At 34.7% G+C, this 132380-nt stretch overlaps 10 protein-coding genes, 4 non-coding genes and 5 pseudogenes across 17 annotated transcripts; 12 read left to right on the top strand and 7 right to left on the bottom strand.

Annotated features, from left to right (window-relative positions):
* The first annotated feature begins 15377 nt into the window (after positions 1–15377).
* On the top strand, positions 15378–33829 carry LOC120202901 (eukaryotic translation initiation factor 3 subunit E-like). Its single transcript, XM_039203254.1, has 6 exons — positions 15378–15605; positions 15711–15832; positions 16379–16597; positions 32955–33098; positions 33400–33537; positions 33634–33829. Exons 1-6 carry the CDS (start codon positions 15543–15545, stop codon positions 33728–33730), a joined length of 783 nt encoding a protein of 260 aa, XP_039059185.1. The 5' UTR covers positions 15378–15542; the 3' UTR covers positions 33731–33829.
* Positions 33830–34525: 696 nt separating this feature from the next.
* LOC120202769 lies at positions 34526–40383 on the bottom strand (annotated as a pseudogene).
* Positions 40384–43046: 2663 nt separating this feature from the next.
* Positions 43047–46401, top strand: LOC120202902 (agamous-like MADS-box protein AGL18). The gene is made up of 8 exons (XM_039203255.1): positions 43047–43350; positions 43468–43549; positions 43674–43738; positions 44096–44195; positions 44891–44932; positions 45272–45313; positions 45413–45552; positions 46215–46401. Exons 1-8 carry the CDS (start codon positions 43169–43171, stop codon positions 46303–46305), a joined length of 744 nt encoding a protein of 247 aa, XP_039059186.1. The 5' UTR covers positions 43047–43168; the 3' UTR covers positions 46306–46401.
* Positions 46402–48978: 2577 nt separating this feature from the next.
* On the bottom strand, positions 48979–50510 carry LOC120202767 (annotated as a pseudogene).
* A 2458-nt stretch (positions 50511–52968) lies between these two features.
* On the bottom strand, positions 52969–58288 carry LOC120202766 (annotated as a pseudogene).
* A 2871-nt stretch (positions 58289–61159) lies between these two features.
* LOC120202900 (polygalacturonase-like) lies at positions 61160–63554 on the bottom strand. The gene is made up of 8 exons (XM_039203253.1): positions 63082–63554; positions 62817–62987; positions 62522–62542; positions 62154–62361; positions 61981–62062; positions 61777–61885; positions 61550–61666; positions 61160–61453 (listed from the first exon to the last, which is right to left on the bottom strand). Exons 1-8 carry the CDS (start codon positions 63487–63489, stop codon positions 61238–61240), a joined length of 1332 nt encoding a protein of 443 aa, XP_039059184.1. The 5' UTR covers positions 63490–63554; the 3' UTR covers positions 61160–61237.
* A 4543-nt stretch (positions 63555–68097) lies between these two features.
* LOC120202899 (remorin 4.2-like) lies at positions 68098–70405 on the bottom strand. The gene is made up of 2 exons (XM_039203252.1): positions 69736–70405; positions 68098–68499 (listed from the first exon to the last, which is right to left on the bottom strand). The coding sequence occupies exons 1-2, from the start codon at positions 70381–70383 to the stop codon at positions 68308–68310; spliced, it is 840 nt and encodes a 279-aa protein (XP_039059183.1). The 5' UTR covers positions 70384–70405; the 3' UTR covers positions 68098–68307.
* A 5195-nt stretch (positions 70406–75600) lies between these two features.
* Positions 75601–78400, top strand: LOC120202898 (guanylate kinase 2-like). Its single transcript, XM_039203251.1, has 11 exons — positions 75601–75718; positions 76037–76071; positions 76219–76326; positions 76465–76541; positions 76701–76830; positions 76962–77324; positions 77467–77588; positions 77653–77788; positions 77905–77950; positions 78037–78142; positions 78211–78400. Exons 2-11 carry the CDS (start codon positions 76069–76071, stop codon positions 78281–78283), a joined length of 1164 nt encoding a protein of 387 aa, XP_039059182.1. The 5' UTR covers positions 75601–75718; positions 76037–76068; the 3' UTR covers positions 78284–78400.
* A 17236-nt stretch (positions 78401–95636) lies between these two features.
* On the top strand, positions 95637–98750 carry LOC120202705 (annotated as a pseudogene).
* Positions 98751–100824: 2074 nt separating this feature from the next.
* Positions 100825–101121, bottom strand: LOC120202765 (cyclin-dependent protein kinase inhibitor SMR13-like). The gene has a single exon (XM_039203143.1). It carries the CDS (start codon positions 101119–101121, stop codon positions 100825–100827), a length of 297 nt encoding a protein of 98 aa, XP_039059074.1.
* A 2588-nt stretch (positions 101122–103709) lies between these two features.
* LOC120202894 (dehydration-responsive element-binding protein 2F-like) lies at positions 103710–104600 on the top strand. Its single transcript, XM_039203249.1, has one exon. The coding sequence runs from the start codon at positions 103722–103724 to the stop codon at positions 104529–104531; it is 810 nt and encodes a 269-aa protein (XP_039059180.1). The 5' UTR covers positions 103710–103721; the 3' UTR covers positions 104532–104600.
* A 667-nt stretch (positions 104601–105267) lies between these two features.
* On the top strand, positions 105268–105341 carry TRNAT-AGU. The gene has a single exon. It is a non-coding gene; the product is annotated as a tRNA-Thr (tRNA).
* A 66-nt stretch (positions 105342–105407) lies between these two features.
* TRNAT-AGU lies at positions 105408–105481 on the top strand. Its single transcript has one exon. It is a non-coding gene; the product is annotated as a tRNA-Thr (tRNA).
* A 484-nt stretch (positions 105482–105965) lies between these two features.
* Positions 105966–106039, top strand: TRNAT-AGU. Its single transcript has one exon. It is a non-coding gene; the product is annotated as a tRNA-Thr (tRNA).
* A 336-nt stretch (positions 106040–106375) lies between these two features.
* TRNAT-AGU lies at positions 106376–106449 on the top strand. The gene has a single exon. It is a non-coding gene; the product is annotated as a tRNA-Thr (tRNA).
* A 987-nt stretch (positions 106450–107436) lies between these two features.
* On the top strand, positions 107437–107898 carry LOC120202896 (arabinogalactan protein 23-like). Its single transcript, XM_039203250.1, has one exon. The coding sequence runs from the start codon at positions 107574–107576 to the stop codon at positions 107817–107819; it is 246 nt and encodes an 81-aa protein (XP_039059181.1). The 5' UTR covers positions 107437–107573; the 3' UTR covers positions 107820–107898.
* Positions 107899–109410: 1512 nt separating this feature from the next.
* LOC120202895 lies at positions 109411–111624 on the top strand (annotated as a pseudogene).
* Positions 111625–112183: 559 nt separating this feature from the next.
* On the top strand, positions 112184–116725 carry LOC120202892 (disease resistance protein RGA2-like). 3 transcript variants are annotated; one of them, XR_005523766.1, is made up of 4 exons: positions 112184–115777; positions 115892–115956; positions 116049–116344; positions 116422–116725. XR_005523766.1 is itself a non-coding variant. In XM_039203246.1 (2 exons), the coding sequence occupies exons 1-2, from the start codon at positions 112205–112207 to the stop codon at positions 115904–115906; spliced, it is 3588 nt and encodes a 1195-aa protein (XP_039059177.1). In that variant the 5' UTR covers positions 112184–112204; the 3' UTR covers positions 115907–115973. The 3 variants fall into 3 exon arrangements, 1 of the variants encoding a protein (XP_039059177.1); XR_005523767.1 differs by having other exon boundaries at positions 115892–115959; XM_039203246.1 differs by lacking the exons at positions 116049–116344; positions 116422–116725 and having other exon boundaries at positions 115892–115973.
* On the bottom strand, positions 116651–124391 carry LOC120202893 (disease resistance protein RGA2-like). 2 transcript variants are annotated; one of them, XM_039203248.1, is made up of 9 exons: positions 120004–120713; positions 119135–119511; positions 118835–118918; positions 118588–118649; positions 118462–118470; positions 118244–118332; positions 117824–117882; positions 117684–117760; positions 116651–117565 (listed from the first exon to the last, which is right to left on the bottom strand). In XM_039203248.1, the coding sequence occupies exons 2-9, from the start codon at positions 119248–119250 to the stop codon at positions 116778–116780; spliced, it is 1284 nt and encodes a 427-aa protein (XP_039059179.1). In that variant the 5' UTR covers positions 119251–119511; positions 120004–120713; the 3' UTR covers positions 116651–116777. The 2 variants fall into 2 exon arrangements, with proteins under 2 accessions (XP_039059179.1, XP_039059178.1); XM_039203247.1 differs by lacking the exons at positions 116651–117565; positions 117684–117760; positions 117824–117882; ... (2 more) ...; positions 118588–118649; positions 118835–118918 and adding an exon at positions 120834–124391 and having other exon boundaries at positions 119257–119511; positions 120004–120570; positions 120660–120726.
* Between the last annotated feature and the right edge of the window lie 7989 nt (positions 124392–132380).

Genomic DNA, 132380 nt, shown 5'->3' with positions numbered 1-132380 from the left:
AAATGTGAAAGGTGTCGAGGCTCTTTTTGCCTCCATTGAAGAAAGAATAAGCGATGCCAGAACATGAAGCATTCCACAGTGTTGAAAGCAAATAGTCCGAGAGATCAGAAGGACTGAGGAATGGAGCTTGTAACACTCCTTTGTGACGTTGTCAGTAACCAGTCAAGCAAATGATCACCATATGGGAAAGGGGCATATATCCCAATGCATAGTAAAAATGCAAGAGTGTGACCAGTCAAGAATAAGATGATCACTTTATTTAAAGAGAAGGGCACGCATATCCCAGCTCATAACAAAAAGCAAGACATTGCGTTAGAAGGGTTGATCACTTCTTAAGTGTCAATGACAGCGTGAAGAAAAGCTCTCAAGCTATTTGACAACACTGTTATGTAGCGGCATGAGAATTTGAGCATTCAAAGTCAAGAGATTTTGGTACGAAAGGAGCCATGAATACCCACATTGGGGCATGACTAAACCCACATCATGTTGAGATGACAAGATTTGGACCAAGGATTCATGAAGAATGAGCCTTACAAATTGAGGTGATGGGGCATTTTGAAGGACTGTACCAGTATGAGATAAAGTCGAGGCACGACTGAACCCACATCATGTTGAGATGATAAGATTCAGACCAAGAAGGCATTGAAAATGAGCCTTATAATTTGAGGTGTTGGGGCATTTTGAAGACTCGTACCTGAATAAGATAATGTTACGGCATTAGTGAAGGCTTATTCCAGCTAGAGGTATTATTGTGGGGCATCTTTAGAAGCCAATGAAGACCTGTAGAACGGTCATTGAATTGAAAAATGGTTCTAAGGGGATAAAAATGTATGAAGAATGAAAATGGTGAAACAGTGACAGTGGAGTTTACCATATATTATCATTTTATCCATCATCAGTTGCATTATTCTGGTGATTTCACATGCATCAATGTTGACAAGCCGAAACATCCCACTTTAATCTTCATTGAGTTTTGGTATTCTTGTAATCCCATACAAAAACTCTGGACGTTATGCAAAGAGCTTCTCTGGTTAAAAGATATGGGCAGAAGTCACAAGAAAAGATGAATGTGTTGACAAATGATTTACGAACCAGTAAATATGATGATGAATCAAGGTTGCGATCATGTGTTGTTTCCATTATCCGAGATGAAGGTTGTCATACGCAACTTCAAGGTTAAAATGAGAAATGATGTGGTGACATGAAAAATTGGGATAAATCCTCCTTGTGATATGAGTTAAAGCAGAATAGATGCTACTATCCCATTGATCTTTGTGGAATTTGGCGCAGTCATATACATAGTCTCCAAAAAACGGGGCAACACAATCATGCTTCTGACCATAGCAAGAAGTTGAGAGAGAAAACACTTTCTCCGAAATAAAGATAGATAACAAAGACGACAAGGAGATAGAAGAATATCAGAGGGCTCGTCAAAAATGCAAGTTGGAAACTATGAGTTGCTACACGGGTATATAAAGCAGACCCTGGAAAGGAATTATCAAGTATAAGAAGACTAAGTTCACCACTTTGAAGTCAAATGAAGATGAAATCGACATTTATGCATTCATGAGAACATCATTTGCATAAAATAAAATGCATTACACTAATACATTTAATTGCATTTGTGTTCGTGTTTCATGCATAAATACATGATTTTGACAGATCTTCCAGTGAAAAGAGAAGATGCAGAATGCCAAAATCTCAGCAAGTTGAAAGGGAGATTTCAAACATCAAACGCAAGGAGTCGTGTTTAGAGAGGCATACCCTGAAGAATTAAGGGGTCCAATCCACAGAAGAAGCATTACTCTGAAGTGATGACCATCAGGAGATTGGGGCAAAGTCAAGTCTTCAACAAAGAGCAGTGAAGCAAATCCATTTTGAGCCTTCACCAAAGAGTAGTGAAGCAAACCATCTTAAGCCTTCACCGAAGAGTAGTGAAGCATATCCTTTTTAAGCCTTCTCGGAAGAGTGTTTGAGCAAACCATCAGACTATCAGATGTAGGAGAAAAAGAAAAATTTCTCGAGTACAAAGAAAAGGAAACGCGCGAGGAGTTATTAACCGATTCAATGTCCCAGGAAGGGAGAGGTTCAAATGACAGTCAAGTCAAGGAAGACTCTCGCATTTAGTTGCGGTGAGACAAGCTCTCACAAGAGAAATGAATTCTAAAAGTTCGACCTTCGAAGCAAATCAAACTTAAGTCTTCACGAGAGAGTAGTGAAGCAAATCATCTAGAAGTCTTCACAAGAAAGAAGTAAAGCAGAAGAAGATGTTCGAGTTCCATACTCCCTAGAGAAAGAGGGAGCGAACCCGTAAGAAGAAGATGTTCGAGTTCCATACTCCCTAGAGAAAGAGGGAGCGAACCCGTAAGAAGAAGATGTTCGAGTTCCATACTCCCTAGAGAAAGAGGGAGCGAACCCGTAAGAAGAAGATGTTCGAGTTCCATACTCCCTAGAGAAAGAGGGAGCGAACCTGTAAGAGAATATGTTCGAGTCTTATACTCTCTGAAGGAATAGGGAGCAGACACGATTGTTGAAGATTATTCGAGTTCTATACTTCCTGAAAGAAAGAGGGAGCGAACCCGTTTATTGAAGATTGTTCGAGTCTTATACTCTCTAAAGAAATAGGGAGCAGACACGATTATTGAAGATTGTTCGAGTCTCATACTCTCTGAAGCAATAGGGAGCAGACCCGATTACAGAAGATTATTCGAGTCACATACTCTCTGAAAGAATAGAGAGCGAACCCATTTTATGAAAATTGTTCGTGTTCTATACTCTCTGAAGAAATAGAGAGCGGACTCATTTATTAAAGATTGTTCGAGTCTTATACTCCCCGACTGAATAGGGAGCAGACACGTTTGCCGAAGATTGTTTGAGTCTTATACTCCCTGAAAGAATAGGGAGCAGACCCGTCATTCGAAGATTTTTCAAGTCTTGCTTATCCTGAAGTAACAGAGAAGAGGATTAATCTTTTGAAGTTCTAATGGCCGGACAAACTTGATCATCTATTGATCTTTGCTCTATTCTTGTTACACGACAATGAGCAAAGAGGGGCAGATGTAGATGCTCGTTTTTGTCCAGGGTCCAATACAAGATTCAAAGTGGATTGCAGGACTAAAATAAATATAATAGTTTGCAACACCCAGTTGTCTCTCTTCAACCGTTTCGCCTATAACTGCAGCAAATAACCAAGTCAGATTTTTTGGGAGCCAAGTAAAAAGCAATGAGGCAAACGGTTATGGAAAAAGAGGGTAAAAACTGATGGAAACAGTTTGTAAGTGGGGGCACGACTTGAAGAGTATTTTGGGGGGAAATAAACTGTAAAAAGTTCAGTTTTTAGGAGGAACCACTGGAAAAGGAGAAAAAAGGAGAAGATTACACAAAAAAAATAGACGAGAAACAGAGAGAACAATAAGTGAAGGGAAACCCATTCAAAAACAAAAGCAAAAAAAAAAGGCCATCTAAACTAGCAAGGTCTCAGGCAGTGGAATAAACAAAAAAAACCACCATCAATCATTCATCATAAGCGAGAATAGAGAGCAATTCAACGGGATTAACAGAAAGCATTAATTATTTTCTTGAGGTATTTTTTTAATCCATTTTCGATTTTTAGTGATTGTGGTGTGTGATTTGTTTCGAAATAATTAGTAAAAACAAAGAAAAATGGGTCGTTTGAGGTTACCGTTTGTTGGTGGTCTCTCGCTGGAGCCAATGTCGCCGGAGTCGGTGTTCAAATGTTGATAATCAATCGGGAAACCTTGTACATGAGTTAGGGGTTAGAGTCACAAATCCAATCAGAGATTAAAACAGAAAATAGTAGAATAAATTAGAGGATTGGAGCAGTGGTGTTGGGAGGCAACCATCAAGGTTCACAGCAACGATGGGTGTGGGTAAGGGAAAGTGAAGAGTGACGTGAGGTTGGGGATGTTCTGTATGTAGTTAAGTAGGCTTATTTTTTAGTTTAGGTTTTGGTTAAATTAACTTTTGGTCCCTCAAGGTAAATCCTTTTAAAAAAACAGTCATCTGAAGCGTTAATTTATGAATTTGTTTTTTTAATTATTTATTTCATTTGTCTCAATTTCGTTATTTTCCAAATTTAGGTTTCAGTTGTAATTTTCGGGTTATTCATGTTTAACTCCTTAATGTATATGTTTTTTTTTGTTTTAATCATTGTCTTAATTTTTGATTATGTATCCGACTTTTGTGTTATTCTAAATAAGCCCTTAGTTAAGTTTGCGAATAATTTGAATCTAATCCATGTTTGCTTTTATGTTTCCTTATTTAGTCTCTTAATCATTTCATTTGATTGAATATTATTTAGAACTAAATTTTTATGGTATGTTAATCAATTAGATTAGTTTGTAGTTCTTTAGTTTTATTTTTTAAATAAATATAGTTGTGGATATTTGAATATGTTTTTTAGGTTATTATATTTTACAATTGATCCCTAGATTAGATAACTTTTCTTTTAAAATAATTATGGTTAATTAGAATTTTAGTTTATGTTTAGTCCTTTTTTTTAACTTAAATTCAATCTTAGAGCTTTAACCGTAAGCTCAACCTTTAGATTTAGATCACTTTATTTTATTTTATTTTTAGATTAATTCCTTAAATCTAAGATTCTTTAATTTAGGTCCATTGTTAGGGTTATCTTTAATTATATTTGTTTTCTATGTGATAAGTTTATGTGTGGAAGTATGTGAGTGATCTATTTACGAAGTGTATGACGACATTTGTTGCATGAATTTGTATGATATCTTCACGTGCATAACTCGGCCTATTACATAATCGGACTAAGGGTAATACCCTTTTAATTTAAAATTGTCTTGGGTGGCTTGTCTTAACTGATTAGAGAGCCATTTTGACTATTTTAAATTAAAAGTGTATCCCGAAAGTGAAATAAAAAAAATTGATTCGTCACCTAAAATTTGGGAACGAAAAAAAAGGAAATGTTCGTTTATTTAAATTTATCGAGAAAAGGTTGTTATAACTTTTAAGATCTGGTCTCGATATTTGTAAATAATCGAACATTCTTTATCTTTCTAAAACGACTTGGTAATTTTAATTTAATTGAGTGCTTTTGAATGTTTTAAATTTATATTTTTATTTTATAGGATCAAAAATCAAAATAAATTTGAATTTGTAAAATTCATTGCAAAGACGTTAATTAATCGACTAGGTACCGATTTAGGGCGTTGTGGGGGTGTTAATTCTTCCCCACACGTAACCGATTCCCGAACTCATTTTTGGTAACGCAGACCTCAATTTGTTGTTTTAATTAAAATTAATTTTTATTTAAAATGACAAAGCATTTTTGGGTGCCCAATCACACCATAATCAAAGATTGGTGGCGACTCTTTGAACCGTATTTTTCGATCGTAAAGGAAGTTCAAAATTTTTCGAAACGAGAGGTCTTTTAAATGTCATTTGTTTTTTTAAATTAAAATGAGATAATTTAGAATTAATGTGGTTTTCAAAATCTCACCTTTCAAGAAAAATCGTTTCGACACAACAAGCATAATCAAAGTAGATGCAATGTCAATCAATTTTGCAAACACTTAATTTAAAAATAAGACATTGTATCTTTTGTCAAATTTATCTAATCAGATTATGCTTTAATCCATTCACATACAAAACATTATGCAATGTTGATAATCGAGATTAAGAGCACATGCATAAAGTTTTTGAAAATGTTATGCATTAAAACTTTATAATATTAAAAAAATCTATGCATAATCATTAAGAAAAATTTAAGGTCAAAATTTTGCAAAACCAAAGTTTTTGAAAAATCGATATCAATTGTTAAAGAGATATCAATTACATTTTAAAACCAATTTTGACCAAAAATTTATATGATGAACTAGAGTTTATAAAACATTACCAAAAATTATTATGTTCATCATACAATATTTTTCAACATACATGAGACAAAACATAATCATTTAGAATTATTTAACATTTAAAACCTCATGCATGCATAAACTAAATGAGCAACCAAATAAAATAAAAAATATTAAGTTTAGAGGTTACTCATTCCTTTTTCATGTGTAGCTAGAGCATCTTGAATATCATCATCTTCATCATCATTGCTCCCACACACCTACAAGAGACATTTAAGTAGATTTTGGTATCCAAATTGCCTTGGATCCTTGAACATTAGTTTCAATGCCTCTTGTTCCTTTTGGAACCCATACTTGTCTAATTTTAAATTGTTTTCCTTTCTTTAAAGGACAAGTATGTTCCTTATGACCATGATAATGACAATGTGAACATATTGTCATTATTGAACTAGATGAATTATTTAGAATGATCTCTTTTTCTCTTGTTAAACATTCAAGCTTATCTTTTAAATTGAAATTTTCTTTTTCAATACTTTCAAATTTCATTTTTGAGAGTTCTAAATCCTTCTTCAATATTTCATTTTGATTTTCAAAATCCATTTTCATTTCTAGAAGAAGTTTGTTTAATTTGAAAATTTATTTTTCAAAGTTTTCATATTTTATTTTTGAAAGCTCTAACTCCTTTCTCAACATTTCATTTTGATTTTCCAAGTCTATTTTAGCTTTCAAAAGAATATCATTTTTAGCAATAAATTTAGAAATCAATTTATTGTATTTGGAGTTCATGGTCTCAAACTCCGAAAATAATTTATCATAAGCATCTTGTAACTCATTAAAAGATTTTGAATTTGATATATTTGAGTTAGAAGATACCTTTGCCTCTGTGAGAGCTAATAGAGACATCACTTTTATTGGTTCTTCTTCTTCCTTGTCTCTATAGATCTCCTCAAGCTTATCCCACATTTCCTTGGCACTTGAACAAGAAGAAACTCCTTTATACACATTAGGATCAATTGCACAACACAACATGTGCATAGCCTTTGAGTTTTGTTGAGCTTCCTTCCGTTCTTGAACACTCCACTTCTTTGCCTTCTTAGTAGGAGAGGAATATCCTTTATTGATTATCATCCAAGCTTCCATATCAAATGCTTTGATGAATATCATCATACACCTCTTCCAATGACGATAATTTGTTCCATTGAAGTGTGGAGGCACGTCAATTGGTCTGGATTCTTCCATGGAGAATGAACCGGAAGTGGACGCCATCTTTATCGATTTAACTCTTCCCGGATCTACTCAAGAGGCGGTTAAACCTTCAAATGAGTTAGGCTCTGATGCCAATTGTTGAGTTAATCGAATGACGAAATTGGCCAAGAGGGGGGTGAATTGGCAATAAAAAATTTTTGGTAGAAGCTTTTGCAGAAAATTGAAAGAAATTGCACAGCGATTTAGAGTGGTTCGACTTTCTCAACCAAAGTCTACGTCCACTACCTTAGCTATCCACACTAAGGATTTTCCACAAATTCACTAATTTGTCTTTCTTTTGAGGACAAAGAGTAACCTTACAATCCCTCAAGAATTATACCCCAAATTCTTGAGAACACTCTCTCCCAAAGAGAACAATACAAATTTGCAAACTTACAAGGAAATCCTCACAAGGTAGATTGTTTGCACAATTCTAGAACAAAGAAAAGAACACTCAAGAATGAATACAATTGAGCACAATAAGTGTTCTTGAAAGCAAAATGAATATTGAATGAAAAATAGGCTTGAAATGCTCAAACTTGAGGTTTGATGCTTTCTCTTTGATTCTCTCTTGATTCTAGTTGCTTGATGTTTCTTGTTGTTGATCAATGGCTTCTAAGCTTGCTTAAATACACCTTGAATCACTTCTGAACGTTGGGGATGATTAGAGAAGATATTATAGCCGTTTTAGTGTGAAAACATTTAATAAAACAGCTTGGAGCGTGGGGGGAATCGGTACCCCCTATGGGGAATCGGTTCCCTAAGTGTAAAATTCAAATATTTCGACCGTTATACAAGGGGGGAATCGGTACCCCCTTGGGGGGAATCGGTTCCCTCCGAGCATACTGGAATTCTCGGAGCCAAACCATTCAGGGGGAATCGGTTCCCTCCGAGCATACTGGAATTCTCGGAGCCAAACCATTCAGGGGGAATCGGTACCCCCTATGGGGGGGATCGGTTCCCTCTGAACAATCTGGAATTTTTAGTTTTGAAATGGTTCGAAATACTTTGTAAAATTATTTTGAAATTGTTTTATGATTAAAACTTAATTTTACACTTAATTAAGGATTAAAAATGATTTTTGAAATATTTGGAGTAATGTTTTGATATTCGAATAGTTATATCGAATATACTTAGAAAATCATTTGGAAAATCTTAAAATTCATTTAACTTAATTTGTTATATCGAAATATCAAAATGTTTCAACACCCTGGTTATCACAATAGGTACATATGGGGATGGAGCATGGCTCATGAGTTTACTGTTGCATCTGCATATAAATCTTTAGTATCCCATAGTTGGTCTGATCGGAACAACAAATGGAGCCACATTTGGCGGCTGCAAGTTACCGCAATGAATCAGCATGTTTACTTGGATCGTTCTCCATCGTCGTCTCATGACAAATTTAGAATGCTTAAAACGAAATCTCGCATCTGACATTTCATGCTCTTTATGTGGTGATCAAGAATTCATTTTACATGTGCTGCGAGACTCTGATGAAGCGAAATAGTTATGGTCATGGGGCTGAATGGCAGGTTAGCTTCTTTTCTTTGGATCTCGATAGTTGGCTACTTGGTAATGTTGCAGAGACAACTGCTGCAAATGATTGGAATGTTTCTTGGCATTTTCTTTTTCTATCCTTGGCATGGCAACTGCGGAAACGACGAAATGATCATATTTTCAACCATGAATGTCGATCGACTAGGAAAATCTTTAACCAAAGTTTGGCCTGGGCAAAGCATTACCAAAACTGTAGATCACCTTGTGATGTTACTCCAACAAAACCCATGATGCCTGTTCACCGGCCAAAACCATCATATGGGTGGGTCTGCCTTAATACTGACGGAGCTGTCCCAATTGATACATCAAGGAGTGTTGTCGTGGGAGTCTTCCGACATTGTGAAGGAAACTGGATCTTGGGTTTCGCTCGTTCGACTGGTTATTGCTCACGGATTCAAGTTGAGTTGTGAGGATTGGGTTGAAGATTGCATGTGAAAATGGTTTTGAACGTATTATTGTCAAAACTGATTGTCTCAATGCAACCAAGATGGTCAAGGTACGGTCCATAGGGATGAGTATGGGTCGGGTTTGTGGTCCACCCGACCCGACCCGAGAGCAATGACTCCTCCACCCAAGATCCGACCTGACCAAAACAAGTTTTCACCCGACCCAATATATAACTTAAAAATCTGATCCTACCCGAAATAATAAAAAAATATTTTTATTTAATAAAAACGACTTAATTGAAAAAAATAATATATAGAAGGGTATTATTATAATTATTCCTAAATATATAAGGTAAAATTATATATTTTTGGGTCAAATTTTTTCACCATAAACCCGAACCCGACCCGAACCCGAATTTTTTTATAAAAAATCCTACACGATCAGGTCGGAACCTGTCGGGTTTGGGTCCTATGTCCATTCCTAGGTACGGATGAAGCAATAGCACTTCGACTTTGGTGCACACGATCTATAACTTGACCAAAAAGCCCACCCCTGGCCCAAATAGATTTGTGAGCTATATTTTCTCAAAACTATAAGGGCAATGTCATTTCCTAAAACCAATCAAAACCTATTTTTCACTACCTTTTCTCCAATGCCAGCGTTTCATCAAACCACGAACACTGGAGCTAACTCGAAGCTCTAATAGAAGATCGAGGTAAAACCACTGTAGGAGACCATGGCGACCTACGACTTAACCCCACGGATCGCGCCGAATCTCGACAGGCACTTGGTGTTTCCATTGCTGGAGTTCTTGCAAGAGCGACAGCTATACCCAGATGATCAAATATTGAGAGCGAAGATCGAGCTTTTGAACAAGACGAACATGGTCGACTACGCCATGGACATCCACAAGAGCCTTTACCACACCGATGATGTTCCCCAGGACATGATAGACAGGAGAGTCGAGGTTGTCGCTCGTCTTAAGGCTCTGGAAGATGCCGCCACTCCTCTCGTCAGTTTCTTGCAGAACCCTAGCGTTGTTCAGGAATTGTGTGCTGATAAACAGTATAACCTTCTGTTGAAAAGTCAAGATAAGTGGCCAAATTAATGGCCAAACTATTTGGGGCAAATTGTTGAAAAAAAATTGTTAGGCACCGAAAGTTTGATTGAAAAACAATTCCACCTAAAATGTTGAAAATGTGGATGGTAAAACTATGCAATTAGTCATTGTAATTTAGGGTATTTACAAATTAGTCCTTAAAGCTTCAACTATAAATACCCTAGCTCATTTAGCTTCAAAATCATCCCAAAGCATTCTAGCTTTCTTCCAATACTAGAGAGAATTTAGAGAGTTTCTTGAGAGTTGTTTTCTCATTTTTATCAAGAGAGAATTAACATTGTTTTTCCTTGGTAGATAGAGAGAAGTTGTAATTCCTATTTACTCATAGTGAAATTCTTCTACCGTTGCCCGTGGTTTTTACCCTAAATTATTTAGGGGTTTTCCACGTAAATTTTGTGTCTCTTTTATCTTCATTTTTATTTTCTAAAATTATCAGTTACGATTTTGCTCTATCCGATAGCCGTCTTCCGCAACAATTGGTATCAGAGCCAGATTAGAGTGTGTAATATCTGCTTATTGTCTTTGTGGTTGCCACCAAAAGGTGGATCCTCCAATATAAGAAAGTAAGAAGTTATTATCCATTCTTTGAAGGTTCCAGAGAACTATTCACGATAGTGAAATAGTGGGAACTATCCGTAAAAGAAGCTATGGCAACGAAATTTGATATTGAAAAGTTCAATGAGAGAAATTTCTCATTGTGGAAATTAAAGATGAAGGCTATCCTAAGGAAAGACGGGTGTCTAGCGGCTATCAATGAAAGGCCGGTGGATTTCGCAGATGACATCAAATGGAACGAGATGGACGGGAATGCTATGGCAAACTTTCATCTAGCATTAGCAGATGAAGTATTGTCAAGCATCGAGGAGAAGAAGACAGCTAAGGAGATATGGGATCATCTCACCAAATTGTACGAGGCCACATCGCTGCACAATAAAATTTTCCTTAAGAGGAAATTGTATACTCTTCGTATGCCAGAATCTACTTCAGTGACGGAGCACTTAAACACGCTGAACACTTTTTCTCAGCTTACATCCCTAAGATGTACAATAGGAGAACAAGAACGTGCTGAACTTCTACTTCAAAGTCTACCTGATTCGTATGATCAACTCATCATCAACTTGACAAATAGTAATGTCACCAGTTTGTCGAAGATGATGTTGCAGCTGTTGTTCTACAAGAAGAAAATCGGCGCAAGAACAAGGAAGACATACAAGTAAATCTGCAACAAGTAGAAGCGTTGACAATGATGAGAGGGAGATCAACGGAACGTGGCCAAAGCAGCAGTCACAAACATGGTAGATCGAAGTCGAGGAGCAAGAAGAATTTAAAGTGTTACAACTGTGGAAAGAATGGTCACTTGAAGAAGGATTGTAGGAGTCTAAATAAAAACTCCAATCCACAAGGCAATACTGCAAACACTTCACATGACCTCAAGAAGAGAATGGTTCCATCATTATGAACCTGTCTCAGGAGGATCTGTGTATAGTTGCAATGATCATGCCTTAGAAATCATTGGCATGAGAACCATCAAATTGAAGATGTATGATGGAACAATTAAAGTTGTTCGAGATGTACGGCATGTGAAAGGCCTGAAGAAAAATTTATTATCCTACGGATTGTTGGATAATAATGCAAGCAAGATTGAGACACGGAAAGGAATCATGAAGGTGTTCCGTGGAGCGCTTGTGGTGCTGAAAGGCGAAAAGATAGCAGCAAACTTGTACATGCTGAAGGGAGAGACTTTGCTAGAAGTTGAAGCCTCTGTTGCCTCATGTAGTTCAGATTCTGCAATGCTATGGCATAAGAAACTTGGACACATGTCAGAACAAGGAATGAAAGTCCTTGTGGAGCAAAACCTACTTCCAGACTTAACAAAGGTAACACTTCCTTTGTGTGACCATTGCATAACAAGTAAACAGCACCGGTTGAAATTCAACAAATCAAATTCTAGAGGTAAAAGTGTTCTAGAATTGGTTCGCTCTGATGTATGGCAAGCACCAGTTACATCCCTATGTGGAGCAAAATACTTTGTCTCATTTATTGATGACTACTCCAGGAGATGTTGGGTGTACCCTATCAAGAAGAAGTCAGAAGTATTTTCAACTTTCAAAAACTTCAAGGCGCGGGTGGAACTTGATTATGGAAATAAGATCAAGTGTTTCAGAACAGATAATGGAGGAGAATACACAAGCGAAGAATTTGATGACTTTTGCAGGAAAGAAGGCATCAAAAGACAGTTCACAGTGGCTAACACTCCTCAACAAAATGGAGTGGCAGAGCGGATGAACAGAACCTTGTTAGAAAGAACAAGAGCAATGTTGAGAGATGCAGGCCTAGAAAAATCATTCTGGGTAGAAGCAGTCAATACCGCCTGTTATTTAGTGAATCGAGCTATATCAACTGCAATAGAGCTGAAGACACCAATGGAGATGTGGACTGGAAAACCAGCTGATTATTCAAACCTCCATGTATTTGGAAGTATAGTGTACGTGATGTACAACTCCCAAGAAATTTCAAAGCTGGATCCAAAATCCAGGAAATGCAAATTCTTGGGGTATCCTGATGGAGTCAAGGGGTATCGTTTGTGGGATCCCACTGCCCGCAAAGTGATCATCAGCAAGGATGTTATCTTTGTAGAAGATAAACTAAAAAGAAAATAAGATGATGATAGCACTGAAAAGTTAGAGACTACACAGATACACGTGGAAAAGGAGGTTGAACAAGGAGATTCTTCAGAAGCAGAACCAGCACATGATGAACAAGAACCAGAGAGTTCTAAAGCTCCAACAACTCGTCAATCAGATCGTGTGAGAAGACGTCCCAATTGGCACTCATATTATGTTATAGAAGGTAATATTGCATACTGCCTTTTAACAGAGGACGGTGAGCCATCAACATACCAGGAGGCAATAAACAGCTCAGATGCTTCACTGTGGATGATGGCGATGCAAGAAGAAATTGAAGCCCTTCATAAAAATAATGCATGGGACCTTGTGTCACTACCACAAGGAAGGAAGCCAATATGTAACAAATGGGTCTTCAAAATCAAGCGAAATGGTGATGATCAAGTGGAGAGGTATCGTGCAAGACTGGTGGTCAAAGGATATGCTCAAAAAGAAGGTATTGATTTCAATGAAATATTTTCTCCTGTGGTTCGACTAACAATAGTTCGAGTAGTTTTGGCAATGTGTGTTACATTGAACTTACATCTAGAGCAACTAGATGTTAAAACAACTTTTCTTCATGGAAATCTTGAAGAAGAGATTTATATGCTCCAGCCTGAAGGTTTTGAAGAAAAAGAAAAGAAGAACTTGGTTTGCAGGTTGAACAAATCTCTTTACGGTCTAAAGCAGGCGCCGATGTGTTGGTATAAGAGATTTGATTCCTTCATTTTGTGCCTTGGATACAACAGACTTAATGCAGACCCTTGTGCTTATTTCAAGAGGTCTGGTGATAACGATTTTGTTATATTGTTGTTGTATGTGGATGACATGTTGGTTGCAGGACCCAACAAAGATTATATTGAAGAATTGAAGGCACAACTGGCTAGGGAATTTGAAATGAAGGACTTGGGATCAGCAAACAAGATTCTAGGGATGCAAATTCACCGAGACAGAAGTAATAGGAAGATTTGGCTTTCACAAAAGAATTACTTGAAGAAAATCTTGTCACGATTTAGCATGCAGGATTGTAAGCCAATTTCTACCCCTCTTCCTATTAACTTCAAATTATCCTCCAGTATGAGTCCTAGCAGTGAAGAAGAGAGGATGGAGATGTCTCGAGTATCGTATACATCAGCAGTGGGAAGCTTAATGTTCGCTATGATATGCACAAGACCAGACATTGCACAAGCAGTGGGAGTAGTTAGTCGGTACATGGCGAATCCAGGCAAAGAGCATTGGAATACAGTAAAGAGGATCCTGAGATACATCAAAGGGACCTCAAATATTGCATTATGTTACGGAGGATCAAACTTACTAATCAATAGTTATGTAGATTCTGACTATGCAGGGGATTTGGATAAAAACAAATCTACAATAGAATATGTGTTCAAAGTTACTGGTGGAGCTGTAAGCTGGGTTTCAAAATTGCAGTCAGTTGTAGTTACATCCACAACAGAGGCAGAATATGTAGCAGCTACACAAGCCAGTAAAGAAGGGACGATATGTCTCTCTGTTTTGTGACAGTCAAAGCGCCTTGCATCTAGCAAGGAATCCATCATTTCATTCAAGGACAAAGCACATACGAGTTCAGTACCATTTCATTCGTGAAAAGGTGGAAGAAGGGACGATAGATATGCAGAAAATCCATACCAAAGACAACATAGCAGATTTCATGATGAATGCGATAAATGCCGATAAATTTACTTGGTGTCGATCCTCCTTTGGCCTGTTAGAGATGTAAGCAACATGAAGGTACAAGGTAGAAAGAATGATGTGAAGATATGATTGTTCCAATCAAATCTTCAAGTGAGAGATTGTTGAAAAGTCAAGATAAGTGGCCAAATTAATGGCCAAACTATTTGGTGCAAATTGTTGAAAAAAAATTGTTAGGCACCGAAAGTTTGATTGAAAAACAATTCCACCTAAAATGTTGAAAATGTGGATGGTAAAACTATGCAATTAGTCATTGTAATTTAAGGTATTTACAAATTAGTCCTTAAAGCTTCAACTATAAATACCCTAGCTCATTTAGCTTCAAAACCATCCCAAAGCATTCTAGCTTTCTTCCAATACTAGAGAGAATTTAGAGAGTTTCTTGAGAGTTGTTTTCTCCTTTTTATCAAGAGAGAATTAACATTGTTTTTCCTTGGTAGATAGAGAGAAGTTGTAATTCCTATTTTCTCATAGTGAAATTCTTCTACCGTTGCCCGTGGTTTTTACCCTAAATTATTTAGGGGTTTTCCACGTAAATTTTGTGTCTCTTTTATCTTCATTTTTATTTTCTAAAATTAGCAGTTGCGATTTTGCTGTATACGATAGCCGTCTTCCGCAACACCTTCAGATGGTCAATGACCGTTACCAGGTCTGCTTTTTTTTTTCTTCGTTGAATTTAAAGTTGTTTTTATAATCTTCAGATGTTCAATGACCTTTTCTCTTCTTTTGGGTGCAAAAGCAAGAACTATTATGTGTGAATTTGTTATGTGGAATTCTAGCATCCTCGTTGTTGTTATTTCTGAAAAGATTTTTTTAAAAATTAATGGTGGAGAAAATTACTTCTAACAGATTGGTCCAGATCAGATAGACGCATTATATCAGTATCCTAAGTTCCAGTTTGAGTGTGGTAACTAATCGGGTGCTGCTGATTATCTGCATCAGTATCGAGCTTTATGTACTAACAGCGAAAGGAGTTTGAGTGCTTTCTGGGGGAAGCTGGCAGCTGAGATACTTATGCAAAACTGGGATATTGCTCTCGAAGAACTCAACTGTTTGAAAGAAATAATCGATTCCAAGGTTTTTGTTATAAGCCTGATTGATTATACGGTTTTTATTTTGATGATTTTCTTTAGCTTGATTCTTTGACTCATTTATTTTTCTTTGGAATTTGTCTTGCTGCAGAGTTTCTCATCACCTTTGAACCAAGTTCAGAGTAGAACATGGCTTATGCATTGGAGCCTCTTCATCTTTTTCAACCATGACAATGGAAGAACTCAAATCATTGACCTATTTAACCAAGACAAGTATGCCACTTTGACGACTAATACTAAAATTTCAATATCTTGTTATTGATGTTGCTACTTGCATTAGTTGTGTAGTTCATAAGACCACATTGTCGCATAATATTAGTGCTTATCCGTTCATTCTTTTTGTATTCTTAAGTATTTTATGTCATGACTTCTGTTTCAAGCTTCTGATGTGTTCATATGCTTTGATTTTGGATTGCAATACAGTGAAACATGTTTAGATGCTTTATGAAATTCCTTCTGCCAATGCATGGTATATGGGAAATTAATATGCAGCTTGCCATATAATTTGCAAAACATGTGGCCAAAGTTTCAAGGTTAATGTCAGGTCAGATGTCCGCCGGACCGCTTATAGTTGGAGTTTTGTTTCCTAAGGGAGATTGTTTATGGAATTAAACATAACAATTATCTTTGTGGCTATATAATTTTATTTCTTTTTTTGTTTGTTCATGCATTATTGTTTACTATGGGTTTACAAGTTTGTTTTCGCTGTCCACTTTGTGTAGTTGTCTTATCTCACAAGGTGATTTCACTTCTTTCCAGGTATCTAAATGCTATTCAAACCAGTGCTCCTCATCTCTTAAGATACTTGGCTACTGCTTTTATTGTCAACAAAAGGAGAATACCTCAATTCAAAGAATTTATCAAGGTTATCCAGCAAGATCAGTGCTCTTACAAAGATCCCATTACAGAGTTTTTGGCATGTGTTTATGTCAACTATGAATTTGATGGAGCACAGAAGAAGATGAAGGAGTGTGAAGAAGTAAGTTTGATTATGTTATTTTATACCTACATATTTTGTTTAGTTTCTCACTGTCTCAATTGCTTATGTTTCCTACCATCATGCTGTGCTAAAATATTATAGCTTGAAGTTTTGCCATCTTTTTTGGATGCCTTTAGCAGTAAGTTTGATTTCTGAACTGCAAACACAATGTTTACACCATGTTTTCCCCTCTTTTGATCTAGGTGACTGTAGAAATCAATTTTTTCATTTTAAATTATTATTATTAAAATTATTATTATTATTATTATTATTATTATTATTATTATTATTATTATTAATAGTAATATTATTTATTATTTAAATATTACAAAGCCCAAATCACAACCCGGTTACATCCAGGCCCAAACATGACCCAAAACCCTTTTAGGGTTTTCAGAATCTTCTCTCAGCCGCCTTAGCTCATCACCGTTGGATCTGGCCTTGATCCAACGGTCTCCAGATGCTTCCAGCTTGAAACCCTAGGGTATCATAACCCTAGGGACCACGCGGCGCCACCTCTTCCAGGTGTCTCATCTCGCCGTTGCCGACGCTTCAGTACTGCCACGACGCCTCCGACGAACATTCCAGAAGCTCTGCTGCCACGACTCTGACCGTCCACGTCGCAGCTATGGGGTGAGTCACCACATAGTTTGGTGACTCACCGAAGCTTCCCTCTCGGGACCGGTCCGACGAGAGCCTCGGTGGTGGCTATAAAAGCCACCACACCTGCAAGAAAGAAGAAGAGAGCAGAGAACAACAACAAATAGAACAGAAAAAAAAAGAGAGGAGGAGAAGAACACAAACGAACAGCAACCAACAACCAGAAAAAAAAATAGAAAACAAAGAAAGAAGAAAAGAAACTTACCCTTGGAGCCTTGACCACCGTCGGAAGCACTAAACATTGCCGGAGAACAGAAAATACCGAAGGTATTTTCGTATATTTACTCCGATTAGGAGTCTTTTAGGGAAAACAAAGACCGGAATCGGTCTTAGGGCATTTAGATCTACGCTTTGGGGGTGTTTTTGGTGAATTCCGACCACCGTTACGGTGGCCGGCGGCGGTGGCCGGTGGCGGAGTACGGTGGCCTATGGCTGCCGGTTTCCCTCCGGTGAGGGAAACCTAGAGAGAGGCGAGAGAGAAATCTCTCTCTCAGTTTGAGAGAGAGAAGAAAGAAAGGAGAAATGAGATGCTGGCCCTTCGGGCCAACCAGCCTAGGGTATTTATACCCTATCTTAAACGGCGTCGTTTAAGGGAGGACCTGTGTGTAATTTGGTAAAGGTTAAATCCTTTCCGCAGTCCTCTGAATTTGTAAACTTTATATTTTAGTCACTGAACCCAATTTTAGATCTTTATAATTTGGTTCTTTAATTTTAGATTTATTTATTTTAGTCCTTTCTATTAAATAATATATTTAGGATAAATACGTATTTAGTCCTTTAGTTTTAATAAATCATATTTTAATTCCGAGTATATATTTTTAATTTATTTTAATCTGTTATTCAAATTTTTTTATAATTATATTTTAGTCACCAAATTAATAAATAAGGAAAATAGCATGTTTAATCCCTATAATTTTAAATAATTAATTATGAATTAGGTATTTAATTTTATTAGATTATAATTTAGTCCCTAAGTTTAATATTTTCATTTATTTTACAAGCTTTATTATTTTTTATTTTTTCATACCATGTTTTAATTGTATTTTAAACATTATTTAATCATATGTTATCTTTATATATTTATGTTCATATATATTTAATTATCATTACTATTATTATTATTATTCTTTATTAATTATGTCAATATATATAGTCTTATAAATATATAATTTATTTATTTATTCTATTTTCCTATTTATAAATTTAATTTTATAAATTACTTTTAAGAAAAATAATCATATTTTGATATTTATTTATTTTTACTATCAAAGAAAAAAGTTGTCTTAAGGTACCTAGAAGCTCTTTTCTGATATTTTGAATAAATAAATATCTTACTATATTAAAATAAAAGGTTTTTGAGATTTATTTTTAAATATTAAAGAAAAGAGCTGTCTTAAAGCACCTAGAAGCCCTTTTCTGATATTTCTAAATAAGTAAATATCTTATTTTCTTAAAATTATTTGAAATAATAGAATTATGAATTAAATATATTTTGAATTTTTTAAATTTTAATAATAGAGACAATTTATAATTAAAAAGTACCAATTTTGGGCGTTGTAGGGGTGCTAATCCTTCCCTAAACGTAACCGACCACGAATCCCTTTTTATTATTAAAAAGAACGAATTTTTGGTTATAAACGCAGATCAGTTCATTTTTTTATTGGTGTTTTCTTAAAACTCTTTTAAAAAAATAATTTTTAGGTATTCGACCTACCTGATCTAAAAGGCCGATGGCGACTCCCAAATTATTTTCAAAACCATTTATTCACATAAATTTTCCCGCCAAATTTAAAATTTTCGTGCCCGGACGAAAACCGGTTACGACAGCTTGGCGACTCCGCTGGGGACCTGGTCAAACTTTAAAATCAATTATAAATTGTCTCTATTAATTAAAAATTAAAAATTCATACATTCTTTCTTTTCAAAATTTTTATATATACTTATTATTTTCATAATATTTATATATTTTCTTATTAATATTTCATTTTATTTGCAAATATTTTATTTCATTATTTTATTTTTCTGTTAGAGGTTTGAACATTTCTCCTCACACACAACACTTGCATTGCATAACATAAAACTCTATAATTGAGTTTGTCCCTTTTAAGTGGGAGTGAAAGCGACGTCTTCGTGAGAATTTATTCTCCGTGTCAGACCTAGCAAGTAACTTTCGGGGTTCATATGCTCTATGTCTTCGTGGGAATTTATTCTCCGTGTCAGGTATAGAGAAATGTGTCCCCTCGAATTGAACTCGATCCGTTTAAGTCTGTAATGGACTAGGATTGAGGGTTGACAGCCCAAGGGGACATCAACAAGGACAATTCGAGTACCTTTACTCCTAGAACTGAAATTCTGCATATAATAAACCCTAGAAATTCACCTAATCTAAGACAGTACTGAACCTCTGTTCATAGGTGTACACAAAGGAGAAATAAGCTCTGCTTTTAATTTATTTAATTTATTATTATTTTTTCTCCCTGAATAAATGCATGCGAACTAGAAATCATGCGGTTAGGTTAATTTTTCCAAACAAAGCATGGAACTAGAAAGCATGAGGTTAGGATTTTATTATATGCCATGATAAATAAATTTTTTCTTTCAATTAGTTGGTATTAACCATTTCATTTTTTCTTATTTTCCCATGTATGTTATTTTTGCTCTAATTTGTTTAAATTATTTTCTGTTGTTTGCATTGCATGATCATGACCAAAAGGTGTTAACTGAAAAGACTGTTCATCAAATTAGAAAGAAATCATAAATGGACAAAAAGTTCTATGATCAAACAAAATCTGATGCGGCCAAGAAAAGACATCCTGAGGGAACTCTGAAGATAGAGAAGAGCTATGCACCCAAAGATTGTATGCCCATTGAAGAGCAAAAAGAGATACGAGAAATAAGAGGGCAGGTGTCCAAAATGATGGATAGAGTATCTGTTTTGGCCAAAAGAGAAAAGATTCCTGCACAGAAAGAGAGAAAGCTTAATGAAGATAATTCTGCAATTTCATATATGCAAGGGACTTTGGATCTTAACCAATTGGAGAAATTACAGACAGTCATCATTCGTATTTACCAATCGTCTGGAGATACCAAAGAAATGGTGACGACTGTACAAGCTCCCAGAGAAAAGGAGAAATCATGTAATCTGAAATCATCAAAGTTTAGTATGCTCCCGATATCTAAAACTCAGGTTCAATTCAAGATAAAAGGTGGTTCTCATATTGATGCTATACCTATATCATATAAAGATTTGTATGAAAAGCTACTTGAAGCATGAGAAGTGGATCCATATTATATAAAACCGTTCCAACCTCCATATCCAAATTGGTATGACATCAACGTTCATTGTGAATATCATGCCGGAGCTCAAGGACATACCATCGAGAGTTATCTTGCCTTCAAACGTCGAGTCCAAAGTCTTTTGGATCATGGAACCTTACAATTTATGGTAAATGATCGACCTAATTTGGTAACCGAGGGTCCTGATAGATTAATACCAAAAGTCTTCAAAGGTAAGAATATCAGTAGGGGCGCCCAGAGAGAAGAAGATTTGCTGAGTTTTAAAGCTCAATTACGTCATTTGAAGATTGAAAACGATAAATTGAGCACCAAAATGGAAACCATACGTGAAGACTTCCAGAAGGTCAGTCAAGCCTTTCAAAATGCTGGCATAGGAAGTACCCCAGAAGAATGGATAACAGGGGTCACCAAGCTGAAAAAGAGCTGCAATATATATGAGGATCTTGTTCAAGAACTTCTTGGACAAAAAGGTTCTCTTACAAAGGAAAATGAGCAACTTCGAGAAGTGACACAGAAGATGAAAGACAATGTCATAGAAGAAGTTGCAGTCCAGACAAGCAATATGGTTCTTAAATGATAGATTTAGCTGATTTTACAAGGAGATGAAACAGACTGAAGACTCAACTTTTTGAGCATGAATGGAGACTAATTTAGTTTTGTTGAAGTTAGGACTAAAAGTTGTCCCCTACATGTAAAAGTTTTGTTCGATGTACCGAAACTTTTGTGTTCAATGAAATCTGTTCTAAGATGATCACTCTTAAGTAACACCTTTTCATAAATGCATTTACATTCTTATTCTTACTTTTTACATCTTTGCATTTCCATTTTGCATTCATACTTTTATGTTTGTCTTTGAATTGCACAGTTTGCATTTTTATTTTTGGAATTTATGCATTTTCGCATTTACATTACATTTTTTTACTGTTATGTACTTTAATTATAAAAACATGTTAATAATTAATGAAAGGTTTTGTAACAGTAAAACCAAGGTCTTTCATTCATATTACTTTAATGTCATCATGAAAACAATGGAACAATCTTATAAGGGACTACAAGACCATTGGCCAGAACCATTGACAGGATTACCTCCGGATATAAGGAAAGAAACATCAGATTCAGTACCAGATGGATCAAATCAAATTATTCAGTATGTGACATCTGATAAAGAAGAGATAATTTATAAAGAGCAACCATGCTGTCAGATTGAAGAGTCGAAAATGGTAAAACCCTCTGGGGCATCCCAATTGAACCCAAAGAATAGCCTTGTTCATTATTCGCAATATGAGGAAAGATTCAAGAAGATGGATGAAGCAATCAAAAATATGAAATGTGTTGATACTTCCCACAAAGAATTAGAAGCAAGAGAGCTTAGCTTGGTTCCAGATTTGATTATTCCCCATGAATTCAAAATGCCTGATTTTGAGAAATATGATGGCACCAGTTGTCCCTTAATCCATTTGAGAATGTTTTGCAGAAAAATGGGAGGATATTTAAATTCTGATGACCTGTTAATTCACTCTTTCCATGATAGTCTTGTTGGCCCAACAGTAGTCTGGTACAATCAGTTGACCCAAGAACAGATCAAGAGATGGGTAGATCTAGCTGATGCATTTTTGAGACAATATCGGTATATTAAAGGCTTAGCTCCAACACGTATGGATCTTCGAAGAGTAAAGAAGAAAACCAATGAAAGATTTCAAGAATATGCCCTAAGATGGAGAGGAGTGGCAGCACAAGTTCAACCTCCCATGATAGAAGAAGAGATATCACGTATGTTTCGTGATTCCCTTCCCGCTCCTTTCCGCGAGTTGATGCAGGCAAATCCGACAAAGGAATTCGAGAATCTTGTGACAACTGGAGATTTAATTGAGAATGTAATCAATGAAGAAAACTCAAAAGTCATATCCAAGAGCCCGATGGATCAAAAAGCAAAAGTTGATCATGTGAATGAATGTTGCATCCAGAGTCCTCGTAATTACAAAAGGAAAAGAGCAAGTAACTATTCGGATCGACCAAAGAAAGTCATGCGATCAAGAAAAACTTTGGAAGTGTTCCAAACTCCCATTTCAGACTTGTATCCTCATTTGGTTAAAGGTCAATACATCACACCAAGACCAACTAAAATGACATCAAACCCTTCTGCTCATAGTTATGATCAAAATAGTGTTTGTAATTTCCACTTGGGGGTAAAAGGGCATTCTACAGGCAATTGTAGGCCATTGTTAAAAGAAATTGAGATGCTTGTTGACAAAGGGGTTTTGACACAAGAAATGATCAATGAAATGGGGGCAAATATTACATACCATTATAGGAGTAATAAGGCATAATAAAATAAACAAGTGGAAGTGTTATCTACCACTGTAGTACTTTCTATTTTCAGCATCTTGTTTGAACTTGTTTTTTGTTCCTTTTTTCGCTTTTTGTACAATAAATAAATGTGTGTTGCTTATTAAGGTTATGAGCAAGGAATCAAATTTTAATCTTGAGATTATTGAGTATCAAATAGATTAAATATTCTTTTAATTTTTCAAAAGTTATAGATCTATTGGCAAGTGGTAAAATTATATCTTCAATATCCCGTCCAATACCAACTACTTGACCCTTACCAAAACTAAATCCTGACACTACATTTATCTGAGATTCTGAAGAAATGTCTCTACAAGTTTTTTGAGACACAAACTCTAGATGTTTACCTTCTCGGGTAGAGTCGATTGGTTTATGATATTACCCCTTCCACCATATACATGACTTTAAGAGTCACACATTTATCCTTCCAAACACAAAACCATCATAAACCAAAAGACCTCAAAAGAACCAAACTTTCAATTATCCGTGAATCTTACTGCAAGAAGAGACGAGATGAGGCATCATGGACCAACTCATTGATGATAATTTCGAGTGATTAGGGCATACTCAAAGAAGAAGGGGAAAGTGATTGATTGAAAGAAATATATCATGCATTAATTACATTTTTTTTCATGTAAATAAAGTTAATCTTGAATATTCATCCCCCTGTGGATACCTCTTTTTACAAAGGTTTCTGTGTATGAGATGATGAATGGCATTGTTTCATTTATCCTTTAATATATATATATATATATATCCTTTGTTGTCCCCATTTGAGCCTGAATAATGTTTCTTCTAATTCAACCCTAACCAAGGATCACCCTCTACATTAGATGGGCAAGATAAAGGATATTGGCTCACAAGAATAAAGATTGTCAATACAGTTTTATTATGAAGACAAGTTTCCATGAAGTCATGAAAGTTTTGAACTACAAAGTATGTCAAATACAGAGTGCTTGAAGATCAATCCAATCAAGAATAATAGAAAACCTCCAAAATGCCAAAGGAAAAGGAGGTGCTCAAAGCAATTGAAGTATTATACTCATCCAACAAAGAAAGAAGAAAAAGAAAAAAAAAGAAGAAAAAAAAAAAGAAAAAGGAAAATTGAATCAAGATGGGTGACTTATTGAGCCTCAAGTTACAAGGTTGATCAAGTACAAACAAGAAGAGCAAGAAATGCTTAAGATATGAGAAATTGGAAATGAATCCAAAATTTGGCAGTCTAGAGGGATCTAAATGATGGAAAAATTTCCAACAAAGCAGATCCAAGTTAAAGCAAGGCAAGATTGATGGCATCAGAATGAATTGATCCTTGGTTTGATTACCCTTAAACACTTATTTGGGCCTTTTTATCCCTTTCTTTCGTAACCATAAACCATGGCCTACGTTACGTACCTGAAAAGTCCATTCTAATCATACATGGATTTCTAAGTAAAAGATGATATCTTTAGAATTCATTCCGCCTTCCAATATTGATTTTTATTTGCAAAAATTGTTTTTTAAAATTTTAATGCATGATATATGATAAAGGGGGGGTTCAAGATGTAAATTTTTAAATAACATCTTGAAACCAAAGGAGGATTCGAGTTGAAAATCTAAAAAAAGGCGGCTCGAATAATGAATGGTGCAACAACGACATAAGAGATGATCTTAAGCTCTTAAATGAAGCACCACACATCCCAAAGACGTTCCTGAGATTCTGGAATCAAGAAGTATCTCTACAAGATGAGCATAACAACCATTTCTTCAAGTCAATGGAAGCCCAAAGAGACATATATGCTGGACTAACCTGAAAACCTGAGAGACCTTACTATACCAGAATCAACCTACACCTCAAATCAGTCAATAATTTTGACACTTGCCATAGGACTATGATTTCCGAATGATTTAAAAGTGTAGTTAATTTATTGGATATTTATTAAACTCATTATTTATGATTTGATTTTATTGTGAACCTATGATAGGCAACATTCTACAAAATTCTTTCATTCTTCAATAATGAAAGGAGAAAAAAACATTTTCAAACAGTACAGTCTCAAATGAGGAAGGTCCTTAAAGCAATTGTTGCTTATTCTACCTCTGTTGTAAAAAAAAATGAACGAGGCCAGAGTGATGAAACACTTCACACTTTTGAAGGCAAGTGGTCCAAGAAGCAAGAAAGTATGGATAATTGAACTTGTGACATTCTTCTATGACATTATCAGTAGTTCATCAAGAAAGATTATCGTTTATCTCATGTTGAGGTCGATAAGCATCACCAGACAAATTACTTTCCCCAGCCATTAATCCATGTTTCTGGCAAATTACATCACAGAGATATAGGTCCCAGTAAGATGTATTATGGGAATGAACAAGTCACTACTTGCACTCTGGTTATACCGTGATGTTGGCTCAAGTCTTGATACATCATTGCTACTTCTTCTAGGCCGATCATTTTCTTTGTCAAGATGATATTCATTATGTCCTTCAGAAGATTGCTAAATTTGAATTTAAGGACTTATGGCACAGAATAAGACATTGGAACAACTTTTACATTTGTATGCCGTACAGGATTCCAAAAGTTGAGATAACCAGTTTTACCATCAACTAAACCTGTCCATGGTTAAGGAAGAGTATGTTATGGCAGTGTGTATTTTGAAGCAGCAAAAGAGATAGTTTGTTGTAGCAATCATTGCAAGTAAATGCACCAACAAAAATCTTCAAATTCACAATGATGTTTATTTCTTCCAGTAAGGTTGTTACGCTGGATGCCACTAACAACAAGGTCGAATCCGCCAAATCTACTCATCAATTGCTCCAATCGATCACCATTCAGTTCTTGCACATCTGTTTTCAAAGATATACTAAGACAGTAGAAGGCGATCTTTGCAGCACTGATTCCAGCAAAAAGAAACAAGACATTGATATTACTGGGAAACATGTGTCTCTATACAGATCCTTGTATATGGTTTTTAAGGAAACCTAGAAGTATTCCCACCTCATCAGGTTCAAGTGGAGCAACTTTATTCCTTCCAACTCATACTAGATTCCATTTTCAGCACTCATTAAGAACATACTTCTGAACACTCGAAGTTGGCTCATTGTCATAAGCTTCAAGAGCTTTACAGATCCTTTCTGTCAATTTGGCACTTCCTGTACATGTTTATAAACAGTTCAACTTTGTTCTTGGATCCCATGAAAGCCATCATTTCTTTGTCAATGGAAAAGCATCAGCACATGGAGGAAGCAGAATAAGAGAAAATCTGTTCTTAATTGGCAGAATTATGAATATAGCCCTTTTCAGTGTAGTAGCATGGAAATGCTTCGAATCTACAAATTCTGGCTCTACATCAAATAAGCATTATGATATCCTAGTCCAAACATGAATTTAGAAGATGAATGTGTTAATAGCATCTTCTGGAAGTGTTCTTTGAGTTATCTGATCTGGTTTGGTATGAACCCCAAAAACCAATCATTAGATTTGAAAGATGAATTTGCTCATGGTAGAAACAAGGAGACCCAATAGCATCTTCTGGAAGTGTTCTTTGAGTTATCTGATCTAATTTGGTAGGAACCCCAGAACTGATCATTGGAATTGAAAGATGAACTGCATGATCATCTTCATTAAGAAGCTTCTTTTTCAAGCTTCCTCTGCTTCTTCCTTTTCCACAAATCATAGCCCAAGTTTCGTCTTTGCTTGTAATTGGGATCATTGCATAATGGCTTCCTATCTTCTACCATAAGAAGTGCGTCAGTAACCTTAGCCATTTGATCAGCACATATAAAATCTGTCAATTCTGCAATTGATGAATCTGAACCACATCTCTCCATGGTTATTGAAGCTTCAGCCTCTGAGAATCCCATTTTTGTCAAGTATAACAGTTTACTCTCCTCATCAGAATCAGAATTCAGGATTTCCTCAGTATCAGAAGAACTATCAATATCTGTGAAATCATCCTGAAAGATCGCTTCATAATCAGATGAGTTGTTATCAGAATCAACATGTTGCATGGGTGCAGATTTTTGATGAGCTTGTACCATTGTATATGTAGTCTTGCCTCTCCATCAGATTATTGTTTGCATAAATTGGTTTCTCTCCCACAGAAAAGTATATTTCAGATATGGCTTTCACTGAAAGATGATAAGCCACTGTGTCAGCCTGGAACGGATTACCAAGCTATTTTTACTTCACTGTCTGACTAAATCCCTCCAGATACAGAAAATGGTCACCTCATTCAGAAGACACATATCTCAGACGTTTCTGTTAGAATGATTGAGTACTTCTTAAGTTTGTGACAACATAAAGAGAATTTCTCCAGTTACTTGACAACATTGCTGTTCAGTAACATCAGAATAAGAGTATTCAAGATAAACAGATTTGGGGCATGAATAAAGCCACAAGTACAACAGTGTATTGTCAAAATTAAACCTCATGGGGATCATGATATTCAAGTCAAACAGACATTGTGAGTCAACCAGAAGCAGAATATTGGGCATCTCGAAAGCCCATTTTCAGACAGAAATGTTTCATGTGGGACATCTTGAGGACCCATTTCAACAGCAATATGAATATTTGGGCATTCTTGGAGGCTCATCTCAACAAGAAGTAATGTTGAGCACACTTTTAACATCTGTATCAGCAAATATTGGGGCATTTTAAAACTCACTTCAGACAGATCCATGTGGGGTATTTTGAAGACTCAGATTAACAAGAAGCAAATATTGGGGCATGCTGAAAACCCTTTTCAAACAGAATCAGAAATGTTGAAATATTCTGAATATTTATCAGCAAAATGCTGGGGCATGCTGAAAACCCATTTCAATCAGAATCAGAACTGTTGATGCATTTTGAACACTTGTATTAGCCAATGTTGGGGCATGTTGAAGGCCCACAATATCCTGTGTAAAGATCATTGACTTGAACAAATATTTCCAATGAGACAGAAAGATATGAAGAATGAAAATGGTGAAACAGTGACAGTCGAACTGACTATACATAATTGCTTCGTTCATCAGGCAATTACATTATGATCATGATGTTGAATAAATGTTTACTCAGCAAGTATGTTTTCAAATACCTAATCTTCTTAACCGTATGTCACATGGCAGTGTGTTCTTTGATAAACTACATTACGGTTGCATGAATAAAGATGATCCCCAGGTAGACTACTTGATCCAGGGTTCAGTTCCTTAAGATCTCAGCATTGAATTTGGCCTTCTGTGTGTCGGTGATAATTTCATATTTCTTTGAGATTCCTAGCAAATAGTTTCAACCATACTATTGAGATTATAAAACTGTTTTTCACATCAGTTTTTGCTTCCTTGATGACATTGAAAAGGGAAACTCGACTCTCACTGTTATTCCCGTTGTTATTTGGGATCATCATTGCTAGCCAAGATGAACTGAGTTTTCATCTATTTTGGTTTTATCATTTGTATTTCATCCCCAGCTGCAAAAATTCCACGGATATCTTTCTGTACATTGATCCTACAGTTGATGTGTTTCTACTTCCTACAAAGGTCATTATAGAAGAAAATGTGATCAGTATTACATTTGTCTTTGCCCGAGATGATATCAAGATCAGTTAATGTCTCCTATTCAATTCGACGCCAGCATATCTTGTGAATTTGACCAACTTTTTGGTTGTACCAACATTACACTTGAATCCCCACTGAGTTTTGTTCTCAAGTGGTCTTGTGACGTTATTCAAAAGCTTTGAACATTAGGCAAAGAGCTTACATGATTGAGAAATCTTGGCAGAAGCCACAGTAAAGGATGAATGTGTTGTCAAATGTTTACGAACATCTGAGCAGAAGCCACAGGAAAGGATGAATGCACTGTCAAATGTTTTACGAACCTGCTATTCTTATGCTGAACCAATGTTACGATCATATGGTTTTCATTTATTGATCTAAGATGAAGTTTGTCTTTTTCAACCCCAAGATTAGAAGTGAGATATAATGAAGATTTCTTTCCAAGGAAAGTTGAAATTTTAAACAAGAAACTAATGGGGTCAACTAAGGTTGAACTACATGTTGTTGTTAAGTATCTCGACATGATATTAGTCCAAGTTGCCTTATTCGAGATCTGATTATATGTGGAGACATGAAAGGAATTGGAATAAATCTTCCTTGTGATGTTTCAAGAGTTAAATAAGAACATACTCTACTCTCCTAATTAATCCCTGCTGAGTCAGGCATATCTACATCTACACTCTTCAAAGATGATAGATTCTCTTTTTAAAGATGAAATCTTTATGGGATTTACACACAAGTCCAAGCAAATAAAGTTGGTTTTATCCAAGACAAAAGGGGGCATCAGGGTCATAATTTTGACTACGACAAGAGTTCCACAAGTGAAACATTTCTTCTAAGACTTTTATGAAGCAAAGAAGACAGCAAAGATACAAGTTGATCAGATAATTCTGCATGAATGCAAGCTTGATAGCATAAGTTTCTACACTGATATCTAGAGGTAATCCTGGCAATAAATGATGAAGTGAAGAAAGACCAAGTTCACCATTTTAAAGTCAAATAAAAATTGCATCAACATTCATGCATTCATAAAAACATCATTTACACAATAAACAATGCATTACATTGATACATTTGAGTGCATTCAAACATGAAGTTTTACAAATCTTCGGAATAACAAGAAGATTCATGGTAAGAAATACCTTACAAAAAGAAGGTATTCAAAACCGTAAATACAGGAATCATGCAAACATTTGAAAAAGAGATGGACGCAACGCCACAAAAATGAGCATTATCTTGAGATTGGGGCATGTTACCCAATCAACATGTTATTTTGAAAAATAATGAGAAAACGATTTCCATAGTTTCTCATTCAATCTTTTCTTAAAATGAAATTGTTGAATAGTAAGAAAACAATTTCCATAGTTTCTTACTTAGTAAACTATTTCTCACATCTGTAAGTCCTTCAGTGCATGATGTTTCCAAAAAGCCTTCGGGAGCTTTTTGATGTTTTCAAAGCCTTCGGGTCATCTGTAAGCCCTTCAGTGCATGATGTTTCCAAAAAGCCTTCGGGAGCTTTTTGATGTTGTCAAAGCCTTCGGGGCATCTGTAAGCCCTTCAGTGCATGATGTTTCCAAAAAGCCTTCGGGAGCTTTTTGATGTTGTCAAAGCCTTCGGGTCATCTGTAAGCCCTTCAGTGCATGATGTTTCCAAAAAGCCTTCGGGAGCTTTTTGATGTTTTCAAATCCTTCGGGTCATCTGTAAGTCCTTCAGTGCATGATGTTTCCAAAAAGCCTTCGGGAGCTTTTTGATGTTTTCAAAACCTTCGGGTCATCTGTAAGTCCTTCAGTGCATGATGTTTCCAAAAAGCCTTCGGGAGCTTTTTGATGTTTTCAAAACCTTCGGGTCATCTGTAAGTCCTTCAGTGCATGATGTTTCCAAAAAGCCTTCGGGAGCTTTTTGATGTTTTCAAAACCTTCGGGTCATCTGTAAGCCCTTCAGTGCATGATGTTTCCAAAAAGCCTTCGGGAGTTTTTTGATGTTTTCAAAGCCTTCGGGTCATCTGTAAGCCCTTCAGTGCATGATGTTTCCAAAAAGCCTTCGGGAGCTTTTTGATGTTTTCAAAGCCTTCGGGTCATCTGTAAGCCCTACAGTGCATGATGTTTCCAAAAAGCCTTCGGGAGCTTTTGGATGTTTTCAAACCCTCAGGGTCATTCATAAGACCTCTAGGCAGAATGTTTTCAACATTTCCATATTACTCAAAATAAGCTAAATGAAAAAATTATTGTCTTTTTCGTCTTTGCTCTATTCTTGTTAACACAAGAATGAGCAAAGAGGGGCAGCTGTAGAAATCAATTTTTTCATTTTAAATTATTATTATTAAAATTATTATTATTATTATTATTATTATTATTATTATTATTATTATTATTATTAGTAATATTATTTATTATTTAAATATTACAAAGCCCAAATCATAACCCGGTTACATCCAGGCCCAAACATGACCCAAAACCCTTTTAGGGTTTTCAGAATCTTCTCTCAGCCGCCTTAGCTCATCACCGTTGGATCTGGCCTTGATCCAACGGTCTCCAGATGCTTCCAGCTTGAAACCCTAGGGTATCATAACCCTAGGGACCACGCGGCGCCACCTCTTCCAGGTGTCTCATCTCGCCGTTGCCGACGCTTCAGTACTGCCACGACGCCTCCGACGAACATTCCAGAAGCTCTGCTGCCACGACTCTGACCGTCCACGTCGCAGCTATGGGGTGAGTCACCACATAGTTTGGTGACTCACCGAAGCTTCCCTCTCGGGACCGGTCCGACGAGAGCCTCGGTGGTGGCTATAAAAGCCACCACACCTGCAAGAAAGAAGAAGAGAGCAGAGAACAACAACAAACAGAACAGAAAAAAAAGAGGAGGAGAAGAACACAACGAACAGCAACCAACAACCAGAAAAAAAATAGAAAACAAAGAAAGAAGAAAAGAAACTTACCCTTGGAGCCTTGACCACCGTCGGAAGCACTAAACATTGCCGGAGAACAGAAAATACCGAAGGTATTTTCGTAGATTTACTCCGATTAGGAGTCTTTTAGGGAAAACAAAGACCGGAATCGTCTTAGGGCATTTAGATCTACGCTTTGGGGTGTTTTTGGTGAATTCCGACCACCGTTACGGTGGCCGGTGGCGGAGTACGGTGGCCTATGGCTGCCGGTTTCCCTCCGGTGAGGGAAACCTAGAGAGAGGCGAGAGAGAAATCTCTCTCTCAGTTTGAGAGAGAGAAGAAAGAAAGGAGAAATGAGATGCTGGCCCTTCAGGCCAGCCAGCCTAGGGTATTTATACCCTATCTTAAACGGCGTCGTTTAAGGGAGGACCTGTGTGTAATTTGGTAAAGGTTAAATCCTTTCCGCAGTCCTCTGAATTTTTAAACTTTATATTTTAGTCACTGAACCCAATTTTAGATCTTTATAATTTGGTTCTTTAATTTTAGATTTATTTATTTTAGTCCTTTCTATTAAATAATATATTTAGGATAAATACGTATTTAGTCCTTTAGTTTTAATAAATCATATTTTAATTCCGAGTATATTTTTAATTTATTTTAATCTGTTATTCAAATTTTTTTATAATTATATTTTAGTCACCAAATTAATAAATAAAGAAAATAGCATGTTTAATCCCTATAATTTTAAATAATTAATTATGAATTAGGTATTTAATTTTATTAGATTATAATTTAGTCCCTAAGTTTAATATTTTCATTTATTTTACAAGGTTTATTATTTTTTATTTTTTCATACCATGTTTTAATTGTATTTTAAACATTATTTAATCATATGTTATCTTTATATATTTATGTTCATATATATTTAATTATCATTACTATTATTATTATTATTCTTTATTAATTATGTCAATATATATAGTCTTATAAATATATAATTTATTTATTTATTCTATTTTCCTATTTATAAATTTAATTTTATAAATTACTTTTAAGAAAAATAATCATATTTTGATATTTATTTATTTTTACTATCAAAGAAAAAAAGTTGTCTTAAGGTACCTAGAAGCTCTTTTCTGATATTTTGAATAAATAAATATCTTACTATATTAAATAAAAGGTTTTGAGATTTATTTTTAAATATTAAAGAAAAGAGCTGTCTTAAAGCACATAGAAGCCCTTTTCTGATATTTCTAAATAAGTAAATATCTTATTTTCTTAAAATTATTTGAAATAATAGAATTATGAATTAAATATATTTTGAATTTTTTAAATTTTAATAATAGAGACAATTTATAATTAAAAAGTACCAATTTTGGGCGTTGTAGGGGTGCTAATCCTTCCCTAAACGTAACCGACCACGAATCCCTTTTTATTATTAAAAAAGAACGAATTTTTGGTTATAAACGCAGATCAGTTCATTTTTTTTATTGGTGTTTTCTTAAAACTCTTTTAAAAAAATAATTTTTAGGTATTCGACCTACCTGACCCAAAAGGCCGATGGCGACTCCCAAATTATTTTCAAAACCATTTATTCACATAAATTTTCCCGCCAAATTTAAAATTTTTGTGCCCGGACGAAAACCGGTTACGACAGTGATATTGAACGATCCCTTCCTAGGAAAAAGAGTTGAAGAAGGCAACTTTTCTACTGTGCCATTGAAAGATGAGTTTCTTGAGAATGCTCGCCTATTTATCTTCGAGACATACTGCAGAATTCACCAGCGTATTGACATGCGGTAAGTTCCTTTTTTATCAAACATAATAGTTAGCTTCTTTTGCGGGCAATTGATTTTCCCACTAAAATTACAGTTGCCTTGAATAAATGACACTGGAAGGACATATTCATTTGAATACTTGCATTCACATTTACGATTTGCTCCTTCTCATTAGTTTCCTCAACGGTTTCAAGACATACTGTCATCAAAAGGGTAGAACATAGGAAATTCTCTGATAAAAGGAAATTTCTTCTTATATATTTTATGTAGTCCTAGTTTTTGTATTGAGCCAACATTAAAAGGATTTTTTATGTTTTCCAAGGGTGCTTTTCGAGAAATTGAATTTAAATTACGAGGAGGGTGAGAGATGGATTGTCAATCTCATCCGAAACTCAAAGCTCGATGCCAAGATTGATTCAGAGACAGGAACCGTCATTATGGAGCCTAATCAACCCAACATGTAAGATTTCTTTGTGCATTGGTGTTATGCCAACAATAAGCTCCATTCGTTCCTCTTCTCTTAGTGACAATTGATTTTGTTATCGGATTTATCCAGTTATGAGCAGCTGATAGACCACACCAAAGCTCTCCAAGGGCGGACCTACAAGCTAGTTGGCCAGCTTCTTGAGCATGCGCAGGCACAGCCTGCTTGATAAGAGAAGTTGGTTGAAAATCATGCAATTTTGATTGTTCATTTCCTTAAGACTAATTTAATAGTGGTTCCAGTTTCTGATTAGGAACAAAGACTGAGAAATCAGTTTTAAATTTTGAAGTGATTAAATACCAAAGGATTTTTTTTCTTATAATTTTTTATTGAAAATATTTTTTAAACTTATAACTTAGTGTTTTCTATTTCATGATTGTTTTTCATTTGTTATTATGGTGCCTACATTATCACACAATTGATTCTTTAAAATGGTTAATTGTACACTTAAGAAACTTCCTACCATGCTAACATGGCAATATTAATGTTACACTTTTGCTTATAAACCAGACAATGGAGGCTTGTGAAGAACTCAACACAATGCAGGGCATTATGGCAATGCCCATGCAGTACATGGTGGTAACACGGCCGAAGTAACCATGAATGGAGTCAATTTATTAACGTAATCTACAGACGTGACTACCTATAAGAGTTATGATCGAGTTTATAATTAAGATCTTCTGATGATGTAAACCATGGAATTGAGAATGAGAATGAGTTTAATTAAATGAACTCTAAAAGTAAAAGTCGACGGAGCATAAGCCAAGTTTCGATCAGAAACCGAGAATGCAAAATCCTATGGGGTAAGAGCAAAACAATGGAACAGCAATGTGCCATTTCGATCTCTATAAGCTGAAGCTCATGTTATGGCATCCAAAAAGAATATCAAAAGATGTAGCAACACTCATCAATCATGATCTATACTATAATCGGGATTAGCCCCCCGGAGTTCGAATACTGAGAAGTGCTCTAACCAATTAGTCTCATTCATCCGGTTTCAATTTGGTTCTCCGACTCTTACTGGGAACGATGAGGCAGCAGTACTCACTGTGAGTTTGAAGTCATTATGTTCCAATGTGAAGCTCATGCAGGACCGGAGGGGAAAGTGGTGGTATTGCTAAACCATAAGAAAAATTTTCAGTTATTTCCATGATCCTTCGGGCAGCTGCTGTGGATTCTTTCACAATAATCTTTCTGGACGAAGTTATTCCAGGATCATCTATTCTAGAAGAGTTGACACTATCGACCGACGACAACTTGTCGTTCGACATAGTTGTCTGTGCCAATTGTATTACAGAAGCGAAAACATCAGATTCCCGAAGTCCTTGAATTATAACCTGTGGAACAGAGGAAAAGGTGAATGAACGATCATAGCATCGTCGAAAAACCAGGAATGTGGAAGTTTTGCTCACCATGGGAGCATAAATCCGAGTTAAGGTGCCCCTCCTCAAAAGCTTCAAGTTCAGTTCTTTATCAGTCCACACTCTCCCTCCATAATTAGTACAAACATTACTAGCCGAATGTAATACAAAAACACGATGACAGCAGTGGTGGACTAATCTAACATGATTTTTGTTACACCTCTAGAAACTATCCTCGGAGACTACCGGTTCCTAGCCTTTTAGAACCCCTGAATAGACACCTTCACTTGCCGGAGTTTCTTACAGTCTCATATCCTCCGGACGTAAATCCTCAAGTTAGCTATGGTATTTGAACAAGACCTCTAGACAAAACTTCTGACGTGTGAAGTCAATCCACTAGAGCAAATCAAAGATATGATGACCATTTTTATATAACATGTCAACCTACAAGTAACTATGATGGCCCTATATCAGATCTCATCAGACAGAGACAGAGTTACTATTATAAATCCCCCTCTGCCACGAAGAAAGAGGGACGTTTTCTTCTTCCTCGGCTACGTGAATGATCTTCCAGCTAATTCTTTCCCAAAAAGTCATCGACCTGCGAGTATTCACTGGAATTAAAAGAGGTGAACCGCCAACTACCGAGAAATGAAAAGAGAAAGTGAGAAAACATGCGTCATGTCTATAACTTTTACCTATAAAATGGCCAAAGCTGAAATCAAGAAACACGCTCCTAGTATTTAATTAAATCAAGTTCAACATGATAGCAGATCGGTAACTTAGATTCCAACTTTCAACAATAGTAAATCAATTAAGTGAAAGCACGGGCAACAGAAAATAGAGATCACGCCAGTTAAAAACCAGATAAAAACAATGTGATGATGATATCGATTGGAACTCACAGCTCTATCAAATTCTAACATGAAACATCTTTTAACAACGTCCTTTGCAGGCTTGCAACTACATCGATCAGGCCTCGATGTTAGATCGGAAAATTTGGGGTATGTATAATGCAGAACAGCTGTCTCATCCAATTTGATCTCACTGTCAAATATCACACAAAATTAAACTAGTTAAATACCTGCGTCCGTAGCATACAACCCGGCGTCCGATCTCTGGGCACAATGGTTTGCGCTTGACCAAATGTGCCTCGCCTGAAGAACAGCAAGGTACGCTTTACTAAGTTTGCACTGTGCCTTAGCACTCAAGGCAAGTGCCTTGATCGCACTGGTATATAAAAGACATGAGAAAACTTCCTATTGCTCTAGTTCTAGATATGCATAAAAATGGCGTTAAGAACATAAATTCATTAACAAAAAATGTGGAGAAAAGGAGAAATACAGTACTTTGGAGTCTTCATGTAGTTTTGCCATCTATGTGCAGCAAAGCAAATAGGAAATTATACCTCGGTAAAAGGTTCCTTGACATCATCCCCCTCGACACTGCTTTCCTGAAAATTTTATATGATTTATTTGCTTTCAGTGTCAACAATAACTTACCCATCAAACCTTCTTGTCACCAAAATAAGGCACAAAATTAGCCATCAACACTTGCACAAATGATCATTTTGATCCCTGTTTTTCTAGCAATTTAATCCCCGGTGTTCTAATTTTTGGTCAAAACATCCCCTATTGATGTAAATAATTAGTTGAATAATTGTCCAACACATGTTGCTGACGTGACATTTCCACATGCGTTCAATTGCGAATATGGCATGTGCCATGTCATGCAAAATAAGAGATATGACATGTGACATGTCATCCAAAGTGATAACATGACATGTGTCATGTCACCAATTAAGCACGTCTGAAAATGGCATGTCAATAACATGTGTTGACCGTTAATCAACTGATGATTTACATCTAACATGAGCTATTTTGACCAAAAATTGAAATGTTAAGGACTAAAATGTTTCAAAATGAAGAATAGGGACAAAAGTGATTATTTGTAAAAGCTTGGAGGCTGAATTTATCATTATGCCCCTAAATAAACGCAACGAACATTATAGTCTATAAAGGCAGCTCTACTCGCATAATTTGGAAAGACAACCATATCAACATTCTCTGGTAACCTAACAGTAATCGTCTCAGAGAGCACTCACGAGCACCCACAGGATGTATGAGCTCATCGGTGTCAAGAATAATTATTGTATAATATCAAAAATAGCCCCCATGTTTATTAAAATGGCTATTGTATTTTAACTCCAATGTTTAATTTCAGGGCAAAAAGGTCCCTAACGTTTGTTTGAATAGCCACTTTGACCCTTATTCCATTTTTTAGAGCATTTTGGGCCCCCTACATTTTATTTTAGGGTAAAAAGGCCCTCATTTTGGAGCGTTAACCTTTTGTTAACTAACAATTTTCAATTCACAGAGGGGCCTTTTTGCCCCAAAATAAAATATTATGAGCTAAAATACTTCAAAAATAAAGACTAAAGTGACTATTTAATCAAACGTCAGATACATTTTTGACATTATACCTACAATCTAATGGTAAATTAAAAACATTCCAGGTCATATCTAGCTTACCCCGGGTACCCAACGCTATTTATCCCATAGCTCATGTCTACCAACATGGGGGCTTACTAGAATGGTAGTTAGGTCCATAACTATCGAGTTAAGTTTGAAAATATTTTGAGTTCAATTTTTTTAGAGCTCGAGTCGAGCTTCAATTTTCTATTTCTAATTGAATTTAATAATTATAAACTCGTAATCTTTCAAATAAAGTCGAATTCAACAATACTGACTTCCTCGTTTACAACCCCAGTGGTTAGGGAGACTTTGATTACATTGCAGTCATTTAAGTCTTGTACAAGAAAGAAGAAAGTAAAAGAATTGACCTATAGAAGAAGAACACAAGAAAACAACTACTTCTCATTATTCAGAATTCAACCAATCATGCACAAACCTTTTAGCTTGTTGTTCCTCTAATTCTTTTGTTCCGTATATCACTTTCACCTCCTGTACAAGATGATTTAGTAAATAGCAACAGAATCGATGAGGAATAGACAGAGATTTAAATAGCAATCGACTATTCAAATTACGGTCGTCATATAGCGGTAAAGATGTCGTCTGGAACTGTTATTGTACAATCATGATACCCGCAATGAATATAATGATACTCGCTATTGCTACAACTGCGATAAACGTAACACAACAAAAAAAACGCAATTTAAATCCATGGAATAGACAGTAAAACATACAACAAAGTACAGAAACCAAAAGGAGGAACGAAGATTTATACTCACTGGAATTGATTCTAGGACTTTAGATACATTAGGAGAGGCAGCTTTCCCCTCAACAAAGAGGAAAAAGGTTGAAACTCCAATAACCTTGTGATAAAAGATCCATGGCAATGTCTGTTCTAATCCTGCAGAAGTACAAGAAATAATACATTTCTGGCATACAGCAAAAACAAATAAAAGAATGTAAGAGACAGCATCCACAATTCATCAAATCACATACATTAATGATAATAATGATTAGAATTGTAAATGAGACGAGATAAATCGTAAACTGCTTGAATTTGATTAGGTCCAAATTTAATGGACTCCACTCTAACATTGGAGCTCAATACATCCGCCCCTGGATACGAGTATGTGCTTAATAGAGGCTAGGTTTTTTTATGTATTTAGAAGATCTTTAAAGGATTATATCTCAATATCCATATTAGGGTATATCTCGAACATAAATACTGAAAAAAATGAAGAGTGCTCCATTCAATTTTGAAATTCATGAAGAGGGACTTCACAGAGTGCTCTACTGTTTATCCTACTTCTAAAATTTTAAACATGTAGTTTATATGAACATATATAATATTGAGATGTAAACATTAAAATATTAATTGTAATAAAACCCAATTATATATGCATGAACCAAATCGATCTCAGTGATAGAGGAATTGTTGTTGTTTTTTAGGTTTTGGGATCGAACACCAGGAATGACAGGGATGTGAGCATTCGATGTCAAATGGTTAAGAGTTAGTTATCTTCGAACATATAGTACATCGAATTATTTTTACATTCAATGTAATCTTCAAATTCAAAAATAAAGTTTAATCTAATCTTTTGACCAATGTTTTCGTCGTTAACCATTACAAACAAACAAGATAATTCATGGCGCTAACAAGATGGTTCATGATGACTGATGATGTGACAAACGAATAAAAATGGTTTTTTAGTTGAGTTCGAGGGTCATTTTTTTTAAATTTAGGGGCTTATTTATTTTGGGTAAACTACACAAATGATGCCTTGATTATAGGATGATACTTTGTTGAATCTCTCTATTATTAAAAGTTACAAAATAGTCACCATACTACTCATACTTTTATGTTAAAAAATTGTCATCCGTCTAAGTTGAATGTTAACATGCTGATTGAGTTGTATTTTGTGGATCGATTCTCCGTTTACAGTATGTCGTCAAACCAGTACTTGAAATATTATATCGTTGAGTGCGAGCCAGTGCTTAACATCATTAAAATATGATTTTACCATATTTTAGTCAGCATGTAAACGTTTAGCTCAAACAATCGACAATTTTCTAACGGTAAAAGACGAGTTTGGAACATATGAATAGTCAGATGTCTATTTTGTAACATTTAATAGTCAGGAGATTCAACAAAATATTTTCTTATAGCCAATGGACCATTTTATAAATTTTAATAGTCGAGGGAATCAACTAAGTTGTACCTTCTAGTCGAGGACCATTTATATACTATACCATTTAACTTTTTAGGGAAAAAAATTAAATATAAAATATTAAAATAAAAAATTAATTCTAAAGTTTTTAAATATATACAATTGCACAAAATTGATTCATATTTTGCTTAAAATGATCAAGAATCTAATTTATATATAAATATATCCATTCAATTTGCATGGTGGTAACTCGGATCATATTCATCTGGCCAAGTCTAATTACCTAAAACAACTACTGAAATTCTCAATTTAGCACAATTTTCCACCTTCAAGCAAATCAGCTGTGTAAAGATATTAATTACCGAATCCAAATTTAAATAAAACCTGTAAACATCAAATTCTTCTCCTTACCAAATAAGTAAACAGCACAAAACTTGATTTAATTACATATCAAACAGATCCTCTGAAACTAATTTCGAACACATTAAAAAAGAATCCGAAATCTCTTCGCTAATCAAAATCAACGAAAGAGATAAAGAGATATAGTTTCGCGATAACTTAACTTGTTGATCCGCTCGATTTTGCGCGCAAATATATCCTGCCAAGCTGCTCGCCTTGCTTCCTAACGGAAACACTCGTCTTATTGCCTTTGTAAACCACGATTCCATGCTGCTTACTATCTTCGTCTTCAAAGAAGCTTTTGTTCCCGGCCGGCGCCGACAGAATTGTCGCCGGAGGAGTAGAATCGACGGCCGGTGAAGACTGTGCTGGACGAGGATAGAAGAAATCTGTGGGGAAAAAGTAATATTGAAGACCTGCCATGGAAATTTGGAACTTCGAAATCTGAATCGAAATTTTTTTGGTTGTTGTAAACGATTAGAGGTTTTGAATGCTATTTATAGGGAGAGGGAAAAGACGGTTATTTCGTTTGGTAATATTGAAGATTTTTTGCCTTTTTTTAAAAAGGGAGAATAACCTTTTGGACTCTTTAACTTTCCTACTTAAATCATTTTAGCCTATAAATTTTTTTCTTTTTTCTTTTTACTTTTTTCTTTTTTCTTTTTTCTTTCGGACTTTGGACTTTTATTTTTATTAAATTAACCCAAATATAAATTATTTTATCATATTTTATCGCGACACCAAAATTTTCAAAAATATAGAAATATAAAAAATAGTTGATCTCAATATTTCAATAAGAGATGAATAATAATTTTTCATTTTCATTTTTTTGATGATCTTTATGAGTATGACAAAATAGATAGTGTCGTCTTAATAGTGTCATTATTTTTTTATTATATTTGGGTTAATGTGAAAAAATATAAAAGTTTAAGGGTTAAAAAGACACAATAAAATATTAAGGGATAAAATAATTAATCTGTTACAATTGAGGGGCTGAGAAGGTCATTCTTCCTTTTCTAAACGTGTGTGAGATTTTCAATGCGTGGCGCCTTTTCTTTATGTGCCGTTGGTTTGCTACAACGGCTTGTTTCTGTTGACTAATGGCTTCTAGAATTTTTCCTAATAACTTTTGGGTCACGTTTCGAAACCATGACGGACCCATAAATATTTTTTAGGATGAACACATATATATTAATAATAAAAAAATATTCGTATGTAATAAACACAAATAAAATTTTAGGGTGGATACTATTAATAAAATTAACAACTAATATAAAAAATTCGATTTCAAGATAGACACATACCCACCCTGAACTATATGTACATCCGCCACTGTTTGGGAGTAGAATATTCCTTTTTATGATTCATCTATATGGGATCTAATTAGAGATGAAAAATAATACACTGTTGATAAATTTTGACTTAATTCAATTTTAATTTAATTTTATAAGTTTGATTTTTTTATGAAATTTTGATTTTATATTAGGTGAGATTAAATAAATTTAGTAAAGTTGGATCGGATTTGGATTTGGATTTGGATTTGGAGAAAAATGATAATGTATCATCTTTGGATATTTACGAAAATATCATTTTATGTATTTATATGTAGGATAAATTATTTTATTTACTATTTTATTTATTTATGTATTTTTATTTTAGTCACTAGATTATTTATGAAAAATCATATTTAATGTTTTTTATTTCTATTTTGATATCCTTTCATTAAGATTGACAATTGATTTAACGAAAACAATAGTATGACATGATATAATATCAATTTTAATTCTCAAAACTTACACATCCTATCGAATTGAACCTAATTTTAAATAATTCAATAAATTTTCAATAATCTTATCGATATTTGTCTTTGTTTTAATTTGAAATAATGATTAAATTATTAATAAATCATTTTGAAAAGGGTAAAGAGAAATTGATTCACGATTTTAAGGACACGGGTTCTGGGATTCGATCAAGGGCAAGGATGATGGTGCATCGGGTAGTGGGGTTTGATGGTTGAAGGGAGTTACGGGCAGGGCGCCCTTGTGGTGCAGGCAAGACACGCTTGAGTTACTAAACGAGGGGTGTTAGTTGGTCGGTTGGAAAAAATGAGCAGAAGAGTACGCTCAAGTAAGGTTGAGAGCTCAAGATAAGGGTGTGCTAAGGCTGAAATGGGGTAAAGAGGATGTCGAGGGCACATGCATGAGGGTAAAAAAGAAGACATATAGCTGAGGGGGCATTTGCGCTGCGTTGGGGGAGAGGGTCGAGGATGGTGATAAAGAATTGGTGATAAGGTTTAGGGATGAGGCTTACTGATAAAAGAGAGAGAGAGAGAGAAAGAGGAGTAGGAGGATGCTGCAATCGAGGGCGAGAAGAAACCATGACGCATGATCGGAAAGAGTCACGGAGCTTTGCTGCTAGTTCTTGTAAGATGGCATAGGGAGGCTGAAGGGGTGTGACACAAGCATGAAAGGTGCGTAGGAGTGCATGGAGCCTGAGGGGTGGTCGTTGCTCAAAATGTTGAATAAAATGTGATCTAAGGTAAAAGTTACAGCACCAACGAGCTAGGGTTAAGGGGTAATGAATATATTCATAAACACTAATCAAACATGACAATGAATATTAAACGAACGAATACGACACACGCCACTTAAAATAAATGAACATAAATAAAAATTTAAAATTCTTAAGCATAAATATAAACAAACAACTAGAGCAAGGTCTATTTGCTCAATCTTGATGCATTTATTGTTCTATTTATGTTGGTGGTTTATAAAAGGTTGATATAATATCAAAATCAACCCTTGATATTTACATTTTTATTCAATTTGAACCCTTTAAGTTAAATTAATCCTTAACCTTTCATTTCGAGCCTACCAAAAGAAAAATAGAAAAGAAAAGAAACCCAAGCAAAAATGGAATCCACATTGAGAGTTGAATGTCCAAAACAGTTGACTAAAAAGGCACAGAAAATAAGATGGAAAACAAATCAACCAAAAAAGAAAAAAGAAAAACAGAAACCAATCCCTATAATAATTAGACTTTCCATAGTTGGAGAAATTGCTATAATAATTAGACTAATCCCTATATTTCTTGCCTTATTTTCTTCGCCGTGTTCTTCTTGTTATAAACCATTGATTTTTGAAGCTACAAAATCTGGGTTTATCATTCTTTCTCCTTTTATTTTTCCGGGAAAAAGTAAAACAAACAGATGGGTAGGGGGAAAATCGAGATAAAAAAGATAGAGAATTTGAATAGCAGGCAGGTAACGTTTTCGAAGAGGCGAAATGGGTTGTTGAAGAAAGCTAAAGAATTGTCCATTCTATGTGATGCAGAGGTTGGTGTTATGATTTTCTCAAGCACTGGCAAGGTCTATCAATGGTCCAGCACCAGGTATATATATATGAATTTAATTATATTTTTCTGGGTTTTTTTATTGATTTTTGATAATTGAAAAACTGGGGGTTTTTTTTTGCGTTTAAAAAATAACATGGCATTGTATTAATGTAGCATGGAACACACTCTTTCAAGATACAACAGAGGCATGGAGGATGATCATCATTCTCAAGAGCATCCTTCTGATGAACAACAGGCAGAGGTATGTACGTCACACTGATATGTTTAGATTTTCTTTAAATTTTTGTATGTATTTGGAGGTCATATCTTCGTATTCATATAATTTTCTGACGTTGTTTTCCCCTTCGTTGAATAAGCAGAAGTGTCAAGCAATTGATGTGAACGCCATGAAAGAGGAGTACTTGAGGCTACATACAGAATACATGTAAGCCATTTCAATTCTGTTGTTTGCTATTTATATATATAACTGAAGAAACGAGGGATGAACTATTGATTGGTCTAGCGGGATAAGGTGTTAGATCTTTTAAACAAGAACAAAAGTTCAAATCTTAAGATGATAGAAATAAATCGAATTCGAGTTTTGAGCAGCAGACACGAGCATAAATTTGAAAGGTTCTTCTTAAAAGATCATATACGTGCACTCGTATTCGAACATCGATACTTCACATGAAGAAAGAAAAGAGTTCGAGCAACATAACTCGATATCAGGCAATAAGTTGAAAAATGCATGAAGCGTGTAATTAAGCATTTCCATTAGCTAATTTCAGTTTGTGATTTGCAGGCAGCTTAATGGTAAGGAATTGGATGGTCTGAGTCTCAAAGAACTAAAACACCTGGAAAATCAATTATGTGAAGGAATATCGTCAGTTAAGCACCAAAAGGTACTGAAATAGTATAATGCAATTTGTTGCAGATAAGTAGATTATCTCTTTTTGTTGCGGAAGACGACTATCGGATAGAACAAAAGCACAACTGATAATTTGAGAAAATAAAAATAAAGATAAAGAAAACACAAATTTTACGTAGAAAACCCCTAAATAATATAGAATAAAAACCACGGGCAACGGTAGAAGAATTTCACTATGAGAAAATAGGAATTACAACTTCTCTCGATCTAACAAGGAGAAAACAATGACAATTCTCTCTTGATAAAAAGGAGAAAACAACTCTCAAGAAACTCTTTAAATTCTCTAGTATTAGGAGAAAGCTAGAATGATTTAGAATGGTTTTGAAGTTAAATGGGTTAGGATATTTATAGTTGAAGCTTAAAGACTAATCTTGTAAATATCATAAATTATAGAGACTAAATGTGCAATTATCCTATGTCATAAAATTCAACATTTTCCAGCTACTTTTCGGTGTCAATTTCCAGCTACTTTCGGTGCATTTATGCACCACCGAATTTTTACTTTTCGACACTTTTTTGTTTGTAATTTTTTTTCCAAAAAAGTTTTTCACGTAAAATCTGTGTGTATTTCTTTTTCTTCCTATAGTTTTACGATCGATTACTCATCGTCATCCATAACATTATTGAATGTTCTTCCCGCTGTTAAAAGCTGAAATTTCAATTTTGCAGGAGCAAATTCTACTTAAGCAACTTAAAACATCTAGATTACAGGTAAATTCTAAATTCTTATGTTCTTCCCGCTCTTCATTTTTTTCTTTTTGAAATGTTCGTATCCGATACACCTGTCGGATACATTTTCGAACATGTATATAAAGATATGATCCTCAAAATATTATAAAAACTTCAAAAAACTTAATCATATCCATAATTCCATATCAACATATATCGATTATCTAACACTAACTCCACATCAACATATTCTCATCTAATCCTTAATTTAATACGGACACTCGTGTTTGATACATATTGTAATGTATTTTCATGCACATCTTTAGCAATCAAGTAATTGTAGTTAATGATTAATACTTTCGTATATTTATGTATTTTCAGGAACAGAAAGCTATTCTAGAGAATGAAGCTCTACGTAAACAGGTACGAAGACTAAACAATCAACTGGTACATGCATACGTATATACATACATACGTATTGAGGTATTGAAACTTGTATGCTCTCCACCGAATGTGCTATAGGTTGAGGAACTGAGAGAGAAAAAAAGCTCAAATTTACTAGAACTGAATCCGCTGCTGGAAAGAAGACTTGATTCCCTCAATGGTTCAAAGGCTGATGATCATAACTGTGCTTCAGATGATGACACTTCCTTGCACTTAGGGTACGTATGCTTAAATGAAAATTTAGTGTTCACAGTATGGACGAAAACAAAATTTTATATCAAGGGTGCGAATTTAGGAAGTTATATTAGAAATCTAGAGGTGCGAAATTAGATCATCAATAGAAAATACAAAAAAAAAATCAAAACTACACGATAATTTAAAATTTCCATCCCTGATTCAGAATATATTAATGCTTTAGCTCAGCTCAATTTGATTCATACCTAGATAATGTCCCAACGTCTTGAGAATCCACCACCAAAAAGGGTGTAGTCAAACCGAATAGAGCTCGAATAGTTATAAGGTAGTATATGTTATAACGTCTTGAGAATCCACCACCAAAAAGGGTGTAGTCAAATCGAGTAGAGCTCAATTTTCTTAACCTATTGACAACAAACAAACACTCTACATTTGAAACCCATGATTCTTTTTTACCATTGAAGACACTTGATGGATTCTAAACTCGATACTTAATATAACTAGAACTAAAATGATGTCATTTATTGATATATTGCAAGATTGATCCACGTAAAAATATAATTTTTTAAATATAAAAAAGAACTTCAAAAATATTACTAGTAATGTATTTATGTCACATACATATTCGTAATGCACACACACTCGTAATTTTGCTGACTGAGGATACGAAATGTTAATTTCTCAGGTTATCATCAGGTTTAGGGCGGAAGAGAAAAGCTGCAAAGATCGAACCCATCATGGCCAATGATTCAGGGAGTCAAGTGGCTTCCGAGTGATTTTTCTTTGTTAATTTGTGTCAATATTAATTGGCAGGTTTAGCCCTTTTGCTAATGCCAATATGCTTCTAGTTTCAGCTTCTTTTTTTAGGCAATTGAGTTCATATTGCTTCTTTAATTTCATTAATTCATGGCTGCCAAAATTTTACTCCACACTCCACATTTTATTATGTAAAGGATAAACTACAAATTTCCATCATTCAACTTTGACTATACTCATATTTTGATCACTAAACTTTATTTTCTTTAATTTAATAAATATATTTTGGATTACTCAGTCTTTTATAACTCGAGTGTTAAATCAGAAACAACAAGATGATGTGATCGATATTATGCCGACATGGACTGTGTTTTGTTGACACAAAAGCCACTTATTGGCCACATCATTTTTCTTTTTCTTTTTTGCTATTTTCTTCTTGGTTTAAAAGTCACTTTTGCCCTTGTAATAAACTCAATTTATTATTTTCACCCCTATGGTATTTTCGTATCAATTTAGCCCTTAAAATTGTTTAATTGCACCATTCTATATCTTAACCCTGACTTAAAACCCTAAACAATAGTAAATATTTTAAATATTGATATAATTGAGCAACTTCAAAGGATAAATTGTTGCGAAAATACCATAGGGGCAAAGATAATAAATTGGGTTTACTACATAGACAAAAGTGAACCTTAAGCCTTTTTTTCATGACAAAGATGAAATTCAATGTTTCATCCTTATGTCACGTAGTGTTAAAATCATCTTTTTCAAATGTTTTCTCTATCACACAAGACATTGATAAATTTGTCTCATTGTTGTCTATCATTCTATCAACTTAAATTTTTTCAAAATCTATCTATAATTCATGAAACTAAATCTAAGACAGAGAATAAAAAAACTTCGATCTACAACTTCCATGATTTAGTCAATATAAAATTAAGATATATAACTTGTTTTCTACTCCACCCTAAAGGGTTAACATCATGTTTTTTTATTAGCATGCAACGTTAATGGTATTTTCATCCTTTAACGTGAGTATAATCTCGTTAAGAATGAGAAAAGGCTTGCTATTTTCATCCGTTGAGCTCATATGCAAGAAATTAGAAAGTTTCAACTGAAAGTCAGCTGTTATCTGGGGTGATCATAATTCGGTTAAAACCGAATTATCTGAACGAATTAAATTTTTTTTGGTTAATCAATTAATTAATTGTTAGTTTGGTCGGTTAATGGTTAATGTTTTTCAAACTTTGATTATCAGTTAATTCAGTTCAAAATCGGTTAATTAACTAAATTAATTAAAATCATTAAATATTTAATATTATATATATATATATATATATATATATATTATTTAGCTTTAGGAGTGTTTAAGCTTTGATTTTAATCGAATTAATCAAAAAAATTAAATATTTAATATATAGTATATGTTATTTATAAATTTCAATTAAATAAATTTCAATTAATTTGGTTAACTGGTGAAATTAATCGAATTTAGTTTGGTTTGATTAAAATGTTTTCAAAAATATAATTATGTTAACGATTAAAGAAAAAACTCGATTAATTCAATTAATGGTTATTAGATTCTGTCGATAACCGAATTAACCGAATAAACACCTCTACCGCTATCTACATCTAATTTTCAGAGAAAACACAACCAGATATCCCACATAGAAAGAAATACAAAAAATTATACCATATCCTCTTCACATATCTAATACGAGAAACATTGATTTTCCGCAGGTTTGGAGAAGCAACCTACAATGCATTTTCCATTCCAATGTAAACTATTTTCGTTCAATTAAAATTGTTATTATATCATACTACGTCGATATTTTTGTTATTCATAAGTGATCAAAATAGAAAAATATGTGGAAAGAGCTAACATGACATGTACATGTGACTTACTCCCAAGACCTCTAAAAATAACATTAATCCTTTTACAATCGAAGCCATTTAACTTATACGAACTTTTATAATATTTGTTTCGAATTAATTAGTTAAGAATTATATAAAGAAATTACGTTTTACCCAATTTTAGATTCAAATATTGTGAATTAAAAAATTATTTTTTAAAAATTGATTGATAGATTTATTTTGATAAGTATAAAATAGGCGACATATAAAGATAAAATATAGAATACAAATATTGTTATTTATTGACTTATTTAATATGATATTTTGAACGAGATAATTTTAAAAATTAAAAGAGATACATTTAATAGGACGGAGGAAATATTATTTACATAGTTTCAAAGTTGAAACAAAATCCTTCTGTGTTCCCACACTGATTCCTTCAAAGAATGAAGGACAGAAAGAAACCAGATTGCATTGATTACCAGTTCAATCAGTACCCTACAGTGAGGATCAGGGTTTCAAATCGCGGTTGCGGTCGCGTTTTGGTCATTTCGAGTTTATCATGATTGTGCCGTCGCGGGTGCTATTACGGCTATCGCGGACGCTATTGAGCGCTATTGCGGGTGTAGCGGGTGTAGCGGGTAATTCAGTCGGCGGCGAAACCGTTATTTCGCGGGTGATATCACGTTTTCTGACCGTGATTTGAAACCCTGGTGAGGACTGAAGGAAAATTGTCAATTCCAGAGAAAAATGATGATAGAAAGTATGTATTCAAGTATGCAAACGTATCATCAGAGGATGATCGAGCCAGCTTTCCCAACGAGGATGATCCGGCCTCGAAATCATCGCATCGACATCAAGGTTCGGACTTTGTGTCGTCTTTCGGCTTTTTTGGCGCTCGGGGTCCTCTTCATTTTCCGCAACTCCTCCATCACGGCTTTCTCCACTGTGTCAATGGAGTTCAAGAGCTTCTTTTGGGGTGTAACAAGCTCCTCTCCTGATGATTCCTCTGTTTTCGATCGGTGACGTTCAGCAAAATCTTCCACATACTCTTGATCGACGGAGGGCAAGGCTTCGATCCGGAAGTCGAAGCTGGTGTTGAGAAATTGGGCTCGAGTTGAGCAACTGATGATATGTTTGAACCAAGAAGAGTTTCATTATGGGGTAAAGGAGTCTCGGCTGATTGGCCTTCACCGTCTCGTAACCGTACTCTCCGCCTTTTGATGGCCTGTTTATCTTCATCAAATTCAGTGAAAAAAACTCTATGGTGCTCAAGTTAAGCAACAGTAAATAATCATTGAAGTTCAGCGTCAAAAGCCATAGATGTTAAGCAAAAAATTATATCTGGTGCTCGAGTTATGCAACCAAGGGACCAAATGTGGCAATTTCATAGGATGCTAGTAGTATAATGACTAACACAATTGATGAAAGTGATAGCAGAATTTAGAACAAATTGGGAAAAGAATAGCAACATGATCCAACTAAAAAAGTTAAAATAATCTTGAATCTGAACTACGGATGAATAAGACACCTGATAAAAAATGAAGATGATAAGATGAACATCAAACAAATGGATTATGAATGAATCCATGAATCACAGGCAAATGGATTGTGGATGAACAAGACACCTGATAGATCAAAGGGGATATTGGGGTGTGATCGTATTCCTTAAAATTTAAAATCCCACTATCAATGACGGATGTATGTTGCTGTTAGAATGGACAACTGTCTACTCTGAAATTTACTGAAATTTGAATTTTTTTCTATTAATATATGTATGCTCATCCTGAAATTATGTGCGCGCTCCGCAGCTGCATATAGCCGCTAAATTTTTAGTATAAAATATAAAGTTAATATCCTTAAAATTTATATTAGGCCATATAAATAAAAGAGGGAAAAAGGCCATTAGTACACTTACGACAGCAGTAATATCCCGGAGAGGTGTTCTCGGGTACCAAGAAGGTAACGAACTAGCTGTACCTCTACCCCTTCCACGACCCAATGGACTCTGTGTCGGAGCATTCTCTCTAACCCCCCCCCCCCATTGTTTTTAATTGGATAAAGCTCTGCATCACATTGCCTAAGTTCTCGGTGTCTTTAAATGTAGGGAAAACTCAATTCATTCAGGTTGTAATTTTCAATATTTTGGAATAGGCAGTTAATCCTTCCTAAGGCTGTTATTATTAATCAGAAGTGTGTAAGATTTTTGCTGGAGGAATACAGACAAACCTGCAAAAAGGGCTCGAGTCAGCTGGAATTCTATTTGTTGTCCAAAATCTGAAGAGGGGATAGGCTTTAAAGATTTGACGACATGGAATGAGGCTTGCTTGTTCATGCTCATTAAATCAATTTTAAGAAGGGAAGGTTCCATATGGATTGCATGGATCTATGAGCATGTGCTTAAGGGCTCCACTTTTTGACAAGTGAGCGTGAAAGCTACGAGCAGCTGGATATGGAGAAGGCTGTTGAAGCTAAGAACTGCTGTGATGCACTTGGATTTCTCAGACCCTGAGCTCACTCTTGCTAATGTTTGGGATGTTATCCTACATAGGAGAGACAAGGTAGAGTGACACAAATTGGCATGACATTCTTTCCATATTCCAGAGATTCTATTATCTTTTGAATGACAATTTTTAACAAATTCCCTACAAAGGACAGGTTGTATTGGTCTTGATGTTGGATGTTGGATGTATCCTTTGTGGAAGTGAACCTGAGACCATAGATTATATCTTTTTTGGTTGTTCTTTTTTCAAAACTGTATGGTCAAGTGTTCTTCAGATTTATCATTTGCAGCGTCATGTGAGGGATTGAAGATGGGAGCTTGCCTGGGCGATTACTCATCTTAAGAGTAGGTCCCTACTTGCTATTGCTTTACAAATTGATTAGAATTCTTTTATTTATCATGTGTGGAGGAGAAGAATTTGTGAACTTTTTAGCAAAAAAACTTTGTAAGAAGACAATATTAAAACAAGAGGTATAGAAAAAGAAACAAATCCCATTAAAATGAAGAGAAAATCAAGCATACCCAGAACAGCAAACATCAAATCAAACAGGAACAGCATGAAGAACCGAATGAATAATAAACTAAGAAAGAAAAACAACACCATACCGCTGACACCGGAGCTTATAAAAATGGAGAAAGATCTTTGGGTTTGAGGAAGAGAAGGGAAAGAACCAAACAGAGCTGGCAAATTAGAAGGTGGGAGCGAAAAGGAATGAAACTTAGAAAAATAAACGTGGATTATAATTTCGGGTGAATGCTTCTGTTTCTAACTGTTATCTAATTATTATTGCTTCTTTTTCAAGCTTTTTCCGAGATTAGTGAATTAGGGAACGGAAAAATGATTGAATGGACTATGATGGTGAAGACAGGTAACGAGAAACTTGGGTTACTGTTTGGATGGTGGGAAAATATTTTTGAGAGGCAGATAGTCCTGCAAACGAACGGAACGACATAAACGAACAAATTTTTTTTATTCATGTTCGTTTATTAAGAAATATAGCTTGTTCATGTTCGTTCATTTAAATAATAAACGAACACGAACGAACGAACATAAACGAACACGAACGGACGAACATAATCGAACACGAACAGTGGCTAATGTTGAGTTCATTTACAGGCCTAGGCAGAGGCAGTGCGACGATGACACTCGTCCTTTTATAGTTTGTGTTTTTGTCTTAGGATGGAGCTAAATTTATTCTAATTTAAATTTAGATTTATTTTAAAATTTAACTTTAGGGTAAAGTACACAAATAGTCCTTCGACTATGGGATGATACTTTGTTGAGTCCCTCAACTATTAAAAGTTACAAAATGATTATTCGACTATAGGGTGTTGCTTTGCTGAGTCCCACGACTATTAAAAGTTACAAAGTGGTCACCCAACTATTTAGTATGTTCCTAACTCGTCATTTTCCGTTAAAAAATTGACATCAGTCTAAGCTAGATGTTGACCTGTTGATTGAGATATGATAGATTTTCGAATTCTAGATTAAATTTTATCATATATCAGTCATCATGTTAACATCCAACTCAAAATGTCGTCAATTTTTTAACGTAAAATGATGAGTTTGGTTCATACTAAATAGTCGGGTGACCATTTTGTAAATTTTTAATTGAAGAAGTTTTCATTAATTTTTAAAAATTCTAGTTAAAATTTATTTTATTTTTAAGAATCAAACCATTAAATTTCTAAAAAATTTAAATAAACCTCTTAAATTGTGTTGCTAAGATCCACCATGTTTATGCTAGTTATAAGAAAACTGGTTTCTGATATGACACACGTTGTTTATTGCAGATTGGATGGGAACAGCTTCTAGGACGGTAGCTAGAATTACGATGCATTTGTAGATTGGTCAACTGATAATTCCACCAGCTATCCAGGTAAAATTTGTAGATTAATATTGCAGTATAAATTATTATGAAAACGTTCATTCTAACTCAAATAATTAGGTAGAAAAATTTCATGAGCCGACTCATGAACATCTCTAATGGGAAAATAAGGTAATTCCCAGAAATCAAACTTTGTCTCTATTCTACATTAATGTCCATCAAAATGCTAAAGAATAAGAACTGAGTGAATTACTCGCAAGATGAAGAGTGCAGAACACTTGGTATATAGCTCTTGCAAACCACACATTTAAAGGATGAAAATGGGGTAAAAATGAATGAATTAAATGCTAATCAGTCACAAACTCAACCAATCTAAATCACAAATGCTGCTAAAACCAGTTTTCTTATAACAACGTAATTCTAGCAACAATCGTAATTCTAGAGAAATTTAAATCACAAACTCAACAATCTAAATCACAATTTTTACCCCAGTTTTCTTATAAGAACAAGTTGTACCAAAAAGGTGCCAGGCTGATAGCAACAATCGAGCAATTTACCTTGGCTCGAGAGAAAAGCAACACGAGGCTGTATGTATGAGCGATTGCTTCATAGTTTTGTGGTGTATTTCGTGGAGAAATAGACTGTGCCCAAATCGATGAAAGCAAGAGACTAATCTGAGTGCTACTAAGCCGTAAGGAATTGGCCTCCTGAGGTTTGACAAATAGAAATAGCCACATAAAAATAGATCACGACCTTAACAAATATCATACAAATCATAGGATTTATCGTTTGAAGTTTAACCATTCATTTTACAAGCAGCTTTAAGCATATAGGTAAAGAGCAAGTCATTGCTTCCCAAATCAGGTACTATTTTACTCAAACTCGGATGAGAATGCCGGACACGGGTTTGAGTCCGACATGGGAATGTCCATTTCTTTTCAAGATTTTCATGTATTTGGAGGGCCTTGGAAGATCATATCCATATACTTATTGGATATGCTATTAACCATGAAAGAATAGAGGAAAAAATTCTAGAGAGGAAATTTGAAACACTCACATATTCTGTATTTGAATTGCTCGGAGGATTTTCGTCTGTTGCCGAAGAAACTGGCGGACTTCTTGAACTGTATGCTCTACTGTAAGATGACTTCAATCTAATAAGAATCCCATTTTGACTGTTTTCTCGTTGCTCCTCACTAGCAACAGTTTCTTTATTCCCTAGACAAGCATTCTCCCTTGAGAAGGATTTCTCTTTCCTTAGCTTCTCGAAAAGGGCAGCTGAAGAAGAAAACACGGAGACGGTTCTTGAAAGCGTTCTTGGAATACCAGAGGCTTTCTTTGTTACTCCAGTAACAGAGGATGGTTGAGGGCAAACTGAAGATGGCACAAGAACAACAGAAAAGATACGGTGCGCTCCAATCCGTATTTCATGGTCAGGGTGGACCATAGCTGGGAGTAATTGATGGAACAAAGCCTCGGGAAATGCCTACGGGAACAACACAACACTGAGAAATGTTCATCAACAAAAATGAATCTACGATTATGATCATTACCTTGTTTAGATAGGATGGATTTGGAAGTGAGGCTATGATTTGAGCAGTGCGATAGACAGCACAGATCGTAGTTCTTGCTATAAATGTAATATTTGGGATATTCTCCAACATCACAGCCATAGCATCAAGAATTGGACCTGCATCACCAACCTGTCCACAAGAACAAAAACATGAGTTAAACCACAAAGTAATTAGCTTCGTTGAAAGTTTTAGTAACACATTTATTCGAGAACAACAGAAGGGTCTTACCTTATGCGATAACTGTACGAGACAATCATCCACTGCTTCTTTGAAGTTCTTGTTCCAATTTATGATTTCAGTTCCCATATTTGCATCATCAAGTGAGCAATGTATGCTTTTTCGTAAATGCCTTATAACATCACTAACTGCAGTAAGTATTGCCACAGAAGCCTCGACTTTTGAATCTCGAGCAAGGGATGTTATAACCTCTACAATTTGAAGTTGCACGTCAGGTTGTTTGAGGACATTTTTGTGATCAAGATGCTTAACAAGTACGGACAGCAGAAAGTGTGCATTCTGTCCTGCAAACGTGGGAAAACAGATAGTATCAGTTTCTCACCGTTTAAAGGTCATTTATTTTTTAGGAAAAGCTGAACAATGAGTACCAGAACCATCTATTAAAATCTGCATTTCCCTTAAGACTGGCAAGGCAAGACCATCATCTTGAGCGGACCATAACTTTTCCTTATCGAAGTACCGGAACACAGACTCGTAACACGTCGTGTTGTTGTAGCTTCTTTTGCTAGTTTTGCCATGTTATGTAAGCAAACCCTGGACCAGAAGCAGGGATTCCTGGTATCTTCCCTGTGAGGGGGAAAAAGAAGCTAATTTTAAGGTAAAAGTTCAAATGAAATGCAAAACTAAATCCAAAACTTGAGTTATGGGATTACACTGCAACATTTAGTTCGCCCTTGTCATTTACAATTCTCCTCCATGAAGGAACTTTTATGAGAACTTTTCGCGATGGAGTGACACGACTCTCAGTTCTTTGCACTTCTTGCACCCATCGACTTTGGCCACTATTAAGGTCCTCTAAATTTTTCTTTGGGACTCCATAATTTTCCAAGACAACTGAAACAATCTGTGGTTGATAATTGAAGACCCCTTTAATGCAAAATGGTACTAAACAACATACTCTAAACTAAGATAACTTCAATTAAATTAAAGGTTCTTAAGAAGTACAGTTGCATACATGATTTTGATAACCAAACCAAGGGAAAAAGAGGGGCATTAAAGCACGAAGAAATCAACTGCACTAAAAATGACCAAACTATTCAGGTGAATATATGTTAGGAAATTTACAGCAAAATCAGTCAAATTTAGGTAAAAGTTTGAGGAATAAAAGATGAATGAAAGCAAGTGTTTGTATCTTTCTCACAAGTGGATTAATCTTTTAAACGGAATGACAGTGAGTTTATTCCGCTGCAACATACAGACCATAGGTTACCGGAACAGATTGATCCAAGTGCCGAAAGTAAAAAAAATCCAAAATGCAGCAAGAAGATAACTTTCTTTGTATTTAAAAGACTCAACAAATAACCCATATTTTTTTCTAGCTTCTTTGGTCAGTTAAGAAAGTAATGAATCGCATCAACGGAGAATTTGTAATTGAAATATATCAGTATAACTGAAAACAATCAAACAAAGGCACTGAAGAAAATAAACAAGTTAATAGCAGAGCAATAAACTTGCAAGTGTATTTTAACAAGTCTGAATCAACTTACATTATCAAATTCCACCGAAATGTGAGAGCGTTCAGACATCAACCAAATCTACACCAGAAGATAGAAAATCGAACGTATGTTAGAGTACTAATATATACAATTTGGACAGAGAGAAAGATGAGAACTGTCAGAAAAAAAGAATAACTGTGGAAGGCAAAATTATTGCCTTGGTTCTTGTGAGAAGGGTGCATTAAAGTGAACCTTGAAGGCATTCATTCTAATAAAATGAATTGACTTATATGTTTAATAAACTCGCAATGCTGCAAACTTTCCACATACAAGAAAAAAGTATCAACAAATCATCAACTCTCATTAGCTACAATACTTAAGCAAACCTTCCAATTTAGTTTCATGTGCCTTCATTACATGTATATATTACTATTAGATATAATTGTTGGTCGAGTTATACGAATTAAGATTCCCATTTATCATCTATTTCCAAGAAATCTAAATAAAAGTTGATATATATTCATGCATGTCAAAAAAAAAAGAGCAGTCACGTTTATAAGAATACCAGTGAAGAAATTGCTTGCAGCCCCGCTGAACGTAGGCTTGTCTCCCTTTCACCTTCCCCTATTTCTTGAGCTAACTGACAAACTTTCGGAATAAAGCCTTCTAAGTTTGACATGTAAGTACTATCCTTCTGCAGAATTTGGTAAGATAAAAATGAGTTTGAAGCCTGTTGCATAAGCCTAATTACTAATAAAAGTAAAATAACTCCGCAAGCACGATAAATCATACAAGTAAACACTAAAAGTCTAAAACTACCAACCTGATTAATTACAAAGTCAAAAAGAGTCTGACATCCTAGAATTTGCATTTCATACAGCCGTGTTTGATCCAGCAGAGTCTGTATAATGCTCTGTAAACTAGTAGCAAATAGTGTCCTATAGAAAAAAGGATTGATAACGAGAAATCAAGTGAGTTCAAAGAAACAATTAAAGTAAAAAGAAAATAAAAAAATTATTTCAGCACGTTCGATTGAGATATTACCCCTGAAATTACTATACGGACGTTTTCTGTCTCTTGGTAAACAATGGAACATTATTAATATGAACAACTTTTAACAATGGAAACATTGATCAAGGGACATGATCACTTACATCTTTATCAGTACAAATAATAGAAAAACACTTAATATTCTCAAATGCTAGTCCAAACTCAGTAATTACAGGGAAGAATCCATAAAGGTATAACAAGTTTCAGCAAAAAGAGTATCATACTGATAAGAGGAGGCCTTTTCATTATTGAATGAAGAGTACTTTCCTTGTTGAAGTAGACTTACAATCTCATCTAAGTACAGTACTATATAAATACATATTAGATAAGAATTTGGAGAATTGAGGTTACTTGTTTTCATTATAACAGTGGTTAAAATAATGGAATACCAAAATCACTTGGATAAGGAAATGACAACATAAAAAAAAGATCCCATGATGCAATGGTCTAGATATTCCATAGAGTTTGCAACAGAAAAACTCACAGTTGGTCCTGACAAGAGAGCAACAACTTCTTGTAAATGCAAACGACGATTTTCACTGATTGAAAATTCTCGTTTCTCAACTCCTTGTAGAACCTTTGCTCAAGGGAATCAGTGATCTGGTCATACCATGTGCAAGAACTAGTTAGAAGGATACTAACATGATTAACTAGTATGAAAGATGATTTCAAAAGCAATATTAACACATCAAAAGCATGTACTTGGGGTTACAAACAAATTATACCTTTGGGATGCGTAACGGATTTTTCGAAACATATTCACAAAGTTTTTCTATTTTGCGATCATTTGGTCCATCCTCCTACGACATAAAAAATTCAACTTATGTGATCAAAAAAGTGGAAGGATATAGCTCAAAACATAAGACAAACCTATGCTAAAGATGCAAATCCTCATTCATTATAAAGATAGAGAATGACTAAAATGAGTGAATCACCATCTTATGACTAATGTTTGCTTAGCTAACCCTATTTAGTGATTGAATTAAAGTAGTTCTAATTGATCTGTCACTGAACTTTAGCCATCTGCATAGCCTGCATTACAAAGTAGCAGGTATACTACAGTATACATATGGAAATTTACATAACTCGAAGAGTTCAAACCTTGTTGAGAGGAAATATTTCGGCGATCAACCTCTTATACCTCTTGACAGGCTGCCGGGACCGTGCACGCAATGAAGGGCAAAAGACACACATGCGGCCACATGCAGGCAAGACTTGCCTCGAAATCACACCAGAGATTACACTCATTTTCTTTTTCTTAATACTTTTCAGATTTTTAAACTAACTAGCTAATGTAACTTCTCAATACCTCTCTGCTTCCTTTCCCTTCTAAATCAACAAAAATGCTTGGACTTCAATGCCCACAAGGGAAATAAAGCTTGAAAAAACAATGGGATTCCTTTGAAACCCAATCACCAACCTGTCAACAACAATCCTGGTATCACAACTTCGATCCTCTAAATCAAACCAAACTAAATTCTGTAGATCATAAGGTAGATACTAGATAGTATAAATCCAGCATTTGGGTTCATAAACTTTGATAAAACTACGAGTGCTGACAGCAGGGACGGACACAAGAAATTATACTATGGCTGCCAACTTAAGAAGTTATATTATGAATTTAGAGGTATGAAATTATAAAATTCCAGGAATACGAAATTAGATCTTCTACAAAAAGATTTGAAATTTTCTGGGATGCGACCCCAGCACTCCCTAAATTCATCCCTGAGTGTCAGCTTCCAAAACCCGGATCAAAACTTCATGAAACAAAAGGGTATCAACTGAAAACAACGTTGAGTAAAAAAGTTGATGACAACCCAACAAAAAAAATGGATTGATTAAACAAAATTAACAAAAGGTATCTATAAAAAAAACGCAGATTTTGATAAAATTAATGGGAATTGACCGATTAAAACTGGGTTTTCATCAGAACAAAAAAACAAAAAAGCAATTTCAAAGTTACCTCGAATCAATGCCAAAGAGCAGAACAGAGGCTGGAAATTCGTCTAAGCCATGCGAATCAATTTCCTCGTTTCCAGCCTTCCCCAATCAAACAATTTGCTGCTTTTCTTTCTAAAAATATGTGCTGGAATTAAATTATAATATGTAATTTGATTCTCTTAATGCTATAATTCAGTTCAGCGTTGCCGGCTGCCATTATATATATATATATATATTGATCACAGCACTCATTGTATGAACGAATCAAATCATATTAGTTAATGCTAACCTTTTAAGGTATTTATTTTTAAATTATCTTTTGTTTTAAATATTATCCATTAATATATTTATTGATTTTTAATATTAGTTCCCCGCGCGAACGTGCTGTGGTGTCTGCTCTTCGCTCATGATCGACCGTTATTTACCGGTCACTTCTTTTATTTTTTAAGGTAAAATTGTACTTTTGGTCCCTATGCCATTCTGAAAATGTGCTTTTATCTCTGTTTTTTTAATTTGTTATAATTTGATCTTTTATTCTTATAATGTCATTAGTTAACTTATTTTTTAAAATTAATTTTTAATTATTTAAATATATTCTTATATAGTTTACAAATTTTTAATTTTTTGTGAGAAAAAAAAACAAAATAATTGATGTTAGCATTGAAAAAAGACAAAATAGTTTATATCAACTTAACATATTCATCATTTAAGGATAAAATGACTTTTTGAAAAGTTTTGAGGGTTAAAAATATCATTAAACCAAAAAAATTCATGCAAACATGACAAATTAGAAGAGAGTAATGTTAATTTTTTATTAAGCTAATATGATTACAAAGTAATATTTATTCTAAATACTCTCAACTATTTGACAATGAACGTTCAATCACCTTTAGAGTTGTTGGTGCTCGAACTCATGACCTCTGGAAACAATAACAATTCCTTTAACAACTGAGATAAATCGGTTCGTGCGAGAGTATTGTTAATTGTTAACTAATTGGATTAGTTAATGTCAATATAAAAGTGAAAACAATAATTAAAGTAAGCACCACTTCCTTTTCCTTTTATCACCTTTGAAGGTAAGCTTCCTTCATTTCAATCCAATGATTATTCTTTAAATTGGTAATTATTGGGTTTACTTTAACCAACATGGAAGAAATCAAATACCATTTGCTCCTTTAATCAACGACGCAAATGCTGCTTGATTTAAATATATATTTGATATTTTAAAAGAGTCTTAATAAAAAATATAAATTAAATTAATCGATATTTGATTTATTAATTCATTGATTCCGATTGAATATCGTAAAAAATTATCATGAAAATGTCATCTCAATTCAATTTGTTTCGTTTATGATGTCATGATTTAAACTTCTAATCTTACTTAAAGACGATGATGTCTCATCTCGTTAGCATATCTAAATATGAATAGGTCTACTCTTGATTTATTGTGCTCGAAAATATGTCCTTCCTACTGTCAAGACAAATATATACGTGTGTGTGTGTGAAAATCAAATGTGGATGGAGTTCGTAATATGTCATCCAATTAAAAATCCTACGAACCAGATGAAAACTGACTAAAACTGCCAGTGCCATGCTAAACAAGGACACTTCTCTTGTCCAAAGGTGTGCGTTCAACCATTTTACCCGAAGATTGGCCGGTCTTACTCCCTATCCTCCCAGCCATTATCGGAGCAGGACGCTGCATGATCCGGATCGGAGTTCCGGCCATATCGAAATCTTCCTTCAAAGACTTGTTTATAAACCTTACATATGTATCAGAGAGCTTGGTGCTCCCACTCACTAGGGCGACGAAAGTGGTAGGCCTGGCTTTCACTTGAGTGAAATACTTGATCTTGGTTTGAGCCTGCTCAGTTGTCACAGTCGGATACGGACCAAAGGGAGCAGATAGGATCAGTCTTCTCTAAAAACTTCAAATTCTCATATATTTTAGAAGTTTTCTCTGTATTATTGTATTTTATATTCTGCATCATATTCACAGTTTTAGAACTTAGACGCCACTGTCGACAAGTCTCTAATGCCAAGTAGGAGCATCCAATAAATTGAGGGAAAAAAAGTATATGAAACGTGTTGGAATTCGAGTTTGAGTATAGTATGAAGTAGCTTAATTAAACCAAATTCGAAAATTCCGATTTTATTTTGAGCCAAACTCAACTTTAAGACGATAATATTTTATCGTGCTCAAATCAAAATTCAAATAATAAATTTCAATCAAATTCGAATTTTTCATTATTCAAACTCGACTCGGCTCGAATTCAGTCGAAGATAGTCTAATATTTCATGAAAAGAAGAAAAACTGACAAGAATATTATAACTTTCAATGTTATTGAATATTTCCCAAATATACAATAAATTGTTTCGTATTATTCTTTAACGTATATGTATTTACAGTCAGCCTAGACATTGTAATGATGTATCTGTATCTGTATCAGTATCCGTATCTGTATCCGTATATGTATTCGTATATGTGTATTTGTATGTGTATGTAAATACTTTTAGATGTAAAGGCTTCACGGGCATTTTGGAACAGTATCCCCTTCCTTCAATTTGACATTGTTGCAGACAGCTTTGGCTGCTCCATTGTCTTGGTACTGCAAGTTCACATTTTGAAGCACAATCCCTTGGCAGGGATGAATCTTGCTGCAATCGAATTTGATTGCAACTTCAGAAGAACTGGTCCCTTTGATGTTTTCGTACACCACATCTTTAACCTGAACTGCTGAGTTCTGCAACAAATAAAAAAAAAAACACCAATCAGTTTGAGGATTATTCTTTGTAACAAATAAACAAACAGCTGGTGTGCGTGGCTCCTTCGTTCTAACCTGTTCACTGCATGGTTTACTTTGATCACAGTAGTTCTGGTCTATGATGATTGGGTTCTTCACATTGTTCATCTCAATGTTTTGGAATTTGATGTTGCTTGCTGTTCCTGACCCTCCCTGCAAATCATTTGACAGTATATTGATCATATTCGTCTTTCGATTTTATTTTTATTTTTTAAGGATCGTGATCCGATATTCATATTCGAATATGTTTCGAATATGAGTACCTGCCATGTCTTGATCCTAACTCCATTTGTTGTCCCTGAAAGTTTAGCTCCATCAACAGTCACACCGGAGACAAAGGCCTTTGAATTTTTAGATCCTAAGCTTCCAATACTGAGTTTCAGTCATCATAAACAGATTAATGTAAGTAAATTTACGTATATATACATACATAGATAGATAGATAAATTTATTTCGAGCTAAAAGACCTAATTCCATGACCCGGACCGCAGGTTATGTCGGTAGCTTGCACATTATTGGATCCGTTTACAATGGATACGCAATCATCACCTTCAATTAACAAACAAGAACATTTTGAAGTGTTCATATTCGAAATTCGAATCTCAATATATGTGACTCGTAACGAATGAAGAGCCTATACCGGTTCCTATGACGGAGCTTGTGACTTGGATGTTCTGCGTATTCGTGATATGAATCCCATCGGTGTTCGGGCTTTCCTCCGGGGATGTTATCTTGAAACTGGATGCTCGAACGTCGGTGCATCTTTCGAAAGAAACATGGATTTGTTGAGCATTTTGAATGTTCAAGTTCCGAACTACCAAGTTCTTGCTCTTGTAGAAGGTGAGAGCCTGCATCATATAGGGTTTTTCAAGTACCAGTTATAATTATAACATTTTATCTATTAGACGAACTGGTTGTTGATTGTCATTTATCATTGCACCGATGATTAATCGACGATTTTAACGACGGATTTCGTTAAAGAAAATAAAGGTGAAAACTTTAACCTACCGTTGGAGCACCCTTGCATGGCTGCAAAACAATGCAACAAAAAATGTCAGCACGTATTTGATCGGAGAAACAAATATAGAGCAAAGAAGTAGCGTTTGACGCCATGAAAGAGCAGGGACGAACGTAGGATATAATGTTAGGGAGAAAATTTTATAAAATTTAGACTGTGAAAACATATTATCAATAAAAAATATAAAAGAAAAATCTAAATTATACGATAATTTGAAAATTTCAGAAAATACGATCACCCGCTAGCTACTCTCAATCCATCCGTAAGAGAGGATAATAAGCTTACGAGATTTTTGTTAATTTTGCATGAATTTTGCCACCAAATCTTCCCATTGCCATTAATCTTCCCTCCACCACCTTCGACCAACAAATTATCAACTCTATCAAACACAAGCCAGTGTCTGCTATCTTTCTTGTAATCCGATCTATCATCCGATGCCACTATGTTCCCATACATCTGCAATTTCAACAGTAAACACGAGTCATGTCGGTCGGGTACATGCGTTGATCTGGTACGTAAAATGAAGAATCGGAACAATATCGAGACTAACCCGTATAGTAAGATTAGACTTGCAGGGACCTGAGAATCTAATAGGCTTAAGAACATAGTTCTTCCCTTTAGGAACAAGTAGAACAACAGCACCTTTAGACGAGCAAGCTTTCGTCCAAGCTTTCTCGAATGCCTCGGTATCATGAGTCTTATCACCGGTTGCACCGAAACCATCGACATCAACAACAGTTCCGGTTAAAGCCGAAGCGACGGTGTACCGTTGGAAGCTTGACACCATCATCGAATCGTCAAGCTTCCCGTAATACCAAGGGTAAGCTCGTGGATCATAGGCATCACCCATTTCTTCTTCAAAATAATGATTTTGGTCTTCCTTGAAAGCATTGTAACGTGAGAATAAAGAAAAAGAAGTAAGGAATAATACTAGTAATTGTCTGATTTGTGGAGCCATTTTTGTGAATAAAAATTGATAAAATAAAAGGAAAAATAGAGATATGAAAGCTATTGGAGAAATGGGTATGGTTTGTGAGTTGGCTCAATGATGATAATTTATATTTATAGAGAAAAAGAACCAAATGGATAATGCTTTGTCTTTTGGACAAAACTCTTCGAGGTATGGTCCATGATGTACGAGGTTTATACGAAATAATCTCTTGAGGGTTGCCTCTAGCTTTTGCTTAGTGTATATTAAAACTGATTTGATTATCAACAATCATTTGGTATAGTGAAATGAAACATTCGATCTCTTAAGCAATGTTAGTAGGAGTTAAAATCATGATGTCTATGAATGGAGTAAATAGGGTTAGGAGGATAACCCCATAATAGATCATTAAGCCAACCATTGAATTGAACGTGTATATAAACTCACATGCCAAAGCCACCAAGTGCCCATGCCTTTGATCTTCAAACATGTTAAACCAGGCGCAAGTAACTAATCAACTTATATATATTATTAATTATTTAATTAATTGCTTGTACAAATAGAAAACCCGAATGTGTCGCTTCGGGATTGGTCGATATATGCCACGTAATCCCAAAGACGTGCATCTTTGGCACACTTCAAATTAAGATGATTTTGCATCACATGGTGTTGAGGTCATATTTTTGGTGTAATAAAGAAGATGAGATTTGGAATATTTGAGAATACACTCTCTTATTTTTAAAATAGTACGAGACGATTACAAGATAGTATTTGTTGATAATTTTTTTTTAAATTATTAATAACGTAAACACCCTACAGATGCGGTTGTTCGAACTCAATACCTCTAGAAAGAATAGCATTCTCTCTAACCATTAAAGAACACTTGGTGGATTCAATATTTAAGAATATGTTGAACATACATTAATTCATACTTATATTTAGGATTGAGCAACGAAATCGAGAAAACTAAAAAATCCATCTGAACGAAACCATGCAGTTAGTTTTGGGTTTTTCATTTTTCGATTCGGTTTCGGTTTAAAAATATTACTATGCGCTTCAATTCAGTTTCAATTTTTTCATATGAAAACTGTTTGTTTCTAATCAAACTAAATTAAAAAAAGAAAAAAATCATATTCAAAATAAATTTGTTTTGAATTTTTTTTTGGATAATTTAGATGTTATTACCCAAAGAACAGAGAACTGCTTCAAAAAACAATCAGTGTTCAGAGTACAAGGATTGCCCTAAATCAAAAAATGACAATCAAACAAAATCAAACTATACTCCATTGATTACAAAGATTAATATTAACAATGTCTAATATATTAATAGTCCTTCCCCTTAGATGAAATCCAACAATTTCCTTGATAGTATTGAACATATCATCAACATTTGAAGCTCGACCTTGAAAATAAAATCTTAAAACTAATAATATTTTTTATAAATTTAAATTTTTATATTTGTAATCGAATTAAGCTTTAAATTTTTTTAGGTCAGCGGTTCGAGTCCGCTTATCTCCTTCAAATATACAACATAACTCTGGCAATGCAATGGAGTTAGGTTTTCATACGGATCCAAATGAATTCTATTCTCATATTTCTTCCTTCTCCTTTCTTCAAGGACTCTCTCGTACTTAAGCATCTCCGACATCTCTCCTAGAGAACTTACGTGCCCTTCCTTACAGGATCATCCTTTCTCCTTCCATTTAAGTCGTCACTCAAGCTAAGGTTTCTTGTTGCATCAGTATATATCAATCATATAAACTTATGTTTATTTAATATCGATAAATACCGAACCCATCAAGCGATTTCAATGGTTAAAGGATGTTGTTCTCCCTAAAGACCTCAGGTTCAAGCAACTATGTCTGCAAGGTGTATGCACGTTATTAATGACTAAGAAAGATTCAGAACATATACTACGTTGTAATAGTCTTAGACTATAAAAAAAGTATCGATCAATATCAACTTATATAGATACGTAAAACAAATAAAGCAAACGAGTCTATGCCAAGAATAATAAGAAGACGATAGGTTTCTGTTATAACATTTGGGTATCGTTATTCTTTTTTCTTACATCAAAAAGGGAGAAAAGAACAAGACACATTACTTGATTGTTTTGTCAAATTGTTTCGGCCAAAATAATTAGGTAGTATGGTACAAAATATTCAATTGGAATATCTAACTGTCATTTGCCCATACCATGAAGTTCTTGGCAACTTGAATTGTACATCAACAAAGTCCAATTCTTTGATCTTAATTTGATGGGCATTTACCAAGAATACCTAATTTAGTGTCATAGTCATCTCATAAACTTTTTATATGATTTATATTTTAATCTTTTGGTATATCATTTGTATATAATTTATTGATCATCGTAATTAATGTACCCCATCTTCTTCAACTCAGTCTTTTTCGTTTACAATGTCAACATTCAAACTAATAGACCAATTAATAGTTTGATCATTTATTTAAAATTAATACTTAGATTAATCATCCTGACTAATGACTAATGATTCTCCGTTTAATTCAAAAAGATCATATTGTTATCGATATCCACAACCATTATTTCTTTCATCGTTAATCTAACAGTTCTAAAAATATAAAAATATAAATTATTGGTATATAATTTATCGATATCCCATATCATAAAGTTCTTGGCAACTTGAATAAGACACTAACCCAGACTTGAATTTGATCTTTCATTTTATGGGCATTTAACAATACTACCTTTTCTTTTTATCAGTTTGGGGTGAATACAGTAATAATATCTGATCGAAGACTCTCAACTATTGATATTAAACACTTATATATTTCTGCATATGTATGTGGTGCTCAAACCAAAGACCTCAAGGAATAACAACAATTATTGTATTTATGATTTGATGAGGGACGAGATATAAATACATACATTAATTGATTCTTAAATCAGTTATACAGTTGCAAATTACGGTTATTAAAGTTCCCAAAACAAAAACATAAAATCAATTGCTTTCTCCAATAATAATGGGTTCTTTAAAGAACCCATTTAAATCAACGGGGTTGATTTAAATAATAAGTAATTTGATATTGTTTAAGTATGTCACGAGTTTGAGGTTTTGTGTATGCAGAAAATCTTTGTTGGGAGTCTCACCCGCTAAAATCAAGTGTTCGACATGAATCGGTCCAGATTAGTCAGGACAAAGTCCTGGGGAACCGAGAGGATTAAATCTATTGGATTGAGTTAAAATTACAATATGTAAGTTACAAGGATCAAGTGTGAAATTATACTAAACTTTTTAACTACCACATCATATTCTTCATTAAATGTTAATGAATGGTAATTTAATTGATATCATTTAAATAATTAAGTGATTTGATTGACAAAATTAAAGAACCGATGATTAAATTAAAATCCTTCCCTAATTAAAAATGATCACGAGTGTAGTTTACTCTAATACATATTATAAACTCCAAAACAAAAATAGTAAATTGGGAAGACATATTTCACGGAAAAGGGCTTCAATTTTGCGAAATTTACTATTTACCAATTCACTATGGGTGGCTTTCGCTTAACAATTTGGACTACCGAAACAACTATAAAGATTGAGTGAATCTTGTTGAGGGAAAGCAAGTTTTTAGAATCTGCATTTTTAAGGGTATATTACACATTTAGTACTTAAACTATCAGTTTTGGTATGTTTTAGTACTTAAACTTTTATTTTTTAAAAATTATATCTAAATTTTCATTTTTTTTTTCAAAACTCAAGTATGATTTAGGTACTAAACGTGCTTTGATACCTAGACTTTCATTTTTTTTAAACTTAACGGTAGAGTATTAAAATGAAATAAAAACTAAACTTTAGATATGATTTGTAAGAAATTAAAAGTTTAAGTACTAAAATGGATTAAAATTGATAGTTTAAGTATTAAATGCATAGTCTACCTTTTTTAAACACTCATAATTCTACGATAATATATGTTCACTCAAATGATAATAACATCTAAATTTGGATCAACTGTAATCATTTGCGAATATTGAAATATTTTTATGAGTGAATATACACAGGGTCGGGGCTAGGATGTTAGAGCCACTATGCAAATTCTTAAAAAGAGGTTATTTTTCGTAAAGTGAGTTAGACCCAAAAATATGAGGTAAGCTTTATTATTGGTATTTCTCATATCTTCCTTCGAACAAAGCTTTTTGAACTCTTTTTTGATAGTTTAATCATCTACGGTAATATCAATAACTTTATTGTGAACTTTTTGAAACCCTTGCTATTCTGGGACCATGTTCCGTCGCGCACATTATGCATGCCTAGCCCCACCTCCGAATATATATATATTAGCAACATTATTTTGAAAGGAATTAGTATAAATAAAATTTCAAAATTAACACAATTAATCAAATAAATAATTTAATTCAAAAAATAAATAAATTTCAGAGCCCACCCAAGTCAGACAGACCCGCCATTAATTATAAATAAATTAAAATGATAATATATAGTTAATATATTCATAATTAAGCTTAAACAACTGCAATAATGGCCACTAAACAAAAGCACCAATCCAGACAAGAAGAAGCGTTTATATTTCAACTGTACAGCACCAAAATACGTGGTTCCACCCCCACCACCTTTCACCATTAACAAAAGTACCTCAAATATCTCACCACACTTCATGCACTCAACCATCATACAACACATACATACATAATAGAATGTATATACGTTGATTATAGGTGCAACTCTTGATTGCAAGCCCTCTATTATAGGGTACCCTACAGTTGAAAAGATGAAGGTACGCTCACTTAAAGAGGCAATTAAAGTACACATGTATATAATATTGGGTAATGTAAAGATAAAATTAAGGGTCTCAAAAGAAGGAACGTTTTGTAGGTGATCGCCCTACAGCTCTCATCAAATTGGCAATTTCAAGAACCTTTGCAACCTTTGTTCCTCTATTTGCCTCGGCTGATGCTCTCCTCTCTTCCGCTTTCCTGTGTGCTTTTGCGACGTCGTTTTGCATCTTTTCTAGGGCTTTTGCCCTTTTCTCCTCTAGCTTCCTCTACATACACACACCATGTTAATGTTTATATGTTAGTCTAATAGTAGTTTAGGTCCCTATTAATTTAATTTTTGAGAGTAAATATTTAATGAGTCTTTATTATTTTCGAACTTATGTAATTTGTCCATAATATTTGATCCTAGCTCAGTTTCTACTTATGATACTAACAATAGCTCATAATTTAGTTATGACGTACATGTATCTAACCTAAAATTTTTCAAACTTGACTAAGGGTGATCAAATAATTCGAATATGAAGGGCTTTAATTTAACTCAATCATATAGGTTGATTTTCTTTTAAATTCGGGTATGGGATGGATTTTGTAATTGAGAGAGTAGGGATCTGGACGAATTTGTATTTAGGGTAAAATATTATTTGACTCTATTGGATCCGGTCCAGAATCATTACAATAATTCTCTTTCTATATGTTTAGGGATGATTATTCATGTTAAGCCAAAGCGGAGAAAGATTTTCACTTAAAATTTAAGATGATTTTAGGACAGATGAAACACCTATTAAAATTAAGACGAATTTGAATTAAATAAAAATTAATAATTTTCGAGTCGTACCCATGAGTCCATGACACTAATAGACACTAACAATTTAGTTCATAATGTAATGTGTATATAAATATCATATTTCCACTTATAACATAAAGAAAACAAAGCACATGAACTTGATGAAGAATTTGACTCAAAATCAAGAACAAATGATAATCATTACATGAAGGTTTCCTTGACAATTGAGTCATCAATTAACTAATCAATGATAATTTACTCAATGAAAACAAATTTAGGGTTTTGTACTACACCTAATCATTAGCCCATAATGTTGACGAAAACGGGTAAAGAAAACGAAAGAACACGAGAATTTTACGAGGTTCGGCAATGTGCTTACGTCCTCGGTGCCTAGGCGGCGCTAGAAGTTTTATTCAATGATTTTTAGGTCTAGGTTACATCTCTATTTATAATAGAAAACACTGGTACATAATTACAAAATCAACCCTGTACCGTACCGCGGGGCTACGCCCCCGCACCCCCAACCCACATAATTTGTAACCCCACAACGAGACTTTCTTTGTAAGGACAGTTGATGTTCACTTGGCTCACTTCGCTCCATCTCCTGTCCTCTTTACTGGTATATTTATAAGCCATACCTAACACATAATTAAACCATTTGAACAAAGCACAACAAGGAAAATGAAAAGAAAAAGATTTTCTCAGAATCCAAACATACCTCAACTTTCTTCATCCAAGAGGTAGCCTTTTGGACTTGTTCACATTCCCACCCATTAATCACAGCATCCTCCCTCTTAAACCTGTTATTAGTCTTTGCAACCTTAGCGTTTTGCCAAGCAGATATTTTCGACTCCACCTCCTCTTTCTTCACTCTCAACACCGATACCTCCCCATGGCTACCGCCGCCGCCACTCCCCACCGTCGCCGGATGCGACGGCTCTCCTGAACCGACCCGTCTTTGTTGATCCAAACCCTGATCGGAGTAAGTATTATCCGGCACTATAGCTAAAGGATTAGTTTCCTCATGCAGTTCATGGTCCTCTCCGATCCTCGTCAAGTGACTATGGTTGTTCAAAGTATGTATAGAATCCGAATCATTGTTTTCTATAGAGGAACCAGCAAGAACCAAAGCATTAAACTCTCGACTCATGGTGGTGAAGTTTTCGCTCGAGGCAACTTCGCTCGACGACGACGAAGGGCGGCTGGCGGTGTCCCAACGGCGACGGTTCACGGTCGGAGGATGAGGTGGGGTCAAAGCATGGATGTCCCTGATATGTTCATGATCATGAGCATCGTGACCGTGGTGATGATCGTCGAGGTTTTGATCGTTTTCGCCATTGTTGATAGCTCTTTGAAGGGTTAACATAGTAGGGTTGGTTTTACCTAGGAAGGAGGGTTAACATGCATAGTTTATATGATAACATAAAAAATATTTTATAGTTAAAAAATCACCAATTTAGTAAAAAAATATAATATAAATAGTTATATAAAAATAAATTGTATTGGATATGAACTTTTAAAATGTGTATATATTAATCATTAAACTTTTCAAATTTATATTATAATCATTAAATTTTTATTTAAAATTTATTATAATTTATTGTCATCCACTATTATACAAAATTTGGAATGATACGTAAGTTTTTTCATTAAATATTAACGATAAATAATTCAAATAATATCACCTAAACATTTAATATTTTGAGAGATTAAATTAAAAAAAATCATTAATTAGTTTAAAATTGGTCCATAATTGAGTAATTATGAGTATATTTAACCTATTTTTTAATAATTTTATTAAATTGTTTTTGTGGCTTTTAAAAAGAAAAAAAATAATAATAAATACAAAAACAATAGTATATAATAAGAAGATATGTAGACTTATTTACTATTAGCGTCGGCAAAAGGGATTTGAAGAGGAGCCCCACTAACAGTAGGTAAAGGCGTGTGGACCATTGACTATAATTCACGTGCGTCACACATAATAATCATTCTACAGTTATGATTTCCAGGTGTCATTCATCCATAGGCTTAAGGTTCATCAGGTAGGCTACGTTATTTCCCGCCATGCAATCATTGACGTAATATTATAAAATGGGAGCCACGTGTACGGTTAAACCCATTCTTTATTTTTTAATAAAAATATATTTTTTAGGTTTCAAGATGCCCACGTCTCACGTGACTAAAGATGGGTATGGGACCTGAATTAAATGGGTTTCGACCAGATTCGATCGGGTAGGGTTTTTTAAAAATTTTAAGTTTGGGTCGGATCGATTTTTTAATGTAACGGGTCGGATTCAAGTTTAGGGTGAAAAATATCCGACCTGAAAAAATAATTAATTTTACTTTATATATTTATGAATAATTACAATAACACCCCTCTATATATATTTTTAATTAACTCACTATTTTTATTGAATAAAAACAATATTTTTTATTATTTCGGGTTGAGTCGGATTTTTAAGTTATATGTCGGTTTCAGGTCGGGTCGAGTGGACCAAAAATCCGACCCAACCCGACCTATACCCATCCCTACACGTGACAAAACTAATAAAACTTTGTTTTTACTATCAAAATTAAAAATATCATATCTTGTTTCTACATTAATTTATATATATATATATATATATATATATATATCCCAAACCATAAATTTTAGATTATATCGAGTTTTACCTAAATTCATTACGAGAGCGACTCTCTTAATCTAATTTGTATCATTCGTATGTGTCAAAATTTAAACTTTTGACATTCTTATGAAATATAATGTCTTATTCCACTAAAACAATTGATTATTGATAATAAATAATAATTTTTTAATTAATCACTAGTATTCGATCTTTGATAGGTTAATCTAGATCAAGTATTACAGAAATAAGAGCGATCATCTCAACTCAATTTGCTCCATTCGTAAATATCAAAATTTGAACCTTTAACATTGTTTAAGGAATTTAGTGTCTCATCTCATCAGACTAACTGGTTGTTGATAATAAATAATAATATTTTAAAAAAGTATTAACAATAAATTATATTTTATTATAATTATGATAAATAAATTATTTAAATTTAAAATAATGTTTTTCAAAGCTAATCCAATGGTGACAAATAGAACCTTAATATAATTACCTTTTTTTCTTTTGAATTTGGTGGGTCCAAAATTTTCATTTGATGTAATGGGAGTGTTACGTTTTTTTATGATAGTGGAATGTGACAAGTACTCTCCACTATTTTCAGAGCCAAAAGTGTTTCAACTTTCAAGGGATAGGTCCAACGTATCATACTTGGAAAGCTCTTTATTTCATTTACTATTTTATATTTATAAATATTTTAGTTTTAAAATATAAAATAATTAAAAATTATTATATTTAATTATTAATCAACTAATTTAAAATTTTATCATAAATATTCATTATGAGAACGATATTTTTAATTTAATTTGTTCTATTTACAATTTAAAGATTCAAACTCATAATTTTGTTGGTAATAATTGAACTTTATTAAATTTAAACATGCTTGATGCTACGTACTCCTATATAATGTACATATGACAATGTCAATCGAAATTAGAGGCGGAACACAAGCTAGACTAGAGGGGTCATGGCCCCAAAATTTAAAAAAATCTAATTTTGATCCTTAATTTTTTTTAGAAAAATAATCTGGCCCCTCCAAAAATTTAAAAATTCAAATTAAATTTTAAATTTCTTTAATGTTCTTAATTAAATCCCTCACATAATTTCTAAAAGTTTTCATTAAGCCTATCAAAATTTCAAAAATTGTAAGTATACCCTAATTTTTTGGGGAAAAATATAAACTAAACCCTTCAAATTTGTTAAAAGTCTTAATTTAAACCTCTAAATTTTTTAAAATTTTAAGTTGACCCCTCCAAACTCTATCAGCAAGTTCCACGATTGACCAGAATAAACTCAATCGACACATTGTTTACAATATTTTTGAATTATTATTTATTTAAATCACATATCCAATGTTTCCATTCTAATAAATAATATTTCAAACAAGGTGCATGGACAACCCAAATTTATTTAACCAATGAATGGTCTAATTAGTTGAACATTTTTCAAACTAAATTCCAAATTAATCTATCCATTTGGAAAAAAATTAAGTATAAAAGTAATAATATATAATTAAATAGTCCATAAAAGTGAACAAAAAAAAGTTATACCTATCATTTAAAAATATCAACAAAGCCCATTTTCATGAAAGGTAGAATGACATTTTTTGGCCTCCAACTTTATCAATTTAGTCACTTTAGTCTCCAAATTTCTATCAATTTTTTTTATAAAGTTAAGGGATCAAAAACAAATTTTACCTTTATAAAATTAAATTTTATGAATAAAAACATAACCTTTAATTTTAAGAAACAATAAAGTAACAAACAAGTCATATCAATACCATTAACCAACACACTAACATAATTAATGTAAACTATATCTAAAGAGATTTGCACATGAAATTAAAGCTTTAAAAAAACTTCTTTTCTACCTAATTCACTTGAATAACAAATTTATTTATCCATCCCTCAATTTAAATATAGATTTGTTGACAATTAAAAATATTATAGTGGACATTATAATGTACTTTTACATGTCAAATAGGTAAAGTACAAATCTGTTGCGGCGTTTGTTGGAAAAACGTCAATATAGATTAAACCTATTGTGGCGTTTGTTGGAAAAAAAAACCAATATAAATTAACCCAATTGCGGCGTTTGTTGGAAAAATGTCACTATAGATTAACCCACTTGCGACATTTGTATAAAAACGCCGCTAACATACCAATCTATTATGGTGTTTGTATAAAAACGCCGTTAAATTACTTTCTATTACGTCGTTTATTGTAATGAGCCACTATATATGAACCATATTGCAGCGTTTTTATGAAAACGTCACTAAATTATTGTATATTGTGGTGTTTGTTAAAAAAACGCCACTATATATAAACCCTATTACGACGTTTATATAAAAACGCCACTAATTTTACCATTTTTCGGCGTTTTGAATTAAAATGCCGCTATATATTTAAAGTTTGTGGTATTTATTCTCAAAACGCCGCTGTAGAACAATTTTGCTGTAGTGGGTGTTAATGAACATATTTTTGAAATAGTGTAGGATAATTACAAGTTATAATTCGTCGAGATTTTTTTTACCCTATTGACGATATGAATTCTTTAAAAAGAACAATATTTTATTTTATCACTAAAACGAGTCGTTAATTAATATTTTCTCTTACCAAACAATATAAATATCTAACCCAAATATTCTTTGAAGTCTTGAAATTTCAAGAGAAGTTGAACAAAATAGAGCAAAATTACAAGTCTAGAAACAAGTTAGGCCCAATAACATAGCAGCCTGCATGTCATATCTACGTGGCATCTGCCCCAGATTCATATAGAGACATAAGATTGAAGTTGGACAATAGAAACACAAACACCAAAGTAGGTCAAGCCCATTACAAATAATATTCATTATTTTATTTATTTATATATAATTTTAATATATGTAAAATATAAATATATATTACTTATATAACGAGAGGTATGATTCGTTACGTAATGTAAAACTAAAGAAGTTTTGTATTGATTTAATATTGTTATATGAATGAAAATAGACGATCGATGAAAGAAATAACAATATTAATCATAAAATTTTTAAATGAAATTTCATCGATTTTGAGTGAGTTTTGCGGAAAATCAATCTCAGAAGAAGAACGGTGAGTGAAATACGAACGTTTTAATATCGATCTTGCCGTAAAAGACGACCAGTGATTGGCTGCCATCGACTGCCCGAAAGTATAATATTAAAAAGAAATTGTTTAAAAGTTTAGCGAGAAAATCAATACAATACTAAAATTTAGTGTCTAAAACGATATCATTTAAACATTAATAATCGTCGTCAAAATAATATTATTTTAATATGAGCTACGTCAACAATTGTTAATCATGTTATATTATGTTACTAATCTAATGACGAAATAATACAATTGAATTTAAAACTAAAATTTAATATTATAGTAATTGATAATGTTTAGGGTAGTTTATTCTAAAGTGATTTATTCAAACTCATATTCTCATATGTAATGGGATATGGGGAGGTAGGTAGTAGACTACATCTAATATCAGGTTGAGAGCAACTTTCATGAAAGACTTTCGACAGTTAAAATTATGAATTATTCACGGTAAGATACGATCCTATGATCACAAGGTTAAGAGCCTTGCACTTTACTAATACGATCCTATAATCACAAGGTTAAGAGCCTTGCACTTTACTAATTGAGTTAGACAATTCTAGTTTATTCTAAAGTGATGAATGATATTAACTAGCGAAGTTTCTAAGCAATTTACAAGAAAATAAGAGCCAGCTTATAGGTTTTGGTGAATTGAATGCAACCAGGAAAGCAAATTTCACTTTTCTTGTTACCTTCTACAACCTGTCATCTTCATCTCTCTCTCTCTCTCTCTCTCTTATATCTTATTTGTAAAATTTCTTTTTCAATTCTAAGTTTTTGTTTTGATTTGACACTCCCCAAATTCCCTAATACTTTGGCTTTAATCAATGATCATAGATTTGAAGCAATACCCTTTTTTTCTCTCATATTCTTTTGTTATAATTACCCCTTTTTGCTTGCATTATCTCCCCAACCAATACAAATTTTGGCTCTTTCCACCCTTCTAAAAATAGTATCAAAGGTATGAACATTGGTGTCTGGCCAATCTGCTTCCTCTTTTTTACTTCTATTGCATAAACACTTTGATTTTCTTAGGTATTTTTATCTCTTTTTTATGGGTTTTGAGATATGGGTTGTTTTGTTGTTTCTTTTCTCTTGTCTGGATATTACTTTTGATTTTCTGCATTGTAATGATTTATATTGAAATCTGGGTTTTCATTTGGGTTGCCAATCTGTTTTGTTGTTGCTTTTCAATCCTTTTAGCTTACATTATATGATAGATCCAAGAAATTTGAGTTGTTTTGATTTGGTCCTTTATCTCTCCTTTTCTATTTACCAGGCTGAATATTGTATTGGAGGCATTGGTTCTCCATGGTAAGCCATTAAAATCATCACACACACACACACACACACGTACATACATACATATATATGTATACATGTATATACACACACACACATAGTTAGAACTTTTAGCATTATTGTGATTTGATGTGGGTTTTGTGGTTATGATCATTATAGGGAGAAGGCCCGGGACTGTTTGTTGAGGATCTAAAGGAGGGATTTTCAAATGGATTTGGTTTAAGATCCAAAGGCTTTAAGACATGTACTGATATTGGGGACAAGACAGTAAGATGTTTTTAGTGCCTAAATTTGGTGTTTTGTAGTCAAAGTGCTTTATGATTTGTGTGTCTTTATTATGTTTGTTGATATGTTTCAATCATCTCTTTTCCGATTGAGGATTGGTGTTGGATTTCTCTTTGGCAGTTTGTGATTGGTTGCAATGACAATGATTCTGCATCATCCCTTGAGGTTCAGATTTATGACAAATCTAGAGGGGAATGGTTAGTTGATGTTGGGAACTTTTTTTTACAGCTTCGACTCTTGTGGCCGTCGATTTTTACTGTCGATATTTACCGCCATCGCAATTTGACTCATTGAGTTCGTTTTTCCAAGTGTTGGTTTAGAGTTTTAAGTTAAAATGTTTGTGGTGATATTTTCAGGGTGATTCCCATGGTGCTGGGAACGGAACCGAAGCCATATGAAGGCCATCTGGCCATTCGTTTGAACGAAGATCGAATAATAATTATCATAAAGGGTTCCAACCCTGATGACTGCATTTGGTTTCTCGAGGTCGGTATATCGAAAAGCTTAAGATCGTTCTAAGTTAGCTGTGGTTGGAATTGTTCATTTCTCTTTGGTATTTGATACATTTTGAATATTTTGATGCCTGAAAGTGCTTGATCTGATTGAAATACGGTTAGGTGGACACTGAATATGTTAAGCAACAGAAAAAAGCTTCGGGGACTGAAGTAGTTGCCTGGAGTAAGGGCGCGAGAGGTGATGCCGAGAAGCCGGTTGTTATCAGCGGTCCTTCCGGAGTTGGCAAGGGGACATTAATCAATATGCTTATGAAGGAATTCCCATCCATGTTCGGATTCTCCATCAGCCATACAACCCGTGCACCGAGGGGGACAGAGAAGAATGAAGTTCATTACCATTTTACCGAGCGAAGTATAATGGAGAAAGATATCAAAGATGGGAAATTCCTTGAGTTTGCTTCTGTTCATGGAAATCTCTATGGAACCAGTATCAAAGCAGTCGAGGCAGTAGCAGACTCGGGAAAGGTAAACGTCGAGGAATTGCTATTCTGGACTATTGAATCAGTTCCGAACTCTGCACTTCTTTGGGAATGTAGCATTTTCTGCTTCCAAGTTCTCTCTTTGCCACATTCGAGTTTTTCAGTTTTTTCTCTTGATTTAAATCTAGAGGTGCATTCTTGACATTGATGTTCAAGGAGCAAAGTCGGTACGGGCCAGTTCTCTTGATGCCGTTTTCATCTTTATCGGTCCACCCTCGATGAGAGAACTTGAAGAGAGGCTCCGTTTAAGGTGAATCCAAACCGTCCTTTTGATGTTTTGTATCATTATAATATTTTCCAAGCATTGTCAACAGGGGGACTGAAACAGAGGAGCAAGTCCAAAAGCGCCTCCGCAACGCCGAGGCAGAAATCGAGCAAGGGAAATCCTCAGGCATCTTCGACCATATATTATGTAACGATAACCTTGAGAAGTGTTATGAGAATCTTAAGGTGACTTCTGTTCCCCTTGAACTATCACATTCATCTTAAAATTCTTTCGTAATCCATTTCCGAGCGGATCAGTTTGTTCGCATAACCCGATCTGATGAGTTTGATTTTTGTTTCAGAAACTGCTCGGACTAGATGGAAGTGCACCAACTAACACTAAACCATGTAAGAAGGCTACCTTGTGATTACTATTTTCGCAATTTCCTATCAATGCATGTGGACTAATGATTTATATATAATCTCAAATGCAGCACCCAAAGGGATCGATCTGCCTCCGAACCATTCAGTGTCAAAGATCGATAATAAGATCCTTATTAAGTGTGAGGCTCCGGAATCGGGAAATGCAACGAAGAACTCGTAAGTTCATATTAAGTTGTCGCAGCTTACTTGGGTTCTTAACTAAGAATTTGCGGTTGTTTATTTAGGATCGTTCTCGATATATCCTCGCTTAAAGGCGGCGCACCTGGTCGGACTAGAGGACTTAAACGGGATTCATAAACTGAGCTAACGACTGCAACACCATACGATGCTTACTCGATTTTTAAGCATCTGTATTTAACTATGATACAAACTCTGCTGGTGTACTTATATCATTTGCATGCCATTTCTTCCCCATTATCTCCCCACTCAATTTTTCTTCTTTTTTCCTTTCTTGCTTGTTTAACAATGAAAAGTGTAACAATTTAGCATTCCCACAAGGGCAGTGCGAGAGAATTTGTCATTGGTGCAGCGATCGATCGCGATTCCGTTACAAGATACGAATTGTTCGAGTTACTTGTCAAAGCACAATGAAAACAAAACCAGAACAAAGATTGGCTATTTGCAGATCAAAATTTGCATTGAAGGTACCAAAATGGAAATAGCTGGCAATCGGCATATGCTTCGTAGGGCCTGTGATGGAGACTTAAGTTCCATTGCAGAGGTTGGCAGTAGGGCATGTTCCTGGAATATGAGATTTTAAAGGTTGGTGTTCCTCCACATATGTCACACAACATGAGTGGGAAACCTGCCTCCTTGCTGGCTTTGTTTTAGTGCTTTTATGTTAATGCTGTGACAATGTAAAGTTTTATACTTCGATAGGGAATATTTTTAGGTGGTTTTGTTTTACTGTAGTCTTAATATACAGTTAAAGAAATGTCTTACTGAAAATATTATTATTTTTTTCACATTTCCAGTAAAGCGTTACCTAAAATATTATTTTTTTACTTAAAATGTTATTTTCGCTAACTAATTTCCGGTATAACTTAATATTAATATTTTCAATAAAAAAATAATGTTTTAGGTATCGTTTTACTGAAAATGTTAAACATTTTAGGTTGCGTCTAATATTAATATTTTTCAGTAAAAAAATAATGTTTTATGTAGTATTTTACTAAAAATGTTAAAAAATAATAATATTTTCGATAGACATTTTTTAGCAGTATATTAATATTGTCGTACTTGAGACATTTTCTTTACCTAATTCCTTTTGCATATTGGGGACCACAAATGAGACCAGAGATAGAGAGGGCAAGTTGATGTTGGGTGGGACGGGGATGCATTCTTTGTAGCGATGAATCTAAAATTATTTTTGTAGAAGGTTAAAATATATATTAATAACATAAAATTTTACAGTATAATCATTAAAATAAGTAATTACTTAAAAAAAAATTCGAATTTCAAAATGAGATTTTATCCGCTCTTATTAATGCGTGAATCCTCCATTGACCTTTTTGTTTGAAATTTCAATTATTAAATGAGAAGTTACATTGTTTGCAACATTAGGGGCGCACGTGATTTTATGTTAGAAAGAGTAAATTTATAAAATTTTAAGGGAAGACGTTTTTTTAAAATTTTAGGAGAAAAAAAAATATATTTTATAAAAAATATAAAAAAATATATAAAATATATATTAATTTAAAATTTTCAGAGAGAGGGACCATTCTCACTGCACCCCTCTCGGTTCATCCATGTCAACCCTAGAAATGGACACAAAAATTTTATGGGTAAAATATATATTTTACCCAAATAATTAAAGTTGTAACTTTCTTTTCCAAAAGTGAATAAAGAAGTTGAAGCCTTACTTGGAAAAGGGTAAAGAAGTAAAGATAAATAAAACCAATTTCATAGTCTTATGATTCTTCCATGGGATGGATATCTTTCCATGTTACCTTTTTTTTTTCTTTTTTAGTTTTCTTTGATGTACGGGTTAGCTAACCGACCAAATGTGCTTGCTCGAAATTTAGACCATCATTTATCTAGTTTTATATTAAAACCAACACCATAATAACGAAATATAATTAGGGTAAATTACAAAATGATCACTAAACTATGTTAAAGTGATTTTTTGGTCACTAAATTTAAAAAAAATACTAAATGGTCATTACTTTTTTTAAATTATTAAAAAATAGTCATTGAATTTATCAAACTATTATATAAAATTGTCCTTAAATTTACCGAATGTATCACTACTCTATAATATGTAGTGACCATTTTATAACAATTTAATAAATTTTTTAATGACCATTTTATAACTTCTGAGACTTTCATTTTCTCTTCTATGTAAGTGAAAACTTTAGAGATAGTAATATTAAGAGAAACAGTGACGAATTCTAAATATAAACTTAAAATCGAACATAAACTGAAGCCTCTGCTTTCTCCTCTTCATCTTCATTCTTAACCTTGAGATCGTCTAATTTTTGTTGTCGGTGTGCCATGTCATAAGTTGCATGCAGACCGACAAAAATGTAGTAAACCATCATTGCCATTGTACAAATCCCAAACCTTATAAAAGCTTGAGGTGCCAAAGACCCCATCAATAAGATATTTGTAACAACCCGGAATAAAATTTAGAGAAAAAAAAATTTAATTAAGTAATTTGGCAAAATTTGAGGATTAAATCGAAAGTTTTCAAAATTTTAGGCCATTTTAGAAGTTAAAGGAAATTCAGGGACCAAGCCCTGCATTACTCCTTTTAGTGTCGGCAGAAAAGTTCATTTAAGCGTATGAATGGTTTTCTGTTTTCAAAACAGAAAACAATTGTGAAATTTCTCCTCCCGCACTCTACTTCAAAGCCGATTCCGACTCCGTCCGAATTCCGATCGTTGTTTTGAAACCACCGTTGTGTTCATCATCGAGCGAGGAACAAACCCTTCAAATTAATTGAAGCGAAACGCGGCCAAACGTCGGGAATTTCCAGTCAAAGTAGCGACGGTTTTGTTAGCTCTATCGCCGAGGAAATCTTAAATTCACCGCTGATCGTTGCTCCGTTTACGACACCTCCCGCACCATCGTGTTCCTTGTGCCGTTCCGAGTTCACCGGTGTCAACCTTGTCCGCCGTAGACGGCGGCGCGTGAGGAGGTGGTGCAGTCAAAGATTCGGCCGATTTGAAATCGAGCTCTCCGCCGTTCAAAAATTTGAACCGATCGTTGTAAGTATCTTGAAATCGCTCAAATAATTTTTAGAAATTTTTCCGGGATTTTTAGGGCCCCGGAGGACGCCTCACGCGCCACACGCGCCGCCGCAGGGCGAGTGGCTGCTGGAAACCGGTTTAACCGGTTTTCAACCGGTTCTGACCGGTTTGACCGGTTTCAACCGGTTCGAACCGGTTTGACCGGTCTGAATCGGTTTGACCGGTCTGACCCGACCCGACCTTTGACCCGACCCGACCCGACCGTTGACCCGACCCGACCCGACCGTTGACCCGACCCGACCCGACCGTTGACCGTTGACCGTTGACTTTCTTTGACCAAAACTTAAAATGGCTTTGACCGAGCATTAAACGACCGTTAATCTTTTCCGAGTATACCTATCCTGATAGTTTTCGACGTGCCGAATCCGTTTCCATGGTCCGTTTTGTCAAATTCGAATCCGAAGGTCTCCAAATCTACGGTCAAAGTGGTTGACTTTGACTTTGACCAAGAATTTGAATTTTCGAAAAGTCATACTTTATGTTTTTCGACGCCCTGATTCCGATTCCGTAATCCGTTTGGCCAAATTCAGACTCGAAATACTTCAAATTGATAGTCAAACCCGAAAAATGCGTATATACTTAAGAAGTTTAGCTTTGAACAATTAAATAGGATTTGAGACTGATAAATATTATTGTTTGAAGGTACAAGAGACTCTCCGGATCGTTCGACAGCTCGACCCAGCTCTTCTAGATCAGTTAAACCACGTGTGCCAGTATTTACCCGTTCGAAAACTGTAGCAGAGCGTGGTGAAACCAGCAATCAGTAGATTTGTTATTTGAATCTATTGTCGAGGTGTGTTCCCTACTTGTTATTGAACTGTTTTATTGGTTTTAATACGTGGTACACCGAATTCATTGGCTATTGTTTTATGTATGCACCAATTTAATGTGACAATTTATGGAATATGGCTGCTATCTAATTTTTGTTTTGAAATGGTATATGATTACCATGTTTTTGGATTTATGGAGTTTATGTCACGGTGCAATTGAATTTTGGAATTGAAATACGATGGAATAGCTCTGATCAAGCTAACTGGGCCTAATGTGACTCTTGAGGGCCCCAAGATGTTTCATTAGGTCGGCTTTCCTTTGCTGTGTGCTTAGGGTAAGCTATATGGACTTATTGACTTGGGCTTAAGGATACAAGCTTCAGAGCCTATCCTTAAGTCGGCTTTCTTTTTGCTATGTGCATAAAGTAAGCTATATGGAAAATAATTTTGGGAACTACTGATGGTGTACCAGAAAAGGGTTTAAACTATGATTTTCAAAAAGTTAAACTCTTTTACGAATTTGTGAGATTACTGGAATATGATTTGTACCTATTGTGATTTTATGGAAATGTTGGGACACACTGAGCCTAGCTCACCTTTTGAAAATGTTTTCCCCTTTCAGATACTGTTGGGTAGATACCTTGGTTCGAGCACTTGGAGGATCAACATATCTCTTGAAGTAAATCAGATTGTAATGTTTTTATCTGTCAAGTTTACTTTATTTTGGTGACATGGACCTTATTTTAAAATATCGGATTTTATAATGATAACACTTTTGCTACTACTGCTCGGTTTATTGTGATTTGAATTTGAAGACATGTTTTAAATTAAATTATTATTTATTTGTACTATATTTACAAGTTGGATTTTGATAGTATAAATTGTTTATAATTTCATGTTTTTATAATGTGATTTTATATTGATGGAATAACGGTTGCGAAAAATGTCTTTAATAATTATAATGTGATCCACTAGACTTAGTCGAAACGCATAGGCCTGGTCTAGGGGGTTACATTTATTGGTATCAGAGCATTTGGTTTTTAACCCTCGGACTGTGTATGAGTCCACATTGAAAATACGGTTTTGAAATATTTTACAAAACGAGTTACTAAGGCCATGTCACAAAGTTATTAAGATTTTAACTATGTTTGAGACTCCAAGTGCTTATCTAACCCTAAGTTTTATCTTCTGTAGTAAACTTGAGATCCATCAAAATGAGTGCTAGACGTAGTCGTCGAACTAGCCGTGGACGAGGTCGAGTGGCTAGATTCGCAGATCCGATCGATGAGATACGGGTAGATCCCCCACCTCCGATAGGTGATCATGCTCCTACGACCCCAACGGATCTGCCTCCTGCCGCTGGTATTGGCATGACTACACCGATAATAGGAGCGACCGATATTGAGTTAGAGTCTACCGGAGTTACTTTGGATGAGAATTTTGGTAGACAATTTCTGCAGTTAATACAGGGAGCAGTCAGAGCTACTGGTGTTGTATCTGAGGTTCCTATTTCGCAGACTTTGATTGCCAATGGAGTTAGAACTTTTGGGGACAGATAGGTGGAGCTCCTACTGAAGCTGAGGATTGGCTCCAGGATACAGAGAGACGCATGGATCAGTTGGGTTTGGACTCAATTAAGAGATATCAGGGTGCTGTGGCGATGTTAGATGGCAATGCCTACACTTGGTGGGAGTCAGTGACCAGTAGTGTTCCTACCGATCGTTTGACCTGGAATTTCTTTAAGGATCGCTTTCGGAGCCGTTTTCTGGGAGAGCGCTACTTAGCTCAGAGACGACAACAGTTTCAAGACCTGGTTCAGGGAGATGACTGTTTCTGAATATGAGATCGAGTTCCTGAAATTGCTGAAGTATGGATTCAGTATGGTACCTACGGAGAGAGATCGATGTCGTAAATTTGCCCTTGGACTCAGATACGAGCTGCGTAGGCAAGTTGTAACCCATCAGGATGAGATATTTGATGTGCTGGTGGGCAGAGCCAAAGATGCGGAAGAGGTGGAGTTTTTAGCTTCTGGTAGAGAGCGTGTTGATCAAGATCGATCTAAGAAATTTTCAGGCCCGATGGAGTCATCAGCACAGTCCGGAAAGAGGACTCGTACTTCAGCTCCTCAGAGAAGCAATACACGTTTCAGGCCTGCAGCATCCTCACCTTTAGCTGTCAGTCGAGGCGGTTCTTCGTCGTATTATAATGGGCCCCTTTGTGAGTATTGTGGTAAACAACACTCAGGAGAGTGTCGTAAGAAGATGGGTCTTTGCTATCAGTGTGGATCTAGTGGTCATTATCGGAGAGATTGTCCTCAGTTAGTTTCGTTTGAGCAGACCACTACCCAAACTCCTGTGCGTTCGCAGACTACAGTACAGACCCCAATTAGAGATCGTAGTCAAGGAAAGACTCGAGGATCAGCGTCCAGGACAGACAGTAGAGCCCGACCTCAGCAAAATAGAGGGCCAACAGCTTCTGAGGCTAGACAGCCAGCTTTGGTTTATGCAACTAGACGTCGTGATGACAGAGATGAGCCTGAGGTTATTGCAGGTACATTTACTATTTATTCTATCCCATACTTTGCATTACTGGACAATGGCTCCACTCATTCCTATGTATCGAGCTCAGTATCTCGAAACCTTCAGATTCCGATAGAGAACACTGAAAATACTGTTACAGTTACGAGTCCAGTAGGACAAGCAGTATTAGTGAATAAAGTATTTCGGCGTTGCCCTCTCGAGGTTCAGGGAGAAATTTTTCTCGCTGATCTTATGGAGCTTCCTCTAGAGGAGTTTGATCTAATTCTTGGAATGGATTGGTTGAATAAACACAAGGTAAAGCTGGATTGCGAATACAAGCGGGCTACTCTGAAGACTTCAGATGGTCGGACTGTTGTGTTAATTGGGGAACGGCGTGGCTATCTCTCCAATATAGTTTCAGCGATGGAAATTGATCGTATGATCCGAAAGGGATATGAGACCTTCATTGCTTGTATTTTGAACACCAAAGGTGCATTGTCCACGATCGAGGAGATTCGTACAGTTAGCGAGTTTCCTGATGTTTTTCCGGAGGAGTTGCCTGGGTTACCTCCTGATAGAGAGGTAGAGTTCGAGATTGAGACTTATCCAGGATCTTCACCTATTTCTATGGCACCTTATCGTATGGCTCCAAAGGAACTTAAGGAGTTGAAAGTCCAATTGCAAGAATTATTCGATCGAGGATTTATCCGACATAGTACTTCACCATGGGGAGCTCCAGTTCTATTCGTGAAAAAGAAGGATGGGTCGCTAAGATTATGTATTGACTATCGGAAATTGAACAAGATGACGGTCAAGAATAAATACCTATTACCCAGGATTGATGACTTATTTGATCAATTGCGAGGAGCTACTGTATTCTCTAAGATTGATCTTCGTTCGGGGTATTATCAATTGAAAGTTAAAGGATCTGATGTTGCAAAAACGGACATTCGCACTAGATATGGTCATTATGAATTTTTAGTGATGCCTTTTGGTTTGACGAACGCTCCTGCAGCTTTTATGGATTTGATGAATCGGGTGTTCCGACCATATTTGGATCAATTTGTGGTGGTCTTCATTGACGATATTCTGATCTATTCTCGTACGGAGGCAGAGCATGACGAGCATTTGAAGATCGTTCTGCGGACTTTGAGAGAGCATCGTCTATATGCCAAACTAAGCAAGTGTGAGTTTTGGCTTCAAGAAGTGTCATTTCTGGGGCATATTATTTCTGCGCGAGGTGTTCAGGTTGATCCCAGCAAGATAGAGGCTATTATGAATTGGAAACGACCTAAGAACGTATCTGAAATCCGCAGTTTCTTGGGCTTGGCTGGTTATTATCGACGTTTTGTTGAGGGCTTTTCGATCATTGCTTCTCCTTTGACAAAGTTGTTAAGGAAGAATGTGTCGTTTGACTGGGGCGAGGCACAACAGGAGAGCTTTGAGAAATTAAAGGCGGTTTTGACTCAAGCACCGGTGTTGATTCAACCACAGTCCGGGAAGGATTTTACAGTGTATAGTGATGCTTCACATTCAGGACTTGGTTGTGTTTTAATGCAGGAAAGTAAGGTGGTGGCTTATGCATCCCGTCAGCTGCGACCGCATGAGTGTAATTATCCTACTCACGATTTAGAGTTGGCAGCAGTAATTTTTGCCTTGAAGATATGGAGACACTATCTTTATGGAGAGAAGTGTTACATTTTCACAGATCATAAGAGCTTAAAGTATCTTCTGACCCAGAAGGAACTTAATTTGAGACAGCGTCGCTGGTTAGAGCTTCTAAAGGATTATGATTGCGTGATTGATTACCACCCTGGTAAAGCTAACATTGTAGCAGATGCTTTGAGTCGAAAGACGGTATCGGAGTTGAGGTCTTTAATGGCCAAGATGAATTTATATGACGATGGCACTTTGTTAGCAGAATTGCAAGTTAAGCCGACCTTGGTTGATGAGATCAAAGCTAAGCAGCCCCTTGATAGCTCCTTGCTTTCCATCTTTGAGCAAGTAGAGCAGGGGACAAACACAGATTACACAATTGATCAGGATGAAGTTTTATGCTTTAAAGGTAGATATTGTGTGCCTGATGACGCTGAATTGAGGCAGACTATCCTTACTGAGGCTCACAGTAGTCCATATGCTATGCACCCCGGAGGAGATAAGATGTACCGGAATTTGAGAGAGAGGTATTATTGGACTGGTATGAAGAAAGACATATCTGACTTTGTGGCTAGGTGTTTGACTTGTCAGCAAGTTAAGGCAGAACATCAACATCCATCAGGTTTGTTACAGCCTATCAAGATTCCTGAATGGAAATGGGAGCGTATTACTATGGATTTTGTTACTGGCTTGCCTATGACTCCTTTGAAAAAAAATTCAGTTTGGGTGATTGTTGACAGACTTACAAAGTCAGCTCACTTCATTCCTGTGCGAGTAAATTATACTTTGGATAAGCTGGCAAGATTGTATATTTCAGAGATTGTCAGATTGCATGGTATTCCATTTTCTATTATTTCTGATCGAGATCCGAGATTTACTTCGAGATTTTGGAAGGCGTTACATACGGCTTTGGGAACAAGATTGGATTATAGTACATCCTTTCATCCACAAACTGATGGTCAATCTGAGAGAGTAATTCAGATTCTGGAGGATATGTTGCGGGGTTGCGTAATCGATTTTCATGGTAGTTGGGAGAACTTTTTGCCGTTGGCTGAATTTGCTTACAATAACAGTTATCAGACCAGTATTCGTATGGCACCCTATGAAGCACTCTATGGGCGTAAATGTTGCACTCCGATCTGTTGGACTGAGTTGCGTGATAGGAAAACGTTGGGACCTGAGTTAGTGCGAGAGATGGAGGACACAGTCAGATTAATCCGTGACCGTCTGAAAGAGGCATTTGATAGGCAGAAATCTTATGCAGATCAAAGAAGGAAGGATATACAGTTTGAAGTGGGAGATCGGGTCTTTTTGAAAGTTTCACCCTGGAAGAAAGTATTGAGATTCGGGCGTAAGGGTAAATTAAGTCCAAGATTTATTGGACCATTTCGTATCTTGAAGAGGGTAGGACCTGTTGCATATCAGCTTGAGTTGCCTTCTGAGTTAAGTCGTATTCATGATGTTTTTCATGTATCAATGTTGAGGAGATACCGTCCAGATCCAGGTCACATTATTCAGGTTGAAGAAGTAGAGCTAAGACCTGATTTGTCCTATGAGGAGGAGCCCATTCAGATTTTAGAAAAAGATGAAAGAGTTCTTCGGAATAGGCGAATTCCAATGGTCAAAGTTCAGTGGAGTAATCGAGGTCCCTCAGAAGCTACTTGGGAGACATTGGAGTCAATGGAGGCTCAGTTTCCTCAACTATTCTCATAAGGTAAATTTCGAGGACGAAATTTCTTGTAGAGGGGGAGAATTGTAACAACCCGGAATAAAATTTAGAGAAAAAAAAATTTAATTAAGTAATTTGGCAAAATTTGAGGATTAAATCGAAAGTTTTCAAAATTTTAGGCCATTTTAGAAGTTAAAGGAAATTCAGGGACCAAGCCCTGCATTACTCCTTTTAGTGTCGGCAGAAAAGTTCATTTAAGCGTATGAATGGTTTTCTGTTTTCAAAATAGAAAACAATTGTGAAATTTCTCCTCCCGCACTCTACTTCAAAGCCGATTCCGACTCCGTCCGAATTCCGATCGTTGTTTTGAAACCACCGTTGTGTTCATCATCGAGCGAGGAACAAACCCTTCAAATTAATTGAAGCGAAACGCGGCCAAACGTCGGGAATTTCCAGTCAAAGTAGCGACGGTTTTGTTAGCTCTATCGCCGAGGAAATCTTAAATTCACCGCTGATCGTTGCTCCGTTTACGACACCTCCCGCACCATCGTGTTCCTTGTGCCGTTCCGAGTTCACCGGTGTCAACCTTGTCCGCCGTAGACGGCGGCGCGTGAGGAGGTGGTGCAGTCAAAGATTCGGCCGATTTGAAATCGAGCTCTCCGCCGTTCAAAAATTTGAACCGATCGTTGTAAGTATCTTGAAATCGCTCAAAATAATTTTTAGAAATTTTTCCGGGATTTTTAGGGCCCCGGAGGACGCCTCACGCGCCACACGCGCCGCCGCAGGGCGAGTGGCTGCTGGAAACCGGTTTAACCGGTTTTCAACCGGTTCTGACCGGTTTGACCGGTTTCAACCGGTTCGAACCGGTTTGACCGGTCTGAATCGGTTTGACCGGTCTGACCCGACCCGACCTTTGACCCGACCCGACCCGACCGTTGACCCGACCCGACCCGACCGTTGACCCGACCCGACCCGACCGTTGACCGTTGACCGTTGACTTTCTTTGACCAAAACTTAAAATGGCTTTGACCGAGCATTAAACGACCGTTAATCTTTTCCGAGTATACCTATCCTGATAGTTTTCGACGTGCCGAATCCGTTTCCGTGGTCCGTTTTGTCAAATTCGAATCCGAAGGTCTCCAAATCTACGGTCAAAGTGGTTGACTTTGACTTTGACCAAGAATTTGAATTTTCGAAAAGTCATACTTTATGTTTTTCGACGCCCTGATTCCGATTCCGTAATCCGTTTGGCCAAATTCAGACTCGAAATACCTCAATTGATAGTCAAACCCGAAAAATGCGTATATACTTAAGAAGTTTAGCTTTGAACAATTAAATAGGATTTGAGACTGATAAATATTATTGTTTGAAGGTACAAGAGACTCTCCGGATCGTTCGACAGCTCGACCCAGCTCTTCTAGATCAGTTAAACCACGTGTGCCAGTATTTACCCGTTCGAAAACTGTAGCAGAGCGTGGTGAAACCAGCAATCAGTAGATTTGTTATTTGAATCTATTGTCGAGGTGTGTTCCCTACTTGTTATTGAACTGTTTTATTGGTTTTAATACGTGGTACACCGAATTCATTGGCTATTGTTTTATGGATGCACCAATTTAATGTGACAATTTATGGAATATGGCTGCTATCTAATTTTTGTTTTGAAATGGTATATGATTACCATGTTTTTGGATTTATGGAGTTTATGTCACGGTGCAATTGAATTTTGGAATTGAAATACGATGGAATAGCTCTGATCAAGCTAACTGGGCCTAATGTGACTCTTGAGGGCCCCAAGATGTTTCATTAGGTCGGCTTTCCTTTGCTGTGTGCTTAGGGTAAGCTATATGGACTTATTGACTTGGGCTTAAGGATACAAGCTTCAGAGCCTATCCTTAAGTCGGCTTTCTTTTTGCTATGTGCATAAAGTAAGCTATATGGAAAATAATTTTGGGAACTACTGATGGTGTACCAGAAAAGGGTTTAAACTATGATTTTCAAAAAGTTAAACTCTTTTACGAATTTGTGAGATTACTGGAATATGATTTGTACCTATTGTGATTTTATGGAAATGTTGGGACACACTGAGCCTAGCTCACCTTTTGAAAATGTTTTCCCCTTTCAGATACTGTTGGGTAGATACCTTGGTTCGAGCACTTGGAGGATCAACATATCTCTTGAAGTAAATCAGATTGTAATGTTTTTATCTGTCAAGTTTACTTTATTTTGGTGACATGGACCTTATTTTAAAATATCGGATTTTATAATGATAACACTTTTGCTACTACTGCTCGGTTTATTGTGATTTTGAATTTGAAGACATGTTTTAAATTAAATTATTATTTATTTGTACTATATTTACAAGTTGGATTTTGATAGTATAAATTGTTTATAATTTCATGTTTTTATAATGTGATTTTATATTGATGGAATAACGGTTGCGAAAAATGTCTTTAATAATTATAATGTGATCCACTAGACTTAGTCGAAACGCATAGGCCGGGTCTAGGGGTTACAATATTTATCGCAATCGACAACGACGGAAGCCACGGAACCAATGGCACCCCCCAAACTTTCGGTGTCCTCTGTTGCGGCACGAATACCGCTATTCCGATTGTCCCCGAAAGCCATAGAGGTATGGTTATGACGTATCCGACCCATCCGTTCGGCCTTAGTCCCCAGTATGCCGAAGTTCCCATCGAGGAAGCAATGATTATCAACAAGAATATTACAAGCTTCATGAGGTTCGTTCTCGGCGTGACTTCCCTCACGTAGTATCTCCTCACAAGTAGTGCCACGGCCATCATCATGAATATGAATAGAGTGCTCACGGATAGCAAGCTTGCCAAGACATCGAGGCTCGAAAAGAACGCGATGATAGCACTCAGAATGGTCATCAAAAGCGTGGCGTTTATCGGTGTTCTGCTCTTCGGGTGGACTAGTGCGAACCAGGGTGGGATCATGTGTGCTCGTGCGATATGAGTAATATATCGTGCTTGCCCGAGTGCACCTACTAGGAGGACAGTGGTCATCCCTTTAAGAGCACCGAGAGCGACTAGATACTTGCCCCATTTCATTCCGACACTCTGAAACGCAATGGAATAGGCTGCGTTCGGGTCTATCTCGGTGTATCTCTGCATCATAGTTAGGGAAAGTGCCATCAAACAATATACGACGGTGATGATCGACATCGATCCGAGTAATCCTAATGGTATGTCTCTTGATGGATTCTTTGTTTCTTCGGCCATGGTAGCGATGTTATCGAATCCACCGTAAGCGAAGAAAACGACGGCGGCTGCTTGGAAGACCCCTCTGGCTCCATTTGGTAAAAAAGGCTTCAAATTCGACGGATCGGCATGAGAAAACCCAGCAATCAGCACAAACACGATCACTAAACCATTCAATGCAGTTGCTATCCAATTCAATTGTGAAGTTCTCTTTGTGCTGATCATTGCAATGGTTGAAGCAATGGCCAAAACTGCAACTGCGATGGGGTCCAAGAGATAATTTTTTGTATGGACACGAAGCGAGTTCGGTTGACGATTTATGAGAGTGGCGAAGTAAGAAGTCCATGCTCTGGCGACCGCGGCCCCTCCGACGATGCCTTCGAGAAGTATGTTACCGGCTGCGATGAACGCCGCGAAGTCTCCTAATTCGACTCGTAAATAAGCGAACGATCCGCCCGCGACCGGGATCTCTACCGAAAACTCTGTATAGCAGAACACGGAAAGCATCGCTGAAATACCTGAAGCCACATAGGACAAGACGATGGCCGGTCCTGCATGATGATGAGCTTCTTGACCGGTTAACACAAAGATGCCTGCGCCTATGACCGAACCGAATCCGAACCACGTAAGATCCCACCAGGTGAGACAACGTTTCATGTCGTTTTCGCTTTGTTTGCGAAGCTCGGTGATCTCGTTCGCATCGTCCGAGCGACTCACGAGGCGGTCCTTGAATCGGGAACATGTCTGTGACAGTGCGGACACATAGGTGCTCCGATTCCGGAACGATTCTTCGGGCAAGAAATCATCTTTGCTCCATCTCCAGTAAGCTCTTTGTTGAACATCATCTTCTGCTTCTTGTCCAGTGTGACTCATCTTTGCTTCACACAGGATTTTTCCGATTTGTGGTCTGAAAGTTTAGATTTTACTGATAATACGATGCAGTTGATTTGTCTTTGGTTTGAAGTAGGAGCCATGGGCGACTGTTGTCGGATCCATGACACAGTGATGGGCAAAATTGACGTTGAATATTCAGACAAAAGCAGGCAGAGTTTACATTGAGATTGTCACCACAACTTGCTTCACTTGTACTTATCATTGTCTTGTCTCTGTTATTTGTGGGGACACCACCGTAAAAAATATCATAAAATTATAAGTTTATAGCCAAGTGTAACGTACACAAATGATCCGTACCGTTTTGTTGAGTCTCTTAATTATTAAAAATTATAAAATTATTATTTGATTATAAGATGTTGCTTTCTTAAGTTCACTGACCATTAGAAGTTACAAAATAGTTACTCGACTATTTATACATTCTAAACGCAACATTTTTCGTTAAAAAATTGACGATATATTGAGCTAGACATTAGACTACTGATTGAGATATGACAAAATCATATTTTAATAGTGTCTACTTGCACCATCGTTGCTTTCAAGCACTGACTCGACGACATAATGTGAACGAAGATTTGATCAACAAAATACAGTTCAAGCGATTCTGAGATCAGATTTTATTATATCACAGTCAACATGTTAACATCTAGCTTAGACGACCACCAATTTTTTTAACGGAAAAGAACGAGTTTGGAACATGTGAATGGTTGAGTGACCATTTTGTATCTTTTAACAGTCAGAGGACTCAAGAAAGCAATGCCCTATATCGAATGATCATTTTGTAACTTTTAATAGTCAGAGGACTCAACAAAGCAACACTCTACGATAGGGATCATTTGCGTACGCCACCCTATAATTAAAATCGTTTTCTTAGTTTGTCATTTAACTTTAGTATCGGTTCTAAAAATCATACAATTGTGATTCGATTAGTATTTATCGAAAAATCGAATCGAATATACCTCTAATTATATATATGACATTTGAAGCTGGCCATGTTGAAAGCCATAATTCAAAGGTCTAATTTGCTGCATGGTGCCACTTTATTAATGTGTTGGGCTATTTGGGTCGTGTAACATTTGGGCTTTAGCCTATGATAATGAGCTTCTGTAACAAATATAAAATTTAGGGTAAAGTATACAAAATGGTCACTGAACTTTTCCGATACTTGCATTTACGTCACCTAACTTTTAAAACTTGCAATAAAGTCACCTAATATTTAGTTATTTTGCAATATGGTCCCCAACATAATGGTCATTTCATTGACGTTAGGGTAAATTACGACTCGAACCGACCCGAAAAATATATATCATTTATATAATTTACTAACATAGTTAATACTAACATAAAAAATGATAGTACATTGATAATAACTTTGTCACAACTGAAATATGACGTATATATATATATATATATATACATATATGAGGTGGATGCGACTATGTGAGCACCTATCAAGATGAGAGATTCAACCTAAAGGTATGAAATAGAAACAGACGAACAAGATAACTAAACAACCATAAACGGAACAGACGAGACGAATCCGATATTATAATAAAAGAAGATCAATAAAATAACCTAACGCCACACATACATGTTATGTAAACGATGCCTGTAAATGGGTTGCATCAAGAATTAGGGATAATAAGATGAAGGGTTCCATGGAGAACACACAAAAGAAACAAATAATTGGGGAATCAATGGTGACACTTAGTCAATGTGACCGGGAAAGGTAACCTATCATGTCTAATGTACAAAGGTTCTCTATTTACAAGACCACATCTCAAAATTTCCATGATGCTGCAGCTATTTATTACCATTTCATTACAAAAGAAATACTAAATAAACAAAAAGGCTGCCATGTTCTCTTCATTTATTTGCTTTTACACACATCGAATATTTACACCTCTTAAAATGATTTTGATTCCCTGTCTTTTTATATGGTCGTATGGGGCACGTAAAGTGAAGAAATCTTCGCATTGCATGCAGATGCAGATATATTTCAATCGATAAGTAGTGTTGGACCAATCATTTCTTTAAAAAAAATTAAAATTTTATATTATTTAATTGTTTTTAATATATTTTACTAATAATTTAAATTTTTAAATTTTTAATATAATTTCTAAAAAATTCATACCTGTTATATAAATACGTTCCTCCCTACAAATATGCAACCAACTCAAAGCGTCCCCGTTTGTATATTTAAGTGCTAAAAGAAAAGAAAACCTTTTGACTTATTTGCCAATGGTATCTATATACATAGGCTAAACAAATATTTTCTTATAAATAATTAATAAATTGATAGAATATACATATATTTTGAGAATTAAACGTGTCATTATACTAATTTTTAACCGCTATGTTACCTCTTTTGTCAATGATTTAATTGATAATATTTAAATAATTAAGTGGTCTAATTAGAGATGGGCATGGGTCGGGTTGGGTCGGGTTTTTGGTCCACCCGACCCAACCCGAGAACAAGGAATCCTCCACCAAAGATTCAACCCGACCCGATATATAACTTAAAAACCTGACCCGACCCGACCCGGAATAATAATAAAAAATTATTTTTATTCAATAAAAACAATGATATAATTGAAAAAATAATATATAGAGGGGTATTATTGTAATTATTCATAAATATATAAAGTAATTTTTTTTTCGGGTTGGGTCGGGTCGGGTGTTTTTACCCTAAAACCGACCCGATCCGACCCGAAAATCACATTTAAAAAAAAACTCGACTCAAACCCGATAAAAAATCGACCCGATCGGGTCGAGTCGGGTCAAAATTCGTCGGATTTGAGTCTCATACCCATCCCTAGGTCTAATTGACAACATATATCAGATGTAAATAAACATTTTGTTTATAATAATTAAAAAATTATATATATATATATATATATATATATATAAATAATAGATCATATCCTATTTAATCTTATTTTTTAAAAATAAAAATAAAGTCTGATTGGGCTGGACAGGCTAAACTAAAATGTGCAGTCTTTTCAACTCCAGAATAGTCCTTGTCATCAAGAATCAAAATTGTTCCAAGGGATTGGTGATTATAAAAGTTTTCTTGTTAGCTTTTAGGGGATACAGCCTAACAAGTTTTTTAGAAAAATAATATTTCCAAATCCTTAAATTTGATCATATTTAAATTATGACCTTTAATATGTATTAATTGAATGAAACTACGATATTCGATTACAATGTAGTATCTGTCTAGAATTTTTTTTTAATTATTGGCAATACACACACCTTGTAGATGCTCATGATCTCCGACACTCTCCCTTAACTACTAAAACGACTTGATGGGCTCGATGATTACAAACTCATAATTTTGCCGAAGAATTCAACAAACTAAGATTTAATCGAAAAATTATCGTACACCACTTTTGCAATCACAAACAAAAACATTATCCTAGAAACAAATGGAATTGTCTATGATTGATCTTTCCTCTTAACAAGATTTAACATCTTAGAAAGTTTGAATCCCTAAATGATTCTTATCTCTCAAGAGAATTAGTGATTGGTAATTAAACCCTAAATCATAACCCTAAGGAATATTTCAAGCTTTAGCTAGCAATTATTCTTTACTTATATTGCCTTTTACCCAATGTCTAACGGCACCAATACTTTAATTCCCATCATAAATATTCCCCCATCGATTGTTGAAAAAAATTGCACCACTCACTCACTCACTCGCCTACATGATGATGTTGAGTGGTACCAAAACTCCTTTGAGGAAAACCACTTCACTTCTCTTGAAAAACCAGTCCCATCCTTCCATGGATCAACACCATCATCTTCCTCGCCAACAAAGCACCGGTTTCCTCGGCCGCAGGGTGAGCCGGAGGTCACCTCACGCAACGGAGTTATTCCCGACGTCACCCGAGGTTCCTCCTATGGGAGATGGGATCTTCCATGTGACTCACCCGCAGCACCCTATTACGCAGACCAGCTTGCCGGACCTCTTCACCTGTGGTGCATGCAAGGAGTACGGTGCCGGCGAACGGTTCTCTTGCACTGAGTGTGATTATCAGCTCCATGATTTTTGTGCCTTGGCTCCTGCAACTCTTAAGAGACACCCCCATCCACCCTCTTCACAACATCGTTTTCATCACTAAACCTGGTATTTGCTTCATCTTTCCTTCGTAAATTGTAATTAAGTAGCATATATTAAGGGTTCATCTTTTTGCATAATAAATAATCATAATATTAAAAAAAAATAATATCCACAATGAGCTTCATTTTCGATTAACAAAAAAACCTAAACCCACCAGCTTACAAAGAGGGAGTCAAATGAACTTTACACTTAATAATATAGATATTACAAGCAATGGAGGTTTGAAATAATATTAATAATGCAATAGCTTAGCTAGCTGGCAATTAGATTCCTAAATACACATATAAGTAGGGATGGTAAAAAAACCCGAACCCGACGGGGAAAACCGAAAATCGAATTAAATGGGGACGGAAAACCGTTTATGCTAAACGGGGACGGGTTTGGTAATCCCCGCCCCGATTACCCAGCCCGATAAATATTAAAAATAATTATTATATATATATATATAATATTAATAAATTTAAATTAAATTAAAATATATATATATAATATTTATATATTTAATTTAAATATATATACCCGGCCCGATACCCGTTTAAATAACCGTTTATGCTAAACGGGGATACCTGTTTCCCGCGGTTTTCCCCGATTACCCGATGTGGATCCTCGTTTAAATCCCTGCGGTTTTTTAAGCGGGGATGGGTACGAGTTTTTTAAACGGGGACGGGGGACCAATACCCGGCCCGAACCCGGCCCGTTGTCATCCCTACATATAAGTAAGTATGTATATATATATACACACACATGGATGATCGAGGAGAGCGCAATTATCATTCTTAAAATTTTAAATTATCATATATTTTAGATATATATTTTTGTTCCTCTAAATTTTTAAGTTCGTTTTCTCCTAAAATTTTAGAAGTTCATCCTTAATATAAAATCATAACATATGTATATTGATGAATTCATACACAAGATATACATGCAGTGGGGTTTTGAAAGAATATATACATATGTATTAAATAATATAATAACATAGCTATAGCTAGTAAAGGCAATTAGATTCCAATATATATAAATACATATAAGTTTGTATGTATATGTATACATACATAGTGGTGTACATAAGATTTTATGTCATACATCTTTAGAGGTATGATTTTTTAAAAAAATAAATAAAAAATTAATAATATAGAATTGTAAAATTTTTGGATATATAAAATTAAATTATCAATAAAAATATAAAAAAAAATATCTAGAATTTTCCAAATAATTGACTACTCCAAACATTTTACTTGATTCAACTCTATATTTAGATTAGGGATGGGCATGGGTCGGGTTTTTGGTCCACCCGACCCAATCCGAGATCAAGGGATCTTCCACCCGAGACCCGACTCGACCAAAACAAGATTTAACCCGACCAGACCCGATATATATCTTAAAAATCTGACCCGATCCGAAACAATAAAAAATATTATTTTTATTCAATAAAAATAATGACTTAATTGAAAAAAATAATATATAGAGGGGTATTATTGTAATTATTTTTAAATATATAAAGTAAAATTATAATTATTTTTCGGGTCGGGTCGGATATTTTTCATCCTAAACACGAACCCGACCCAACCCAAACCTAAATTTAAAAAAAAAAACCCGACCCGATTGAGTAGGATCAGATCGGGTCAGAGCCCATCGAATTCGTGTCATATGCCATCCCTAATTTAGATACATAAATATATACATGCGGCGGAGGTCGAAAGAAAATATATATTAACGCTTTATTTGTATATTTTATATATGATATTATATAAGGTATTATAAATTTTTTTGATAAATTAATAATTTTGTAATATATATATTGACAATTTATTATCGTATTTTGTAGCTTATTTTAATTTATCTGTATGTAGCGGCTATAGAGTGTAGACATTTTGACAAATATTGAAATAAATAATATATATATATATATTGAAATATAAATAAAAGATTAAAAATAATATTAATATTATTGATACAATTTTATGATAAAATATTGAAATTTCAGTTAAAGGTGGAATATTGAAATCTCGGTGCGATATCTGTGCCAAACCCACCAAAGGCTGCGTTTTCAAATGCAATGCCTGCACTTTCCAAATGCACCCATGCTGCGCCATGTTGTCAACCCAAATCAACATCTCGGTCCACCCGCACACGCTCCGGCTCTTGCCGGGCCTGTCGCCGAGCTCGGACCCCACCGGCGTTGTGTGTGGCGAGTGCAACCGTCGTAGGTCGGGGAGAGTGTACCAATGCACAGTCTGTGATTACCATCTCCACGCGGTCTGTGCCAAGAACATGGTGAATGGACTCGAAGCCAATGGGATCAAAGGGTTGGATAAACCGAGCATGGTCGCGACCGCCGCGAGGGTCGCTTCGCAGGTGGTGATCGAGTTCATCGGCGGGCTGATCGAAGGGATCGGAGAAGGCGTCGGGCAGGTGATAATTCAGTCGGCCACGAGAGGAAGGTGCTGCACTAACAGATCAAACAGGGCTGCATGAAAATAAATTAAAAACAATAATTCTTCATTAATTAAAACTATATGTTAATTAAAACGATATTTTTTGTTTGTTTAACAGATGATTGGAGCTCTGGGTTTATAGGTTGAAGATGGGAGGTGTTGCAACTATTCATATATGATTTGATGGTGTCAAGAATTGTTATGATATTTAAAGTATGGTTTTTTGTAAATTGTTTGGTATATTCAATATAATTATAAAGTATTGTTTCTAATTATCTAGGGTTATGATTTATGTGTATTTTTTTTATAATTTAGAGTTTAAATGATGATATTGTGAATAGAGTAAATTAGGTTAAAAATATAATCTTCACAATAAGTATATACAATACTCGATTCAGATTAATCGATTAATAGATAAAATACTAATAATTAAATAAAAAAATTAAACTTCAAAATAATATTTTTATAAAATTATAACAAATATTTTTATAATTTAAATTTACCTAACGCATGATTAACCAATATGTTCATTTGAAAGTATTCATTACATTGGATTCCCTTGCCACTTCCTCTGACATACACACCATGTAAATTTGACATTAAAATTATTATTATATTATTCCATATCATCATTTTCATTAAGTAGACGAATTAAGATTAATGACAAATGACTAAAATAGAATTAAAGCATATGTTAAGAGTAAGGATGCGGAGCAGCTCGTGAGTAGTTCAAATTCGACTCGATAAACGATCGACTCGAGTTGGTTCGACTCGAACTCGACTCGAGACCTTAACGAGTTGAGCCGAGCAAAGTCTAACTCGACTCGATAGGTTCGCGATCAACTTGTTAAATTTTTAAAATATATTTTTAGTAATTACTTCAAAATTATTTCATTCAAAAACTAAATCTAAATAATAATTATTAATAATAAATAATAAATAATAAATTAACTAATATATTAGTTTTTAATAAATAATAAAATATTATTAACTAATAATATTATTTTAATACCAAAAAAACTAACACAACCCTAATATCCTAATATAGTATTAGTAAATTTTATTTTTAGTTAAAAAAATAAGATAATTTTTTTAGTGAGCTTAACGAGCAACGAGTCTAGCTTAACAAGCAACGAGTCGAGTTGAGCAACAAATTTTTTTAACGAGCACGATTCGAGCACAATTTTAACGAGCTTAACGAGTAACGAGTCGAGTAGCAACAAAATTTTTTAACGAGCACGAATCTAATACTGCCCAACTCGCGATCGACTAACTCTATATGCACCCCTAGTTAAGAGGTGATATTATGAAGTCTTGTGGAAGGAAAGATTCCCGTTGGCATGTATATATAACGAGCTACAATTGAAGAAGTGTGGGCTTTATGGCATTTGAAAGAAGATTAACTGGCAATGCTTATGCACTGAAGTTACAAGAGAATATGTCAATTTATTTTTGAACGATCCCAAGTGCTAGCCAAAAGGCGAATAGGAAGCTTCAAGCGATCTGGGATCCCACCTTTGATCGAGATGAAGGTGTAGTTTTCGCTCTGATCTCCTTCGACGATCGTCTGATAAGACTAGTTTTGAGGTATATAGTTATTTGTTTTTTCGAAAGACCACTTCTCATTGTTTGGAATTTCGAACAAACACCAAATCCATCAAATCTGAGAAAGCTCCCAAACTTCTACAAATGATGAATTTTTTTGTTTAAGTTCGAGAGTTTTGAATATGGTTTGACAAAAACTATATTAATAAAGTGATAATCAACATAACAAAACCACTAAAGTTATGTGTATGATGAGGGTCAGTCCAAAGTAATCAAGATAAAACCTTAAAACCGAGTGGGCAACGAAAAAAAATAACACAACAAAACAATCTAGCAGGTAACATGTGCATAAAAGCTAGCAGCGACGACATATTTCATGGAGATAAGATTATACATTAAATGATCATGATGTCCCTATCAAGTGGAAAAAGTTCATGAAGGAAAGTGTGAGAAAGCTGAAGAATATTGAATGCATTATTGATTATTTGTTTTTGGTTGCCGGTTTCAAGGCTTTGCCTTAATTAATTCGGACCGACCCGCGTCACACACTTTATTTTGGTGGGTGAGTCTCCCAACAGGGATTTCGAGGCGTAATATTTAGGGTTTAAAAGTTCAGAGGATCATCCTAATGTTAGTTAAACATAAAGGAAAACGCATCATCCATTACCATTACATTAAAGATTTAGACCTTCTTAACAGGCTGAAGCAGTAGTTCATTGATACGTGAAGACTTGATAGTCAAATAAGAGAAAGAACTAATGACATTTTTGAAATGCAAGGAAGAAGAAGATCTCCACATCTTGTGAAGCAATGAAGGTCCTAGTACTCAACGACATCTTCGGAGCAACTTTGGGTTTCATCGGAGCCGGCGGACAAGCCGAAATCTCTGATATTTTGAACCCTTTCCCCTTTGGAGTACAACATGATCCAGTGTCACTCTGCAAAGCTTGGAAGCCATTGTTATCCGTCGACGATCCCGCATCGCTATCTCTTTCGACCTCTCGCCGCCGTCTATAACGTCTTCTAGGATTTCTCGTCGCGGTTCGGGCCATTTTCGAGGAGCTCAAAACCAGATAGGTGTTGCTAACCTGATGAGACTGGCAATGGTGATTGATTGTGTATGAATAAGGACTATAGCTAGGGTTTTAAACAAGTATTTCGAAGTAAAATCCAATGAAATCTTACAGCAGCAATTAACTACTACCACTGAGAAGAAATTAAATGTTTATTCCAAAACTCTACCGAATCACGATAAGGATGGAACACGGTTTTACGAAGATTGATGAATGTATCAATGTCAACCTACGAATTGTGCCTAAGGTGTCGAATTTTTGCAAACTTTGTGAATAGTTCCATGATAAGTAGCATGCGAGGTAGATAAGATTGATTGATCGTTGAGATCCATTAATTGTTTGAGTGATCAATGATGTTTATGTTGTCACACTCTGTGTACAGGGATAGATAGAGGGACGAGTTGGAGCAGTAGACCCTGAAAATTTCAAATTAATATATATTTTATTTTTTTTAATTTTTTCTAGTGATAATTTATTTTTAACCCTTAAAATTTTATAAGTTCGTCTCTCCTAAAATTTAGAAGCCTAACATAAGATCCTAAGTTCGTTCTCGCTTGTATGAGTTCAAAGACATTTACCTTAGAATGTAATATATCCATCTTGAAATCCTAATGGGTTATTTGGTTCGGGGAATGTGGGATTCCCATGGGAATGGAATCCACACTCCCCTGTTTGGTGGGTCGGGAATCTCATTCTCGGTAATGTTTTATTACCAATAGTGAATTTTTTGGGGTATATTACCGGGAATGTCATTACCCTCTTCCCTTAAGTATTATTGGATTACCGACGTTTTGGACTAAAATGTCCTTAATTTTTTTTTTCAAAAATATCCTTATTCTATCATTGAATAATAAAATTCTACGAAGGTTAAATTACAAATTTATCCTTTAACTATTTTAGATTTACAAAAAAAGTCTATAATTAAAATTTTATATGAAGTTCAAGGGTTAAAATAAAATTTTACCATTTCATTAAACTTTTTTATATTTTCAATTTTTTAAAAAAAATTATATAAATTTTATGAATTTAAATTTTTTAAAGAATATATATATATATATATATATTCCAACTTGTTAAAATATATATATATAATTAGGACAATTTGGTCAAATATACATTCCAATAATCTTTTATTCCTCTAACCAAATATAGTAATTTTACATTCCTGATAAACAAACCAAACACAAAATACAACATTCACAGTAATCATATTCCTTGATAATATTTTATTCCTATTGGTAATCTTACATTCCGTGAACCAACGCACCCTAAGGGAGATTAAGTGAGAGAGATCATAACAAGATGATTAGAAAATTAAGTGAGAGAGAATATTACTACAAATAAATAATATAAACTTAATTCGACCGAATCAAGTCAAGGTCTTATCCATTAATTTTTCATCCATTATTATCTAATATAAACTTAATCATTGTTATTTATTAGTGATCTCGGTGGTAAAAGAATTGTTATTATTCCTTAAAGTCTCAGTTCGAGCACTAGGAATGTCGAGAGTATGAGCGTTTAATATTAAAATGTTAAGAGTTATCTTTAAATATATATTACCATATACTTACCTCATATTAATAATAATAATAACAATAACTAAGGCAGAGAAAGGCCTTGGGCCTTAGTTAACTGCGTTAATTGCTTGTGAATTTGTTAGGCCCAAAGCGACCAAACCCCAAGCAGTGACCAAATTTAACTCTTAACATGGTGGTGACTTCGTATTAATTGAGTTAAAAAAATTAAAATAGATATAAGTACATTTATTTTTTCTCTCCCAAAATTTCTAACTTTACCTAAGGAGAGATAAATCGAAGGGTCGAGTGGGACAGTTGTCTCCTAAAAATTTTAAATTTTTATATATTTTAAATATTTTATTTATATTTTTTATTAAAAATCTGTTTTTTTTTTAACTTTATAAGCTCGTCTTCCTTTAAAATTGTATAAGTTCACCCATGACATAATTTTTTTTAATGGTATTTATTTTCATATTTATTTATATATATAGATGGAGATGCAGTCAAAGTAACAGTGATAGTAAATAGCAATTGAACATGTGAAAACCTTGAAGGAATATGGAGAGATTGAGAGGCATGGGAAAGAGGTGAAGGGCGGGAATCAGGTGGAGAATGGCAGTAAAACATGTGATGGTTGGCTCGTGAATGTTTCCAATGTTTGTGAGGTGCACTTCTCACATCATCTTTCACTTATTTACTACACTCCAAGTCCCTCATAGAATCCAAGGCCGCCATTACAACTCAAACTAATTTCATTTTTGATCAACGTTTCTCAAACCTATCGTTTAATTAAAACATGGTATGGGGTTTAACACTAATGATCTAAACTGGAAGATGAGTTGAATCTTGTTGAGGGTGTAAAATGAATAAATATGGGGTTTCCATTGACGAGATCTTGAAAATATTTCTGGCTCCTGCTAACGGTCACAAGAGCTTGAACGAACGTGAAAGCATTTAAACCTTCTACACCTTCTCCCGTTGCCTACAAATCCCGCGCCATTCACTCCCATGGTTCCACAGCTTCACTCTCTCAACTCCACTCGCATGTTCTTCATCCCAATGGACACCTACAAACGATCGCCATTGAAGCCATGGAAGAAAGGTCCAACTCGAGGCAAAGGCGGCCCTCAGAACGCTTCCTGCCAGTACCGAGGCGTCCGCCAACGAACCTGGGGCAAATGGGTGGCCGAAATACGAGAGCCAAAGAAACGAACCAGGCTCTGGTTAGGCTCTTTCGCCACCGCCGAGGAAGCCGCCATGGCGTACGATGAGGCCGCGAGACGACTATACGGCCCCGAAGCTTACCTTAACCTCCCCCACCTTCAACAAGTCCCGATTAATAATCCGTCCAACAGATTGCACAAGTTTAAGTGGATCCCTTCCAATAACTTCATCTCAATGTTCCCTTCTTCTTCTCCTGGTTTGCTCAACATAAACGCTCAACCCAGTGTTCATGTTATTCACCAGCGGCTCCAAGAACTCAAGCAAAACGGGGTTTTGAAACCGAGCTCATCTTCTTCTTCGTGTGAATCAAAGACCGTGGTTGGAGATCATCGGATGAAGGAGAAAGGTGTCGAGGTTTCATCAGAGAAGCCACAGATTGATTTGCATGAGTTTCTTCAGCAGCTGGGGATAAAGAAGGATGAAAAAAACCCCGAAGAATCAGCTGATAATGATATTGCAGAAAGTTCAACAGCAATGGAGTCTTCAATGAAAGATTACGACGATTTTGCAGCATTTGCAGAGAATAATTTCAATTGGGACGCCATGATTGACATGCATGGAGGAGTTGAGTCCAGCTTCCAAGTTCATGATGATCACACTTATGAAGAAGAGCTAGCTTTTCCTACTTCTATTTGGAACTTTTAAAATAGTTTTAAATGTTCGTCAAATCTTTTGTTGAATCGACATTTGAGGTTGGAATATAAAGATTTGATCGATGCTAGTTTTAGACATGTTTTGATCTTGTTGTATATTGTAATGCTATGCAATAATGGTAGAAAGTTTTGTCTAAATTCATTTCTCTGTTGGCCTCTAAATTGTTTTCAATACCGTTCCTCTTACATCAAGTAGATAACAACAAGTTTTAGTCTATATATATATCTTTGAACAAAAGTATGTGTATGTCACACAATTCTGTAAAGAATATTTTGGATAAAGAATTTTAAAGAGTAACTTTTTTATAGTCTATATACAATCTATCTCCTATCTCATGTTAAATATCTTTTTTGGACTCTAACTCTGGTTAGATTTATAAGTTAGTTCTTGTAACTCAATTGATTAGAACACTCTTTTAGTAAGCGGGAGGTATTGAGTTTAACTCTAAAAAATAGCATATTGTTACTCTATCATCTTAAATATGTCTTTCTTATACTCTTAAGTCATGTTAGATTCACAAATTAGCTTTTATAGTTCAGTTAGTTAGAGCACTCGTTTAGTAAATGGGAGGTCTTGAGTTTGACTCTCAACAAGAGCACAATGTTATTCTTTCATCTTCAATGTCTTTCTTATACTGTAACTCATGTTATATCCATAAAAGCACAATGTTACTCTCCCATCTTCAATATCTCTCTTATGCTCTAAGTCATGTTACATTCATCAACTAGCTCTTGTAGCTCAGTTGGTCAGAGCACCCGTTTAGTAAGCGGGAGGTCTTGAGTTTAACTCTCAACAAAAGCATAGTGTTACTCTCTCATCTTCAATATATATCTCTTATTCTCAAACTCATGTTACATTTATCAGTTAGCTCTCGTAGCTCAGTTGGTCAGAGCACCCATTTAGTAAGCGGGAGGTCTTGAGTTCAACTCTCAACAAAAGCATAGTGTTACTCTCTCATCTTCAATATATCTCTCTTATTCTCTAATTCATGTTACATTCATCAGTTAGCTCTCGTAGCTCAGTTGGTTAGAGCAGGCGTTTAGTAAACGGGAGGTCTTGAGTTTGACTATCAACAAGAGCATGGTGTTACTCTCTTATCTTCAATATTATCTCCCTTATGCTCTAACTCATGTTACATTCATCAATTAGCTCTTGTAGCTTAATTGGTCAGAGCACTTGTTTAGTAAGGGGAGGTCTTGAGTTCAACTCTCAACAAAAACATAGTGTTACTCTCTCATCTTCAATATCTCTTTTATTCTCTGACTCATATTACATTCATCAATTAGCTCTCGTAGCTCAAGTGGTCAGAGCACCCATTTAGTAAGTGGGAGGTCTTGAGTTCAACTCGCAACAAAAGCATAATGTCACTCTCTTATCTTCAATATATATATCTTATTCTCTAACTCATGTTACATTCATCAGGTAGCTCTTGTAGCTTAGTGGGTTAGAGTACCCGTTTAGTAAGCGGGAGGTCTTGAGTTCGACTCTCAACAAGAGCATGGTGTTACTCTCACATCTTCATATATCTCTTTTATGCTCTAACTCATTTTACATTCATCAATTAGCTCAGTTGGTCAGAGCACCACTTTAGTAAGTGGGAGGTCTTGAATTCAACTCTCAACAAGAGAGTAGTGTTACTTTCTTATCTTCAATATATCTCTCTTATTCTCTAACTCATGTTACATTCATCAATTAACTCTCGTAGCTTAGTTGGTTAGAGCACCCGTTTAGTAAGCTGGAAGTCTTGAGTTTGACTCTAAACAAGAGTATGTTGTTACTCTTTCATCTTCAATATATCTATCTTATGCTCTAACTCATGTTACATTCATCAATTAGCTCTCGTAGTTCAGTTGGTTAGAGCACCTATTTAGTAAGTAGGAGGTCTTGAGTTCAACTCTCAACAAGAGCATAGTGTTACTCTCTCATCTTTAATAGAATGCTTAATTTGGATATTTAGTTTTTTTATTAGTGCTTTTTAATATTCCTATTCATATATTTAGTTCCATTATAAAATAAATTAAACTTTATAATATTATTTTATTCAATTCTAATGTATATTTTTTATATTTTATATTTTTAAAATATTTATATAGTTTTCAATATAATGATATTCATATAACATATTTCAATTTTATTAATTTTTATAATTATTTTTAAAAATAAAAATTCTAATAACCAAATTTTTAATAATTAATTATCCAAACAAAATAATCATTAATACTACTATTTTAAAATAACTTAAAAAATATGAGATTCAATAATTACTCGAGTCGTCAATGATATTTATTTTGTCACACCTTGTATGAGTTTAAATATAGACTTGTACCTTAAGAATATAATATTTCTTTACTTAATAAAAAATAAAAAATATTAAAATTTATTGTCCAAACAAACCATATTTAAAATAAACTATGTAATGGAGTACATTTTAACATAAAAAGAATATTTCCACAAATGATTTTAAGAAAATGAAAAAGGTCTTTAAAATATTTTGAAAAATCTAATAAATAAAGAAATATGACATTTTCCATTATTTTAATATTTTTTTACAATTATTTTTTCACTAGTGATATACTAAATAATAATTTTAAAAAATCATGTCTAGATTCGAATAAGATTGATTTGTTTTTATCATTTAAAAAGAAATAAAAATAAAAATAATATTTTATATAATTTAATAGTTATTTTATTTTAAAATTAAAACAATATAATTTAATTTTGAAATTTAAAATCCTTAGCATTTATAAATCAATTCGTTAAAAACCCATTCAAAATTTTGCATTGCTCATCCCGCAAAACATGCAAATAATTAAACACGTAAACATTTTCAGCGACGAAATCGAAAACCGTCACTAAAAATAGCCATAAAAGGTCACCTATAAAACCACCCTCCCCACCACCATTCTCCTTCGACCTGCAACACCAAATCAAATAATAAAAAGAACACCGACGAACATCCGTCACCGATAAAAGGGCAGGTCTCTCTCCTTTTACGGTGAGTTTGTTTCTAGTAACTCTCTTTCTTTACACGCCATGGACATGAAGAAGGTTTCCTGCGCCATCATTGTTGCCGCCGCCTCCATGAGCGCCGTTATGGCCGCCGGCGTTGCCTCATCTCCCGCCCCTTCTGCCGGTGGATTTGATGCTAGCGCTGCTTCCGCCTCGGTCTCGGCACCTGCCCCGGGCCCTGCTGCTAGCGCCGCTGCCGCCACTTTGCCCGTGCTTGGATCCCTCGTTGGAGCTTCGATTGTTTCTTTGTTTTCTTACGTTCTGCAGTAAGCTGATGGATGCATGAGAGCGGATGTTGAAGAAGGAGAAAATGGAGCTTTAATTTATAATTTCAACTATTATATATATATATATATATATATCGTCACTTGGTGTTCAATTCTTTGGAGCTTTAATTTATTTCTTTTATTTTTTATTTTCAATAAGTTTGTCTTTATGATATAATTTCTTCTAACTTTTGACAAGTTTTACGATTATTTGGTCATTGTTTTTATTTATATTTTTCTAAGGTTTGATTAGACATAACCACAATTGATCAATATGACACTTATCTATTATATTGTTGATACTGCTTTGAACCCTCGATTGGATTTGAATACACGTTGTGCGTTCGTAGATAGCTTTTCACATTACTGGAATCTGATTTGCGGTTCGTCAGTGGTCTTTTAGTAGCTTGATCATTTTTGTGGTTCGTTTGTCGATACAATTAGATCTGTTTGTATCATCTTTGTTCGAGTTTTCTTAGTTAGATTTTAATCTTATGTAACCTTAAGTTGCTAGTTTTGTTTGAATGATTATAGGAAATTATCCTAATTATGTGCTTAATTTACTATTACGATTGTAAATATTTATTGTAATTTAGGATATTTTTTATTTTTGAATAAAATTATCGATTTTCTTTTTTAAAAAACTATAATATTAAAAGAGTTTTAAATAAAGGAAAATCCACACTCAAATTGTAATATATTTAAACAAAACTCATTCACCTATACTTCTAGATTAAAAGAATCCCTAAACATTCAATTTTATTATAATTAAAAAAATAAAAGTGTTATGAATTTGGAAAATAATAAATATAAATTAAAGTTTTTTAAAGATCTGTTTATATGTAAGTATTGCAGGTGGAATAAAGATTCATATTAGTTTATTTAACTTTTTAAAGAAATTATATAAAATTTACTTACTATTTTTTTGATCCATTTATTTTATTAAGATATAAAATTAATACAAATTTCAATTCATTAACAAAATTTTAATTATTTTAGCTTCTGTAAACTATATATTAATGTGTCAATGAGTGTTGTCACAAGTGGTTGAGATTCATGAATTTGAGTTTGTAAGACCAAGTTCGAATCCCACCACCGTCAATCTTGTGGGCAATCTGTAAAATCCTATGTAAATCTCAATTAGGTCATAGGTATGCCCTGGCCCTGAACTGGGGAGCCACCCTTGACCTAAACTTTTGTGTACCAAAAAAACTATATATTAATGTTGTAATAATCAATGATTAAGTTTTTACTGGAAAAAAGTCAATGATTAACTAAATAATAATAATAATATGAATAAAATTATAATATAAAATAATAAATTATAATTATTATCAAAATTAATCAGAACAATATATAATAAATTAGATTTAAACGATTAAATTAAAATAAAATTAAAAAAAAACTCAACATCTAATATTTTATTTGGGCTCAACAGCCCAATTAGTTTCTAAACTCCCGGAAATCCCCCTGGCTCCTTGCCAAATAAAAAACTGCCACGTAATTAAAAAAATAATGGCATAAATTGTAAATATAAAATATTCCAAGGGCAGTGAGTCAAGTATCAATAACTCAGTGGAAAAGCATTCGCTGGCAGCGAAAAAGTTGTAGTCTTTATAAATAAACGTAAAAAAGAAAAGAGAAAAAAAATTCAAAATTCAAAAATAAAAAATCATATGATCAAAGATCGTCTTCCTCGTCTGGATTTCTCCGATTATTATAGATAAACTCTTCGATTAAGGTATGGGTTTGATTTTTTTTTTCTAGTTTTATTAATTTTCTTTGTTTATTTAGATGATGTTAAACTTCAATATTTTTTGGGGGTTGGTTGGTTGATTTCTTGAATAAAGTTTGGTGGAAATTAGATATGAGGAAGGGATGAATTTCTTATTATTTTTTTTCATTTAATTTGCATGAAATAGGAACCACCAGGTTCGATTTTGTCGGACAAGATCGGCCAAATAAAATTTCAGGTAAGGGGTTTTCTTAATTAATTGTTTCCTCCCTTCTTTTAAAGAAATTTAATTCTCCGATTGGGTTTTCTCTTCATTTTGATGATTTAGGTTGCTTTTGTGCTGATTATAATTTGATTTGCGCTTTGGGATTTTTGGGTCAATTGGATTTGTAGGGTTTTTGTTAAATTTGGTTTGCTGTAGATGCTAACTGTTAATTATTAGTTAGTAGGTACTGTGGAATATATGCTTGCTTCTGACGCTAATAATATTCATAAAAATGAAAGAAGGGGAAATTTTGATAAAGAAGATGTAGGGAAGAGCCCTAAATTATTTTTTTTTCCTTTAAGTGAACTAATTTTCATTGTAGTTAGGAAATTATTGCCTTTTAGCAATGGCAAAGATGCGTCTATTCCACGACCCGAATCGGAAACTAATAACAAAGCACTATCCAATCCACTGATTGTTAAGCATGTGAACTTTGTAAAATAGATACAACAGACATGACTGTCGGAATATAGTCTATGAGAATTTTGCCTGGAACGTTTGGTCAATTGGAAACCTGTCTTCCCAATGACATCAGCATGTTACCTTGCTAAACTAGTGCAAGGATGGTGTATGTTTGACATATGTATGCAATATTGGTGTTGGCTGCCTCTTGATGTTATTTCTCGATCCTGCTCCCGCACCCTTGGACATTGATGTTTGCACATCATGCTCATAACTGTTCTTTTAATCAGTTTTTTCTCTCTTTTTTTTTTGTATTATTGTCAGCTGACTCAGTATTGCCTCTTTCAAGGCTCCATTGTAAATAAACTAGTTATCCTCGTCACCTTATATCTCTACAACTAGCAATGATATTTATGCTTGATTCTGATATAATGTTGTATCGTGCAAATTGATGATTACATGCTTAGTATGTGTCCTCTGGGTACCTAATTCGGTCTCCCTGTTTCTGACTGAGGTTGATTCATATCCATCTTGAAGAGTTGAATCACTTCTGGCCCTTCCACTGGTCTTTTTTCTTATATTTTGTTTTAGGTTCCTCCTTTTGTTTCAGATTACTCATAGTAAGGTAGCATCCTTGCAGGGGATTAGAGAATATGGAGTCTCATGATGAGACAGGGTGCAAAGCCCCTGAAGGCCCCATCCTTTGCATCAACAACTGTGGCTTCTTCGGAAGTGCAGCTACAATGAATATGTGCTCCAAGTGTCACAAGGAGATGATCCTGAAGCAGGAACAGGCGCAACTCGCAGCAGCATCCATTGGAAGCATTGTGAACGGCTGCTCAACCGGGAATGGTAAGGAACCAGCAGTGGCTGCTGCTTTGGATGTACAATCAGGAAATGCCAACTCAAAGATAGTCTCGGCTGGACTAACCGTTGATCCATCCGGAATGACTTCAAGTGGGATGAAGCCGAAAGAGGGTCCCAATAGGTGTACCAGATGCTGCAAACGTGTTGGTTTTGACAGGATTTAACTGCAAGTGCGGAAACCTCTTCTGTGCTGCTCACCGTTACTCTGACAAACACGAATGCCCTTTCGATTATCGTGCTGCCGGTCGTGATGCTATTGCAAAAGCCAACCCCGTTGTTAGGGCGGAGAAGCTCGATAAGATCTGAGAGAACCCGGATCAAGATAAGTGTGAAGGTTTTATGTAAGTTGGTTGCTTGTCTCGTCAGTTGTCCCCTTGTTCGATATTACATGTTGGAGTCCATCATAGAAAGGGACACGGTTGAAGTGTAAGTCTAAATTTCCCCAGTTTGTGTAAGTCTTTATTTGTGCTGGTTTGATGGACATCGATACGATCACCTTGTAATGCTTCTTTGTGGTATGCATTTCTTTCTAGTTTACTATGCCTACCGAGTTCGAAAACTATGTTCATATTTTGGGCCTCTGTTATTTGGGTTTTGGAGGTAAGTTCGAAAGATAACGACTCTTTGGAGGCTCAATCAGTACAATGCAAGCCAACATTGAAAAACTTTTCAACTCCTTAGAGTTTCCTTCTTGAATTTCTTTTTATCAAACCTAGCCAAAGTCTAAAGTCTACAAAAATAAAAGGTGAAAACATTGAGGGTAAACATAAGTTTTTAAAGTTGAGTGATGAAAGCGTAATCTTATTAATAGTCCAGTGACTCTAGTTGTAGTTTAACCAAAATAAAATAACAATTTCATAGGCAACCAAAATTGAAAAGTTAGCACAAGTTTATTGATTTTATTCAACCAATAATGGCTGCTTACCACTTTAGAGTGCGCAGTTTTTGACATTAGATTTAGAAGCCTAAAAGAAGGACTCGGCTTGCACCATTGAAAACTTCTATGTCGTCTTCTAAGGCCAAAGGGCCCACTTTGCTGCAACTATTACTAGTGGGAGAAACACCCCACGTTCCGTAGGTGATGGGTCGTTGTCTTCAATGAGATTATTTATAATATACTATGAACTTAAAGGACAGCAGCATTTCATCTTCTTCAAATCACTTCCAAACACTTTGCATTAGTTTCAGTTCGAAGCAGCAGCACCAAGCAATGGCGGAATCAATTGCTTTCGACATCATCACCAAACTGAGCTCCCCTCTTCTGCAGCAACTTGGCTTATGGTGGAATTTCAAAGACGACCTGCAGGACCTCAGAAGCATCGTCTCCGCGATCTCTGCTGTGCTTCTTGATGCCGAGGAGCGATCTGTGAGCAGCAATCTTGTCAAAGACTGTCTTGAGAAGCTGAAAGATGCACTTTATGATGCTGATGACCTTTTGGATGACATCCATACTGAAGCTTTGAGGAAAGATCAGATGAGTGGGAACAAGCTGACGAGAGAGGTACGCGTTTTCTTTTCAAGCTCAAACCAGTTTGCTTATGGTCTCAAAATGGGACGTAAAATCAAGGCCATTAAGGCCAGATTAAGTTCCATTCAAAATGAGACCAAGATGTTGAATTTGGTAGAGCGTTACCATCCTGAGGAAACGCCTTTCATGGCCAAAAGGAGGCAGCAGACGCATTCTTTTGTGCGTAAAGATGAAATAATAGGGAGGGACGATGATAAAGCAGCTCTTCTAAAACTCTTGTTAGAGTTTGAAAGTGAAGAGAATGTTTATTTCATTCCGATTGTGGGGATCGGAGGCTTAGGCAAGACTGCGTTGGCACAGTTGGTCTATAATGATGAGACGGTCAAGGATCACTTTGAGTTAAAGATGTGGGTTTGTGTCTCCGATGTTTTTGATGTGAAATTAATAGTAGCAAACATTATTAAATCTGTGACTAATCATGCACCCGATCAAAATCTCGACATGGATCAATTGCAAAAACAACTTCGAGATAAAATTGATGGGAAAAAATATTTGCTTGTTTTGGATGACATTTGGAACGAGGAAAGAGAACAATGGTCTAGCTTAAAGAAATTACTGATGGGTGGGGATAAAGGAAGTAGGATACTAGTAACTAGTCGGTCTTTGAGGGTAGCTAAGTTAACTAGTAAATGTCAGCCCCATGTTCTGAGAGGCTTGTCTGATGATGATGCATGGTTTTTGTTCAAAGAAATAGCATTTGAGCAAAGACCTGCAGACTCGAAAAATTCAGCCTTTGTGGAAGTAGGAAAGCAGATTTTGGGAAAGTGTGGTGGAGTTCCCTTAGTCATAAAGGCGATAGCCGGTACATTATCTTTTAAAGAAACAGAAAACGAGTGGCTTTCTTTCAAAGATACTGAACTTGCTAGAGTGTCCCAAAATGGAGGTGAAATTCTGCCTACTCTTAAGTTGAGTTATGATCACCTTCCATCTCAATTGAAGCATTGCTTTGCTTATTGTAGACTCTATCCAAAAGACCATAGGTTTAATGCACAAAGACTTGTTCAATTTTGGATTGCACAAGGTTTTGTAAAGCAATTAAATCCAAATCAATCTCTTGAAGAAATCGGGTTTGGGTATTTCAGAAGTTTAGTTGAAAGAAGTTTCTTTCAAGAGGTTGAAGATTTACCCTGGGGAATGACATGTAAAATGCATGATTTTATGCATGATCTTGCTGAATTGGTAGCAGGGAGAGAGATTAGTATTTTAGATTCAAACTCAAGTGGAAGCGAGGTTGATGAGAAATGTCGTCACCTATCGATTGATTTTTCGTTAATTCATTTGTTCAAGGGAAAGAAGTTGCGAACTTTATTACGTTCTCGAAACAATTGGGTTGAAAATATGACTGATTCAGCTTGGGATTGGATAATTTCGAATTGTAGATGCTTACGCGTTTTAGAATTGCGTTCTTTAAATCTTAATACAATTCCGGACTCCATTCATAAGCTGAAACATTTGAGGTACCTTGATCTCTCTTTCAATAAAAATCTTAAGATCCTCCCAAAGAGTATTTGCAAGACACAAAATTTGCAAGTGCTGAAACTTGACTATTGTGACCGACTTGAAGAACTGCCAAAGAAGATTGAAAAATTGGTGAATCTTATCCATCTTGGGTGTAAATACTGTCAGAGATTAACTCATATGCCAAGTGGAATAGGGAAACTGACTTCACTTCAGACGTTAAGCATGTTTGTTGTGGATAAAGACGGTTCCCATGGTGCTGCTGCTGCAGATCTTAGTGAATTGAGTGGCCTAAACAACTTAAGGGGAGATCTAACAATAACAAATTTGGGATTCGTGAGAAATGCAAAAGAGAAGTTTAGGGCTGCTAATTTGAAAGGGAAGCAACATCTGCGAGAATTGCATTTAGAATGGAGCGGTTATGTTCCTAACACATCAGATGGAGATGACGAAGAGAAGTCACTTGAAGACCTCCAGCCCCATCCTAATCTGAAGGAGCTCTGCGTGGTAGGATGGAGGGGCGATCCCAAGTTTCCAAGTTGGCTTTATTTACTTACAAATCTCACTTCTATTGAAATAAGGGGTCCTAGTAAATTTAAATATCTCCCTTCCTTTGCTCAATTGCCTTATCTTCAACGGTTGTGGATTTCTGAGTTAACTGAGCTGGAGTACATGCACGATAATGACTGCAATGGAGGACAAGGAGAATCAGAATCATTCTTCCCCTCGCTTACATTTCTCACACTCATGAAATGCCCAAATATGAAGAGTTGGTGGAAAAGACCAGTTGATAATGATAAGGGTGGGGACAAGGATAGAACAGTTATAGGAGCATCAACCATGGCATTTCCTTGTCTTTTCAGTTTATGGATTGAAGATTGCCCTTTGACTTCAATGCCGCTGTATCCGTCACTCGATGAGCTAAGGTTGGTGAATACCAGTTCAATGCCATTAAAGCATACCATTCAGATGAGCACCACTATTATAGAACCATCAACATCTTCTCTTCCTCTCTCCAATGTGTTCCTGAAAAATATTGAGGAACTAGACCCGGACAATGAGTTCCTGCAAAATCTTACTTCTCTCGAGCATTTGGTGATTGCCTCTTGCCATTGGCTAAAGTCTTTACCTGTGTGGTTGCAACAGTTGAGCAGACTTAAAAGTTTAAAAATAACAGATTGCAAGGAGCTTGATTTAGAGGGCATACAGTGGGAACCCCTTAAGAATCTCTCTCGTTTGGAGATTGATAATCTCCCACAGCTGGTGTCTCTCCCCCTTTGGCTTCAACATCTTGTTCGATTGGAATCGTTAGTTATTAAGAATTGCAGTGGATTGAGGTCACTCTTTCCTGTGTTCCTACATCTCACTTTCCTTGAATCGCTTAAAATAGTTGGCTGCGAGGAGCTGGAGTTATCGGCAGGAGGCATCCAAATATTCCATAATTGTACAAGCTTACGTGTTCTACGTCTGGAAAACATCCGAAAGTGTCGGCATCTTCCGGAGTGGCTTCAACATCTAACAAATCTGCAAAAGCTTCGTCTGTATAATTTGCCCAATTTAACATCGCTTCCGGACAATATGTGTGGCCTAACCAGTTTGGAAGATTTAAGTATACGAGAAAATCCCCAGTTGGAGGAAAGATGTCGGAAGGACATTGGTGCCGATTGGCATAAGATTGCTCACATCCCGGAGATTTGGGTGAATGAGGTTGGTGCTTCCTATCCTTTGAATCATTCATTCATTTATCCAGTTTTACAACAATATATTGTGTTTTCTATTTTCAAGCTCTGAGTATATCTCTTAATTGTTGTCTATGTTCAGACAAGGGTGCAATAGCTACTGAAGGGCATATGAGTATTTCTAGGAATTTATATGCAGGAAAAGAGGTGGTAATTTATCTAATTGCTTTACACTTTTAAATCATAATAATCTCACAATTAATTGCAATCATCTAATAATAAATGTTCCTTTTTGTCAGCATGAGATCAATGTAAGACATGTATTCCTCAAGAACTGATCCATTTCTCAGCATTCGTCCCCGGTTTTGTTAAGTCTAATTGTGTCACTGAAGCAGAGGCCCTCTGAATGTATCTTGTTCGGGTTATGGAACAGTGTGGTGCAAGGTCAGATGTAGCAATGTTCAATGCTATTTTTTGGGAGTCAGCGAATAAGATCCCAACAGATCCTGTATCTGATCCTATTGTAGATTCAACGGTTCTCCCAATTCCAGCCAGAGATCTTAGCTTCGGATCCGTCGCTCAGCTAAAAGATTCTGTATGTATCATGTCACAGTAGTTTTCTATATGGAAAATATTAAATGCAGTCTTAAAGAGGGATGCTTATTTCTGCAGGTTGGAGATTGGTATAGGTGCCTGACTGATAAGTTTGGCATTGATAGTAATAAGGCTTTAAAAGAAAACCAGCATTACAGTCGAGATGATTCCGGGAAAAATCGTGATGAACGTAAAGTGTTCGTTTTTCTTAATGCCTTGAGTGATATTCTCTGCAACTTTACTCTGGATGAGTTTTGTCCCGATCCTGTTCCGGAAGCTGTACCGGAATCCCTGCATGCTCAAGCTCAACTCGAAGCTTGAAACTCAAAGCTCAGTTTATTTCTTGAAAGGAAATTACCCAAGGCATAAAATGTATTCAACATGATTAAAACTTCAATATGCATAGTTCTCAAGATCATTAAACAATTCCATTTTTACAAGCACAATGGTCCAAGTTCATAAAACAATTCCAAGCACCTTGAAAGAAGGTCCATGTCATCATCTTCAGACAAATTCACTCCATTTTCGACACTTTTTTCATTTCCCAGGATTGCGTTTTCCACCATGGCTGCTCCATTGTCTGAGACATTGCCACTTCCATGGCAGCCTCCTTTAGCATTATCCACAATCTTCATCGAGTTCAGAACCCCCTGCAAAACCCCATCTCCATTGTAGCCTCCATTTGATTGATCGACTGGTACGGATTTTGTTCGGAAATCATTAGGATTTTCTTTCAGGTTTTGGTCTGAAACAACGTCCTCAACCTGGTTCAAGTGAAGACAATCTTGCCCTTGGAGACCTAACAGCGTCTGAAAATCATCTGAAAAACTCGGATTTTGAGGTTGGTTATCCATGGCTTGAATCCCATTGGAATCAAAGTCTAGATTCCCATCAATGTTCATATCAGTTCCAAAGATGCTAAATCTTTGGACCAGACAAGGATTTGTCTGAAACTCTTGAGGAGACGATAATGGCAACTCGAGTTCATCATCTTCGAAAGGAACGAATCTGTTTTTCTCACTGAGATTGCTTCTCTGTCTAATGACATCGTCGATCGAAGATTGCATCAGTAACTTGGAAGCTCCTTTGCCAATTGGTAGCTTCAAACTTTGAAGAATGGTCATCAGATCATGCTCATTCATATCAAAGTTTGTAACTGCATTTGCACCTTTCAGCCTTATTGCTGCTACATCATAAGCCCTTGCTGCTTCCTCTTCTGTATCTGAATTTTTGTTTAAATCAAATCATTATGTCAATTAAAGTACAAAAACCATATAAATCCGAAAAATTTCGTGTAGTGGAAGAACTAAAATCATAATTAAGCTAAGGTTGATGCTTACCAAATGTTCCAAGGTAGATTCCTTTGATATCTTTTCCTTTTCCAATTCTTGCTTGCCATTTCTTGTAATCCGAATTCCTATTCCATTATTTTTCATTAGAGTATATCAAATCCGAATTTCGATATATATATATATATTACCTGGAGACTCCACGATAGATTGAAGCACCCTTTGCAAAGGCTCTACTCTTTCTGAAATTCTGTGATGTTTGAAGCCATGAAATGAAAACCTTTAGCAGTTTAAATTCACAATGGAAAATTGGAATAAATTCTTCAAGTAATTATAAATTTGCCTTCTGATGGTCCGAAAATACTCATTTTTCGAATAATACTTCATCTCTTCCAATTTTTTTTCATAGTTATTCATCTGCAATTAGTTTTCATTGATTAATCAAACTTGTAATACTAGGCCTTCTGCAATTAGCTCAATAACAGCAATAAGAGGACTCGATAACGATATTAAAGTTTAGCGATCAATTTAAAATCAGAACAACAATCCGGGGACATCTTCTACAAGTAGCCCTATGTATATCATATGTGTGCCGTTAAAGGAAGCATTACCGGGAAATTGAGGTTTGCAGATTTGCCCCATAGTTTCAGAGCAGCTAAATCATAAGCCCTTGCTGCAGATTCTTCATCATCATATCCACCTATCAGACCAAACGACAAAGTCCCGAAAAATCGTGAGCTCTTTGCCATTTTCGATTCCCTTTATCATCGATATTCATCGTAATTGAAAAATCAGTGAAAGAAGTGGCAATGAATGACCCATCACTCACCTATATAAACTGCATGTATTGAAGAAAACAAGAACAAAAATAAGAACACAAGGGTTAGTAATGAATAAGACGATGATAACCAATAGTAAAAACATCAGAAAAACAGAACAAAAGAAACTAAGAAACCTGTCCTAGGCTTTTGTCCTTGGTCGTTATCCCACAAAAATGCCTCATATCGCTCATTGTGTCTGCAGTAAATTCGATTTGTTCCACGTTTAAGCATACTCAAAGACTCGAACCAAAGCCTCCAAATTACTATAATAATAACGATACCAATCGAACTAGAACTCGGTAGTGAAGCATTCCGAAACCAAAGGATACAATGTATTTGCATACTAGTGTAAACTAAAATAAAGATGGGATAGTATGAGACCTGCATACTCCTCGGTATATAGAGCTTCTTACACCAAAAACCTTTGGTTCTTGCCTTGTTTGACGCCTTCTCTTACTTTTACCCCTATTTTCATTATTTCCACCAATCAAATTTCAAATAATATAATACAGAGACTAATAGAAGACTTTGACCTTTTCGAATCCTTAATTTTTCCTACAACCATGTTACACTAGACTTAAGCTTGATATTCGAATCTTATCATAAGCAGTCGTTTCTCTGTATCGAATAAGACCTCGATCATAAATAAATAAAAGAGCGAATAATGTGATGGACTCTAACCTTTCTGCATCACCTTGATTTTGCTTATTTGAAGGCTTCCTTTTGACACATTTGGATTTGTCCATGCTTGTTTCACCTTCACCATTTGTCTCCAATGGAAAGAAAGTATCCACCATCTCTTGAGTCACATTATAAGGGGTCTCGATTGGATTCGGATTGATCGATGCGGGATCCTCGATTCAGTTCATTTGTGCATCATTACTAAGAAAACCAAAGCTAATTTCATCACCATTGATGCACAGATCATCTGAGCCACCATTGATGGATGTTGCATTTGGTTCAAGGTGAGGGTCCAATAGAGGTGACAAAGGAAAGGTCATTAGTGGACTCAAGGGAAAATATAGGTTTTCATCAAAGTTTGGTGAATTCATGGTATCCTACAAAATATAAAAAATCAACAATAATCAGAGAAATTTTTTGAAGTAATTAATATGAATATTATCATAAGTGGATTTGGGTACAATTAATTAAACAATCTTAATGTATCTTAATATAAAATTTGTATAATCAAGTTTCATAATGTATCTTAATATAGAGACATATCATCACTAGTAAGATGGACTATATATACACTTAAAACATTAAAATCTATTTTACAAAAACGACAAATCAAAAGATAACACGCGGCATTCAAATCTTATGACAATTTTAATTTAAAGATCAAACGTTCATAAAAACGACAAATCAAAAGATAAACGTGTCATTCGAATTTTACGTAGGTTGTCGTTTAGGGATCGAACATTCTATAAACATGAATGACCAACAATAATTAAATCTAACAAAATTGAAAGCAACTTCAAGATGATTTCCCATAAATCATAACATGTTCAAACATCGAACGAATGGAACGTGAAAATATCCAAACTCACCTTAATCGTGGCAAGTGGGAACTATTGGTGCAATGGTGCAGGCAAGTTGCCAGCTGAGGACTTCACTTTGGAAGATTTGGCACAGTTTCAAGCTGCTAAGAGATTATCCTTATGAGATAGAGCCGGATCAAAATATAGAAACACTTGTTGAAAGTGCATGACTGGTTGATAGTTATCCTTTTAGTTGCTGTAACAAGCACAAAATGCGCAAGAACACAAACACATTGGTTACGCAGTTCGGTGTCACACCTACATCTGCGGGGCCTTGCCCAGAGAAAATTCCACTATTAAGATCATAGTACAAAGAATGATAAAAGCCCAACCGATCTCATAATTGTTGCAGGCTCAGTTTTGCACACCTAGTATGAACAATCTGCATATTGCATACATAATAATGTCCCTAGTCATGAAAATGCATATATTCTCTCTTAGCACTTCTTCCCCTGAACATCAAACATGGACAATTCGAAGGCCTTCCTCGTATATCCCCTCTTTCGGAAATCTTGATGTCCTCTGCTGAGGAATGGATCAAGTCTTGAAGAATGTATGTCTTCCATTGAGCTCATGCTGACAAAAAGGAACATCAATTATTAGATGATTGCAGTAACTTCTGAGATTATTATGAATTCAAAGTTTAAAGCAATTAGATAAACTACCTCCTCTTTTTCTGCATATAAATTCCTGAAGTACTCGAATGCGCTTCGGAAGCTATTGCACCTGAACCTGAAGATAGTAAACAAGAGATGTATTCACAGCTTGAAAATAGAAAACCCAATATGTTGTTGTAAAAGTGGATAGATGGATGATTGAAAGGAGAGGAGGGCACTCACACAATCCACCCAAATGCGAGGAATGTGAGCGATCTGATGCCAATCGGGCAACTTGGAAATGTGTATCATATGTAGCTGTTCCAAACTGGTTAGGCAACGCAGGTCATCCGGAAACGATGTTAAACCGGGCAAAAATATGAGATAAAGCTCTTTCAAATTTGTCACATGTTGAAGCCACTCCGGAAGATGCTGACACTTTGGAATATTTTCCAGGCGTATATGGCGTAGGCTCGTATAATCTTCGAATTTTTGAATGCCATCTGCAGAAAACTCCAGCTCCGTGCAGTCGATTATTCGAAGCTTTTCGAGGGAAGTGAGATGTTGGAAGCCAGGAAAGAGTGACCTCAATCCATTGCAATTCTCGATTTCTAATGTTTTCAGTTGATCCAGATGTTGAAGCCAAAGGGGGAGAGACACGAGCTGCGGAATATTATCGATCTCCAAACCAGAGAGATTCTTAAGGGGTTCCCACTGCATGCCCTCTATATCAAGCTCCTTGCAATCTTTTATCTTTAAACTTGTGAGACCGGTCATCTGTTGCAACAACCCAGATAATGACTTGAGCCAACTGCAAGAACCAATACCCCACCTTTTAAGGGAAGTCATATTTTTCAGGCACTCATCTAGCATGTCGTGGTCCAGTTCTTTGATATTCTCCGCTTCGAACGATTTCAATTTGGAGAAAGGAACAAAAGAGGTTGAACTTGATGGCGTCGTAACAAAAGAGGTCGAACGCTTTAATGGCCTTGAACTGGTATTCACCAAGATCAGCTCATCCTCGACTGATGGATACAAAGGCATTGAACTCAAAGGGCAATTTTTAATGCATAAACTGGAAAGACAAGGGAATGCCATGGTTGATGCTGTTCTATCCTTGTCGTCATCCTTATCATCATCGATCGGGCTGTTCCTCCACCAACTCTTCATATTTGGGCATTCCTTGAGGTGAAGAAGCTTAAGCGACGGGAAGAATGATACTGAATCTGCATGTCCTCCACTAGGGCCATTATCTTCCATGTACTCCAGCTCAGTCAACTTGGAAATCTTTAGCCGTTGAAGATGAGGCAATCGAGCAAAGGAAGGGAGATGTTTAAATTTGCTTGGACCCTTTATTCGAATATCCACCAGATTTGTGAGCAAAGAAAACCAACTTGGAAACTTGGCATTGCCCCTCCATCCTCTCAAATGGAGCTTCTTCAGATTAGGATGGGGCTCGAGGTCCTTTAGTGACTTCTCTTCATCATCATCATCTTCTTTGCCATCATCATTGATATCACCTCTCCATTCTAAAACCAATGATTGCAGATGTTGCTTCTCTTTCAAATTTGCAGCTTTGAACTTGTCTCCTGCATTTTTCACGAATCCCAAATTTTTTATTATTAGCTCTCCCCTTAAGCTGTTAAGGCCACCCAATTCACTTAGATCTGCTGCTGCTGCACCATGGGCACCGTCTTTATCCACAACAAACATGCTTAATGTCTGAAGCAAAGTCAGCTTCCCTATTCCACTAGGCATATGAGTTAACCCCCAACAACCAGCACACGAAAGATGGGTGAGATTCACCAATTTTTCAATCTTCTTTGGCAATCTTTTAAGCCGGTAACAAAACTCAACTTTCAGCACTTGCAGATTTTGCATCTTGCAAATGCTCTTGGGGATGAAAAAAAGATTAGGATTCCAAGAGAGATCAAGGTACCTCAAATGTTTCAACTTTTTAATGAAGCCTGGAATTCTAAAAAGATTTAAATCACACAATTCCAACACACGCAAGCATCTACAATCTGAAACTATCCAATTCCAACTCGCATCACTCATATTTTCAACTTTCTTGTTCGAGAATTTCAACAAAGTTCGCAACTTCTTTCCCTTTTGCAAAGGAATTAATGAAAAATCGACAGATAAGTGACGACAATTCTCATCAAGTTCACTTGTACTTGAATTTGAATTTAAAAGACTGCCTTCTCTACCTGCTACTGATTCAGCTAGATCATTCATAAAATCATGCATTTTACATACTATTCCCCGGAAGTCATCTTCTTCTACCTCTTGAAAAAGATTTCTTTCAACTAGACCTTTAAAATACCCAAACCCAATATCTTCTAGTGGTTGACTCGAAGTTGATTGGTTTACAAAGCCTTGTGCAATCCAAAATTGAACAAGTGTTTTCACATCAATTTTATGATCTTTTGGGTATAATCTACAATAAGCAAAACAATTCTTCAAATGAGATGGGAGACGATCATAACTCAACTTAAGTGTAGATAGAATTTCATTATCTTTTTGGGATATTCTAGCAAGTTCATTATCTTTAAAAGAAAGCCACTCATTCTGGGTTTCTATAAAAGATAAGGTACCAGCTATAGTCTTTATGACTAAAGGAACTCCACGACACATTTCTGAAATCTGCTTTCCTATCTCCACAAAGCCTGAATTTGTCAAGTCTGCAGATCTTTGCTCAAATGCTATATCTTTGAACAACGACCAAGAATCATCTTCAGACAAGCCTTTAAGAACATGGGGTTGGCATTTACTAGTTAACTTTGCTACCTTGTGAGAGCGAGTAGTTATTATTATCCTACTTCCTTTATCCCCACCTATCAGTAAATTCTTTAAGCTAACCCATCGTTCCCTGTCCTCGTTCCAAATGTCATCCAAAACAAGCAAATATTTACTCCTATTAATTTCACCTCGAAGTTGTTTCTGCAGTTGATCCATTTCGAGATTTTGATCGGGTGCATGGTTAGTCACAGATTTAATAATGTTTGCAACTATTGTTTTCACATCAAAAACATCTGAGACACATACCCACATCCTCAAGTCAAAGTGCTTTTTAACCATTTCATCATTATAGACCAACTGTGCCAATGCAGTCTTGCCTAACCCTCCGAACCCCACAATTGGAATGATATGAACATTCTCTTCACTGTCGAACTCTAACAAGAGTTTCAGAAGAGCTGCTTTATCATCGTCCCTCCCTATTATTTTATCTTTAGGCACAAAAGAGTGCGTCTGCTGCCTCCTTTTGGCCATGAAAGGCGTCTCCATAGGATACTCACGCGGTACTAATTTTAACAACTTGGTCTGATTTTGAATGGTACTTAAACTGGCCTTAATGGCCTTGATTTTACTTCCCATTTTGAGACCATAAGCAACCTGGTTTGAGCTTGAAAAGAAAACGCGTACCTCTTTCGTCAGCTTGTTCCCACTCAGCAGATCTTTCCTCAAAGCTTCAGTATGGATATCATCCAAAAGGTCATCGGCATCATAAAGCGCATCTTTCAGCTTTTCAAGGAAGTGCTTGACAGGAATGTTACTTGTAGATCGCTCTTCGGCGTCAAGAAGCACAGTTTTGATTGCAGACACAATGCTTTCGAGGTCCTCAAGGTCGTCTTTGAAATTCCACCACAAGCCAAGTTGCTGCACAAGAGGGGAGCTCAATTTGGTGATGATGTCATAAATAATTGATTCTGCCATTGAAGAAGATGAAGTTGCTGCTTCGAACTGAAACTAAAGGCAAAGTGTTTGGAAGTGATTTGAAGAAGATGAAGTGCCGGTGTCCATAGGTATATATAATACACATTTCATCACCTACGGAACGTGGGGTGTTCCTCCCACTTGTAATAGACTAATAGTTGCAGAAAAGTAGGCCCTTTGGCCTTAGAAGACGACATAAAAGTTTTCAATGGTTAGCCATTAGTATCAGTTAAGCACACAGTATTGCTATTTTATTTTGGGTAAACTACACCCACAGTCACTAGACTATTAAAAAGATTACAATTTTCTTACTCAAATCAGTTAAATAATTGATATAATAAAATATTTAGTCGTTAATGTTTACATCTTTTATTTTTATAGAAATTTAGACTTCAAGCATATATATAATAAAAAGAAACTAAAAGTATGGAAGTGAGAGGACTAGAAAAGTTTTTCAATTATGAAAGTGAGAGGACTAGAAAAGTTTTTCAATTCTGGTTGGCTTTGTCCTTTTTGGAATTTTTTAAATGAAAAAATGAATAAAAAAAGAACAAGTAGTGTAAATTTTCCAATTTTGGTTTGCTAAGAAGAGAAACCAATGAGGGTAGTTCTGTCATACGGCAGATTAATATACGATTAAAAAAGACTATCGAAAATGTTAATATTTTTTAATATTTTTGGTAAAATACTACTTAAAATATTATTTTTATACTGGAAATGTTAATTTCGCACCCTAATTTTCGGTTAAAAAATAATATTTTAGGTAACGCCCAATATTAATATTTCTTGTAGAAAAAATAATGTTTTAGGTAGCGCTTTACCGGAAATGTTAAAAAATATTAACACTTCTGATAACGTTTTTTCTTAATCATATATTAGACTGTCGTACCTTAGATACCCCAATAAATCCGTGATTGAATAGGTCCAATATTTAATTTCATAAAAAAAGTAGATTTTTAATCTATCTCAACTTGAAATCTCTAACATACTATACTCAATTAAAGATTATATTATATGCCTTAATTCATTTAAATTTGTAACTTAATAAACCAATTTTAACAATATTTTATGGGTAAACTATTATTTTTCTATTAGTTTGGGGTGATTATAACGTAATATTTGTTTAAAATTTTCTTAATCCATTGAAAGTGGGCGCACACACACTTTATAAACACAAATGTTTGAACTCGAGACCCGGAGAGATCAACATTCTCTTTACCATTCATGTCAGTTAATGGGTTCAAGGATAAACTATTAAAATGGTCAATTTCGTTTCATTTTTGTTAATTGATTTAAAAATAATAATAATTCGATCATTAAGCTTTTGATTTATAATATTTTGATTACTTGTACAATAAATTTTATTAGTTTGGTGACGTGATACGTTGGTAATTGGTAAAAGGGGTGAATTTTTAATTTGACGCTTAAAATTTTTGTAAAATATTAATTAAATCCTAAACATTAGATAAAATATCAATTTAACCCTTAAACTTTAGATAAAATACTAATTTAACCCATGAATCTTACCAACATCCCTTACATACGGTCGTCGCTAATTGTCAACCACCAATGACCATTGGGCCCTAAAATTTCTAGTTCAGCCATTTTCAATCTCCTGGACGTGAATCTGATGTTTGTTTTATCGGAAAAAAATTCACAAATCAATCATATAACCCTTCGACTTCCTTTAAAACTAATTCATAATGATAAATTTATCATTAATATTATTTAAAAAAAACCAAATATCTAAATCTATATTATAATCAAATCCATAACTTTCATGCAGACAATTAACAAGTTGCTTGTTATTTAATGGATTGAAAAATGAGAAGGGTCGAATTTGGTGGCCAAAGCAGCTGTCTTCAAGCACCAACTTGCCGTAAGTTTCTGTTGGGTTGGTTCGCGACATGTTCTTCGGATTCTCTAGACATTCTCGTAATTTCTTCGAATCTGCAATCTCATCTTCAGGTAATGCATAAGGCTGTAAAATTAGGTAATCGGACATGTTTCAGTCGGATCTTGGCAAGTCGGGTAAAATCGGATACAGGTCAACTCAGGTTGATTTGACACCAAATCCAGATCGGGTTCAGGTTAGGTCAAATCAGTTCGGGTTATTTTCGGGTTGATTTGACACCAAATCCAGATCGGGTTCAGGTTAGGTCAAATCAGTTCGGGTTATTTTCGGGTTGATTTGACACCATATCCAGATCGGGTTCAGGTCAGGTCATTTTCAGTTCGGATCGATGTCAGTTCAGGTCAAAACCGTTCAGGTCCGAAGCAGATAAATACAAGGTTAATTCAGGTTCGGTGGACTTCAGTCAGATCTCGTTTAGATCGGGTCACATCATTGACAGATAAAATTCAGGTCGGATGTTTACCATATACGGATTGAGTTCAGGTCGGGTCGTTTTTATTTTTGGATTAATTATTTTGTCATCTTTCGTGATTGTTGAATTGCAAATTGTAATTGTATATGATTTCGAGTAAATTAAGAGAAAAATAAATATTCATGGATCAATTTTGTAAAAAAATATAAATTTAATGACAAAATTGAAGAAATTTAAAATTACAAATAAATTTTTAAAATATAAATTAAACAGCACACATAGGTAAGGGACTAAATCGAAATAAATTTAAAATGTGAGGTTTAAATTAATATAAAAATGACTAAATTAAACACATTTAAAAAGTTATGAGCCAGTTACAAAAATATAAATAACAACTAACAATGGGCCAAATGAAGATGCAAATATAAATTTAAGGACTAAATTGAATACATATAAAAGTGAAAGACTTAAAATTGAAATAAATTAAAAAACAAAAAAGGATTAAATCGAAATAAATACAAAATGTGAAGAAATAATGAAAAATATAGTAAATCGCATTCATTTAAAAAATTGAAAAAATATAATATATATAATATAAGTTTATATAAACTATATTTATATTATAAACTATATAATTATTATAAGTTATATATATAAATTATGTTTATATGAACTATATATATAAACTATATATGTATAAACTATATATGCATAAACTTATAAACTATAAAAAGTATATAGTTTATAAACTATAATTTACATTAATATAGTATATATATATATATATATATATATATATTATTATTCAAAATGAGTGGTGGGAGAAATTTTTTTAAAAAAAATATTTTTTTGTGTGATTTTTTTTTATTTTATTTGGGAATTTAGAGGGAAATTAGGAAATTTTGAAAATTTAGAGGGAAATTGAGAAATTTAGAGGGAATATAAAATTTTAGAGGGAAATTGAGAATTGAGATTTTATTTGAAAGATATTTTGAGATAATTAGGCTCATTCTCCTCCAACAATCATCATTTTTCCACTTGTATTTGATTTTTGATTTCTTTCATTTTAGTCATGGTTTAATTGTAAATATCTTCTTGAATTTTCAATTCGATGCAATTTAATCATGTATACATTCTAATTACTTTTAATTTTCTGTATGTATGTATGTATGTATGTATGTATGTATGTATGTATGTATGTATGTATGTATGTATGTATGTATGTATGTATGTATGTATGTATGTATGTATGTATGTATGTATGTATGTATGTATGTATGTATGTATGTATGTATGTATGTATGTATGTAGTATGTATGTATGTATGTATGTATGTATGTATGTATATGTATGTATGTATGTATGTATGTATGTATGTATGTATGTATGTATGTATGTATGTATGTATGTATGTATGTATGTATGTATGTATGTATGTATGTATGTATGTATGTATGTATGTATGTATGTATGTATGTATGTATGTATGTATGTATGTATGTATGTATGTATGTATGTATGTATGTATGTATGTATGTATGTATGTATGTATGTATGTATGTATGTGTATGTATGTATGTATGTGTATGTATGTATGTATGTATGTATGTATGTATGTATGTATGTATGTATGTATGTATGTATGTATGTATGTATGTATGTATGTATGTATGTATGTATGTATGTATGTATGTATGTATGTATGTATGTATGTATGTATGTATGTATGTATGTATGTATGTATGTATGTATGTATGTATGTATGTATGTATGTATGTATGTATGTATGTATGTATGTATGTATGTATGTATGTATGTATGTATGTATGTATGTATGTATGTATGTATGTATGTATGTATGTATGTATGTATGTATGTATGTATGTATGTATGTATGTATGTATGTATGTATGTATGTATGTATGTATGTATGTATGTATGTATGTATGTATGTATGTATGTATGTATGTATGTATGTATGTATGTATGTATGTATGTATGTATGTATGTATGTATGTATGTATGTATGTATGTATGTATGTATGTATGTATGTATGTATGTATGTATGTATGTATGTATGTATGTATGTATGTATGTAGTATGTATGTATGTATGTATGTATGTATGTATGTATGTATGTATGTATGTATGTATGTATGTATGTATGTATGTATGTATGTATGTATGTATGTATGTATGTATGTATGTATGTATGTATGTATGTATGTATGTATGTATGTATGTATGTATGTATGTATGTATGTATGTATGTATGTATGTATGTATGTATGTATGTATGTATGATGTATGTATGTATATGTATGTATGCATGCATGTATGCATGTATGTATGTATGTATGTATGCATGCATGTATGTATGAATGTATGTATGTATGTATGTATGTATGTATGTATGTATGTATGTATGTATGTATGTATGTATGTATGCATGCATGTATGAATGCATGTATGTATGTATGTATGTATGCATGTATGAATGCATGTATGTATGTATGTATGTATGTATGTATGTATGTATGTATGTATGTATGTATGTATGTATGTATGTATGTATGTATGTATGTATGTATGTATGTATGTATGTATGTATGTATGTATGTATGTATGTATGTATGTATGCATGTATGTATGCATGTATGTATGTATGCATGCATGCATGTATGTATGTATGTATGCATGCATGTATGCATGCATGCATGCATGCATGCATGTATGTATGTATGTATGTATGTATGTATGTATGTATGTATGTATGTATGTATGTATGTATGTATGTATGTATGTATGTATGTATGTATGTATGTATGTATGTATGTATGTATGTATGTATATAAACTATATAAAATATATAGTTTATAAATTATAATTTATATTAATATAGTATATATATGTTTGTATAACTAATATAAGTAATCTATAGATTATATATATATATATATATAATATAGAAACACTATGCATAAACTATATAAAGTAACAAAATATATAGTTTATAAAACCCTAAACCTTAAACCCTAAATCATGAACCTTAAATTTTTTATGGTTGTCCCTTGTTCCCATATGTAATGGGGTAAGAGGGAGGTAAGATAGTAGGCTGGCCCCAACACTAGGTTGAGAGCAGCTTCCGTAGGAGACCTCTAAATTATGAAATGCCCTCCATGGGACTCGATCCCACGACCTCAAGGTTAAGAACCTTAAATTGATAACCCTAAACCCTAATCTCTAAACTATATATGTAACTTATAGTACATGTAGTATAAACCATGTATAGTATATATAAACTATATAAAGTAAATTACTTATATAGTTTATAGAAACACTGTACATAAACTATATAAAGTAATAAAGTATATAGGTTTATAGAAACCTTAAATCTTAAATCATAAACCTTAAACCCTAAACTTTAAACTATAAACATTAAACCATAAACCCTAATGAAAATTAAGGTATATAACCTTTTAATTTGTACGTACATCTTAACCCATTAAGGGGGCAAAAATCGAGAATCGTCATTTCCAAGTTGTATGGGAATATGGTGTACTCTTATTAAATAATGTAATATTAATATATAAATGCAACATAATAAGCTTTTCATGCATTACCTGTCCTTGCTTGTCTACCAAGTGATTCAAAAAGCTTCAAACACTGCACAATGACATTGGTTGAGCTGATAGATAATTTGATATCATTTAAATAGGTCTTGAGTTCGAGGTTTTGAATATGCAGAAAATCCTCCATCTACCAAAGGTAAGTGTGCGACGCGAGTCGATTTAAATTAGTCAAAGATTTATTTTTGTGTAAATGTGATTTTTCTTTTCTTTTCCTTTTTCATTTTTAGTAGAAATAGATCGAGGAATGTCTAAGAGTATCGTATTTTTAAAAATTTAAATTCTTAAATAATTTAAATATAATTTAATTTCATAACTTCTGAAATTTTGATATAATCTTTTAAAAGTTCATAATATATTCATCCCTTATTTTCGGTATATATTTTCTAAAATATTCATGCGTGTTGTCAATTAGTCACTACGCACGGTTAGACCACAAAATTAAAAAAATATTTTTTTCACATGTTAAATTTAAATTTTTACCATATATTTTATATTATATCTAAAATATCATTTAATGATTAGATTAGCATAGGAATCTAATTGATGCAATATTTACTCTTTTAAGATTCTATTAAAATATTTTAAATTTGAGACTAATTTAAGATATAAATTATAATATAAAAATATTTAATATAATATGTATGTATAAACCATGTATAGTATATATAAACTATATATATATATATATAACCTATATATATATATATATATATATATATAAATAAACTATATAAAATATATTACTTATATAGTTTATAAAAACACTATGCATAAACTATATAAAATAATAAAATATATAGTTTATAGAAACCCTAAACCCTAAACCATACATTATAAACACTAAACCATAAACCATAATGTAAATAGACTAGCACTAATGCATATATATTTGTAATAAAAGAGTGGGTTTATGTATTGGGCTTATGTAAACTAATGTAAATGGACTATCACTATTGCAAATGGATTTATTTTTTAGTTTTATTATTACTTATTCATAACAACAAAATAAATGGGCTATTAATGTGAATTAACCTAACATGCAACTAAAATATTAATTATGCAAATGAAATTAATATGACATATACTACTATTTATGAACCATATAATATGCAATGTAACATACTAATTATTTAACACCTAATTAATCATGTTTTATATAATTTATATTTAAATAATTTTATTAAATTATTAAATAATTTTATATAATATGTATGTATAAACCATGTATAGTATATATAAACTATATATGTATAGTATATATAAATATATATAAACTATATAAAATAAATTACTTATATAGTTTATAGAAACACTATACATAAACTATATAAAGTAATAAAGTATATAGTTTATAGAAACCGTAAACCGTAAACCCTAAATTTTAAATCATAAACTCGAAACACTAAACCATAAACCATAATGTAAATGGACTAGCACTAATGCATATATATTTGTAACAAAAGAGTGAGCTTATGTATTGGGCCTATGTAAACTAATGTATTGCCAAAATTATTTATATTAATAATGTAAAACATTAATATATATTACATAATAAATACTTTCATTATTAATATTATTTTTTCTTTATATAAATTAAACTATATTAATTTTACTTTGCATTATTAATCATGTTTTATCTAATTTACATTTAAATAATTTTATTAATTTTATTAAATAATTTTATATAATAGGTCTATTTATTAATTTAATTATCATAATAAATATTTTATTATAAAATTTAAAAAGTAATCATATTAATTTTTTAATTACATCATAAACTAAAAAACTCATAATTTTATTAAAATCTTATAATTTCGTCCATGGTAATATATAAGTCAGGTAAATATCAGATCAGGTCATTAACAAGTCGGATTATTTACAGGTCAGGTTAAAAACAGGTCAGGTTAAAAACAAGTTAGGTTGAAAACAGTCAGATTGAAAACAGGTCGGGTAATACCAGTTATTTACCAGGTCAATCTCGGATTCAAGTTCATATTAGTCAGACGCAGTTCGGGTTTGAGTATCATATTTTTGGTTTAATTCGGGTTCAGGTCGGATGCAAGTCGGGTTCGGATCCACAATTTCCATGTCCAAATCGAGTTCAGGTCAACAC

Source organism: Hibiscus syriacus, unplaced genomic scaffold (genome assembly GCF_006381635.1).
Source record: "Hibiscus syriacus cultivar Baekdansim isolate YM2019G1 unplaced genomic scaffold, ASM638163v2 tig00009009_pilon, whole genome shotgun sequence".
In the NCBI taxonomy this organism is placed as follows: Eukaryota; Viridiplantae; Streptophyta; class Magnoliopsida; order Malvales; family Malvaceae; genus Hibiscus; species Hibiscus syriacus.
This window is presented reverse-complemented; position numbering and strand designations above follow the sequence as displayed.

Coding starts and splice junctions, on each gene's coding strand:
- LOC120202901 (XM_039203254.1), top strand. CDS start 15,543: ATGCAAAACTGGGATATTGCTCTCGAAGAACTCAACTGTTTGAAAGAA. Junction 15,606..15,710: donor AAGAAATAATCGATTCCAAG/GTTTTTGTTATA, acceptor GTCTTGCTGCAG/AGTTTCTCATCACCTTTGAA. Junction 33,099..33,399: donor CACCAGCGTATTGACATGCG/GTAAGTTCCTTT, acceptor ATGTTTTCCAAG/GGTGCTTTTCGAGAAATTGA.
- LOC120202902 (XM_039203255.1), top strand. CDS start 43,169: ATGGGTAGGGGGAAAATCGAGATAAAAAAGATAGAGAATTTGAATAGC. Junction 44,196..44,890: donor CGTCAGTTAAGCACCAAAAG/GTACTGAAATAG, acceptor TCAATTTTGCAG/GAGCAAATTCTACTTAAGCA. Junction 45,553..46,214: donor GACACTTCCTTGCACTTAGG/GTACGTATGCTT, acceptor TTAATTTCTCAG/GTTATCATCAGGTTTAGGGC.
- LOC120202900 (XM_039203253.1), bottom strand. CDS start 63,489: ATGGCTCCACAAATCAGACAATTACTAGTATTATTCCTTACTTCTTTT. Junction 62,988..63,081: donor AGTCTAATCTTACTATACGG/GTTAGTCTCGAT, acceptor TTGAAATTGCAG/ATGTATGGGAACATAGTGGC. Junction 61,667..61,776: donor TTAGGATCAAGACATGGCAG/GTACTCATATTC, acceptor AATGATTTGCAG/GGAGGGTCAGGAACAGCAAG.
- LOC120202899 (XM_039203252.1), bottom strand. CDS start 70,383: ATGTTAACCCTTCAAAGAGCTATCAACAATGGCGAAAACGATCAAAAC. Junction 68,500..69,735: donor CTTGGATGAAGAAAGTTGAG/GTATGTTTGGAT, acceptor GTGTGTATGTAG/AGGAAGCTAGAGGAGAAAAG.
- LOC120202898 (XM_039203251.1), top strand. Junction 76,542..76,700: donor GACAAATCTAGAGGGGAATG/GTTAGTTGATGT, acceptor TGATATTTTCAG/GGTGATTCCCATGGTGCTGG. Junction 78,143..78,210: donor GGAAATGCAACGAAGAACTC/GTAAGTTCATAT, acceptor TTGTTTATTTAG/GATCGTTCTCGATATATCCT.
- LOC120202765 (XM_039203143.1), bottom strand. CDS start 101,121: ATGGCCCGAACCGCGACGAGAAATCCTAGAAGACGTTATAGACGGCGG.
- LOC120202894 (XM_039203249.1), top strand. CDS start 103,722: ATGGACACCTACAAACGATCGCCATTGAAGCCATGGAAGAAAGGTCCA.
- LOC120202896 (XM_039203250.1), top strand. CDS start 107,574: ATGGACATGAAGAAGGTTTCCTGCGCCATCATTGTTGCCGCCGCCTCC.
- LOC120202892 (XM_039203246.1), top strand. CDS start 112,205: ATGAACTTAAAGGACAGCAGCATTTCATCTTCTTCAAATCACTTCCAA.
- LOC120202893 (XM_039203247.1), bottom strand. CDS start 124,307: ATGGCAGAATCAATTATTTATGACATCATCACCAAATTGAGCTCCCCT.